The sequence below is a fragment of the Phodopus roborovskii genome, unplaced genomic scaffold (genome assembly GCF_943737965.1).
Source record: "Phodopus roborovskii unplaced genomic scaffold, PHOROB, whole genome shotgun sequence".
Lineage (NCBI taxonomy): Eukaryota > Metazoa > Chordata > Mammalia > Rodentia > Cricetidae > Phodopus > Phodopus roborovskii.
The window spans coordinates 37,499,405-37,643,583 of NW_026126433.1; the positions used below are offsets into that span (position 1 = coordinate 37,499,405).

General features: G+C 39.3%; 2 protein-coding genes and 1 pseudogene across 2 annotated transcripts; all 3 read right to left on the bottom strand.

The window, feature by feature from the left end:
• Nucleotides 1–3,829: 3,829 nt before the first annotated feature.
• Nucleotides 3,830–13,813, bottom strand: LOC127223273 (flavin-containing monooxygenase 5-like; annotated as a pseudogene).
• Nucleotides 13,814–26,342: 12,529 nt separating this feature from the next.
• On the bottom strand, nt 26,343–39,912 carry LOC127223243 (flavin-containing monooxygenase 5). Its single transcript, XM_051185731.1, has 8 exons — nt 39,778–39,912; nt 38,607–38,795; nt 38,023–38,185; nt 35,611–35,753; nt 34,186–34,385; nt 30,902–31,251; nt 28,956–29,028; nt 26,343–26,787 (listed from the first exon to the last, which is right to left on the bottom strand). The coding sequence occupies exons 1-8, from the start codon at nt 39,910–39,912 to the stop codon at nt 26,424–26,426; spliced, it is 1,617 nt and encodes a 538-aa protein (XP_051041688.1). The 3' UTR covers nt 26,343–26,423.
• A 12,640-nt stretch (nt 39,913–52,552) lies between these two features.
• On the bottom strand, nt 52,553–71,510 carry LOC127223244 (flavin-containing monooxygenase 5). Its single transcript, XM_051185732.1, has 8 exons — nt 71,376–71,510; nt 66,689–66,877; nt 65,771–65,933; nt 63,391–63,533; nt 62,468–62,667; nt 56,392–56,744; nt 53,813–53,885; nt 52,553–52,939 (listed from the first exon to the last, which is right to left on the bottom strand). The coding sequence occupies exons 1-8, from the start codon at nt 71,508–71,510 to the stop codon at nt 52,564–52,566; spliced, it is 1,632 nt and encodes a 543-aa protein (XP_051041689.1). The 3' UTR covers nt 52,553–52,563.
• Nucleotides 71,511–144,179: the final 72,669 nt, after the last annotated feature.

The window sequence follows — 144,179 nt, forward strand, 5'->3', positions numbered from 1 at the left end:
CAAGGAGGCTGCTGAAAAAGTCTCTCATACAGTATGCACATTTTCAGGTAATTCTGAAATAGTTTTAATTACTTCATGCTGCTATGTTTGGTAGTGGATTTTACCGTATACTGACAATAAAAGCCTTGTGCAGTTTCAAACCATTGGTCCTTTGGATGTCTTCGTCAAAGCAGTGAGCCATCATGTGGCCTGTCCATGATGTAACACTGGGATCATAACCTAGAAGAATATATACTTCTATCCTCTCCTATACCTTTTATACCTCTCCTATACCCCATACCTTTTATTTTTAAGGCGATATGTTTTAAGCTTTGAGATCCGAGGGGACCTAACTAAACAAATGATCCTGTTAGCGGTTTGATGTTAGGAAAGAAATGGGGAAGTATTTCTGTTCTAAACCACATATAATCTTAAAATTTTTGACGGAAGTTTCTTAACTTTTCACTTTTGTAAATTGCAACTTTCGCAATAAATTACATCATGTTGGGGGTAAGCATCACAGTTTCAACCCTCAATGGGAAGCTTAGAGATGAATGAGGATATGGGAACCATGCCCCCCCTTTTTTTCATATTAAACTCGTTTGGCTTTGTTAAACCCAGTACAGCTTCTGGACTCCAAACATTTGTCTGTGTGAAGCAGACTTAATATGGTTTTACTAAAAACTGTTCTGATCCTCAGAGTCCTTCTTGGGGTCCAGATCTTTGGTAGAAGACGACCTCCCTCATAGAAGCCGCTCGTTTTCATTCACAGTTCCTCAAGATGGCTCTATTATATATTGAGATAGAGAGACCTACAATTAAAACAGCCACCACAGGGTTTTTTTTCATATTTTTAAATTTAATTTATTATTTTACATATCGATCCCAGTTCACTGTCCTTCCCTCCCTCCCTCCTTCCCTCCCTTTGACCCTCTCTGCCTCCTCACATGCACCCTGACCACCCTCCCCTCCCATCCCCCACCCCAATTCCACATGTAGGGCAATGCCATCCAGGTGGGGTCATGTTAGATCTGTCAGGTCATTTGAAGTAGGGACTAGGACTTCTCTCCTGTCTTTAGGTTAAGGCAGTATCCCTCCATGGGGGATCTGTCCGCAAGGTCCTTTTGTGCACCAGGGATACATCCTGGCTCCACTGTCTGAGGTCCCTTAGACTGCTCAGTCCTTCTGGCTGAGACCCATATTCGGGGGGGGGGCTGAGTCAGTCCCATGCTGGATTCCCAGCTATCAGTCTGGGGGCCCATTAACTCCTCCTTGTTCAGGACAGCTGTCTCTATGTGTTTCTGCAACCTGGTCTTGTCCTCTCTGTCTGCATCTGCATTCTAGTTAGACTCAGTGTTTAGGTATGGGTGTTTGCTTCTGTTTCCAACAGGCATTAGTTGAGGGCCCTATGGATAAGTTAGTTGTTGATCTCACTATCAGGGAAGGGCATTTATGGTAGCCTTTCCACAGTTGCTCAAATTGTTAATTGGTAGCAGTCTTATAGGTCTCTAGACCTTTCTTTAGGTTAGTTTTCTCTTCAAACCAATATTGGCTCCCTCTTTTATAGTCTCTCTCTCTCTCTCCCTCTCTCTCTCTCTCTCTCTCTTCTGTTTTCTATTTCTACCCGGACTCAATCTTCCTAGTCACACGTGTTTTCCTCTCCTCCTCTTCTTTCTCCTACTTCTCTCTCCATTCACTGCCCCCCCCCCACTTCCCCTGTGCTCTGGGGGACTTGTCTCTTCCCCCTTCTGTGAGGGACTTTATATGAATCTCTTAGAATACACCTTGTATCCTAGTTCCTCTGGTGGTGTGAATTTTAGGCTGGCGCTCCTTTGCTCTAGGTCTAAAATCCATGTGACTGGATTACCTCATTCAGGATGGTTTCTTCAAGTGCCATCCACTTGCCTGCGAATTTCAAGATACCATTATTTTTTTCTGCAGAGTAGTATTCCATTGTGTACATGTGCCACATCTTCATTAACCATTCTTCAATTGAGGGGCATCTAGGTTGCTTCCAGGTTGTTGCTATTACAAATAATGCTGCTATGAACATAGTTGAATAGATGTCTTTGTTGCATGGATGTGGATGTTTTGGGTATATGCCTAAGAGGGGGATTGCCTGGTCCTGTGGTAAACTGATTCCCATTTTCCTGAGGAACCGCCATACTGATCTCCAAAATGGCTGTACGAGTTTGCACTCCCACCAGCAGTGGAGGAGTGTTCCCCTTTCTCCACATCCTCTCCAGCATGAGTTGTCATTGGTGTTTCTAATTTTAGCCATTCTGGCAGGAGTAAGATGGTATCTCAAAGTTGTTTTGATTTGTATTTCCCTGATAGCTAAGGATGTTGAGCACTTTCTTAAGTGTCTTTCAGCCTTTTTGATTTCCTCTATTGAGAATTCTTTCTTCAGTTCTGTACCCAATTTTTTTAATAGGGTTGTTTGGTTTTTGTTGACTAGTTTCTTGAGTTCTTTGTGTATTTTGGAGATCAGCTCTTTGTCGGATATAGGATTAGTGAAAATCTTTTCCCAGTCTGTGGGCTGTACCACAGGGTTTTAAGTATCTTTATTTCAGAGAATTTCTGAGACTAAGTCCTATGTTCATTAAAATATATGTTGGTTTAAAACATATTTTGAAGAGTTTGCTCATATTATTCCACTGTCCTAAATACACTGATCATAGTTAAGTTCATGGTGAGATGGAAAATCAAGTCACAATGAATGTGTGTTACCATTAGCCTGCACAAGTCTTCAAGACACTTTTGTTAAATGTAATGTCTCATGAACCTTATTACTTATTTGTCTAGGTTTCCTTTTTATGGTTTGGCTAATAAAAACAATTTTTGGTTTATCTGTGGCATACATATAAATCATCATGTGCTTTTATTTTGAAATGTCTTTTATTTTGAAATTCTCAAATTTACGGAAGAAAGAGCTGATGGAATAATACAATTAACATTTTAATAACCTTGAATCACCCTATATTTCACTTTTTACTTCCCTTCCACACCCCTACAAAGACTTTTTCCAAATTCATCAACCATTATGGGCAACTCATTAATCACATGGTATCTTCTTCATAGGAGGATCTTTAGCTATATATAATCTTAGAACTCATTGATATGATTAGTAATCCAGTAAGATTTACCTAGCTGTGCTGGAATAGTCTACTCATATTTAAACCTTGCAGTTGGTCTTTGCCTCCTTTCCACTATTATAGAAAGATTTCCTGATATTTTTATTGGATGACATTGACTTTCCTTTAGACTGTCAGTGAGGTATCTTGAGGTTTTGCTGTCTTCATTTCTTTGATTATTTCTTATGATCACATTCAAGTTAAACACTTTTTGTAAGACCACACAGTATTGGACTTCTTATTGTGAAATAATGATATGAAAAGTGATAGACTGAATTTTCTGCATTGTCTGAGCAGGTACCTGTCATATTTTCTAATGAAAAGACACATATAATACTTCTGAGCAGTATGCCTGGCTTAACCTTTCCTTTACCTTGTTTATTTATTGAACCCCACTTACTGTTCTTCATGCCATTATGTTTTGGGTAAACTTACAAGGTATGTCCTTTCACCTCTGGAATAAAGTAGAAATAAGCTTTGTTACACACACACACACACACACACACACACACACACACACACACACGTATGTATGTATTAAAATAGCTGTTTTCAAACCCCTTACATATAAAGCTCTTGGGAGATTCATAGCAAAGTAACTTTGTTTTCATTTATATCTTCATTTATTCCCCAGCTAGCCAGTCTAATGAAAGCCTTCTCCCATATTCTGACTTGGAGCTGAGGCATGCATGTCAAATAACAATGACTGGTTCCTTCTAGTGCTTGTTTCTCTCCGCCAGTGTGAGCTTAGAATATATCACTTGCATGATAACTAACACGGGGACAAAGAGTAAAATGACAGCACAGATGTGTCTGACCTGAAATGGACTAGAGGGTCATGTTTCAGGGTGTTTGAGCACCCGGGGTTCTTAGAGGTTTGAGGATACAGTCCTTCAGGGTGAGGATGGCTGACCGAACCCCAGCCCATTTCCCTGGCCCCTGGAGGCAGTACTGGTATGAGGTGCATCCTCAGAAAATCTCCTTGGCCAGCTTTGTATCCCAGAGGAAGAACGAGAACAGGTTGGGTTTGACACCCAACTCCAAAGCAATTTCATCCATGTTGTCCATGGACTGTACTCGATATATGTATGCCTCTGGGGCTTTTCACAAACCTGGAATAAGAAGAAAATACTCAAATGCCTGTGTTAGATTTTACCTGTGAATTTCCAGTGAGTTATTTTTCCTGCTAGGTAGTATGTTTATTTTCTTTTATTCACAAAAATCATCTTCATTTTGTACACATACATGCTTTACTACAGGTTTTAAGGATAAATCATACTTTATAGACATCTTTAAGCTCTCCAAAGGGCAGTAGAGTGACATAAGTATAGAAACTGTTGAATGAGTGATTAGATTAATTCTAATTTCCAGACAGAGAATTCAGTTCCATTATATAAAAATGATAAGCAGGAACCATGAGTTGAGTAGAACAGTGTGGCCATGAGTTGAGTAGAACAGTGTGATAAACTACACTATTTCATGCTCCCTAGCTACACAAAATATCTTGTTACATATTAATTTCTGGATACAAATTATGTCCTTGAGTACTCTTTAGGCAATAGCTACTTGTTCCACAAGCTTGGAAATTTAGAAGCCCTTGGCTAAAATTTTTTGAGTAAAAGAGAAACAAAGCCAATATTATAATTTATGCACCATCAAAACTTTTCAAAATGTTAGAAGATGCTAATGAGTATTTTTTAAAATGTCATAAAATATGGACATCTAACTAAAGGAAAAAGTTAGTTGGGAACACAAACCAAGGCACAAAAGAGCAGCAATAACTTAGTAATTAAGGCAAAAATTGAATTCATAGTCAGAAAAAGAATTGATATATAATAAAGGTAGTTTCTTGAAGTTATTAAGTTGTGATATGATGGGAGATGTCATTCTGTATATGTTTCTCATACTAGTTAATAAATAAAGCACTGTTGGCCAATAGGAAAGGAAGATAGGAGGGACTAGGAAACAAGGAGGAAAGAGGAAGTAGTAAGGAGGAGTCAAGATGGAGAGTCTGGAGAGAGCTGGACGCCAGCCGCCTCCCCGGTAAGAGAAGGCCATGTGAAAATACATAGATCAGCAAAAATGGGTTAATAATTAAAGGCAGAACTAGCCGATAAGAAACAAGTAACCGGGCCAACAGCATTGTACCAAATACAGAGTCTCTGTGTATTATTTGGGGCTGGTACAGCGGCAGGACAAGACCAGGCGGCAGCAGGCGGAAAAACCATACTCGTTACAAATGGCGCCCATTTGGCTAGTAAGAACTTCCACTTAAAGGTTAACAAAAGCTTCAAAAAGGGTTTTAGAAACAAAGAACAGAGACAAGGAAGGTTTCATGGTAGCAGCATTTTTCTCAGTTGAACTCTGCTTTGCGAGGATTTCTGCGTCTTCTTAGGATTCCCCCATGACAGCGCCCTTTACCAGCAGAAAGTAGTTTGGAAAGAACGACGCCCAAATTCCCAAATATTGTTTATAAATGTTTGTTTTCATTTAAATGGACTTGGTTATAAATGGTTAATGATCTCAACCAATATTTTTTTTAAAGGTAAAAAGGGAATTATGGTATAGATATGGATACTTTGTATTGGAATGGATTTTCATTTATTGATACAATTTAAGGTCAATTTTGTTATGTGTATATTCTCCTTTTGTTTAGGTATTGTGTTTATATAGTTCATTCAGAAACATATTGTATAATGTAGTACAGATTATAGATAATTACCTATGATAGTCAAAGCTTAGAGTTAAGTTAGTTAAGTTTTCAAGATACAGAGATGTATTTGAGATAGATAGGCATTCTTCAAACCTTTCAAAGACCTACAGAATATGGCATTTAAAATGGTTTAGGGTTTTTGTGACAGTGAGACATAATTGCTCTTGGCAATACCACCTGCACCAGAAAGGAAGATGGACATTGAAGAAACTCGTTATGGAGTTTGCTTCCAGTATGGCAAGACTAGCCATTTGGACAAGATACTGCTCTTGTCTGGACTGTTTGACTTTATGCTGTATAAACTAGACATGCAGGACCCACAGAAGAGCGATTGCTGATTCAAGATGGACATTGCTATAGTTTTCTGCTTTGCTGGAGAGTCTGCCAGACACACTATGGCCTATGGGCTGAAGATGGAAGATTACAGAAGAACTTCAGGTGACTGACAAAGACAAGATGTCTCTGTCATTTGTAGAGTTTATATATTATCCTTCTGTGGTCTTTGAAGGAGTTGAAGACAGATAGTTATGGTATAGACTTTAGACACACAAAGATAGAATAGATGATGGAATATTTTCTTAAATCTTGCTAAATGTTAATGGGCTAAATATTGTTAACTGTGATTCTTATTTGATAACTGTTATGTGATATATTTTGCTATGTTAAGGTTAAAACCCTTTTTTTTTTTTTAGACAGAAAAGAGGAGATGATGGGAGATGTCATTCTGTATATGTTTCTCATACTAGTTAATAAATAAAGCACTGTTGGCCAATAGGAAAGGAAGATAGGAGGGACTAGGAAACAAGGAGGAAAGAGGAAGTAGTAAGGAGGAGTCAAGATGGAGAGTCTGGAGAGAGCTGGACGCCAGCCGCCTCCCCGGTAAGAGAAGGCCATGTGAAAATACATAGATCAGCAAAAATGGGTTAATAATTAAAGGCAGAACTAGCCGATAAGAAACAAGTAACCGGGCCAACAGCATTGTACCAAATACAGAGTCTCTGTGTATTATTTGGGGCTGGTACAGCGGCAGGACAAGACCAGGCGGCAGCAGGCGGAAAAACCATACTCGTTACAGTGATATGAATACTTTATTGCATCTTTTGATTTCCCTAGGGGTGCTCTTGATGGAAGTGTCCACAGAAGCTGATAAACAAATTTGAATAACTGCATCAAGCTACCAACTACTGCATTAAAGTGTTTGCTTTTCTCTAGATTCTGAATTTGGCTACTTATTAAGTATTCTTTCTGACCATAGTTCTTACAAGCAGTAAATGACTGATATATATATACACATATATATATATATACATATATGTATATATATATATATGTATATATATACATATATATATACATATATATACATATATATATATATGTATATATATATGTATATATATATATATATATATATATCGTGTTCTGTTTGGAGCTTGCTGGTTGTGTAGGCTAGGACATTCTAGGATGGTTCAATAAATGTAGGGACTCAGGATCCATTTGCTGGATGTTTTTACATATACCCCCTTTGTGTGATTGAACAAAAGCAATCGTATCAGATCATAGTTAGGCATAAGGCATGTGAAGAGAAAATCAAGCAATTCCCCCTGGACAGGTTTCTTTGACTTTCCCAACCAGGCTCTGTGCCCCTTTTTCATTTTATGTTTCCTTCTTTTGATGCCTCTATCATGTAGCTCTGTGAGGGTAACTTTTTCAGTCTCAAAAAAACTAAACAGGCTTTGAAGGACTATCAAGAGGGCTGGGTAAGAGAAGCAAACAAAAACGATATCTGTGAAATAGAATGGTTATAGCCATCGAATCTCCATGGAACAAACAGTCAAAGCCATATTTAGAAAACTTCCCAGAAGGCCATTCTATCACAATCAGCTTTAGTCTGTCAGTGAGGGGAGTCAATTTTCTTTCAAGGAAAATAGGTTTTTGAGTTTTTGATTTTTTTCCAGTTTAAATCTATGCTTAAAACCCATGACTGTTATACACTCATGTTAATATGGCTTTTTGATCAACACATAATATTTGCATATATTTATGAAATACAATATGATGCCTTGATTCATGTATATATGGGGTAATAATGAGCTTGGAATAATTAACATACCTTAAAACTTTTCATTCCTTTAAAAAGTTTTTAATTAACTTACTAAGTAGCAGGTTTCCTTATGGCAGAACAGCAGACTCATGGTATCATGGTGATGGCAGGGCAGCCATAAACTGATAGCATACAACCAAAACCCCTAAAAGGAGATGGAGAGATGGCTCAGCAGTTAAGAACACTTGCTTCTCTTCCAGAAGATCCAGGTTCAGTACCTGGCATCCACATTGGGCCTCTTGTAGCCATCTATAATTCTAGTGTCAGGGTTTCTGGAAGCACCCCTCTGGGTTCTGTGAGCACCCACATGAACCTGGCACACATATATACACCCAGGCACGCACGCACACACACACACACACACACACACACACACACACACACACACACTAAAAGAAAACATTAAAATAAATAAAATAAGCCACAAAGTTGTTTGCCACTATGATTAAGTTTCCCCTTCATACATTGCTCATAGAATGGACAACTAGGGTGTTTCTTACATTAAAGGAGCACTCCCATGAAAGAAGATTTATAAACCCCAAGTCCCCCTTACCAATATTAATCAGGGCTATTAGCCACTCTAACAATAGAACCCCAATTTGCTGAGGGATTTCATTTCTCAACATTAAGGATCAACCAGAACTAGAATTGTGGGGAACCCAGGCAAGTGCTCTATCACTGAGCTACACCTCTGGCCTTGGAAGAGAAGGGAATAGAGAAAACTAGATGCCCTTATCATCTGAGTGTGTGGCCAGAGCACAGTTGCTCCTGTGAAGACCATCATACCTGTGAACACACATGCAGCCCATTGGCTTTGGAGTGCTGGTGTGGGAACTGTGGCTCCCACTGGCTGGAGCATGCCAATGAAAGCTAGGGTTGGCTTCTCTAACTGAGAAGGGAAGACAAATTTAAACATTGTGTGTTTGCTGCACAGGATTTCAGAGTTGTCATCCAAGAAAGGGAAAGAGGAGGTGTAGCCTGTGACAAAGACAACAGGGCCTGCAGTCTCCTCAATACCATCCCCAAAGATGACCCATGTGGGAACTCCTTCACATTGGTTTTCATCACCGCTTTCCCAGTAATAATGCAATTTGACAGGCCGCCATGAAGCCAGACTGGTGGCTAAGAAATCTGCATATTAAAGAGCATAATAATATGAAATGAGAATGATTATTTTCATAAAGAAGCCGAAATGGCTAGCTATTGGAAAACCACAGCAGTTTTTTAAATAATTTTAATATTATTTGCTAGCCTCCCTTGGGCACTTGATAGTGTTTATTGGTGAAAGACTAGATTTTGGAGTAGAATGGGCATTATACTTATTCTCCTTTTCCTTACTGTGATTTTCTGAGCAGATCATGAAACAGTTTATTCGCGGTTTCTAAATTTGTAAGATGGTAATAATGACACAACAATCAATCACACAACTACCTCACTAATCAAATCATGATAACAGTGTATTTAGATAATGGGATTTTTTTACCAGAAGTAAAGTTCTTCAATGCTGAATGAGGCATTTGTACCTGGGAACAGGTTACCAGTCTCTTTCAAGAGTCTACAAGGTGCAACTAAATCTTCACTGGGAAATATTTGTGCTTAATGGCATAGTAATGTTGGGCAATTATAAGGAATTACAAATTCTGTGCAAAAAGCCCTATGGTCAGTGCGGTAGTTGATACATTTATCTTCTATCTCTTTTTTTTACCAGAATTACACACGCAATAATATAAAACTAGGCAATAATATAAAACTCTGTAGCTCAGGCTGGCCTGAAATGCACTGCGTAGTATAGGCTGCATTTAAACTTAAGACAATCCTTTTGCCTCAGCCTCTGGAGTGCTGAGATCATAGCCATGATCCACTATGCCTGGTTTACTTAGCTTTTTAAAACACAAAAATCAATGTTGTGCGAGAAGAGGACCAAGAAAGAGCATGTAGACAATACCAAGTTTTAAGTGTCTGGTTGGGATAAGGCACTGAGACATGAAGTAGAAGGAGATTCTATATGGAGCTGAAAGAACCAGAGAAGATTATGAGGGTGAGAAAGCTAGATAAGAGGAGAGAACAGGGCTGGGTAGAATAGTGTGAGGAGGAAGAGAGGGAATGGGTCCACAGATGCCAGCTGAAACCAAGATATCTCTGGGAAGGATAGTTTCATGTGGTGGTGTGAGTGGACGGTATGAGTAGATGGTGGGATGATGGAGATTAGAACAGAACAGCTGAATCCAGATGTGCCCGCACTGCATAAGTATGGGGCAGTCAGAAATATGGATGATGAAATTGTCCTAACTGATAGCGGGCTTGAAGGTTACCATGGAACCAAGAATTGAAATCTGGAAGAGGAATAGAAAGAAGTTGGCAGGTGAGAGTGGAAGAGATTAGTGATGGTGTGAAGCCGCACAATGAGACAGTGTGAGTAAGACCAGTGCTGGAGCTTAAGACGGCTTCACCAATGTGTACTCCACATGCATTCTTCTATACCTCAGCAGAATGGCCAGAACCCCTAGTTGACAGGAACTGACTTCAGTATTTCCAATTAAAGTAAATTCTATTAAGGCATAGAATATCACCATTTAGTTATTATTCTACACTACACACCTACTTTAAACAATCACTGATTGGTATAGTTCCCCCCCCCCCCATTTGTTTAAAATTGTGTATGTGTGTGTCTGAAGGTGTGGAGGTTTTGGAGGGATGCATTGTCTTTGGAGGCCACAAGAGGGCATGAGATCCCCAGGTCCTGGAGTTGCAGGCAGTTGTCAGCGTCTAGATGTGGGTGCTTGGAACTGAATTCTGGTCCTCTGCAAGAGCAGTAAGTGCTACTAACTGCTGAGCCATCTCTTCAGTCCTGGTACAGTAGCTTAAAATATTTGCTTATCTTAAATGCTACCTAGCTCTTACCTGTGTTTAACCTGCAGTCCATAATTGGCATGATTGAACATTACATTTAGTTTATTCTCTGACTATCTGTTGATCAAGGACATGGGATGGATCCTTTAAATGATTCTGTTATAATGAGTGAAAAATGTTGTGTCTAAGGGATTCCCATTATCCCAAACTCGGTTCCATATCCACGCCCCTCGTCTTGTGCAGAGGAAAACCATAGATGAGTGGTCACCTAGTAAACATTCTGTTTCTAATCATATTGATTTAAAATTTTGATAGTCTTGCTTTTTAATTGCCAAGGAGGTAGGATTAACTGCTCACATCACCTGACCTGCCTGCCTGTTTCTCTCCTCTTATGCTGTGAACAGGCCCAGTTGTAGGGTAAAAGGACCAGCCAAAGGAACCTACTCTGGGTCTGAACCCCAGAGCCAGTAAAAGAAACATTTTTAACCCTGAACCCAGATCCTAAGAAACACACCATGACTCTAAAACCAGTGTCAAGGAAACACCCTTTAGCCCTGGAACCAGAGCCAGTCAAAGAAATATGCCCTGGTCCCAAGACTAGAGCCAGAAAGCTAAAAAGGGTCAGCGAAACAAACACAGTTTGGCCCTGAAACCAGAGCCTACTCTGCCCTGATCAAGCGAAACATGAAACTAACCAATCTCTGAGCACCCTGATTCTGAACCTAGATCCAGTGAAAGAAACACCCAGGATCTGAAACCTGAATCAGTGAAGCACTTCAATCCTGGACTCAGCACCAAAGAGAAACACCCTGACTCCGAGACCAGTGCCAAAGAAACACACTTTGTCCATCGCTTCAGAGCCAGCAAAAGAACTAGATCCTGGTCCTAAAATTAGAGTCAAAAGGCTAAAAAGAATCCGTGAAAGAAACACAGTTTGACCCTGAAATCAGGGCCATCCCTGACCCTGACCCTGACCCTAAACTAACAATTCCTGAGCAGGAAAACTAACCAATCCATGAGCAGAAAAATTTCTCCCTGGGAAAACTCTGCCCCTAAGATCCCCTATATAAGCCTCTCTGCTTTTTCACTGGCTGGCTATCTTTTCCCATCCTGGTAGAGGCAGCCGTTCTCCTGAATTTCTCCTTGCCTAATACATCTCTTTCTCAAAAGAGTTTTGTGAGATCTTCATTCACAGGTGCGTAATAAAAGAACCTTGCTGAAATGACCCTTAGGGGACTGAGCAGAAAAACCTTGCTGGGATGTTCCTTGGGGAGGGGGATGGATCTGAGCAAGACTGAGCAGAAAAGAACCTTGCATTGACGTTCCTTAGGGGGACCGAGCAAGGCTGAGCAGAAAAAAGTAACAACTTTTTCACCAGAACTGGAGGAGATTGCTACATTTCCACAGGGGCTTCCTCTTTAGCAGACTGTAGCAGAAGTAACATCGTGGGCTGCAGAAGTGGATAGCTCTGCTAAAAACGTTCCTGTAGGGGAACAGAGCAGAGCTTAGCTGTAGAGGCTCTCTCTAGGAGAGGAGCAGAATTGCTATATCCTGCAGGGAGACCATCCCCCACTGAACCCCAGCTTTAGGTAGCCTGGCTTACTGACAAGTCAGGACACCTTTCCCTCCAGGGCTGGGTTGTCCTGTTGTGGCTCCAGCCTCCAGAGCTGTTCTACTGGGGCTCTAGGTAGCCTGGATTCCTGCTAAGTCAGGGTATCTTTGCGGCTCCAGAGCTGTAACACTCACACTCTTTTACATCACTAACTTAGCACCTTTTCAATTCACTTACTGTTTGTCACAATTCCCCTTCCTGTGCCAGATGTCAGAATTGTGTTAGGTCCCAGCATGTGAAGGCTTTATCCTACATAACATTACAGTAGGAGTTATAAGTTCACCCCATGTTCTCTGAAAGCTTTGTCATTCTATCTATAATCCGCAGTGATGGAGAAATAGCTGAATATAAGGTCCGTAGTAACAACGAAAACGAAATGGGAAGATTCACACTGCAAATGTTCTCATATTTACAGATGGACAATTCCATATAAATAGTATAAGGTCACACAACCCAGAACTAGCTCTGCTCCCTACTTTAGTCATTTAACTGAGATATTGAAGAAGGTACAGTTTTTTCCAATGAGGCAAGACCACTGTCTTGCAAGGTCATAATCACAGAGATTTCTGATTCATGTCTTGTATTATATACACAAAGGCTGGTGTGAGTCAGTAGACCACAGAATGGATGATTACATACTGTGTGGGCGGAAAGCATCTGGTGTTTGAAAACTCATGTGTTTTTTTTTTTTTGTGACTATCTTGAATTAATATGAGAGACTAATTTTGAATGACAGAAAGTGACCTTTCATGCTCATTAGAAGTCAGCAGTGTTTTCAGCCAAGGGGGTGGCTTGTTTTTTCTTCCTCTTTATATTCTTAATTAGTGAGATCCCATGAAGCTGCTGCTCTGTGCTTAGCTATTCCTTCATAAGTCAGCAGAGTACCTTTTTTTCATGCACATGCATATTGTTTTCTGTAAAATCACATCCACTAAGAACACTTGGGAATTTCCTGTAGATTTAATTTCAGTTTTTAAATGTTTATCTCCCTAGTGTAGCCACATGTCGATAACTCTGGTAATTGACTATAGTCTGTAATCTTTCACAGCTCATTCATTATGTAGAAGAAGATCACTATTTAGGTATTTTTCTATTATTTCCTTCATATAATCCAGAAAAAAAATACCTTTCTCAGCTTTCATCCAAAATGAGAAAGTCTAGACTCACACTTTCTCTGCAGATATCAAGGTTACATCCAGGAACAGAATCAAAGTATGACACCAAATCTGTTCAGCGACACGACTAATCTCGCTTGCCACATCTGCTCCAGAATTCCCAGTGCCAATCACGACCACTCTCTTCCCCACAAAATTGTCTGGGTGCTTGTGTTCTGCCTCTGGGCTTGGTGATTCCTGTAAAGGAAGAGTCAAATTCACTGAGTCACAAGCAGAAGTGGCAAATACGTGTGGGACACATTGCATTCCTAAACTTTAAATTCATATTTCATAGACCACCTTCTCTGTGCTTGGCCATTTATTTCTAATATCTCAAAATAAGATTATCCAAGGAAGGAAATATTCATTAGCAGCCACTCTGGCTAAGCTCAGAATCAATGACCAATTAGAATGACCAATTTTCAATTTGCCCAATGCAATCCTCACATAGCAAGAGGAGGCCATGACTTTTCATTTCTCTCTGTTTCTGTATGTGCAGTTATTCATCATTCTGTGACTCCGACTATGCATTTCACAAATAAATGAGACCCTTTCCTATACAACAACTGTTGTTCAAAAGAAACTGAAGGCAAGCCACATGTACACTTTGTATCAGTCACATAAAAATAGATAAAAATGATAACTTTCTATTATTATTTTTATGTTTTGGTGTGTGTGCATGCACAAGCATTCACTTGTGCATGTGAATATATGCACATGAGTGTAGCTGCCTGGGGAGTTTAGAAAAGTGTGTTGGATACCCTAAGAACTGGAGTTATAGCCAGTTATCTGACATAGATGTTGGGAACCAAACTTGAGTCCTTCAGAAGTGCAGTAAGTAATCTTAACCTGAGCCATCTCTCCATTCAATGACATTTCTTATTCAAACACAATCTAAAATGTTAATACATAATCAACATACAAAAGCATTGGTGAGATTTTCTATACATTTCACTGTACAGTCCTGAAAGCATGTGTTTATTTTGCATTGAATGTATGTCTCAGTTTGTGCCAGATGCATTTCTCTCATACTTTGCGTGTATATTATTGTTTCTGGTGTAGTGATTTTGTGGGTCCCTGAGTGTGTAATGAGTGAGCCTCGGTCTCTTGCGCCTCCACTTGGGCTCCTTTTGGTGTGTTACTTTTCGTTTTATCTTAAATTTTTATTTTGCTTTTTATTATCCCTTAGTTACTTGTTTGTTTTCTAACAGAAAAGGAGTGGATCTGGATAGGAGGGGCATTGGGGAAGGACAGGGAAGAGTAAAGGGAGGGGAAACCATAATCAGGATATATTATGTGAGAAAACTTCTGTCTTTTAATATAAGGAAATAAATCAGAAAATGTTTTATTTTTATTTTAGGTGTGTGGGTATTTTGCTTCACTTGTATGTGAGTGCATCACACATGTTCACTGCTGTGGAGGTCAGAAAAGAGTGCTAAACCTTGAACTAGATTTACAGGCAGCTGTGAGCAGCTGCCATGTGGGTGGTAAGAACTGAACCCAGGTCCTCTGGTAGAGCAATCAGTGCTCTCACCACTGAGCCATCTCCCCAGACATTTGGGAGTTGTGTTTCTGGTGCTCACTAATAATACATTAAATCATGTAAATTCTGAATATTAGAATCTTTTTTAGTTATTAAATTGGGTTTTACTCTGCTTTGTGTCTGAATAAAGCTATGTAACACCTTTATTTGCCAATCCACCTGTTGACCAGCGGGAGGCGACCTCATGCCTCACAGCAGTGGATGAATATGGACATTTTAGGTGTCTTTGTGCTTTTCTCATTTACCCTCAGTTGTCACACTGAGAAATTCACTCAGGTTATCTCATTTTCTTTCTTTTTTTTTTTTTTCTTTAATATTTTTTTCTGATTTTACATATCGATCCCAGTTCCCTCTCCCTCACATCCTCCCATACCCTCCACAGACCCCCCCACCCATCCCCCATCCACTCCCCAGGGAGGGTAAGGCCTTTCATGAGGGATCATCAAAGTCTGTCAAGTCATTTGGGGTAGGACCTAGGCCCTCCCCCATATCTCTAGGCTAAGGGAATATCCCTTCATGAGGAATAGGCTCCTGAAGTCCATTCCTACAGTGGGGACACATCCTGGTTCCATTGTCAGAGGTACCATAGACTTCCCAGTCCTCCTAAACTGACACCCATGTCCAGGGGGTCTGAGTCAGTCCTGTGCTGGTTTCCCAGCTATCAAACTGGGGTCCATGAGCTCCCTCTTGTTCAAGTCAGCTGTCTCTGTGGGTTTCTGCAGCCTGGTCTTGACCCCTTTGCTCATCACTTCTTCTCTGCAACTGGATTCCAGGAGTTCTGCTCAGTGTTCAGCTGTGGTTGTCTGCTTCTGTTTCCAACAGCTACTGGATGAAGACTCTAGGATACACGTAAGGTTGTCATCAATTTCATTATCAGGGAAGGGCATTTAAGGTAGCCTCTCCACTTAGATTGTTAGTTGGGGTGATCCTTGTAGATCTCTGTACATTTCCCTAGTGCCAGATTTCTCTTTAAACCTAATGACTTCCTTTATTATGGTATCTATTTTCTTGTTCTCCTCTATTCTTCCCCCAACTCAGTCTTCCTGCTCCCTCATGTCCTCCTCTTTCCTCCTCTTCTCTCCTTTTCTTTGTCCTGACTCCCTCTCCCTTTCCCCCATGCTCGCAATTTGCTCAGGATACCTTGTACATTTCCCCTTCTGTAAGGGACAATGTGTGTCTCTCTTAAGGTCCTCCTTGTTTCCTAGCTTTTCTGGTGGTATGGATTGTAGGCTGGTCTTTGCTCTATGTTTAAATTCCATATGAGTGAGTACATACCATGTTTTTCTTTTTCTGACTGGATTACCTCATTCAGGATGGTTTCTTCTAGTTCCATCCGTTTACCTGCGGAATTTCAAGATTCCATTGTTCCCCCCCCCCACCGAGTAGTACTCCATTGTGTAAATGTACCACATTTTCTTTATTTATTCTTCAGTTGAGGGGCATCTAGGATGCTTCCAGGTTCTGGCTATTACACATAATGCTGCTATGAACATAGTTGAACAGATGTCATTGTTGCATGAATGTGCATCTTTTGGGTATATGCCTAAGAGTGGAATTGCTGGATCTTGTGGTAGACTGATTCCCATTTTCTCGAGGAACCACCATACTGATTTCCAAAGTGGCTGTATGAATTTGCACTCCCACCTTCAGTAGAGGAGTGTTCCTCATTTTCCTTTGCACACTGCATTGTTTTGGACACATCACATTTTTCTGCAATTAGATGGTGAAGCATGATGGGGACATCACATTCTCATTGAGTCTGCATTGTAGTGCGAAGGGACAGGATAGGGCTCAATGACAGTAATGTGCTCAGTTCTTTTAGGACTAAGTCCTCCTTATCTTGGTTTGATGGGGGTGGGGTTCCAGATTTCCTCCCACCTGGGATAAATCTGAGGGGCTTTGCTTCTTGTTTTACTGCCATCTACACTATGATCATAATTTATGTGGAAGGGGAAATGGCTCCTCTGGAGGGCACTATGCAGACTCTGGTAACTATGACAGGAGCTACAGCAAACCTGGGATTGTGCCCTCTTTCTGAAGCTCTTTATTCTGTCCTGGAATGCTGTAAAGTGAACTGTGGTCACCTATGCTTCCAATATGATATGGTCTCTGAGAAATCCATGCTCCTAGTCAACTTCCAGTCTAGACTTGATGAAATAGGAATTCTATTCAGATTGACAAGTAAGCTATATTCTCTAACACAGCTTAAATGGGAAGCCTTGCACTTTGGGCTACAAGCTTACAATTTTTTAATGCCTGCTTTCGACTGATGTTCTTTCCTCACTTGTAAGAATAAGTAAGTGATTTTCTAACCCGTCTTCACCAACCCCACATCTGACAAAGGACTGATATCTAAAATATACAAACAACTCAAGAAACTGTACATCAAAATACCAAATAAGCCCATTAAAAATTGGATATAGATTTAAACATGGAGTTTTCAATAGAAGAAACTCAAATGGTAGAAAGACACTTAAGGAACTGTTCAACATCCTTAGCCATCAGGGAAATGCTAATCAAAACAATACTGAGTGTGACAATTGTGTAGCAGTGGGACCAGGACCTGTCCTAATGCATTAGCTGGCACTTTGGAACCTACTCCTCACTATGGTGGGATGCCTTACCAAGCCTTGATGCAGGGGAGCGTGGTCCTGCCTCAGCTTGATGTGCCATGCTTTGTTGATTCCAAGGGAGACCTCACCCCATCTAAGTGGAGACAGAGGCAGAATAGATGGAGGGGAGGGAGAACTGGGGAGGAAGCAGGAGGAGAGGAGGGAGGGGAAACTGTATGTACGTAAAATAAATTAAAAATGATGAAAGAAAAAAAAAGAATCAGTAAGGGAAATATATGTTTACATTTGAAGTACCTCCATGTTCAAAATAATTGCATATAATCCATTCTTTCATTTCTCAAAATACAAATTCTATGTTTATTTCAAAACGGTGTTTATAATTCATTTAATCACATAATAAATAAACTCATACTATTTAAATTCTCATATCCATTTACAATCCAGACTGTTAATAGACAGCTATTGTAGTTATGAGCTATTAACAAACAGAAATTTTGTTTATTCCCTTTTTCTATTTTACAACTTACTCTTGACTGCTAATTTTGCAAAAAATAATGAAATAGATAACTACAAAAAGGAGCAAAATTACAAGTCCTACCAAGAAGTTATCAGAATACTATACATGGATTTAAAGTATTGTTTTATGAATATGCTTATGTATGTATCTATGTATAGATATTCACAAGGCTTTAATATGCTATGTAGCATGTCACCTATTTTCAGTGAAAAATATTGCAAATATATTTCTATTTATATGGAGGCTTTCAGGAAATATTTGGTAAATGAATTGTTGAATTTTAATAGCTGTAAAATTTTCAATCATGTAATATTCTTTTTCTGGTTTAGAATTTTCTTGCTTGCCACTATTGCAAAGAAACAAATGTTATCTTATTTTTCAAAAGTTCTTTTCTGGCTACAAAAGTTCTGCTACTTTACTTTCTTTCTATGAAAATAGAGCTGCTTAATATCCAGGTTATGGGACATAATTGCCTCTGTTGGATAGTGCCTGGAAGGTAGTACTTGTTTGGTACAGGGGAGTCAGCATTTTAATGAGTGCTTGGAAATTTCTACTGTATAAAAACTACAATGAAAATGTAATAGTTGGGGGGAGAGGTCATACCTATTAAACTCTTGTCCAATTATTAGTGCTCCCCTACTTAGTTTTATGCAGTGTTATTTCATTTTCTCTAGTTTCTGGCTTTCCCATATTTTAATGTCACACTCCTGTGGAATTTTGGTTCCAGAGGAGCAGTGTATTATGAGAAATAAGATTTGAATCTTCCCAGGAATTTTGTGTGCACTGAGAGGACAAAACCAGTATAGCAAAGATGTGACTCATGGCACCACATGAGTGTTGTGACTATAATTAGCTTTTTTCTGAATATAGAATTTGCATTTTTTTCTATTTAAGCTTCAAACTATTTAAAACAAAACATCCCAGCACAAGCTCAGTCAAGCCATTTGTTCATAGTTCTGTGGATATTTAAGGCTGGGCTCAGGACTGGAATGCTACCTGCTGTCTTTAGCTCTAGTTTCTTTAGTAGCTCACTGCCAAATGGCCTTGGATAAGTTGATTGATATGCTAATTAGTCCTGTTTAACACTAATAGAAAAAACCCAATTAGAATGTAACTGTACATGCTCCTTTAGTCAGATATAAATATTCTTTTTTTTTTTTTAAACATCTGGCCAAAATGGATCCATGAGATGAAGTCAATGCATTCTGTCCTTATCCTTGATTCCAGTGAAATGTACTCCATATCCATTTGACTGTTTATAGCCATTATTTTCAAATCTGCTTGTAGTAGTAATTTCAAGTCTAAGGAATGATATGACATGTACTCTCTGTGTTATACTAAGAAATGTCTTATCTTAGGCAAGCTATTGTAAGTTGTCCCAATATTCTCTATATTATGCATTTTATATTATTTTTACCTCTTTTATTAAAGCATGGTCTCTTGGAAAATTTGAAAGAAAGAAAGGAAGGAAGGAAGAATGAAAAAGAAAGAAAGAGAAAAAGAAAGAAAGGAAGAAAGGAGAAAGAAAGGAGAAAGAATTGGCACTTTGGGGCTGTATTTTTACTAGAAACCGGTGGTTGAAATCAATGAAACACATTTAGAAAGGGAATCAGAATGAAACAGGAATAATTGCTTTTGCTAATCACAATCTTTTGGTGTCCCTGGAGACATCAGAAGCTAGAGGAAGGGCAGCCCAACTCATGGTCTTTGAAAAGAAGTTTTTTGTCCTATTCCTGGGTTAAATGGTACCAACTGTGTGGTTGGTTTTCTACCTTTGAATCCTCAGAACAAGTTGCTTATCACCAAGAAAGGAGATGCATCCACTGTTTATGTGCCACTTTCGGTGATCTTCCCCTTGATACCTTCTCAACCTCCCGAGGAACTACAGTGTCAATCCTCCCTGGTCCTCTCTTATAAGCATCTGGTCTCCTCTGGCTCAGGCACACATAAGGGTCTTCACACCTACTACTAGAAGGGCTCACCATATTTCTTGAAATGTGTGATCATTGAAGGTAGAAGCAAAGTGTTTCTACATACCTGCTACAAATCACTTCTGAGGATATGTCTTCTATTTCTCGCCTTGGGGTTCTCAAGCACAGAAAATCACCCTTTATAGATAATATTAGGATTTTTTCAGTGACATTCCAGTGCTCACATTTCCAAAGCAATGTGTTCCACGTTTCACGTATTATCTAGAGTTCTTCAGGGAGACATATCAGTGGACCGTCAATATATATAAATATAAATATAGTAGAAGAGATTTATTAGAGAAATCAAATGATATAATCATGGCAATCAAGTCCTCATGGCATTGGTAAACCTGAGACACTGCAGTGCAGCTGATGTCCGATGGTTTCAGAAATAAGAAAGCTGATGGGAAGCCTCTGCATGAGGCCAAGGGTGCAGGAGCTGAGGGGATTGCTGGCTTATGTCTTGAAGTTCAGAGCCCAGGGGGCCTGGAATTGGCATCCTCATGAACAAAGGCAGAAGAGTATGCTAGCTCTATAAGAGAGAGGGAAAGTTGCATTTCCTATGCCTCCATGCTCTGCTCATACATCAGCCCATGGGAAAGTGTCTGGTCACACTAACCATGTTTTCTCCTTGCTTACCTTATTGAATTGCAGCTTGATCTTTGGAAATTTGTCCTTTGAATCAGACAATTATTCTAACTAAACATCAAAGCTCCTGGGTTTTCATCCAGCAGAAGAGGAATGGACTCAGTGCATGCTAGATTTAAGTGTAATGTTTCCTTAGTCCTTCATCCAGTGAAGTTGGCTTTTACAAATAAGCATCATGAGTCTACCCTGCATTAACATGGCACACATGACCATCTTGATCTCCAAATGAAGCAGTAAGATTCACTAACTTGACACATACAGCTCAAAGGCCTATTCCCACTCTCCCCAGAGGAATTAAAATTCCCAGGTGATGCTTCTCATCTTTTGATATGCCAAAACTCAAATGTTATGGTGAAAAGTTAATACTTAAATGCCAATATAAATTAAGTCTTATATGACAAAAGAATAAGTGTGAAACAAATGTGTTATCCACATGCATACATAACAAGAAAGAGTGCAGAGAAAAAATATTCTACCACAGCAACCATAACATCCCCAATGAAATAAGTAGGGATTATTTATGGCAATTAGGATAGTACTTTATGTAACGAGTCACACAGTTAAAACTGATATAGACTGATGGATCTAGACAAGCTGGACTTGACCTCACACCAATCCTTTTGCATTTATCTCTGTAACTTGAATGTTTTCTGGCCTGGCAGGGTCTCTCCATGCTGGAGCCCCAAATAAACATAGACGCTATATTATTTATAAAACTGTTGGCAAGAGACTTGGGCTTCTTATTTGCTAGCTCTGCCTTAATTAGCAATCCATTTCTATTAATCCATGTATTTCTACTCTTTTTCCTGCTACATGATGACTGCTTAGTGTCTCCACAGAGAAGAGAGTAATTTCCTGTTTGTCCCTGCTTATGCCTTGATTCTATCCAGCTATGTCACTTTCTGTCTGGCCAATCATCCAGTGTTCATTTCATGAACCAATAAGAGAAAGATATACAGAAGAACATTCACTATCATGTCTCCTAAGTGCTGGGCTGACAGGCATGTGCCATCATGCTTGGGTAAAGCTGGTTGTTAAAAGCTATCTTTTTTGTTATCAGGGTCTTTTCTTTGCAAGAGAAAACATCCTAAGCATTTTAAAATAAGTTTCACACCAAAGACCTAGCCCTTCAATCCTATGCAAAGCTGGTTTGGATGTGTTCAGACATTTACAGCCCTCTCTATTTCTACAAGCTTCATTCTTACCCCAAAAAGAAAGGGTTGTATCAAAGGGCTAAGTGTGTCCATCATTAAAAAAAAAAACCAAAGACTTAGTTGTTTTATTGAATAAACTGTTCCTAGTTCAGAAGAACCAACTGCAGATGATGTAAATTCAAAGAGAAGTGGCAGACTGACCCTGTGTTTCAGAGTTCAGTTGTTAGATTGTTAGAGATACTGACAGAAGCATAGTATCTGGCATGAGTAAACCCAAACATGTTCCTATAATTTTGGCTAGAGGATGACATTTATAGGGTGTTCAGGACATAAGTGACAAAGCTTGAATGTATCCACTTTATACCATGCTAATGTCAAAGAGTCAGGTACGTTTCCAGCACCAGCACAATCAATTCATAAAACTCCACATACCACAGCTTACAGTCTGTCTGCTGAGTAACCATGCAGGGACAGCCAAGTAGGTTACTCAAGGGTGATGGGGCTATCTATCACAGTGGTTATATTCAAGTGGCTGCTAATCTGAGTCAATGCTTGTAACTAGCTCTTAAAAAATCTTAGTGTCACCCCCTGCCACTCCTTCTAAAATACACCCTGGGCTTGGAAGTTTTACCTTTGTATAGCAGTGTCCTGTGAGACCGTTCGTTCATCTGACTTGTCATCAAAGTCCACATCAACAGTAGAGATTGTGGGGTAGTTTCATAGGTAACCAGAAGCCATCACAGCCCACAGCTTAGGAGCCAGTATATTACAAGGTTGTAGAATACATACCACTGATTAGAGTAGAGAGACACACTACAGTGGATTGTACTGACAAAATGAAATATCCACACACCTCCTTTATAGACTGGCTAGTTCATATTGTCACTCTACAAGTACTGGCCAGTGGTTCCAGTTGTGGTAGGGCATTGTACACCACTAGAAGCTGGTGTTCTAGGGAGGTTGTCTGGCTTCAGTTGCTTATAAAACTTTGACTAAAATTTTAGTAGCTATCTTTTTTGTCCTTTTAGCAGAGAACCCACCTCATGACATCTGTTATGCTGGTGACATCTAATTTCACAACACCCCAGCTACCCCAATCCTTGACTTTTAGATGCTCCTTTGCTAGGATGCAAAATATCTTCTATTATCATGAACACTAGTTCATAGGGGCTAATAAGGCACTAGATAGGCATCAGTTCAACTTCTCCATGTTCTATGAGTTGTGTAGCTATTTTTCTCCAGTAAAGATATTTAACTCATATTTTTTCTCATAGGAGATGTTAATATAATAGTTGCTTCTTTGAAGAACACTTTTCTTGGTGTGTGCTTAAGATTTTTGCTTTGTCCTTATGAATTTTCATAATACCTTAAAAATTACTCTGCTCAAAATTATGCATAGATCTGCAGAATTAAGTTTAAAATTATGTAAAACTTAAAATTCTCAGTCATTTTGTTTGGTTACTGTTGCAGGAACTCCCATCACCTGTGTGGTGATCACTCACCCTCTCAGGGAGCACTCTCGGACCTGGGATTGCACAACTTCCTAAGTTAGCCTATTTGATTATGGAAGCCCCAATCATTGGGATGCTCCTCCAGGCTTGGAGCAGAACTCTACTTTTTTAGAATCTTTTCTTATAAACCCTAGTTTTGTATACTCAGATGACTTAGGATTAGTACATTTCTTTAAGTAACAATTCCCTGATGTTTGAAAAGCCAATGATGAATTTTCTTTTTCTTGGTGGAAATCTTAATAATCATGCCTCATGACAAAGATACTCTGGAATCGTGGATGGTAGTGCTTTTGGTGGTTGGGGAAGAAAGATGCAATGTGTACTCTTCTCATGTAATGACTAAATTTAGGAATATAAAGGTAGGAATCATATTCATATGATTTCATGCTACAAAAGTGGGTAACTTTGCCAGGGAAAATATATTGAAAAGCTAATTGAGGGGGTGTTTAAAGGAAGTGTTGACAAAGTATTTTAATTATGTTTCTTTTGGGGGTAGATATAAATTTCTTGTAATGATATGAAGATCAAAATTTAAAGTAGTTAGGAGGCAGAAGCATCACATTTTAAACCCTCCCAAAGATGTCAATACAGCTTAATGCATATCATTACCATCAGAACAAGATGAGGACTTAGGATGGACTGCACCTGCGGATGACATCTCTTAGTGACTGCTACTGAGCAAAGAAAGCAGGACAGAGAAGAGATAAGAAAGAGTATTGGGCAAGTTCTAATTAGTACAGCTTAAAATGGAAGATTAGCTATGGTTTGATGCTGGATGTAGCTTTAATTATGGTCTACATGTATGCTAGGATTCTGATCTTCAAAGAGGGGACCAATGAAAAAGGCCATTCATGGAGGGGAGGAAGAAAGTTTTGATTTGCATTAAGATTATTGTTCTAAATCTAAGAGTAAGTAATACATGATGTTTCTTTTTACTGAATATCGGGTTTCATGTTGATACAGGTTCTGTGTCAAAGGTCCGTGGCAGAAGCCATTTATTGTGGCTCTAAGGAATGGTGAGTTTGGACAGAGAACTCTCAGTTCATTTTTTCCCCTCAGTACATTGTAGACTGTGGCAGTTTGCCTAGGCTGGGGTAGATTTATAAGTTAGATTACTGTAGCTCAGTAAAATGATTCGTCACAAAAGCTATATGTGACTTAAAGATTATTGCCTTGAAATCCTTAACTGCAGACATTCATAATGCAACACAAGGCAAGAAGAAAGTCTGAGCTGACACTTCTCTGATTCTCAGTGTGAATTCCGTGACGGATTTGTACATAAACAGAACTTGACAATCTGGTATGCAGTTCTTTCTCCCACTGTCATAAGCCTGGAAGTTCTACCAGCCCTCGATTTGACATGTGATTGAGGCGTCACCAAACAAAAATCCATCCTAGTACTGCTGATGACTCACAAAACCTGTATCCCTGGAGCTTTCTTCTCAGCTTGCAAGTAATTTCACTAGAGTCTCTCTTCTTCAGATACTGTTTATGGCCTTTAAAGCTAGCCAGAGGTCTAGTAAGTACTATTCTTTTTCAGGAGCTTCCTTAGCCTTTCAAGTTTCATTATCTTCAGTGTTAGGAGCTTCACACAGTATCCCTCTCCCACCTCGCCTCAGGAAGGGTGGGGGACTATTTCATAGTGAATGGTCTCCTGCAATCTCAATGTTCTAGAGCATCAGGAGCAAGGCTATCATGGAAGATATTTTCATTACAGTATGTGGTCATTGATTAGAAGAGTCTCTTTCATTTTAGTACATAAATCACTGTAGAAAATAAGTTTTTAAAGTTTTTTTTTTATTTTGAAATTCTCAGGGTTACAAAAGGGCTGAAAAGAGTAGTGCCTTGAACAGCTGCACAACTTTTAACCAGTCCTTGTCAGTCTCTCATATGCAGATAAGCTTATACATCTATTGCAAATAAAATATATGTATCATGGCACTTAACTCCTACTTCTGCATATCTCTTAGAAATAAGCATATCCTACTGCATAAACATAGCATTATTATACCACACAGTGTTATCCCTAATTCTATAAGGCTATATATTAGTAGAACTTAAAATTCCCTCATTTGTATTAGAATTATCATTCAGCATTTACATACATTCATTTGATCATTATAGCACTGTAGTTCAGCTTTAATTTAGAACGGAGCCAAGATTATTGGGAATGTTGACCTTTCTTCATTTCCTCAGGTTGTTCTTCAATTTCATTCAAGCTAAGCATTCTGGCAGAAATACTGGACAGTGCTATCAGTCATTCTAGAGCATCAAATCAGGAGCTGCAACATATCATATTGACCTGTAACACTTACAAATATAGCTGTTTGGTTATGTGATAACTATTAAAGAATCTTTCTCAAAAGGGCCCAGTGGCTAGCCCTGGCTTACAATACTAGCATGTGGTAGTGAAAAGCATGGATATGAGGCCATTCCAGACTGCATACACATTGTGACCCTGTCTTAAAACTAACAATCAACCAATTAACCAACCAACAGATGGAAACAGCTTTTGTTTTCTGGGGGGTCAGAATGGGAAAGATGATTTGAGGGCATAGAATGTACTTTTAAGGTTTATTCCTGGTTACATAGTTTTTCTGCTCTTTTCTTAAATAAGGTTTATTCCAGTTTTTTTTTTTTTTTTGTTAAATAGGTTTATTTTTAGTTAAATAGTCTCTCTGGTCTTTTATTAAATCAAATTCATCCCACTTTGAATTATTATTCTTGGTCATGTTATATATAAACTTCTCAAATTAGTTTTGGAATAAAATGGAAATAAATAGTACCCTTTCAAACCTCATAAAGTCATTATTGAAGTAATTTTGTTCCATTTCTGAAAAATCCATTTGTGAACTAGTCTAATAAACATGTTTCCCCATATATTTAATAGATCCTAAGATACACAGTTTAAATAACAATAGTTTACTCTCTAGCTTCATAAATATCTGTGTCAATATGAAGTTAATTACTTGTGATATGCGTGATAACTAACATGGAAACAAGGAAAAAAATAACAACACAGATACTTTTGACCCAGAGAAGAGGAGAGAGGGAGATCTGGGAGTGTTTGAGCACACGGGTTCTCAGGGGTTTGAGAATTCTTTCTCTCTGAGTGAGGATGGCTGCTCGAGCCCCAGCCCATTTCCCTGGCCCCTGGAGACGGTACTGGTATGAGGTGCAGGGTCCCCAGAAAATCTCCTTGGCCAGCTTTGTATCCCAGAGGAAGAGAGAGAGCAGGTTGGGTTTGACACCCAACTCCGAAGCAATTTCATCCATGTAGTCGATGAATTGAACTCGACCCTTATCTCTGATGCTTTCCATTGAGCTGTGTGAGAACAGAAACATAAGAATCAGATTTCAGTCTCTGTTGTTCCCCAAGTTCCCAATAGACCTTGCTATTATTAGCTTGTTGATTCCACTGTTTTACGCTCATTAAATCTTAATTTCACATATTTGCCTCAACTCCCTTATCATACTATATAGTCTCTTAAGGCATGTTGTAATTCTCTGAGGGCTTTAAAGGTCCCCAGCATCCAGCGGAGTGACCCGCATATATAAAAAGGAAACGCTGAATGACTGGATGAAGTCTTTTATCTGGATTCCCCTTCTAGATACAGAATCCAGTTCCATGATGTGAATTAAATTAGCAAGGGATATATGTCACAATGTATGAAACTCTATTGCTCACTTAAAGTTTCCAAGCTACATAAGCTATCTTCTCCAGATACTAATTCTGTGCACAAATTCTTCCTTTGGATAGTCCTAGATAATCATAAGTTACTATTTTTAGAAGATCAAACACTTGAAAATTAAAAGTTTCCCTGCAAGCAGGCACAGTGACATACAATTGTAGTTCCAGGATTAGGGAGGCTGAGGAAGGAGAATCACCATGAGCTCAAGGTCAGCCTGGGCTACATAGTGAGTTCAAGGCTAGCTTAGGCTATAAAATGAGTCTCTGTATCCAAACTAAATAAGAAACCCAACTTTGTTAAATCAATCTTGGATAAAAGAGACACAAAATAGAAAGTGTCACAGTTTAAAAAACTTCAAAACTTTTCAAAATCTTGGGAGGAGATAAATTTGTATCATTTAAGATAATTACAATTAAAAAGTGAATGAAAGTAGCCAAATAAATTAAAAAGAAATGTAAAATAAGGCAAAGGAAAGCAGTGCTAAAGCATTTAGTACCAAATTCATTGCTGCAAGCATAGAACAGTCATCTTTGGTTTTCCCCAACTGTGAATCTTAGTGAATGTCAGTATCTACCTGCCAGGCAAGATGTTCCGCCAGTGCAATGACAGCAAGACTGTTGTGGGGTAACCAATCACCCTCTTATTGGATATGCTGCTCCACATGAAGAAATTCATGCCTCATACTATAAACCCAGTAAAAAGTCCATGACTGAAGAGTTTTGAGGCATTAAGAGAAAATGTACTATTGTGTAGTTAGATTTGTGTGACTCGAAACTACCTTCTAAATATTTGTTTCCACTCATAAACAGATACTGCTACTCTCAGCCTTAATAGGACAGTTTCACTTTGTAATGGATGGTGATAGATTCAGGGACTCATGGTGCTGAGAATGAGTGATGGGCAAGTGCTCAGGCCAAAACAGGGCATTTGTATCATCCCCTCCAAGGTTAGGAGAATATCAAGGAAGAGGGGAAGGAAGGAATGTAAAACCAGAAGATGAAGAGAAGGTCTGCAAAAATGCTGTCTTCTGGATATCATGAACCCTTCTTTGTTTGCTCTGCCATTTCTTTAAAATTATACAGGGTTGCATAAGTGCCTTTCCATGCAAGTATATAATCTACTTTGAGCATATGATCCCCTGACCTCACTACCCTTTACTTTATTTCCTCATATTGCCATTGGTCTCCTTAGCTGCCCAGATTGTTTTGTTGCTATTTTCATGTTACAACACAGATGAGTTTATATATCTGCAATGTCTAGGACTCATGAATGAGAGACAAGTACAATGCAATATCTTTTTCATTTATATCCATATTCTTGCAAGTGATATAACTTATTCTTGTTTGTGGCTAAGATCTTCATTGGGAATATAATGTACTTTTTTTTTTGCTCTCCCCCTGGACACCTGTATTGCTCCCCTAACCTAGTTACTGTGAAGGGGGAATGAAATAAATACTGATGTGATATGTTGGTCTGGAGTCTTTGGGTAAATACTGAGAAGTATATCTGGTAGGTCTATGTTATGGTATTTTTGAACCTCTATTCTTGTTTTTGCAGTGAGAAATTAAGAATTGCATTTTACTCTTCATGTAGACTTAGTGTTTTGTGGCTTTTATTTAATATGTAATGTCAGATTTATGTTTCACCGACAGACCCATGTTTAAACAAAAACCCAACATGATATCACTGAGCTAAAATTATCTTATTAGGGCTCATGTAGCTGCAGCAAACTATAAAAATAAATCAAATATCCCTCTCTGAACAGGTTTTGTTTATTTTAAGAAAAACTTAGGTTTCTTACTCTTTGGTCATTTTTTGTTTCTTTCTGTTGATATCAGCCATCATGTCTTTCTTTGAGGGCAACTTTTTCAGTCCTGAGGAAACAAGATATAAATATTGGAGGGTTGACATGAGGACCAAGGTACACAAGTAAACAAAAAAAGATGGTCTTGAAAGAGAAAAGAATCATCATGTCTCTATATAGTTTCCAACCAAAGCCTTGTGTTTAAAGAATTTCAAAGGAAGAGAATTGCCTATCCATCAAATGCCCAGGATGTCAGTCAGGGAATTCAGCTTTCACTTAAACTTTTCTTAATTTAAATGTACATTTAGCATCCCTAAATACTATGAATGCCCTTAACATGTCTTGTAGTTTTCCAAAGATCCCCAAACCATATTGGGACCCGATTGAAAATTTCTCTTATCAGAACATTGCTTAGCATTGAGCTTACATCTCAACCACATTTTTTGTCCTGTCTTTTGAGTTAAGAACATCTCTTAAGTTTTATTGTGCATCCCAAGAGTTTACACTGATGGAAAATGTCCCCAAACTGCAATATCTACATTTTGAAAGGAGAGAAAATAATTGCGAATGGAGATTGTCTATGTGTGAATGTGTCAGGGACAAGGAATACACAACAAGCAGAATGTTAAATAGCACTTGGGAGGCAGGCACCCTGCTTGTAAACTATCTGCCTTGTTGCTTTACCTGTTGTCACATATCTGTTAGTATCTAAAAAATATTGCCTATATACAAGTACCCTCAAATATTTCAAAATACATTTCAAACATGGGTGTGCAAAGCAGAAAAGGAATAGAATTAGAGAATTGAAAGGTCATGTAGGACTTTCAACTACTACTGTACACATATGCACACCTTGTGAAATATCAATTATCCTTCTGAACATATACCAAATGGAAATGTGCACATCCTCCATGAAATACATGTGCAGGCTTGTCCAGTCACTGCTGTTTATAATTTTTCTAACTGTTCATCAAAACAAAAAATTGTGGATATATGTGTACACACAGCCATATGCACATACTGAATAGAAAAGAATACAGAGTGCTGTATAGTAAGTGAAGAGAATGACTGTAAAATGAGGATCAGTTTATAATATTGTAAGAGAAAAAAATCTAGATACCATAAAGTGCATATTCTCCCAGCATTCCCTCTCCAGTTCTTTCATATCACTATATTCTACTGCCCCTTTACTATATTTTCACTTGTGTTGCAAGATCATAGGTTCCCATTTATCTTATTCATGCACTCTTCATTTTGGCCAATCCTTCTCCCACCCATTGTATTCCTTTCCCACATCACTCCATTATCTGCTTGAACTTTCCTGCCCCCAATATTCACATAATCTATGGTCCCATTTGCACAAAGGAAGAAGATAAAATGACTTCAATACATTTCTGATATGTGTCCTATGTGGTGTGTTTCTCATTTGTTTTCTGACCTTAGTCAATTTATGTTTCCATAAAACCTCACCGTAAGTTAATTTTCTGCTGAAAAGTAGAAAATGAGTAGACAGCTTCATTAAAATATAACCTCATAATTTATTTGGTTTTATGAATTTTATTATTTGGGTGTTTTCATTTTAGTAGAATTCTCTTAAATAAACTCTCACCCTTAAGAAGAATCCAAAGTAGTTTCTTTTATCATCATCATCACCATTATAGTTATCATTGGTTGTTCAAGACAGGGTTTCTATGTATAGTTCTGACTGTCCTGGAACTCACTCTGCAGACTAGGCTGTCTTAAAACTCATAGAGATCCACCTGCCTCTGCCTCCTGAGTGCTGTGATTAAAGGCATGTGCTATCACCTCCTGGCTGTAGCATTTTATTTTTAATGGTGAAATTTCAGATAAGAGAGAGAGCAACAGAATAGAAGACCTCTGAGTGACTCTTAAATCGCAGAGCATTTGAAACATATTGTATTCATGGGAAGATTCATACATACCAGCGAACACACGTACAACCCATCGGCTTTGGAGCTCTGATGTAGGGATGATGGCTCCAAATGGCTGTATGATGCCAATGAAAGCTAAAGTTGGCTTTTCTAACGCAGGAGGGAAGACAAATTTAAACATGGAAAGCTGGCTGTCCAGAATTGTGGAGTCATCATTCAAGAAAGGGAAGGACAGTGTGTAGCCTGTGGCAAAGATGACATCATCTATGCTCTCCTCAGTTCCATCCTCAAAGATGGCTGTTGTTGAGGTGAACTCCTTCACGTTTGGTTTTATCTGAACTTTTCCAATAATGATACGATTTGGCAGGTCATCACTGAAAACTGTTCGGTGGCCAAAAATTCTGTGTATCAAGAGATGAATATACACGTCTTAATAAAAATGGAGTGCAGGCAAAAACCCTGGAAATGGTTGTATAGCTTCAACAAATTTTATTCTGCTTTTCAATGTCCTCTGAAGGCAATGTGTCTCATTAATAAAGGCCTAGTTTTCTGATTCAGGACGGAACCTTGATACTTTCTCAGTCTCCTACCCATTGGGGGACCTTGGAGGGACCATGAAACTCTTTGATTTCACTTTCCTAATAGCAGACCACTAATTAAGAACACAATATCATATCAGATTTGTTAATACACACTAAATATTTTTAGATAACAACATTTTCATAAGGAATAACTGTGTTAATTGCTTATTGAGACAGAGATTCACTATGTAGCCTTCGGTGGCCTGGAACTCACATGAAATACTTGACAGAAAATGGAGACAAAGTGGAAGAATGTGGCAAAGTGACCTTGTACAAATTTCAAAAATAAGACAAAATTTAAAGTCTCTACTTCCCCAACTCTGCACTACTTTTCTTGTACCTTAGTGTGATAATAAAGAACCCTCACTAGGAAGAAAATAATTTGTATATTCCCCTAGCAGAAGCCATGCTGTCACTCTTGGGATTGGCACATAAGTGTGTTGCAAATGCTGCTCCTTAGATGGCAAGGCCCTTTGAGAATCCCATCCATTTGGCAAGGACCTATGGATACAATATTGCACACTCTTGCGCTGATCTTAGGGAGCTCAAAGACCTCAGACTTCTCAAAATTTTGCTATGCTTAATCATATGGTAATTCTTAGTTTTTCCTTGTTAGTTGTGATTATGCCTGAGTTTACTGGGAACAAAAGCCTCTACAGAAAAACCAAATTTCTCTGATCTGTTACAGAAAAGAGTTTCTCCAGTTGTCCCTGGCTGCCTTTGTAGTCATCCTAAATAAGCAGGGGGAACTCACTAAAATTAATGATTATTGCTTATTCATCTGGCTTGAAAATTGAATCCCTACCTGTTAGTCTTTGTAACTATTTCCTTTTACTGGTAGATTATTGCTTATTCAATACCAAAAAAGATAAACATATTCCAAAGATCTTAAGAATCAACAAAACAGTTTCTTAAAAGTTGACATTAATTGTACAGGGTTGTTTTGGCTATCCTGGGTCTTATGTTTTTCCATATAAAGTTGAGTATTATCTTTTCAATGTCAGTGAAGAATTGTGCTGAGATTTTGATGGGGATTGATTGAATCTGTAGACTGCTTTTGGAAAGATTGCCATTTTTACTATGTTTATCCTACCTATCCAAGAGCATGGGAGATCTTTCCATTTTCTGGTATCTTCTGAACATGTGGGACTAGGAAGATTGAGTTGGGGGTTGAATAGACAAGAAAAAAAGAAAGAAAGAAAAAAAAGAGAGATACCATAGCAGAGGGAGCCATTATAGGTTTGAAGAGAAAAGTGATTCTAGAGAAATGTCCAGAGACCTACAAGGATGACCCCAACTAACAATCTGTGCAACAGTGGAGAGGCTACCTTAAATGCCCTTCCCTGATAATGAGATTAATAACTAACTTATATGCCATCATAGAGCCCTCATCTAGTAGCTGATGGAAACAGAAGCAGACACCCACAGCTAAACACTGAGCCAAACTCCTGAACTCCAGTTGCAGAGAGGGAGGAGTGATAAGAAAAGGGGTCAAAACCAGGCTACAGAAACCCACAGAGACAGCTGACCTGAACAAGGGGGAGCTCATGGACCCCAGACTGATAGCTGGGAAACCAGCATTGTACCTACTCAGATCCCCTGAACATGTGTCTCAGTTAGAAGGCCTGGGCAGTGTAAGGGACCTCTGACAGTGGAACCAGGATGTATCCCTGGTGCACGAAAGGACTTTGGGAGCACATTCCCCATGGAGGTATACTCCCTTAGCCTAGAGGCAGGAGGGAGGGCCTAGTCCATACTCCAAATGACTTGACAGATTTTGATGATCCCTTCTGGAAGGCATCACTCTCCCTGTGGAGTGGGGTGTGGTGCGGTGGGGTGGGAGGGAGGTTGGGGAGCATGGGAGGGAGGGAGAGGGAATGGGATCAATATGTAAAATTATATATATGACATTAAAAACCTTATAGGGACACAGAAGGAAAAAGAGAAAAAGAAATAGGTCATGAAAAGTCAGAGATCTCTCTGGCACCAGGACATGAACACTTAGAGATACTTTTCCAATATCAATAAAGTAATCTAAAATCCCCAATTCATTTAAAAGAAACGTACATGTAGAAATTGCCAGGCAGAATAGGTTAGTCTTAATAGTTACAGGGTTAGGAAGTAATCATTATTACTTTTATAACTTATAGAGAATAAGATTATAACTGCAATCCATATAATAACGGTGACACACAGATTACTCAGAAACTGATATACACCTGAAAATGATATCCTAGGCATCACAGCTGAGCTCATATTGTTAAGAATTAATCACAGGGCTTAAATCTCTCATTTTGTGAGCTGCATGTTTGCTGCTGGGAAAGGCACAGTATGAATAAGATGTAAAGATTTAGCTTGCTATATAATGATATGGGCTAAATAAAGGTCAATGAGATCAAGGGAATGGGAAAGAAGAGAAACTAGAATGTTAGTGATTCTTGGAAAATGTTTAAAGAGAAATGATTTGAAACTGTTCATGCTTGAATGCATTATAACTTGTATAAATAAAGACAGCCTGAACTAGTTGGGGCCATCAGTTTGAAAGATGATGGTGGTTAGACTCCTCATTTTTCGCTGACTTCACACATCCTTCCTGTGGCATAAGAACCCTGCCGGAGCTGGCCTCCAGCAATCCCCGTAAAAAGAAATGCCACAACAAATTAAAAGAATTGCTTATTCCATTCATGTACTTATAGATTTAGTTGACTAGTCTAATAGCTTACAGTATTGTCTGTTTAAAATTCCAAACTTTACCTGTGTTGAGGCAGTAGTCCATAATTGGCATGGTCAAACCTCAAGTTTAGCTTGTTCTCTATATGTCTGTTGATCAGGCAATCGGGGTAGAGCTTTTGGACAACTCTATTATAACGAGTGAAGAGTGTGGCATCCATAGGATTCCCATGTTCCCACACCCGATTCCATATCCATGCCCCTTTTCTTGTGCTGAGGAAAACCTTCAAGAGAGAAGTGGTTGCCTAGTCAGTAATTTAGTTGCAAATCACTCTGGCCTTAGATCCTCGGAGTAGTTTTTTTTTTTTAATTGTCAGGGGAATGGAATTAACTTCTTGTACTGCACTGTCCACCTAGGCAACTTCCTTTCCCTGCCCCTACTTTATAAAGAGATACAATTGCTGGAAGCCATTTCAGTTGATTTAATGCTTGTCATGAGCCTACTCTCCTTGTGATGTTTGCTCCAGGTATGTTAGATGTCTGGAGTATCTGAGGTCCCAAAATATGGGAAAAACTCCACAACAACACAGTGGGTTTTCATGTCGAGTGTTAGTTCATATTCAGATTCCATGTAAGCTCTTTCAGATGAAATTTAAAAGTGATGGAGAAGCATGTGACTAAAATGTTTGGATCAAAACAAGTCAGATACAGAAATTCAGACTGGCATTTTCTCACTTTCATAACTGGAAAATTACAAACAAAATGTTTTAGTGCAAAAGAAGGGAGCATATATTTTGACAAATATTTTGTTCTATTTTGTGTCATTTAGCAAGACCTTGAAGAGGAAGTTTTTCTATGGATGTCACATACACTTGAGTGATGCCAATTGCTATAGAGAACTGTGGCTCTTGTATCTCAAAATCATGACTTATTTTACAAAAAGTGTTTGGTATTGGAAATCTTGTGTTTTTCTATAAAGTATGAATCAAAATTTAATTTTGAATTGTGCAAATAATGCTCTATGCTCAGCAGCTTTCACACAGAGGAAGGACTGCTCCTCTTTCTTTCCCTACTTTTTATTTGTTCATAGTCAGTGGAGCCTATGGGATTTTTCCCTTTTTCTCAACACCTTCACACACAGATCAACAATATATTTTAAGTACTCAGATTTGTGTATACTGATTGCTCTTTAAACTTCATTTCCAATGTGAAAACAGTGTTTTCTGTAAAATTCATTTCTTTTTTAAATGTCCCATTTAGCTACCTGTAGCTGTTTCTGAGTTACTGGACTCTAGTTAGAGTGTTACTTCCAAAACTTCAGTGCATCATGGACTTGGATTATTGTCACTTTGGGATTCTTTATTCTCTTATTCATGTTTAGTCAGAAGAAAATATGCCCTTGAAATCCAAATGGGAACAATACTACTAAACCCAGAGAAAGTCTAGACTCATGTTCTCTGCAGATATCTAGATTACACCCAAGAACAGAATCAGGGTATGACACCAAACCTGTTCAGCGACACGACTGATCTCGCTTGCCACATCTGCTCCAGAATTCCCAATGCCAACCACGACCACTCTCTTTCCCTCAAAGCTGCCTGGGTGCTTGTACTCCCAGCTGTGGAGATATCTGCCTTGGAAGTTGGTGATTCCTGTGACGGAAGAGTCAAATCCCCCGAGTCATAAGAAGTGGAAAACACTGGTTGGTAAATTTCGTTCCTAAACTTGAAGTTCACATGACTTAATTCTCTTGTTTGTCCTTGGACTTTATGACACTATCACAGAATGTTCTCACCCAAGGAACAAAACAGTTGATAGCAGTGACTATATAGCTAAAACCAAAATCAGAGCAGATTCTTTCTAAAGGAGCCAATAAAGATATAGCCATTTAAGATTTACTCAATGTGTCAAACACACATTATTGTGTTTTTCTAATTTTCTGTTCCGAGATGAGACAGTTTCTTCACTCTTAAAAACTCTTGTAATATTCACAAATTTTTAAAGATCCTTAGCAATGTACATCAGTGTTGTCCAAAAGCAATTGAATGCCAACCACATGTGCATTTTTAAACTTCCCAGGAGCCCAAAAGTGCTGAATATAATAGTAATTTCAATCCCATATTTTACTTAATCCAGGATATGCTAAGATGCTAATTATACAGTTAATGTAAGGTTATTAATGAGATCCTTTCTATGCCTCTACTGTGTCCTCTAAGTGTGATAAATATTTTACAAAGGAAACATCTTAATTTTATATCCTTCACATATCGAGTGGTCATCAGTGACATCTGGCTAGTGGACACTCTTTTTAACACCATAAGCTTGGCATATTAGAGTTTCAAGTCATTCTGGAAAATTATATTTCAAAAATATAATTGGCATAAATTACAATGTACCATGATGCATAATCTGCCGTTCCTTGAGTGTAACAAAGACTTCTAAAATATCTCCAAATTCTTATTCTCTTCTCTGAATCATACTTCTATTGTTTTAAGTCCTTATCATCATTATCTCTTAAATGATCTGTTTAAAGTTTTTCTTATTGATGCTCCTGACTCAAACATATTCCTCTATCAATTAATATTTCACGCTACTGCAAGACTGACCTTTATAAAGTACAAACTTGATTATATACTTGCTTCTCCTGCATGCATGTATGCACATGCTTTTCCATTGACTCTTATATGCTTCTCCCAAACTAGGCACTGCAATTACTTGCTAATCCTTGAGCTGTCTCCACATTTTCCCCATCTACTGATTTTTATACCTTGCTTCCCCTTCCATGAAAGTCTCTCTCAGATCTTGTTTGTCAAGGAACTCTGGTTACCAATTCAATCTTTACTTCAATTGCTAGATCTTCTCTAACTATTCTATGAACTTACAACACCCTCTGTGGTATCCTCTCTGCATACGCTCCTTTGACTGATCCCTATGATAGAATAGACATTAAAAGTACTGAAAGAGACAGCTGCCAAAGGGAAATACAGCCTGAACTGGATATTTCCTGTCCAACCACATAACTTTGGACCGACAGTTCATCCTGCCTATTGGATGTGCTGGAGTAAGGATGGCACAGATGGTGGGAGTGAGCAACCAAGAACTTGTCCAGAGTGAGACCTATGCCACCAGAGTGAACCCACCACTATCACTGTCTGGAGCACCAGATCCCAGAGGCTGGATGACCTAGAGACTTAGGATGAAACCAGACATGACTGGAAAAAATGTCAATGTGATGATGCCTAACAACATTCTGCTATACACATAGATGGGTGCCTAGCCCAGTTGTCATCAGAAAGGCTAGTAACTGATGGCAACAGATGCAGAGACCCACAGACAGACATTAGGCAGAGCTCAGGTAATCCTGTTCAAGAGGGGGAGGAAGGACTGTAGGAGCCAGTGGGGTCAAGGACACTACCAGAAAACTCACAGAATCAATTAACCTGGGCCATAGGGTCTCACAGAGACTGAACGGACAACCAGGGCGTATGCATGGGACTGACCGAGGCCCTCTGCCTGTGTTACAGTTGTGTAGCTTGATATTCTTGTGAAACTCCTAACAGTGGGAGCAGGGACTGTCTCGGACTCTTGTCTGCTTTTGGAACCCTTTTCCTCATACTGGGTTGCCTTGTCCAGCCTTAATATGAGGGGAGTTGCTTAGTTTTACTGTAACTTGATCTATGTTTTGTTGATATCCATGGGAGGCCTGCCCTTTTCTGAATAGAAATGGAGGATTGGTTGGTGTGTGTGTGTGTGTGTGTGTGTGTGTGTGTGTGTGTGTGTGTGTGCGCGTTTGTGTGTGTGTTAGAGAATAAGTGGCAGAAGAGACTGGGAGAAGAGGAAGAAAAGGGAAACTGGTCAAGTTGTAAATAATTAAAGTAATAGATTCCCGAGAGTCTGCTCTCACACACACCAGAGAAATACCTGCAAAATCCTGTAAAGGAAAATATTTCTCCGTGTAGTGACCACTGCAGACCATTATCCCATCAAAGATGTAAGTTTTCTGCACTTCATCAGCTTCCACCACAACGTCCCACTGGCCAGAGGATGAAAAATCAGGGCGCTTCTTTATACTGAGCACCTTTGTCTAGGAAACAAGGAACAAAACAAGGGACATTTCTATCCATTTTTTCCTTGTACAATTTTATGTTTAAGTAGCTAAAGTAGCTCTATGCACAGCTCCTGGGTGGTTAGGAGTTGTATGCACGCAAAGTTCCTTAAATGACCATTTTCCAAATGTTATGGCTTCTTAGAGCACAAACACATTGGCTTTTATTTCCTATGACATATATTTTTACTTTACAAAATTAGCCAAATGTTGGGATTCAGGTTCCAGCTGGGACGGTGCTCATCTGGTGGAGTACATAAGACAAATGCATCTTCATTAATCATGAAAGTGACATAGACAAGGATGGAAAATGCAGATTGAAACCCCTCCCCAGCTGGCTCTGGCTGTACATATTTCACCTTGACCAGGGAGCAGGAAGTTGTGGGGTTCCGCTTCTTACCTGGAACTTGATGTGTTTCATGAGCCCAAAATGCCTGGCGTACATCCTGAGGTACTCCATCATTTTCAAGTTGTGCATGTAGTTGGGGTAATCATCAGGGATGGGGTAGTCGCTGAAGGCTGTCATCTCCTTGGATGTATTGCAGGTCAAAGATTTGTATATTCCAGCCTTTCCACTTTCTGGTGTCTCCTAAAGGAAACGAACCAACCCTTGGCTTCCAGAATGTGTTAGGGGTGACCAGAACTGTGGTGTTTGGAATACTTTTCTTTGAAAAGTAATGATTTGATTTTCAGGTTTTGTAATAGTAATTCAGCAGGATGAGGGCATTAGGCTCATTTCGTGATGAAGGTTCTTTTCTGTAGCTCTATTTATAATGACTAACTCCATGGTGACAATAATTATTTTACAACAGGAAACAAATAACAGGCTCCAAGAATGCACACAAACAGACAAGATTAAAAAAATAACTCAAAGAAGGTTTGGAAGGGAGACTTCCAAAGTCTGCCTCACAACAGAAGGGGTTTTGTTTAAGAGAATGTAATAGAGATAATACTTACATGATTTGGGACAAAAGAAGTAATACAACTATGAGGTATATTAAAATATAGAGGAATGATAATGGCAACAACAAGATAGATGTGGTGAATTCATAAGAGCAGCTTTTGATGATCATGACCAAAGAGTCACATCAAAGTTGAGATTTCCCTTCCATCCTCTTTTGGAGACACTGAGATAGACTCACCCCTTGAAGTTATTATACAGGACTCTCTTTGTAAGGAAGCACACCTTTCTTGGTAGAGACATGTCTTTCCAATAACCAATTAACAACACAAAACATGGCATAGGGTGATTGCTTGATATGGAAGAAAATGCCACAACTATTAGCAAGTTTGCTAGAGGGAAAATGCTTTTGCATGATCTTTGAGTTTCAACACTCTTACGCAAAATTTGCATATCAATATCCTAAGTGTTGTATGTGTGGTTGCCAGGGACATGAAACTGAATAGGATCGTGCTTATCCCACAAGGAATCTCATGTTTATTTAAATATTTATCATCATTTGGAAAGTATACTTAAATAATTTATGTTATCAGTTTTATTTCCTAGTTGAATAGAAGCAACTCTCATACACATAGATGATGCCATATTCTGAAAATATTTATAAAATTACCTCATATCTCCACAGTCCTCCAATGTCTCTGCTCTTTTCAAAACATGTAGGTTCTAGTCCCTCTTCCAAACAGCACTTAATGGCACCTAGTCCGCTGACTCCAGCGCCAATCACTGCAATTTTTTTTACCGCCATGATCTCTTGAATTAAGAAAAATTATTTCAGTGTACTTTGGAGCAACAAAGCCAAGGATCATTACTATGCTACCCTCTTCATTTTAGCACTGAAGTATTTTTGGATTACAACTTTAACTGCCTCTATTATACCTTACATTATTTTAGTGTATATATTCTATTTTAATAATATATCATATAACTCTTTTTCTCAATGTCAGAACACTATGCACCCACATAATTCAAACAACAGCAGATGGAAAAATCTTCTTAAAATGTACATTTCTACTGAACATACAAAGATTTTTTTCCTTGTCATTACTCCTTGGACACCATAGTCCAAAATCTATTTAGAGAAGTTGGCAGGTATTAGAGTAATGCAGTCAAGACTCAAAGTCTGTGGGAGTTTGTGGATTGACTATAAGCACACATGATGCTATGCACATTGGAAGTGAGCCCCTGAAGATTCTGATGTCTGAAGGGAATCCTAGAACTAATCACCTGTTTGTGCAAGGGATGACTGTGTGGTCATTTTTAATAGAATATTTGGTCAATACAAGACTTGCAATGAATGTCAAGATGATTAACAACCTTTTATTGTAGAAACATTTTACTATACTATTAAAGCTTGATTTTTTAAAAAATAGACACACTATGAAATAAACGCTTACTAATAGCTAACAAAATATACAAGGTTGTAATAAATTTTTATTGGAACGTTGTCCCGAATCTTAGTGTTATATTGTTTTTACTATAATTTAGTTCTGTCCTGTACTTGATTTCTTCTCAGTTAGGTAAGATATACCATATTTTAATACCTGCACAGAAATGAAAAATAATGAAAAGATTTAATAATAATCTGTCCATTGGATTTTAGGTGTCTTGGGTGATGCTTATGGGAAGACTGAGATGGTCCAGGGACCTAAGGTAAAACCAATATACCATGAGTGTAAAATAAAATCCCACAAAATACAAAATAAACAAACAAATAAAAACCCATAGTGATAAAATGACTCCTGATGATCTAATAATAGATCAGCAACTTGCTTGGCCATCATCAGAGAAGTTCCTCCTACAGCAGATGGAACAAATACAGAGACTCACAGCCAGACAATATGCAGAGTGAGATACCTTGGAACACTCAACTCTAAATGGGATGTCAGACCCCTCCCAGAGGGGCTAGGGAACCCCAAGGTAGAACAAGTAGAAGGAGTGTAAGAGCCAGACGTGATGGAGGACACCAAGACGACAATCAACACGAGCCAAGGAGCATGTGCAAGGCCAGTATGAATCTGCACTCTCTCTCTCTCTAAGGGAGGACCTCTTTTATTTATCCTTCTAATAATGAAACCATTATGCACAGCAAGGCAAATAAAACATGGGTTTTACATATCAATTCCCAAGAACTTTCAAGATTCATGGCAATGCTCCCCATGCCTTCTGCCCACTTTCTCCTTCCATCTATTCCACATTCAGAGAACACCACACCTCCCACAGCAAGTCAGACAAGAAGCAGCTAGACACTGAGGATAGCAAGCGACTAAGTTTTATGCTATCTAAAATATTTTGGCTGGCTGCCCTTTATGGTTACATGGTACAAGACATTCAGTCTTAAGAAACAAATCTGAAAGTTATTTTCATTCTTCAAGAGGCCCAATGTAGTGTTTGCATCATATAGAATAATAAGCATTACATTTTCTAGGTTTAATTATAGGCACATCTTCCCCATGTTCTTTTGGTCTTATGCCAGCTGTTTTAGGCACAAATGTAGACCTTAAACCTTGTTCTGGACAACTAAATGGTTTCAAGTTTCCTGTAGCTATCTTTCCAGTAAGTTCCTAATAACATCTGTCTATAAAATATTTTCTGGGACCAGCGCCTCTCAAAATACAATCAACAGGACACATTAAGGATTTTCTAGTGGTTTCAGATAAGGTAGTTTTTTTTGTTTTTGTTTTTGTTTTTTTGTTTTTTGTTTTTTTTTTTTTTTGCAGCAGTTGGAGTAGTCATGGAGTAGTCATAGATTTATGTTGAGTAGGAGTGGAAAGAAACAGAGGGACTTTTATCTATTACTGTAAGATTCCCTGTTAGTTTCATCTTCTCCCACATTCCCTGGGGAAATTGTTTTCCATTTCTCCACTACATTCTCTTGTGCCCAAATTACTGTGAAAAACCCAGCAGCCTAAATCAGAAGATGTTGGGTCCTCTAAAACTGGAGTTACAGATAGTTGTGAGCTACCATGTAGGTGCTAGAAGTTTAATGGGGTCCTTTGCAAAAACAGCCAGTGCTCTTAAGCTCTGAGCATTCTCTTAAGCTCTCATACATTCTGATTCTATTTTGTTTGGGATGAGGAATGGTCCCCAATTTAGGTGTGTAAAAGGTTCTGTTGTCTATTTTAGGAACATAAGCAAGCCCATGATCCTTCTTTTGTCCTTAAAGGGAATGATGCATATAATGTTTATCCATACAAATGATAAGAATTCATTCTCCAAGCTGTACAGCTTTCAAAGTGCTGTAGATGAAGAAACAGTAGTTCTGTTCAAGTTGAAATGTTAGTCATATTCTATAGCTCAGAATGAATACAGAGGCATGTACTTTGGGATATAAAGCCATTGTGGTGTTTCAGTGCTCACCTTCCTATTTCTATTTCTTACTAGTCAGTGATTATATACATATGTGTGTGTATATATAATATATATATATATATATGTGTGTGTGTGTGTGTACATATAACCTGTTTAATTATTTTTGAATTTTGATCTTTGTTGAATTTTCCATATGTAATTTTCATCTGCATATTTAGATTTTCACACTATTATAAGTAAACAAGAACTTTCCTATTTTTGCATCTTTCCTTAATATAAAGTTACCTCTCCTTTATCTCCTTTCTGTCTGCACCTGTTGTATCTATTACTCCAAGGCTACAAGAACATAGGCATCTCTCTTGGAATGGTACCTGGGGCATCATATCTATTTACTGGGAAATGAGTCTGCTAGTTCCCTACCTGCATTTATATATTCTTTTCATTCCATTAATTATAGTTTCTGACTTTTCCTCTTTCCTTAATTTCATGCCCATTTGAAATTTTGATAAATTAGATTGTTATGAAACAAGCAGAAAGTAAACAGGAAATTTGTACATTATGAGGAACATTTGGTTGGAACATCAAGGAAACCCATGTGCATTGATACAGCAGTAGGTTGGCTAAAGCCTAAGTGCCAAGGTGAGAACCGCTGCATTATCAGACTATGTAATTGGCATTTATTTAATTTGTGTTTCAATCTAGAAAAAAACAACAACTATTGTAAATTAAGAAATCCTGGCAATTCTGAGCTATAATCTTGCAGCTGAGGAAGAGTGGTTAAAATCAATGCAATATGAATTTAGGGAAGAGGAGTTAGAAGAAGTAGCTTGCCAAGCACAGTCCTCCAATGTCCCCAATATAGGGTTGCCCAACTTACTGTCTTCAAGGGGTTAGGCCGTCCTTTAATGGATTCAGCAGTGTTGCCTTCTCTGTCCTTAGTCCCTCAGGTTGGGTTGCTTGTGTATCTAGGGACCGTTAACAAAGCCTCAGTCTGCTCTTCTTGGCGAGTCCTTGTGGTTCCCTTCTCAGGTGGCTTCTCACTCTAGGGGAGTCAAGCTGCTGCTAGTTTCTTCCCATCTTCAATCCTCTTTTATGTTTATCTTCTCCTCTCTTTTTTTCATGAGAGGGCAGGATCTTTCTGCAAGTTCCCGGAAGGACCCACCCTTTTTGATTCTTAGGAAAAAAAACTATGATCACTGCAGATAGAGGTAAATTGTTTCCACACAACTGCCAAAAATCACTTCCAAGAAAGATTTATCTCTAACTTCCCCTTTTGGAGTCTCCAAGCCCAGTTTAATTCGCCTTCGCAAATCTCATCAGGATCCTCCAATCATAAGCATTGCCGAGCCATTTCCAACAGGCTATGCTCCTTGCTTTGAGTTCCAGGTGTGGCATGGTGTCACCAAATCCATGCCAAGGGCTCAGTGTTATGGAGCTGTCAGGACCAGGTTGACATAGCATTTGCTTGCCAGGCCATGGATTCTTGTCAAGGCCAGTCAGCAAGTAATCTGTGGGTTCACAGAGGCCTGCTGCCAGGGAAAGACCTTTTCTGGGTAATTTGGGCCAAAAGTACCACGAATGTCTGGAAAAAAGCCTTCCAGGCTTACCGAGCTCTATATAGAGACTCCGGATTCTCCTTAGGATCTAATTTGATGGTATCCCGAAGTCTTGTTCTTCTCAGCCACACAGGCCCAACTTCAGTCTCAAATCCATTTTCTGTATTTTCAGCACTCCTCTAGAATTGGGCCTTTCAGGATTCCAAGGTCTGGTTTTGTCCTCAGTTTTTCTTAAAATCAGGATGCTTGTATTGTACAAGTGGGATACAGGGCTATCATCTATGTATTGTTGTAACCCTGGTGATCTCTGGACCATGATGCACACCTACCTCTTCAGAGCTGAGCCTGGCTGTGGAGTCACTGATCTCAGAACACTGACCTGCTGCTATGTTGAGAGGTGTTTGGGCACAGAGACTTGCTGGCTGAGTAACAATGGCATAGGCTCTGGTCCTGTCCAGGAGTTGGCAATGGAGGTGTCCTGTTTGAAGGGGGGTGAGGATATTTTGTGCTCTAAAAGGCATAGATGGCTACTTTTTGGGGATAGGCACTAGTCAGTGTCAAGAGTGAAGAATGTGTCCATAAGGTAGTCCACTGATGTTCCAAAGGTTTGCAACATAATGTGTAAGTGTTTGCACTTGGCTTGTAACAGGATCTTCATCTAGCCTGGGTAGCCTGGATCTTGATGGTAAAGGCTCAAGAGAAGTGCAGGATGAAGGCTGATTTATTGGAACTCCAAATGCTCCATGTGAAGCCATCCAGAATAATGTTATCTGTAGACATGAGGCTGTTCAAGGACTCCAAATAGAACACTATCTTGCAAAGCACATGGGGCTGGGAGGGTCCAAGGTGTTGGTAAGGTAACACCAATCTTGTACATGTATCCTAACTTGCCCACTGGGACATTGCAGGTGGCACAGGACAGATTGTAGTTTGCTCACCTTCTTGGTGAAGCCAGCACCTGGGATCAGGGGTTTGGAGACCCTAGAACACCTCTGAGCTCAGTTGCTTTTGTCCAACTCCATCCTAGAACCATTATTCTCTGGGTCCAAACACCCAGGTTGTCTGGAACATGAACAGTGCTCTAGACTATGCTGGGTTTATCAGGAAAAAAGGTTATTTTGTTTTAATTCCAGTGTCTGACATGGTAAAGGTGTTCAAATGCTACTGGTATGGAATATCAATAAAAGATCTGATGTGCTTTCCAGGTGAATGGGAAACCTTAAGACCCGATACTAGTCTCCTGACTACTCACAGATCCATTGGTAAAAATCTCACTACTGAGCCATTTTTAACTTCCTATAACAGGCCTGGATCACCAACTAGCTAGAAGCTGAGGTCTCGGAGTCAGATTTATCAGGGATGACCTTAGTAATAATAGCAGCCTTTTATTCTCTGGTTGAATAAACAGGCCCTTTGCTACTCAGTGTGTTTTCCATTTACCTTCCTCTTGAAACTTAGCTGGTCATGTTTTGTACCTGGTAGGGTGATTGCCATATTATTTTCAAGAAATCTGAGTAATTTATAGTCTTATCTAGATCATGTTGTAATTTCCATTGACCTTAATCACAGGGGCATCCAAATACTAAATGCTGCTGCAAGATATTGCCTGTACTCTTTCTTATCTATGTAGCTGAGTAGCATTCTAATATCTCCCTGTAGTCTGGATCCAATATTTCATCTAGCATGACTTTGCTTTCTTAGGCTGCTAAGTTAAAGTCAACAGGAGGAACCCTAATGGGAATACTGAATTGCAAAATGAAAGCATTCTCTTCTAAAGAACAAAGATATCTAGGTCAGCAGAGGCTAAAACCATAGGATCAGGAAATAAATATTTGCTCATGGGTCACTATGAGTAATAGTGACTGGTCTACTTCTCATTTCTAGTTTCTGATTCTTGGACTTGTGAATCCCAGCTATGGCGGAAATGATTTATTGTACGAGGCACTGATTTAAATCAAATGCAGCAAGGATCCAGGGTAAAATGGAAGATCAGGAACCAAGTAACACAGTGGAGAAGTCAAGTCATGAAGAATGGACTATTCTACAAAAAGGCAGAACATCAGACTTCATAAAACAGATCTTATGGCAGCTGAAAAGTGGAGAGAAACAGGCTATACAGTAAAAGGGAAGACACACCCAGTGACTCCCATGGAAGAGGAGGAAAATATCACCTACAGAGTAGGCAAAAGTTTTTAGTGAAAAGAAAGTAGAAGTCTGCCACAGAATAAGCCCATGGTTCTCAAAACCCTTGATTCCAGTAGGGGTGTATGCTGTGACACTGAGTCCTTGTGTGGCAGCTCACTGTTGAAAGGAAATCCATTTTGTCTCTCTTTATATCTCAGAGGGCTATGTCCACAAACAATCTTGAGAGAATGCATATTGTTTGAAAATGAGCTACCAAAATGAACTACCAACAATGAACCAAGGATTAATCAAAAGCCAGAGCCTGGGGACACTCTGCCACTATATCTGTGTAGGAGGTGGCTGTGCCATGCAGTGGTGGTGAGAGAGAAGGCTGAACTGGAACATGGGAAGAAGTCTAGGTGGAGGAGACTGAGGGTGTGAATGAAGGGCATGGTTGTAGCAGACCTCCCATTGTAGTAGGCAGCAAACCCCATCACTTGAGGATAACTCTGGAAAGTGATAGCTACAGGCCTCTGCAAGACGGTTAGCTTCGGTAGCTGCCTTTCTGCTGCATGGTTAGTTGCTGGTGAGAATCCTTGAAACTTAGGTCCACCAGAGCACTCAATTTCCACAGCCTTCACCTTTCCACATGAGGTTTAATTCTAGGTGGGAACTGAATGCAATGAGACGAATCTTGAGGTACAAATCTCACTGTTGTTTGCCCCCTCAGTCTTCACCACACTTGGATAACAGCCCTTGGCTTATATATCAGCTATACTAAAAGGAGTGTGAATTTGAGAGTCTCTGGAATGAGTAGGACAAGCCCATAGGGCACAAAAATAAGTGAAGCCAATACTGGCTTCTGTTACTCAAAGAAGGGGGGATCCTAAAGTGACTACAGATCTACTAGCCAACCAACTCTTGGCAGATCTGGAATCATCATTTGCCCAGACATAGAAAATGCAATGAGTTTCCACTTTGCCTGGTAAATGCCAGTACTAGAGGAGACATAAAGAAACTGAAATAACACTGCATCCTTTCTTCAACTTTTTTTAAATGCAATTCTTTTGTTCTTTTTGTAATATCTCTTAGTTTTATTTTTACTTATTTGAAAAGATTTGTTAAATTGTGCCTGTGTGCATGTGTGCCAGAAGAAAGTATTGGATCTGTTGGGCTGGTGTTGCAGGTGGTTTGTGAGCAGCTACACATGGGTGCTGGGAGTGGAATTCTGGTCCTTTGAAAGAGCAGTAAACTCATCACTGTTGAGCCATCTCCCCAGCTCCCCCTTAAAGCAAACCTTTTCTGTCCTATCCTTCATTTCTTTTCTTATATGTATCAACTGTCATTCATATGCTTTTCCTACTGATCTCTCTCTCTCTCTAACATGTTTCTCTTTCCATGTTCTTTTTCCTCCCCTTTATTGCAATTTTGCATTTCTTCTTTCCTTTTCCCTTGGTGGTTTGAATGAGAAGTGTTCCTCATAGATACATAAATTTGAACACTAAGTCTCACATAGTTAGTGGTATTGTTTAGAAATGCTTAGAACCTTCAGGAGGTAGAGTTTTGATGTAGGAATTGCCTCACTGCTAGGTGGCTACTGTTTTCTATTTCTGCTTCCTGTGAGCAGGTGAAAAGTGATTGTCTTACTCCTGACATCATCCTTTCCCCGTGACAATGGACTGTATCTTCTTTAGAACTATAGTAAAAACAAACCTTTCTTCCTTAGTTTTTTTTTCTGTGTATTTTATCACAGCAACAGAAAAGTAACTAATATGCCTTCTTTTATGTATTCATTTCTTATATTTACTTTTACTATGATTAATTCTTAGCATCATGCTTTATGCTACTTGGCTTTGTCATTTTGTTTTCTATGTTTTTGATAATGGTGTAGTTGGTTTTAATCCTGTTTAATATTTAGTATCTGGTTGGTTTAGTGGACTTGCTTTTGTACAGTTTGTTTCCTTTCTCTGAGTTAGAGTAGGGACTCAGAGCCAATAAGGAATGACTGCTCACTCAGAAAACCCAGTGTTGTACAAACTGGAACAAAAATATAAAGAACACACAAAAAAATAGCAACACAACATACATTCTCCGAAAGACCACAACAGAACTTCAGTATCCAACTCAGAAGATACTGAATGGGGAAGATAAAAATAAGTACTAAATTAAAGAACTTTGGGGCTTGAGTCATTCTTGCCTTTCTAGGGACTTGAGGTACATCATTTTTTTTTAACCTTTCTGGCTTTTAAATGGAAGTACTCATATGTTTACAAATTCCTCTTAAAATAACCTTAACTTCTCAAAGGTTTGTGCTTTCATTATCATTCAACTCTAATAATTTTAAATTTTCTTTTCTGCCCTGCTAGTCATTAAAGAATATGTTGTTCAGTATTCATATAGTTGTATTCTTATTGCTAATGATTTCTGATTTTATTGTATTATGATATAACAGAATAAATTATTTTGATTCCTTTGTCTTTTCAATACAATTATTTTGGGTCTTTAATTCTTTTGTCAGACTTTATTTATGGTTTGTAGTGTAGTCTATTTTAGAAAAAGTTCCATGGGCTGCTGGGAGAATTTGTGTCTGTTGGATGGAATATTCTGTAGACATCTGTTAAATCCATTTGCCTTATGTTATAGCTTAACTGTGAATTTCCTTTGTTGATTTTTAGTTTGAATGGCCTATCTAGAGATAAGAGTGGTTTATTCACATCACTACTATTATTATATAGAGATCTGCTTGAGATATTGTGCTTATTAGACACTATTTTATGAAATAGGAGACCTGGTGTTTTGTGTATATGGCTATGTCTTCTTAGTGGCCTGTGCTCTGATTAATATATAGTGGCCTTCTTTATCTTTTATAAATTTCACTTGAAGTCTACTTTATCAGTTATTAGAATAGCTAGGTCAGCATATTTGAGATTTCTGCTTGTTTGATAATTATTTTCATGCTTTGGCTTTCAGTATGTGGGGTGTCTTATATATGATATGTATTTCTTAGAAACAAAATAGATAGTTGTATCTAGTTGTTTGATCTAATCATACAGTTTCCATTCTTTACTGCTAAGTTGAAGCCATTCATATTTAAGGGTGAGAGATATTTACTGATTTCTGCAATTTTGTTGGTTGTTTTCCCTTGTTGGTTGGATTATTGTTCTATATTTTCTCCTTTAGCAGTGTTTTGTTTGTTCACTTCATTAAACATATTTAATTCCTTCCTAGCTCTTCTTTTATCCATCTATTATTGCCGTGGAACTTATTCTTTCCCATGTTCTTGTGACTGAGACAGTCTGTGGGTGTTTCAGGGTGCATATTATCCCATTAAGTAACTTCAGTGGTGCTGGCTGGACGGTCATGGAATGTTACAGTTTGTGCTGTCTTGAAGTATCCTTATTTCTATGTCTGTTTTAAAGGACAGATTACTAGATCTAGTAACCCTTATTGGAGGTTGCTTATTTTCAGAGCTCGAAACATCATTTCCTACTTTCCTTGATCTTATGGCTGTTGCTAAGAGATCGGATGTTGTTTCAGTCTTTTTGCCTTGGTTGTGTTGCTGATATAACTGTGTTCCTTTATTTTGTATCTTTGACATATTGATGATTGTGTACCACAGGAAGATTCTTTTCTGATCTTGTCTATATAGGCTCTAAATGCTTCCTTTGTTTGCACATCTGCTTCTTTCTCTGGATTTGTGAAATTTTTGTTTGCTGTAATTTCACTGAATCCATTTTTAATGTCTTTAATGTTTAGCTCAGCTCTTTATACCCCATAGATTCTTAGGTTAGTTGTCTAGGTCATGTTTTAGAATTCTTGGACCTTGACTTGCTTATTTTGTTTTCTGAAATTATTTTTATTCTATGTGCCTGGGTGTTTTTCCTGCACATACGCCTGATTTGCATGCTTGTACCAGAAGAGGCCAGAAGAGGACATCAAGTTCCCTGGAATTGGACTCACAGATGGTTGTGATGGAAATTGAACCTAAGTCCTCGAAAGAGCAGCCAGTGCTCTTAAGTATGAAGTCATCTCTCCAGACCCTCATTTTATTTTACGTTTGAATATGTCAGCTTTTTCTTCCATTTCTAATATTCTTTCTTCAGCTTGGCTGAGTTTGTTGAAAATGTTTTACATTGTTTTGTTTTTTGATTCACTACTTTTTTCATTTCCAGCAGTTTATTATTTCCCCTCTACATTTCCTTGTTGAATTTCCTTCCATGTCACTGATATTCTGCTCACATCACTGACTTTGTTATTCACATTGCTTAGTTTTCCCTCTATATCACTAACTTTCCTCTCTAGTCCTGTACTATCTGCTTGTTTGTATTCTATTTAGGTCAATAGTCTTCATTTTTTTTTTAACAGAAAACTTTTAAAATTTCAGCTGGCATTTTGTTTATTTCAGGATGTTTAACTTCTACAGTTAAGGAGTTATAATCTTTCGGAGGAGCCATCTTGCTTTGATTTTTCACGTTTATTGTGTGTCTGTATTGCAGTTTGCACATCTGCTAGTATGTATATCTCTTTTGGGGGCTGAGAGTAAATTCTTGTCAATCATCCTACTCTTGTCTCAATTCCCAGAATCCCCCAGCAAGGATGAGACAAATGGCTTCAGGAACAGTTCTACTTATCCTCCTGTTGCCAGGGCAATGCACACGCTAAGATGTGCTTGACTTCCTTTTTCATACCACCTGTCTTTTTTCCCAGGCATGTTTTATGGATTTCCAGACCCCCTTCTTCTCCTTGTCCTGTCTCTTTCTATGTATCATATAGCAGCTATCTCTAGGCTTCCCTCTTACACAGAAGGCCTAATTTTTGTTGTTGGCAATTTCCTCTCAATTTTACATTTTTCTTAATTTCTTCTAATTGTGTCTATTTAGGGGAACTAAGGGTCAGATAATAGTTCTCAAAGGATGTAGGAGTACAATAGTGTTTTGAGAGATGAAGGGTTTTTTTTTTTCATGTAGAAAAGAGAAAAGGGATTACCCCCCCCCCAAATAGATCAGTCTGTACAATGATGTGGAGCAAAATACACCTGGTAAAGGGTGTATTTTGCAGGTAAAGGGTGGTTCTAGACAGGTGTCCTCTTTCAAAGCTGAAGAGATTTTAAGGCAGAGGGAAGGTGAGATTTTCCCCTTTAGATCTAATCACGAAGGTGGTGTGAAGGAGGGTGGACCACAGAGAAGTTTAACAGATGACAAGGTTATGGAAAGGAAGAATATTTAACCTGCTGACACGTGAAATTGTGGAGAGCTGAACTTGAACACCAGTGGTTCACTTGGGAAGGATAAAATAGCTTTCAGGGATGCCCAGAAGGTAAAATCAGGAGTCATTAGAAGTACAACCTACAGCAGGAGATGGAAGCACATAAATAACTTCTAGATTTTTCACTTGGATATTATGAGAATAAGTAAGAAGCTTGGGAAAAAACATTCTATGTCAGTAAAATACGATAATGTTTCTTTTCGAATGAGAAAACGATGTGTCTTTGGTGTCATTGTGACATAAATGTGAGGTGTGACTCAAGAGAGAAGCCATGCTCAGGTGTTTGTTCCCACCTGGATTTTTAAATTTTATCTTAATTACATCTGCACAGTTCCCTTATATTTTTTTGCTGTTGAGACTTGGTTATTCCAACCAAGTAACTTCTATGGTTAAGGACAACTGCATCAAGTGATTATGTAGTAGTTTTGAGGCAGCAATGGAAGTCTTGAGGCAAAACAGTGTCCTTTCCATTTCAAGCTCCTGGGAGGTATGTGGGCATTTTTCTCTCAGTAGAATAGGTTGAGTTATTCTGACAAGAAAGCAAGATGTTTCTCAGTGAGTAAATTTCATTGTGGTGCTTCTAGAATAGTTTGCTGACGTATCTTCTGGGATGGTAGTTCATATGCTCCTCACTTTCCCCACTTGGTTTCCCCACTCTCCTTCCATGGAGTTTTATAGTCAGGAGAACAAAATGGCGGAGGTGGATTCTTAGGAACTCTTTATAATAGTTGGTGGAGCAAGGAGGCATTTGAGACAGAGGAGCCTTTTGGCACTCCTGAAATTCCAACAGTGGGGAATCCATTTATCCCACATAGGGAGAGAATGACCTAAACCCCAGGTACAGTGACATTGACAGCCAGCATGGACTCATGCTTGCTACTTAAATCTTCAGACAGCCTTAATACAGCATAGTAATTACAAATTTCTGAATAGTGAAAGTTAAAGTAGTTCATCGATAGTTCTGACATATATTCTATTTTATTCTTCAGTTCTTTCTTTAAATATCACAATTTAAATGAAAAGAAATTTTATTGTTTCTAATGAATTGACATATGCTACTGAATAAAAGCTTTGTAATAATCTACAACACTGAGTAGGAGTACATAGGAGTACATATTTCCCCCACTAAACAATTCCCTCATTCATTTGCGTTTACCGTGGTAAATATATCCAAAGTATGCTAAACCTGCAGCCAGAAATGCCAGGCCAACCGGTGCCACCTTTGTCCAAGAGATCCCTGAGGTGGAGTGATTGTTCTCACTAGTAATTCGAGTCTTCAGGGGTTTGATGATCCGCTCTCTCTGAGTCAGGATGGCTCTCCGGGCCCCACCCCATTTCCCAGGGCCCCGCAAACGGTATTGGTATGGGGTGCAAGGTCCAAAGAAAACTTCTATGGCCAGCTTTGGATCTGAGAGAAACAGGAGCAGCAGGTTGGGCTTTACCCCAACCAGAGTGGCAATCTCATCCATGTACTCGATGTGGTCCACTTGGATAGTGTGCCGGGCTGTCTTCACATACCTAAAAGAAAGACAGAATATGGAAGACTCAGCTTCTGGCACTGGGCAGGAGCTTTATTTCTACCTTAGAGGTAAAGAAACTGAGAGCGAGCAAGCTTCCCTAAAAAACCCAGCACCACCAGCTGTTGATTGCAACTGCAGACACGGAATCCTCGCTTTTGTTCTTGATGTACATTCACTATTTTTTTTTTCTGCAGACTGTGCTCACAGTGATCTTTAATATGCCTGCCTTAGAAGTAATATTTTTTTTTCATTTATTCATTTTCTTAGTGTGTGTGTAATGCTGTGGTGTTCATGCGTGGAGGTCAGAGAACATCTTAAAAATCTTGGAGTTCTCTGCCAAGTCTGAGAACTTAAGTTTGATTCTCAAACCCATATAGAAAAGGTGAGATTTTTAAAAACTGTGTCATATGGAGATGGAATGGAGAACTTAACTTCTGGTCCCTCCCTGTATTCACTGTCAACCAGCAGTGAGTAATCAGATAGTCAGAGGCTCTGGCCTCAGGTCTATAAATGTACCTTAGCCTTAGGCCATTGGCTGGTACATAAGAAACATGATTGTGATGAAAGTCAGATTAATGCCACTTTTCAGGGGTTGGTTAAATTTCCATGGTGAGATCCTAGAAGAAAAATCACTGAAGATGGAGATTAAATCTGTAACTGCAGATTTAATAAGGCACTGAAAGGATAAGATACACTCATTCACCACAGAACTGAGTCAGAGGACTAAGGTGTGCACTTGGTTTTGTGCTGTGTGACATCATGGTGTAAGGAATGGAGAAGGGTGACCTAGACATGGAGAACTGAGTTAGATTCACACTAAGACCCTCATCATCCCTTTGTAGTTTCCAAACACTTGTTACTGCATTTTTACCGTTTTTCCATAGCCCTTTTCCTTTGGGCAATGTCTACCTTCATGGTCTTCATGGAGGGCAATTTGCTCAGCCCTGGAAGTGAAAAAAATCCATCAGATTTTGCAAGAATGAAAAGGGAATGCATAACTTAAAGAAATTTTCAACAACCTTAGTCATCAGGGAAATGCAAATCAAAACTACTTTGAGATTCCATATTACACCTGGCAGAGTGGTTAAGATCAATAAAGCAAATGACAGCTTATGCTGGCAGGGATGTGGAATAAGGGGAATACTCACCCATTGCTGATGGGAGAGCAAACTTGTTTGGCCACCATGAAAATAAGCATGGTCATTCTTCAGGAAAATGGGAATCATCTACCTCAAGATCTAGCTATACCACTCTTGGCATATACCCAAAGGATACTTCATCCTATCACAGAGACACTTTCTCAACCATGTTCATTGTTGCCTTACTCACAATGGCCAGAAATTGGAAACAACCTAGATGTCCCTCAAAAGAATAGTGGGTAAAGAAAATGGGGTACATTTACACAATGGAGTATTACTCAGATGTTAAAAATTGAAATCATGGAATTTAATTTTCAGGCAAATGTATGAAAGTAGAAAAAAAATCATCCTGGGTTAGGTAACACAGAAAGACTGATATGATATGTATTCACTTCTATGTGGATATTAGCTGTTAAGTTAATTATAAACAAGTTACAATGTATAGAAATACAGAAATTAGGTATAGTGAAAAGGACAGGAGGACATGAAGATCTCATTGGGTAAAGGAAATAAAATAGATATTTATGGGTGGGGCATGGCTGGAATGGGAGGATCAAGTGGGGAGGCAGAGGGAAAAGAGAGACAAGGGAGGTAATATGGTGAGAAATAACTAAAGTTAAGCACTATTTTATAGATAATGGGAGATAATAGAGAAGAATCTTCCTAAAATATATACACACATGAAGGAAATATAAATGAAATTTCCAAATAATGTGGGAGACAAATTCCCAACTGGTTGCTTATTGTCACCAAAATGAAACTTCTAGTACCAGGATTGGGTTGTATCTAATTGAGTTGTTAGCTAAGGGGTTCCCATGGAAATCCCCAAATAGCCCAAGCTTTATCCAAGACTATTGGTTACTCTCCACACACTGATGGCAAGGCCCCATTGATGGAAACAATACCCACATAACTCATTGAACATAGAGACATTGAACTGATCCCTACTTAGAGCCTTCACCACTATGCACTTGTGTTTGTATGGAAAGGTACTCTACACACTACCAAAGAAGAAACAAACACCAACACAGCTACAAACACTTTGATCTACAATGATATACTACCAGCAAGATATGCTAGTTCAAGGGTGGCACAAGGGTGTGAGAGTAACCAACCAATATCTGATTTGACTTAAAGCCAACCCCATAAAATGGAATCCATACCCAACACTGCTTAGTTGGCCAAGAACCTGAGATCAAATAGACTGGAACCTAAAGTAAAACAAAATACTATTGTTCTAAAAACAAACAAACAAACAAAAAATATGGTCTGTTATAGATATGACAGCATAATCATAAATTATGCTATCTTTGCTCAGCCATCACCAGAGAAGATTCCTCCTGCATCAGAAGAGAAGAAATACAGATACCCACTGCCAGACAATATGCAGAGAGTTGGGAGACCTTGGAATACTCAACCCCAAAAGGGATGTTTACACCAAGTGCCCTCCTCCATTCCCCAAGTATTAGGAAACCCCATGGAGAAGGAGGCAGAAGAGAAGACACCAGAGAAACAAAGCCCTCTGAATCAATGACATTGACACACATATGGACTCACAGAGACTAAGTTGCGGGCACAGTTCTACACAAGATGGGGTTCTAGGGCTGAAAGGATAAGGGGACATATGCCCCATTCCAAACTCAGAATTAATTTCCAGTTGATAATCATTTGCAAGTGAGAATTTAGTTCCTTCCAGGGGAATCTCACTGAGGAAACAAGCTACTCTTAAGGGCAGGCTACATTCTCAATGATAGAAAGCCAACAGAAAACACTCAACAATATCTTTAGAGGTTCCTTGTCTTATAATTTGTGACAGGGCTTTCTTCTTTTTAAAAAATCAACTTTTTATTTTAATTTTGTTCATTTATAACTTTTTTTAATTCTCTCTTTTTGCCATACAGGTCCTTCATGTATATACTAGAATTCCAACTTAGTGTTGTATTCCTTAGGAGTTAACCAACTCTGTTCTTAGTGCCTTCTCTTGGGCTCTTTTCCCTCTGTTTGTCTTGTTCAGTTCTGATGTATTACTTTTCATTATATTATATATCTTTGGAATCCTGTTTCTTTTCTAATAAGAGACAGGAAGGGGCTATATCTAGATGTGAGGAGTGAGTGGGAAGGAATTTAGGGATGGAGGAGGAAATGTAATTAGAATACATTGTGTGAGGGGAAAAAAATCTATTTTCAATACAAGGAAAACAACAACAAAAAGGAAGGGAATATTTAACCAGAAGGAGAGAACTAATTGAAGAGAAAGGAAGGTTTATGTTAGGTGAACTGCCAGACCCCCTCACAGCCTTTGTTCACAGACCTTTGAACACCCGCACAGCCCAGCGAGACTGGAGTTCTGCAATAGGTAGGATGATGCCCAAGGGTTGGATGAGTCCGATGACAGCCAGTGTTGGCTTTTCCAGGTCTGGAGGGAACATCAACTTATACAGGGATACTTCGTTGTCAGTAACTGTAATGAGACTCTCAAGGAATGGAAAAGAAAAGCTGTATCCCGTGGCAAAGATGACAACATCAATATTCTCCTCCACTGTGCCATCATCAAACACAGCATCTGTTTCCGTGAACTCTTTCACATTAGGCTTCACTCGGACTCTTCCGGAAATAATGTGATTTGGAAGGTCGTCACTGACGGTGGGATGCTGACTCAGTGGTCTGTGTATGAAAATGAAAAGCTAAGCAATTCTAAGAAGGAGAAAGCAATGTTTGAGAAAAGGATTTGAAGCTAGCAACTTCTCTTGTCAGTTCTCTTCCAAACATAGGAGTGTGTGTGTGTGGGGGGGGTATAGGTGCATACTCATACACAAGCATGCAGAGGTCAAGGTAGAATATAAAGCATCCCATTTTATCACACTAGGTCTTATTCCCTTGGGATACGGTCTCTCACTGAACTTAAAAGTTTGAGATTTTGGCTAGGCTGCCTCTTCTGGATCTACCTGCCTCTGCCTCCGAAATTTGGGGTTACATGCACATGTGGCCATATCTGACTTGTAAAATTTAGTTTTTTACATGGGTTTTGGGATTCAACTTAGATTCATGTTTTTACATCAAGTGATCTTATCTACTGACCTATCTCAGTAAATAAGATAGTATATTTTGTACTCTGAGTGCTTATCGGCTATCTCAGATCTACTTAGAGTATCTTGTGTCATATTTTATCTTGAAAATCTTCATATGTAATATTATTCATTCATTCATATATTTCTTATTTGTTTTATTATAAAATATTTTCACTTCTTAGATTTTAGGGAAAGTGACATTGGCTTTTGAAAACAAGCTATAGGCTATATTAGTTTTCCTTCTTTCTTTTTATGTACCAAGTTATTATCGTAAGTGAGATTAAAATATATGTGGAAACATGTGTAGAAAACATCTGTAGCAGAGGTAACCATAAAGCTTCCTGACAACACAGCAGCTGCTCAGATATTTGTTAAATAATAAAATGTTGTCTTGAGTAACTGCTCCCCAGGTATTGAACCCATTATCCAGAGAAGAATTGTGAGAGAGGGAGAGGGCAAAGACTACATATACTGGATGTGGCCTTTTTCTGGGCACATACTAGTCTCTTCAGGATTATATTCAATGCAGTCCCATTTAAGGAAGCCAAGTCACCTGACCACCCTGTCCAGCCAATCTTCTGTTCAAGCAAGGAAGAGGTACCTAGTAAAAAATTGAGAGACTCTGTTCTACAGAGGTAAGATTTGGACTGAAAATAACACAGAGAAACAATCTATTATTATAAATGAACTATGTGGTCAGGTCATGAAAAGTAAAAATGTATACAGTCATGAACCACATTCAGGGTTTTGATAAAAAGCAAATCCACCAAATATATTGACAGTGATGCTTTGAAATTGTATTGGAACTGCAAAATTGTCACCTACTACCTCACAGCTATTGTAATGTAGCTCAGAGTGCATGTGTATGGTGATGCATGTGTGTGTGTGTATGTGAGGCTGCTTGGCAGGTGAAAGCCAACATGTACAATTGTGTAGAGTATGCAGTGGCTGGTAATGATGGTAACTATCTCTCATGTATTTCCTTTACTGTATATACACCTATTGTTATTTCTACTTCTAAGTAAAAATGTTTCTGTATTCAGTGGCCACATTACACCAGCAGCCCTTTGCATGGCTCAATTCCCTTGTCTCCTTGACTGCACCAGTGGCCCTTAGGAAATGATTAGCCCCTGCCATGACTTCCCTAAGCACACTGTGATGTGCACAGAAAAACAAAAGCCTCTGAGGATGGACGAGCTTCTCAGAAAGCATTCCTGTCAGGAAGTGACTCGAGAGTGATTAGTATGAGGTTTGGCTTGAGGAAATATATGGAAAGGAATGAAGAATGAATGTATAGAGTTACCTAGTTTTCACTAGGCCTGAGAGGTTACGGCTTCTGCTTAGTGTGTGATATTATATCCTCCCTTTAGTCATTCTGGGCAAACACATTCTTAACCAATTAAATAGTTATGCTAAAAACAAAAACAAAAAAAAACTTCAAAGTTCAAATATAGTGAGTACATTTTGGAAACTAAGTTTACATTCTTGAGATAGGGGAACCCATTTTTATCTAGCCTTTAAGAAAGAAGTACTAGAGGAAAGATAGACATGATACATGTAAATTTTTAAAATTTAAGTCTTTGCATAGTAAAATAATGCCTTAAGCTAAATCAATGGGAAAATACAATCAGAAGAAATGTAATATGTATGGCTTCTGGAATATTTCAAGGGTCCCACAAATGACCTTATGTGTCTTAATTAAGAGGGGCTTCAGTCATTCAGTGCTTTATTCTAGTAGTTTTTTTTTTTTTAATTTTCTGGAGTGAAGCCCTGACACCACTCATATGAATTCCCTCATCATGCCTGAGTTTATGAAGAGGAAGTAGCACATTCAGGGATGTTTCCTGTAGACTGTACCCTTCACTAGCACTAAGACCCCACAGCCCCAGAGGGAATGAGCTGGAGCTTGCTTGTTTTAACCAATCCATCCATCCATCCATCCATCCATCCATCCATCCACCCACCCACCCTTCCTTCCTTTCTTCTTTTCTTTCTTCCTTTCTGATTTTTGTGTTTTTATTATTTTCTGTCTACTTTTATTCAAATTTAACTGTACATAATGTTTATATGTCACTTATCACCTTTCCCCCATTTTCTTCTGAGATATCTGCTCTGATACTTTGCTATTGTGGACCTAAACACACATGTCTTTTCTTTTCTTCTTATGGGATTTAGGGGACTGAGGTTGAGACAATTTCTAGCAGAATCTACATTCTATTGTGCTATAGTCTGCAAGGTTGTACATATACAGATCAATAAAAGGGAGATTGTGTCTTTTTTCTGCTACAGTTTACCTAAGAGTTTTGTCTGACTGAGGCTGGGACTGCAGATACTCCCAGAAATAATAGGGTAGAATTTTAAAGTAAGAAGTACTGAAACAGGCTTATATGTTCAAAACTGTTCTAGAAGAAATCACCAAGAGTGCAGTGTATCCTGATGGAATAAGATAAGGGATGCTTTACCAGTGTGTGTTCCAGTGAGCAGGCCAGGCTATGGAGTTTGTAGCTAGGTTAAAGAATTTGACTTAAACTGGGTGGTGGTAGTGAACTTATTTAATCCCAGCACCTGGAAGGCAGAGGCAGGCGGATCTCTGTGAGTTTGAGACCACCCTGGTCTATAGAGTTCCAGGACAGGCTCCAAAGCTACAGAGAAACCTTGTCTCAAACACCCCCCCAAAAAAATTAAAAATAAAAAAAAAAAGAATTCTGACTTAAGGCTGGGGTTGGTTTCTTTTGGTGATTTGGGGAAAGACACAAAGACCTTTATAAATGCCTGTGGTTTTTCAAGTCACAGTCTCAAGGTAACTTGCAGGAGACAATGTATGTGGCTTCCCAGTACGGTTCACCCAGGTCAGGAAAACAAGTGTCATAATTGAAGGGCTTACTGAGAAGTATCTGTGTGCATGTGCGTTGGCAGTATTGGATCCTGGAGCCCAAGGGCCCCCTTTTCAATCTGAAAAATCTTTTCTTCTCTTCCTTACTTAAGTATTGTGTCTTTCCTATCTCTCATCTTTCTAGTAAGCAGTTTTCCTGTTATCTATCTGTTTTGGCTTTTAATTGGGAAATGACATAAAGAATTCTGTGTATCCTTGGCTTTATTAAAGATTACTTCAAATTCTCATGCAAGTTGAGTTCTCTTATCCACTCAACTTCCCTAGGACCTACACCAAGATTTGGATCCTTCTGCCTGGATTCTGGTTATTGACATATGAGAGAACTTTTTTAGTATTTTTTTGACACTTCTGACAGCTGCCTTTGGCTACTAAAGGCTCCTTTGGGTGGCTGTTCTGCAGGTGGTACTTGTGTATAAGTGGGCCGATTCTATGACAAGAAATCTAGCAGACATCTCTGTTGTTGCTGAGCTATCCAGAGGAAGCCTTTCTGTGTCCTCCTTCTTGGGCATATTGGCCTCGGGAAGGGACTCAGCCTACTCATCTTCTCTACTGCATCAGTGCTAGTGTATCAATTCAAGAAGGATTGATGCTGCCTTTCACCAGAATCACACACCAAGCTCTCCCCAGGGTGTGCCTGTGTTTCACCTTCGGGATCCCTAAAATTAATCTCCAGGTACTTATCTGACCTATGGACAAAAAAAGACTTATGTACTACTCAAAGACTTAATGGATCCTTCTGGCTCCAGATATTTAAAAATATAGTATTATCATATCACCCCTAGATCCTTATTCTTAGTATATACCCAAAAGCGATAAAAATCACTACCCTCGAAACATATCTGCACACCATGTTCATTATAGCCTCATTCACTTCACACTAACCAATAAATAAATAAATAAATAAAATAAGAGTAGAGCCTAAGTGTAGCTACATTAGAGTAATAAACTGTGATACACATTTGTCTGACTGGCTTGTTCTTTCTGTCTAATCCATGACTGTGGTATATATGTGCAATAGAATGTTGTTATTCATCCTTAAAAGTGGTGGTAGAGCACTTGCCTAGTAGGCACAAGAGCCCAAGTTCAAAAGGCCAACATCAAAGAGTAGGGTAGTGCAAATTGAACTTGATGGTTTAAAAATAACACATTAGGTGTATATAGGATCTATAAATCTGCCAGGGATTTGGGAGGGGTGAATATGATCAAAATACATTATAGAAAATTCTCAAAAAATGAATGAAAAAGAAAAAAATTAATAAAAAGAAAGTGTTGCCACAGCATAATGAACCTGAAAAATAATATGCTATGTGAAATAAGCCAGATGCTAAAAAAGAGTATTACATTATGTTACTTACATGTAGAACGTAAAGAAAAAAATCAAATGAGAATACAATGGCTGTAGGCAGGTTTTAGGATGGAGGAGGACTTGGAGAGATGAAGGTCAGATGATAGAAAGTTTCAGTGTGCAGAATAAACAAGTTAAGGTTCAAATTCATAGCATATGGGCTATAGCCAGCAGGTGCTTATGCCAAAATAGGTGTACGTGAGCTCGTGAATGTTTTGATTTCCCTCACTATAGTAACAGTTTCATTGTATATGTAGTAGAGCAAGTGAGATATCTTAAAATTATGCAATCATCTTTAAAAAAAAAAAAAACATGGACAGAATCTGAATTTCCCAAGCACTATGACAAAGTCAGTGACAGAACCACCAAGAGGCAGAAGTCAGGGCACGTATGGCTAGAGCATGGGGCGGGGGGGGGGGGGGGATGGGGATTTTGACATATCACTAATATATGAATTTGAGGATAAGTATCCCATGAATGAATTTTGGAGCACCTAACTTGTTTGAATAATATTTCATTATATTTATTTCTTCTCTTAACTCCAGTTAGTCCTAATCCCACTGTACCTTTTGCTTATTAACTGGAATCTATTGGTGATTTATGACTCAAGAAACTTCCATGGCATAGGACCTGAAATTACAGGGGTGATCTTGCAGAAGATCTTCTTGCAGAAGAAGGATCCCTTAGATACATCTCCTTCCATGCAGCTTCCCTGACACTTCTACCCCAGCCTCAAAATAATTAACTATGTCTTATTTGGAGCTAGATATACCCCTCTCTGACATTCATCATGGCATCTCACATTGCTTTGCTCAAACCCATGTTTGTGGCTTCTCTGATCTCCATACAGTTGACATCTGTTGAAGGGACAGGCATTGTATTGCCTTCTGCCTGAATTTTTGGTATCTAGCAATCAAGTGTTAATTGATTGATGAATGGATGAGAATGCAGTAATGTAATTATACAATCTGAGTGTTTTACATTCCTAAGGGTGTAGGATCAATCAGGAGCCAAAAATTCAGTTGTCTTCAAAGCAAAAGAGCTCATTGTGTCTACCCATGTCAAGCCCCGAGTTTGTCACCTGTGCTGTGGCTGCAGACCATAGTGTGCATGGTTGAATCTTGAGTTCAGTGTCTTCTCTAGGTACTTATTTACTGCTGCTGTAGTTAATGTTTTCTGGAGAAAGCTATGGAACCGAGTGAAGAATGAACTATCCATGGGGTATCCATTACTCCAGACACGGTGTAAAATCCACGATCCTCGTCGAGTGCTGAGGAATACCTGTGGAAGGCAGAATTAAGCAAGGGAGAACAGGAATGTTTACTTGCTGTTCTATTCAAATGTTAGCCATCACCCCCTTTTGAGACTGTTGACCACTGAAGACAGGAAGCCAAGCATCACCTTGCAGTGGCCACTATGCTGTACTTTGTCAGAACTTTTATTGAGCCCCAGAGGAAGGCTGTTTATGTAACATCAATTTTATTCATGAAAACTAAAATGCAATTCACTTACCTACCTGTCTCTGAAATACCATGTTAGAAAAACACCCTGGATATTGATAAAGCTTTATCTCATATGTAAATAAGAGTTTGAATTCGTAAGTTAATTGCCATATAAATTGCTATAACAGTCTGTATTGTTTGATATAAAATAAATCTGTGGAAAATATTTGGTGAGAGTAACCCAGACTCGGGAGACAATTAGTGTATATTGTCCCTCATAAGAAGATCTTGCCAAGAAAAATCCAATTAGTTATCTGATGCCAAGCTAGTTCTCTCTTCACTTAGGGCACCTGGTCAATTGTTTATGTGCCTGTTCCCATTGTTAGTATAAGGGATTTACTTTGCCTTTATTTTCAATTCAGCAAGAGTTTGAACATCTTAAGGGTAGGTCCATAGATTTCTCTACATTTTTTTCTGGCCCTTCTTAAGCCAAACTTATATTCAGGATGTTACCTATAAATGCACAGGATTCTACTGGTGAAGTCAATGATTGCCAACAAACCTGTTTTGCTACTCGACCAAGTTCCACTGCAATATCTACACCAGAATTTCCAATGCCGACCACTATGATTCTCTTTCCTGTGTAGTCCTCAGGACTTTTGTATTCCCGACTATGGAAATAAGAGCCTCCAAACTTCTCAATGCCTATAGTGGAAGAAGTTAATTTGTTACTATGAGGAGAACTTGCCCATACTAACACAAAGTTACATTCTGAAGGAAGAAATGAAGTCAGGGTCAGCCAGCTGAAGATCACACATAGCCCTCAACTGCCACTTATATTTAATGGAGCTCAGGGGATAGAGGACTACACTCAGAAGAATATTTCATGGGTTCCACATACAGACTGGTGATCTTATAAAGTGTTTACAAAATAATAGATCTATCTGTCTTCACTCTGTACAAGTGTTACAACTGCACCAGGATCTAATTCTATTCGTTATATTATTCTCACAGTTCTAAGCAAACTGACAAAGCAAGGCACTGGGTGTTGTACTGTTTTACAATTCTCTGGGATCTGGGGACCTTTTCTTCATTAGTATCTCCTCTGCCTTATGTGCCTGATGCTGGTACCTGATGCTGTACTTGGCTTGGCTGCACACTTCATAAAACCTGCATTGGTAGACCTGTGCTCTGTGAACATGTTTGCGTCTCTTTCTAGGGTCTGTCTTTCAGCCAGGAAGCATTGAGAAGAAGCTGGTACAAGTAGCTCATTGTGTTATCTGAGGATTACTTCATACCTAAAAATGCTTTCCTTGATATAGGCATTATAATGTTAAAAAATCCAGGGACTTCCATTTTACAAATATTTGTGTTAGTTTGCAAAAAGTTTATATTCCTGTTATGCCTAATTCGATCAGAATTTTGAACAACCTTTTAAAAGCAGTCTTACTGTATCTCCTTTTTTCACAATGATTTCTTGGGCATCATGGAAAGGAATTGAAATACAAAATATTTTCTATTGATTCCTGGGGGGTAATTTGATAGAAATAGAGGGCAAGTGGGTTAAGATTAAGGGGAGAGAGTTTAGTTAGGAGAGATAGGGAAGCTAACCGCCCCCCTTGAGTTGGATACCATTTGGTTTTATTAGCCAATGAGAAGGTAGGATATGGAAGAGGGGAATATCATGGCCTTCACACTACATTTGAGTAAGAAATGCTGAGAGCCCTTCCTCTATAATGAGATTGATGACTACCTTAAATGCCATCATAGAGCCTCCATCCAGTAGCTAATGGAAGAAGAAGCAAAGATGCACAGCTAAACATTGAGCCAAACTCCTGGAATCCAGTTGTAGAGAGGGAGGAGTGATGAACAAAGGGGTCAAGACTATGCTGGGGAAACCCACAGAAACAGCTGACCTGAACAAGGGGCAGCTCATGGACCCCAGTCTGACATCTGGGAAACCAACATAGGACTGAACCAGGCTCCCTGTATGTGGGTGACAGTTAGGAGGTCTGGGTACTCTATAGGGCCTCTGGGGATGTAATCAATATTTATCCCTAGTGCACAAATGGGCTTTGGGAGCCCATTCCCTATGGAGGGATACTCTCAACCTAGATGCATGGGGGGGGTCTTGTTCCTGCTCCAAATGATGTGACAGACTTTGATGATCCCCCAATGAGAGGCCTCACCCTCCCTGGGAAGTGGATGGGGGGTGAGGTGGGGGATTGGTGGGGATCATGGGAGGGAGAGGGCACTGGGGTTTGTATGTAAAATAAGATTGTTTTTAATTTAAATAAATATTTATTTTAAAAAGAAAAGAAAAGAAATGCTAAGAGCCAGAGGAAAGTCTTTACCAGGGAAAAGACCCTTCAATTGGTTATCCAATACCAAGTGACCAGAACTTATATCACATATATTGTGGTTTGAGAGAGGAAAGAAAAGGAGGGAATGGATAGTTATATTTTACTTATAAAGTAAAAATTAAAAATAAACTCATGATAAATAAATGTACTGAAGTTCCTTCCCCATATGTTAAGATTTCTAAATTTATGGATTTGCCAGCTGTTTACTTGTCATTTGTCTTTGTGCTTTATTTTTATTAATTTCACTTTCTCTGGAGTAGACTGAAATTAAGTTGACTAAATGAAAACCATTTGAATTTTAGCTGACTTTTGTTATTCATTAGAATCTAGATGCAATGATAAGCTTGCATCTTAAGGGGGAGAGTTGGGTCATTGTATTTGCCTGCTTTTGTGTTTCAATGAGTTATATTGTCCAGATAATAGAGAATGAACACTTTGCTGTGAGGGTTACCAGGGAAAATTTAATGAAATTTAATAACATTTATGGCCACCCTTGAAACCTTAGTAACATGTATACCCACTCATTTCTGCCTGTGAATTATTTGGAAAATGCTCTCTACCAGATTCTTCATGACATACCTGGGAAGGAATTAAGTGGCAGGTGGGGGTCTGTGTGATGGCCACTGCAGACCAGAATCGCATCGAAGACCAAGCTCTCCTGTTTCCCATCTGTCTCCACAACCACATCCCATTGTCCACTGACTCCGAAGTCTGGACGCTTCTGCACACTTGTCACTGTGGTCTTAGAATAAGGAAACACAGGTGACTCAGTTTACAGTTCCTCCTCCTCAAGTCCTACAAACCCTGATGGGACACTTTCTAAGGCACTCACACCAATGTAGTTCCACAGTAGGTTCAGTGTTGGGTGCATTTTCAAAATATTCAGGAAATTCTGTTACAGACTTAATCTTCTATAGAAATAGACACTTGAGGCTTTATGAAATATTGGAGTGGCTGGATCAAGAGCACTAATATCCCCCTAGGAAGACTTCCATATGTATGCAGAAAATATTTCCTCATATTTTGCAATCTATAGGACAGGCCAAACCATTTACCTCTGATCTGCATTTTTGAAGTTCAAAGAATTAAAATTTTATCATGAAATGAAAAATGGGTTTGTGTGTTTAAGTTGTAGTGCTGGCCATAGGCATGAGGTAGGAAATAAATAAATATTCTTTGTATGAGCCTGCTTCTTGTTCTATAAGTAACACGGTTTGGCTCAAGCTCTATCACTATAATTATAAGTCCTCAAACATTTTGAATTGATAAGGAGGGCCATGCCACTGCAATATATGTTCATAATATGTTCTGATGAGTAAAGTCTTCCAGGGAATTTATCAAAGTATTTCAACCTGTGATGATTTCCTGATGCAGAAGCTCACTGATGACCTCTTCTTCATGTGTGACAATCGGAAGGTCTGGGTATGACTTTGTGTGTGCTCAGGTGAGCGTATTTGCCCACATGCATGCATATGTACATTCAGTGCAATATTTCACCTTAAATCGAATGTAAGGCAGAAGGCTGAAGTGCTTGGCGTACTTCCTGAGGTAGTCCATGAGTTTGCAATTATGCATGTAGTTGGGAAAGTCGTCAGGGATGGGGAAGTCACTGAAGCACATCATTTCTTTGGAAGTGTTGATGGTCACAGATTTGTAGATGCTAGGCATTTTCTCCAAAGGAGTTTTCTACAAGAAAAATCCCTCGATACAGCACACTTCATAATTATAAGGTAATAAAATATTTTAAGTGGCCTTGGGTATTTAAAAAGTAGAACATTGCTTTTTCTATATTGTCAAACATCCGCTGATATTTTCTCCCTAACTCCTGTATTTTCGAGAGAGAGAGAAAAAAATAATGATAAATGAACAACAAAACCTGCTTATGACTTCTCAATCAGAATGACAGATGTTAGAAAAAGAGAATAATGTCTTTAAAATGGCAAGTCAAAGTGACTGTCTAGATTTCTAATCCCAGTAAAAATTTCCTTAAGTATGAAAGTGAAATACAATTTGAGGTAAACAGAAGATACTACACAAAATTGGAAGGTCCAATGCAACCCAGACACTACCCATTCTACACTCTTTACACTCCAGGTCTAGCTGGGGCTCATACAGCTTTATGCACACTCTCTAACAAAAAGAGAGATAATTTAATAATAGTAATACCAAATGTCATGAAATGTATGTAAAAATTCTTCTTTAGAAACAAGATTTTTTATATTAAAGAAAGGAACTATTAATTAAAAATAATGTGATAGCCATGAACTTATAAGCATATACAGTGAACATTTGTACAGATGATAAAACTTCCAAGAGAAATGTTATAGATACTAACATGCATGATACACTATATAGTATTTTGAATAGTACAGTTTGCTATATTCTCATGGATCTTGATAAAGTTTAATGTAACATCATGTCTATCTTATTATTGAGAATCTTTGAAATTAGACATACTTGTTTATTCCTTTTTTTCTTATTTTACATATCGATCCCAATTCCTTGTCCTTCCCTCCATCCCTCCCTCCCTCCATCCTTTCTTCTCTCCCTCCCTCTCTCCCATGCCCCCTCTTTAATTTAAATTTGAAACAAGCTTGTTTTCCATGTCAGTCCCAGTTCCCTCTCCCTCCCTTCCTCCCCTGCCCCCCCAACCTCCTATCTCATCCCCTTCCTGCCCCTCAGGGAGGGTGAGGCCTTCCATGGGGGATTTTCAAAGTCTGTCATATCATTTGGAGCAGGGCCTAGTCCCTGCCCTGTGTGTCTAGGCTGAGAAAATGTTCCTTTATGTGGAATGGGCTCCCAAAATCCATTCATATTCTAGGGATAAATACCAGAGGCCCCATAGACTGCCCAGTCCTCCTAACTAACACCCACGTTAAGGGAGTCTGGGTTGGTCCTATGCTAGTTTCCCAGCCATCAGGCTGGGGTCCAGAGCCTTCCCTTTGGCTATGGACCCTAACAGGATCCTAACAGGATGGTCCTTCTACAATGAAAGAATGTTGCTCTTCTTTTTAATCTCAGTTCCTGTCAAACCCAATTTCACGTGTCCTAGCTTTCTTCCCCTTGGGCACTACAAGCCAACTACTCTAGACTGCTGGTTCTCCCTGCTGTGCTCTCTCCTCACAGTTTTGGGCCAAAGCTCCCTCTAAACTCTTTTCTCAGATGATCTCTGGCCTTGCCTTCTTATTTTTTAATTTATTGTTCCAAAATCACTCATATTTGTTAGTATATTCCTTCATTTGTTAAGTTTCCTTGTTCATAGTAAGTATTCAATAATATTCATTGACTGGGAGAACTCTTAAAGAAGAAGTAGCATGGATGTTGGTATGTAAAAACAGAGTGCTGATCCTTGGAGAAATCCCATTGGTTGCCAAGAGGTATTTGAATCACATAAATACTGTGTTGGAAGTTGTTTGGGGAGAGTGAGGCTGTTCCTTGGACACCTCTCTGTTTCAAGGGTACCAAAGGGAGAGCCCAGTGAGGCAGCCATGCTAATCACTTTGCTGGAGCAACTACTGTCCTGAGGAATGAAGAGGTCTCATAGTTAGGCTGTTGATATGTGTATGAGTGGAGATAAAAACCAAGAGCAATAAAGGAAACTTAATGCATCAATGAAGACCACTAAGATGTCACATGGACCATGCATGACTGCTGAGCAAAATGATTCTATAGGATCACCAGAACTTAGAAACTTGGGTCTAAAATGGATAGAACTAGGAAAAACAAAAACACATCCCGAGTGAGGTAACCCAGATCCAGAAAGACAAAACAGGGTGTGTACTCACTAAGTGGATATTAAACATAAGGCAAAGGATAACCAATCTATAGTCCCAGAGAAGCTAGGTAGCGAAGAGGACCCTAAGAGGGAGGCATGGATCGTCCTGTATGGGAAATAGATGAGATCTCCTTGGGGTGGGGGGACAGTAGAGGGGAGGCCATGAGGGATGAGGACAGGATGGGCAAGTTGGGGGAGGGACTGAGAGGGAGAGTAATGAAAGAGGTATTTTGATGGGGGTACATTATGGGGTTAGGGAGAGAGAAACCAGGGAAACTCCCAGGAATCCATAAGGATGACCACAGCTAAGACTCCTAGCAATAGTGGAGAGGGTGCTTGAACTGGCCTGTAATCAGATTGGTGGCTACCCTAATTGGCATCGACCTTCATCCAGTAACTGGTGGAAGCAGATGCAGAGATACACAGCCAAGCACTGGGCTGAACTCTGGGAGTCTAGTTGAAGGGAGGGAGAAGAGACTATATGAGCAAGGGAGTGGGGTGCAAGATATGACAGTGAAACCCACAGAGACTGCTGACCTGAGCTCATGGGAGCTCACAGACTCCAGTCCAACAGCCAGGGGGCCTTCATGGGACTGACCTAGACCTTCTCCACATGTGAGTGACAATTGTATAGCTTGGTCTGTTTGTGGGGTGCCTAGCAGTGGGACCACAGCCTGTCCCTGGTGCATGAGCTGGCTTTCTGGAACCAATTCCTTATGTTGGGATGCCTTGTTGAGCCTTGATGCAGAGAAGACGAGCTTGGTCTTGTGTAGTGAGATATTCACCAATAGACCATGCCTATTGGGGGTGGAGGCAGGGCCAGATGTTACCTGGGGGAACTAAGTCTGAGGAGGGGGCACAGAGAGCCCTCTTGTTTGCAACACGGGAACAGAACATCCAGAGGCATGCTTGGGATCAGGAACCTGCTGGTGTTCATCTGTCTATGTTGTAAGTTATTTCTCCCTGAATAAACATCTAGTTTGGTCTATTTGTTTCTCCTGATCCTTATTAAACATCAATAGTCTTGCTTCCTGCCTCAACTTCATAAGTCATGCTTTGTTGACTCCCATAGGAAGCTTTACCCTTTCTGAATGGAAATGGAGGAGGATTGGATAAGATGGGAGGAGACTAGGAGTAAGGGGTGAGTAGAAGGGATATAGGGGGAGGGAATGGAAGGGGAGGACAGAGAGGAAACTGGTTGGTATATAAAATAAATTTTGGAGCCCTCATCTAGTACCTGTTGGAAACAGAAGCAAACACCCATAACTAAACACTGAGTAGAACTAGAATCCAGATGCAGAGAGGGAGGACAAGACCAGGTTGCAGAACACACATAGAGAGGGCTGACCTGAACAAGGAGGAGCTAACGGGCCCCCAGACTGATAGCTGGGAATTCAGCATGGGACTGACTCAGACCCCCTGAACATGGTTCTCAGTTAGAAGGTCTGAGCAGTCTAAGGGACCTCAGACAGTGGAACCAGGATGTATTCCTGGTGCACAAAAGGACCTTGTAGACATATCCCCCATGGAGGGACACTCCCTCAACCTAGAGACAGGAGAGAAGTCCTAGTCCCTACTTCAAATGACTTGACAGATTTACATGACCCCCACCTGGATGGCATAGCCCTACATGTGGAATGGGGGTGGGGGATGGGAGGGGAGGGTGGTCAGGGTGCATGTGAGAGGGAGAGAGGGTAAGAGGAAGGGAAGGAGGGAGGGAGGGAGAGGGAACTAGATCGGCATGTAAAATGAAAGAAAAATTAATAAAGTAAAATAAAAAAAATCTAATTAAAAAATTAGAGAAATGGGCCCATTCACCATTTACCACCCTTGAAAGTAGTGCATCTCTTGCTACTTAGAACTCAGAGAACAAAAAAATAGTTATTGCCCTGTAAATGTCCTGTAAAACTTATACCTACCCACTCACACCCATCCACACACCCACAGAGTAGAGAGAGAGAGAGAGAGATACATACACTGATCTATATCCCTATACTGTGCCCTAGGACATTTAAGAAATAGTAGCCTGCATCGGTTACAAGATAGGGTATCAAATTACATAGTAGAAGGTGGGCAATGGACCATCATTCTATTTTCCCACCCAAATCTATGACTTCCCTAACTTCCTAAAGAATTAAAATATATATATATTGCCATCACCCTTTTACTAATATTTGCGAGGGTCACACCGGATTTCAGCTGCCTTGAATACAGTCTTCCAAATTTTATTCCTTATCTAAAGTTAACAAATTTACTCAATAAGTGATATAAGCACAGAGATTAAAGTCACTACTTGACTAATTATGGGACTATGTGACATCCTGTATGTTCCACTTAATGAAACTATCCAAATTGTTGTAGCTATTTCAGTGAAAGTATTATTTAAAGTCAAATAAAATGCGAATGTACTTGGAATTTCCACAGGCCTCCGATGTCATCACTCCTTTCAAAGCAGGTCGGCTCTAGATCTTCATCCAAACAGCACTTGATGGCTCCCAGGCCACTGATCCCAGCTCCAATCACAGCTATCCGCTTCTTGGCCATGGCACCACCGCTGACTAGTAAGCATAGAGAATTCTCACACCATCCAATCCATTGACACAAAACCTGATTTATCACAAAGATATAGCTTGTTGTCCTAAATTGTTCTTTTGTTGTTCTTATGAACATGGAGAATACTAATATATCGAATACCTTCTACAGAAAAATGGGCACAAACCTGCTTGTTCTGCCTGCAAAACTTCACGTAGAGTCAGCCACAGAAACACAGATGTGTAACTTTAGGCTATTTAGTAAGTGCAGTGATAGCATTACACCATGTGGGCTATGGGCAGGCAGCACAAAAGGGGCCTGTGGAGGAAATAAGAGATGCAAATATCCAGGAGTTGGCTAGGTGTGATGCCAGGAGGGTGTGTGCTGGAAGAGAGGGTGTGCTGGCATGTTTGATGTTGTGTGATGTGTGTGTTAACATTGCAGAATTAAGACAACCTAAATGAAGGCAGAAGCAGAAGGGTGTGCAGAGCCAGAAGTTGCCTGATTGTAGTTCAATAAGACAGGGAATGAAGTAGATATCCTGTGTGCCACAGCTGTGGCATCATGGGATCTTTAACAGAAATTTTAGTGGCATGCTGGGGAATAAGGCATCTGAGGAGAAAACAATACTGCTGAAAGTAGAGATTGACCAGTAATTACACTCCATACGTGCTCACAGATGCAAAGTTAATTTCATGTGCTATTTTCTTCTCTTTTTAGTGGCATTACTAAAGCTCAGAAATATAGATGGGGCAATTATAAGAATGATGGTATATCAACACTTAGTACTTCTGAGCCTTAGACTATAATCATCCACTTACAGGTTTTTTTTATTATTATTCAATAAACACTGACCCAAACTATGAATTAGGTACTGTGATGGCTGCAGAGGTCACAAAAGAAGTCTTTGACCTCAGTGGTTTGAGCCTAAAGGAACAGAGAAGCACAGATAAAGGGGACATACCACACAGGGGCAAATGTTGAGATACAAGCATATTGCCTCACTGAACCTCATCCAAGACTGTTGCATCCATGGCCATTGCTGATGAAGATGCCCTGTGTTGCAGATACTGACTCCACTATCCTCTTTGTTTCTCCAGTGTAACGTCTTTTATGAGAAGCTTGGGCACAGTTAATTAAGCCCTTCCTTCTCGGTAACCATAGTGACTCGTGTAGATCTCTTATTACAGTTACAACACACCTTTATTGCAGTTCTGTCTCATTGTGGATGAGCAATAAACTCTTTGCAACATTATTAGGTGCTATGGATAAAATTTAATAAATATCTATGGGCTGAAAAGAGTGAATTAAAATTAATTTCTTAACTCCCCCTTTTAAACTTGTTACCATGCTTAGAAAGTATTATGCCACCTATTATAATCAGATAAAATATATTAATGACTATCTCAAACTTCACCTACACAAAACTGTACATTATAAGGAAAAACTAAGGTACCAACCCTTGTGAAGAAGGAAACTGAAGTTTAGTGTGGACTTCTTAATGAAGATAGAGATGATCTTTCCCTCTGCTCTTGAAAAATGAAGCCAAAAATCCACAGCAACTTGAAGTCTTTTATATCTGATGGAACTGACTAACGTGTAATCCTTTCCCATGACTCCTCTAATTTGGATTTAAAATGTCATGAGCATATTATGGAAGGGACTATATCTAATGGTAGTATGTATAATTATCCACTGACATCCGTCCGTAATACATTTTAATACTAATTGATACACTGTAAAGATTATCTAAGTGAAATCATTGTTATTGGCATAATATGAGGTGGGGAATAGGAACAATGTTGCTATTTAACAGGCCATGTTACAAACAGTATTTTTTTTTTTTGTCAACTTCTATGAAAACTAAACAGAGTGTAAATTACAAAAAAGAGATACTCTAGTAATAAATTAAAAACTCAATGTTCTCATTTTATTAAATGTCAAACCACCTATGTTTGACAAAAATTAAACATGTGTTGAGTTAGCCTTAGAAGAGACTTGTGGTGATCTCTCTGAATCCTCCACAAAGTGGGGGATTCTATAGGATGTGAATCCCTGGGGTCATCTTCTAGAATCCTGCAATCATAGTTGCCTTTTCTCCCTTCCCTCTGACCTGTATGGGATCAGTACACAGACATCGGTCAGCTTTGCAGATAATAGGGTGTCCTTCTGCCACCACATTTGTAGTATCTGATAGGATGAAACTACTGTAATGGAAAAGTAGTCTTCATTTTTCAACTGCTGACAATGTCCTAAGTTCTCTGTCTAGGAAATACTTTTGCCCCATGTACATGAGGATAAGAAGGGATACTCTACTCTTCATACTGATGGGGAAATATTCTCACATGATATAGCAATACATGTGTGAGAGTACACTAAGATCTGAGTGGGCAGACATTCTTTGAACAGCCTTTAGTTTTACCAAGCAGTGGTTGGTATTCTGTTATGTAAACCATCTAACCCAGTGACTGCCCTCTATATTCTCTGTGTCAGTGTTTCAGAGGTTATAGAATGCGTGAATTTATTCAGTTCAATAAAACTCTTAATGAGTTTCTTGTTCCTCTAAAATACCCTGCCTTCTTCTTCTCCCAAGCCCTATTCATTTAACTTTCTCTACATTTTTGATGAGCCATATCCAGCATCAATTTATGTCACAAAAAGGCACAGCATCTCCAGCTCCATGGGCTTCTCCCTCAGCAGAAAGCAAACATCATCCCCACAGCTACTGTTTCACATTCACAGTTGATGCTACTCTTTTTCAGGTGTAGATATGAAGGAGCATTGAGAAGTAAACATGCAGTTACAACAAATAGATTTTCCTAAAGTGTTCACAAACCCCTTATTTCTGACTTATAAAATAAGATAATTAATCTCAACTAAAACCTGTCAAATTATGTCATAAATTCTTTGGGATGACAGATGAATTTCTCTATGCCTACAATAGGATGAATAAATGCATTGTCTCCTGGATTAGGTTTATCTTTTTTTTTTTTTTTTTTTTTTTTTTTTTTTTGGTGATGGTTCATGCACGAAGTTACAAAGCTAACTCGTGTTCACCTTTCGCCTCAGCTTGGTGTATGACTTGTCAGGGCAGAAGTGAGCTAAAGGTTGATACTAAAGAAAATAATCTGTCAATCAAGAGTTTAATTTTGCTGGAGTTCCTGGAAGAAATAATAGCTTGGTTGTGCAGATTTCAAGGCCTGTCAACACATTCCTTCCCTTCCTTATTGCAGCTTCTTTTCTCTGCTCCCAGTTCACACCACCACCACTTGGTTCCTCCCACCCGTGGGAAAGTCCCCTCTGAGACTGCATTCTGTTCACCTGTGGTATTTCTTGGTCTGGGCTATATTTTACTTTTCTTTCTTTTGTAAAACTTCTGTCTTTCTATCTGAACCTCTATAGATATAGTATATCCGTCTCCTCCCCTGGGAGATGAGATAGACCTCAAGGGGTAAACTCAATGATATTCAGCTATGTAGTAAGAATACAAGGCGAAGGTTTGGGACAATTATTGCAAACAATGATCTGGAATGACTGCTCCTTCCTCAGAAAAGTGGTCCACCATTTAGTGCCTCAAAAAATTGAGTTCAGTGGGTTTTCAACATGGATTTTCCCCACACCATGAGCTTTTCTCACAGCCTCAAGACTCCTCTCAGGAAGCAACCTCCACTAAAGGAACTAGTTAAAGATGCATTACAGCAGAGCAGGACCCAAGGCTTAGCATGCTAAGCTAGATGCTACTAAGTTAAATACCACTTGTAGGGCTTGGGTATTTTTGGGTAGTCCACGTACTGGAATAGGTCCTCTGGTCTCACTTTGGATTCTTATCTGTGGCCTTCCTTCCCTTCTGTCCCATGTTAACCAAGTAGAGATGTGTCAGGACATTTTCTTGCAGACTTGGTTCAGTGGTGACTGTAGTGCTCCTACACTGCAGGATTAAAGACTCACCGTGTTCACTCTTTCCTTTGTTGTGCTTAGAACAAAGCTCCCTGTTGCCCCACTTCTGTCTAGCCCGTATTTGCTGAGCGCCCTTTTTATTGAGGGTGCTAAGAGGATGTTTTCCTTCATACCAGCTTTTCAATGTCTCAAATGTACAGAAAAATTCAGAAACTGATAAAAGGCAAGTGTGTATATAGGAAAATTAGTTAAAGGGTTCTGGGTTTATGGGCCCCTTTATTCCATTGTGATGATAGAGAGGGTCCTGTGGCTGCTGGCTCACCTAGACCAGTTGTACTAATCTTCAAGGATCCTAATATATTCACTCGCCTGCAGTAAGCATTTAATTATATGAAACGATGTGTTTTGATGAGAAGTTGTTTGGGAAGTGCAATATGTGATGTGAATATACACGCCAGCAGGATTTACCCCAAATTGTCATCTGCTTGTATGTTTAAGTGCACTTTTGAAACCAAGGGGTAAACCTCCATTTTGCCCTCTCCCCAAAGGAAGCACACTGATATGTGGCCACTCAGCAGTCTGCAGAACCAAGAGCTTGTGTGAGTTAAATACACACGGCCATTGCAAACATTGTTTGCATGTTGGTTTCCAACAAATATCATGTTTTTGTAACTAATATTTGATTTAATTGTATTTTTTAAATCTTACCCCCTCTCATGCTTTATGACTTTTTATTAAGCACCCTCCCCTTTGGAAAACAGCACTTCCACTAAAAGGCAGGAAATGATTTGTTTAAATAATTCTCAATTTAAAGTCTTTGCAACTCAGCTTAGGTGGCTCAAAGGATCTTGGAACATTCAAATCTCCCCTTTGTCCTGCTTCCAAGTTAAATTCTACTGGAGTTAACGTGCCACTTCTCCTTGGACCGGCCAGACAGGTTTTCAAATGTAAACCAAACAAGAAAGTAGATCCTGCCACTACATTGTCATTCACAACTAAAAATATTAACTTTGCTAGAGGATTGAGAAGAGGCCTTGAGGGTGACTCAGTCTCCTTTTTTAGCAGAAATTTTACATGTGTTAGTTCAGCGCATTGTACTTGTGATGTCAACACATGACTGAGTTGACCAACAGAGGCATCTGGCTTTGGGTGGACCAGTGGAGTTAGTACTTGGGTGTTTGCTTCAGTTGGCCAGTGTGGTTCTATCTATGTCTTCTTCCATTCCTGGCCATAGGAGATGAACCTGCTTCAGAATGAAATCAAGAACTACTTCAGGCCCTTTGTTTTTGGCTAACAAGACAGCTTATTATATTAGGATGTTAGATAATAAATACTTTTCAGTTTTTATCAGTATCACTTACCTTGATTGATACTTTAAGGGCTTCATTTTCTATTCTCTTATTCAATTTAAATTCTCGATCCTTATTTATGGTTATTTTACTTTTTAGTAAGATGCTATATTTCTGTTGTAATGATTTCAGTTTTAATTAGCATACACTAAATGTATAGAATGTACTTCAATCCTATGCAGCCTAATTACCCTTTCTTATCTACTACATTTACACTTTCTTATCTACTATACTTACCCTTTTTGTTTGTTTGTTTTGTTTTGTTTTTTGTTTGTCGAGACAGGTTTTCTCTGTATTGTTTTGGAGACTGTCCTGGAACTAGCTCTGTAGACCATGCTGGCCTTGAACTCACAGAGATTCACCTGCCTCTGCCTCCCCAGTGCTGGGATTAAAGGTGTGCACCACCAATGCCCTGCTAATACTTACCCTTTCTTATCTACTATACTTACCCTTTATTATTTACCCTTTCCTCTTCCACTTCCATAATATTTATGTCTCCCAGATTTCACATGTGTGAGAAAGCATGCAACACTTGTCTTTGAGAAGCCAGAGTCTGTTTTTTGTTTTTTTTTTTCCTGCCAATAAAATAATTTCACTCATTTGCATGACTGGTTAAAACTTCAGTGCAAATAAACCCCGTGCCTTCTTTGTAAGTTTGCTCCCTGGTGTGGAGAACCACAAGCACCAGGCTTTGAGTGGACCAACAGAGTTAGGGTATGAGTTTAAGTTTCAGTTTGTCAGAGTGTTCCATAGCCCTCTCACTCCTGGCATAGGAAGCTAGGAAATGCATCCCCCCAACCACACACACACACACACACACACACACACACACACACACACACCAGTATTTGTTTTCTTTTTGATGACAGTCTTTCTAAATAGGATGAAGTAGAATCCCAATATTGTTTTTGTTTGTGTTAGTTTTGTTTTTATATTAGACAGAGTGAAACTTGCTACATAGACTAGGCTGGCTTTGAACTTGCAGCAATCTTCTTGTCTCTGTTTCACAAAAGCCCTGATTATAGAGGTACGTGCCACCACACTCCGCTTTCCACTGTAGCTTGGATTTGCATATTCTGGATGGCTAAAAAGTTGTAATTTTATAGCAATCGTTTTATTGCTATGTTATTTTTAGCAAAGGTTTTTACTCCATTTTGTCATGTTTCTTCTGCGCTAAACTTACTTTTGAATACTGTGCTTTAGAGCTCTGTCGTTGAATATCTGTGAATGATAAAGGCTTAATCTTTTCTTTTAAAAGTAACAAACGACAACAAAATGAAACATTGCTTTGCTCTGTTGTCTATCAAGGTCGAGGACTTCCTACTTTAGGCGTGTCCTTCTGTCAACATGCATGTTTTATGCCTCTGTCTTTTGTTTTGTACCAACAAGAAATGCACCAACGAAATTATTCTTTCTTGCTGATACTGGGTGTTTTTCTTCTTCAGTGTATTTAAGATTTTTCTTTGTTGCAAACATTGTGCATTTTCCTGATTTTTTTTTTTTTTTAAACTGGCATCACTCCAGACCTCACCCAGGGACGGCAGTGGGACTCAGTGCATGTTATTCCCATCAGAACAGACCAAAGACCTTTTGTTGCCAGTGGTCAGGGAAAGGAGGAGGTCCTTCAGGAAAATTCTAATTATTTACTGAAATAAAAAAATTTCTCTGGTTTTACATAGGAAGTGGTTTTGTGCATGGTCTTTTAACTACTCACATACCAGAATCATGGTTCACAAAAGCGGTAGGTGGGGAAATTATCCACTGAGCAAACAACAATAAATCTGGTGTAGCTACCATTTATTTGTCACAAATGCATTCAGCCACATTGAATCTATGGGTCAATATTAACACAAATCCTGTGTCAGAGGTTTGAGGCACAGACCATTTGTGGTGATCCTTGGGGACGTGTGGTGCTGGATCATGTCCTGGATCATGGCTCTCATTGGGTCTATTACGCTTAGCATGTTGTGATAAGTAGCAGTTTATCTGGGATCTACTGCATAGATTAAGAGAGCTTACCATTTCAGCTCAATGAAATGTACTGTCAGAGATCCTTGCTTCAAAATAATATTAATAATACAGACACAGAACTCTGCCTTACCCAGTGGATGTCATCTGCCCCTTTAAGAGATAAAGAGGCAATGATGAACATGTTGAAATTTCCCACTATTCCTGTTTGGTCATTGTAGAGAGGTGCAGAGGTGCCATATACCAGTATACTCAACCCTTGATGGAATCTTTCTAGAGCTACTTGGATATAAGTTCCTTGCCGTACTTAGATTTTTGATTTTTTTTTTTTTTTTTGTAAGATAAAGTATGGTTTCTAACAGAAATTGTCAAACTGTGATCCATAGGCAAAATCTAGTTTGCAAGCAAAGACTACATTTTGCTTTCTAAATAGTTTGTGTGAAAAAAATTTCATGACACTTATAATTATGTTCAACAGTTATTGATAGTACTTATTGGAACTTTTCAGTGCTTATATTTAACCTATATTGTATAGCTGTTTGTGAACTACATCTATTTGTATAGTGACCTCATGTCTTGATAGTCTGAAATATTTAATGTCTGGTCCTTTGGAGAAAAAAAAAAAATCTTGGCACTTTGTGGCTAATGAACATATATTGTAGAACTTATGTTATTGTGTTAAATAAATTTGAATATTAAAGTCTTTCTCTTTGCAGAATTATTATGTTCTATGATATCAATTATACGAATGAACAGGGAGCACTAATATAGTCATTTAAAATATATCAGTTGGAAACACAAATGTGTCTCTTTTCAGAGAACTTGTACTTTAATAAGAGCACCTGTCAGTAATCAACCAACACAATGTGTATATGCATAGCATGGTGCTGGATGAAAATAGACATGAAAGAAGGAAAAATGCGGGGCTGAAAGTACAATGATGGTGTGGAGTGTGTGAACCTTACTTTTTATTTATTTCCTTTAAAATATATACACAGGTAAGCTGCATTTGCTAGTTTCGTTCCTTCAAGGTACTAAGCCACTCTTTGTGTGAAAAGTATGCATATACATCATTACATACACATGCATTTACATATACATTTAAGGCATACATATGACATGTTTATATTTCTATACCTAGTAACATGATAACATAGTAACCTGCTTTCTTAACCGTAGGAACTTATTACCATTTTTCTCTAAAGCTGTGTCACAAATAGAGGGATGATAATCTTTTAATGTGTTTCTGGATTAAGAGACATCATTCAAAAACGAAATAAGTTAATGATCTACAAGGCTTACGTGTTCTTCTGAGTTTTCAGGAGACACTGAAAATCAACAATGCAGATAAAACATTTTGACTTGGCACACCTTCTTACAGAGGCTGAACTAGGAGGTGTGAGGACACTCCTTGACAAGCGATGCAGATAATCCTCTAAAATGGACCATTAACACAGGTCAGCAGTTTTCCAGGGAGGTAAACTAGAAATGAGCAATGTTTTCACAGACCAGCAGCAGTGGATGGGGATGGCTTCCTTTCGCCAGCATGGCAGAGAGAGAAGGTATAATCCCAATGTCTGAAGAATTTTCCTTATGAAAAAGGAGATACTAAAAAATTCTGTGTTCTCAGAACACAATTCCAGCTTCCTCTCATCAGCAACTATTGGTTCTGCTTCAGTTATGTGGGAAATACATCTGAGAGTGTCTTTAAGACATCATTCCAGGTTTTTGGTTCACATGAAAATGTTGATGACAGTGTTACCATGGACATCTGTGCCCATGTGAGTGGCTGACCTGGAGAAGTTGTGCTGCAAGGTCACATCTATTAGCAGCTGCTTTCTTTTCTCTAGCACACTCAAAGTTGAATGACTGCTTTTATTTTTTTTTAATTTGTTTTATATAACAAAATACATCTAAATGAAAACAAACATTTATAGGCAATATTTGGGAATTTGGGCGTTGTTCTTTCCAAACTACTTCCTGCTAGTAAGGGGCGCTGTCATGGGGGATTCGAAGAAGATTCAGAAATCCTGGCTGTAGTCTGTAAGGCTGCTTTGTCCAGCTGTTTTGAATGTAGGATCACCTCGTACTCCGTTTCAGGCGGTCTGGCTTGATCAAACCACATTAGAATGATTGCTTTTATATGAGTGGCTAGCTACTAAGAATTAAGGACACATGTGAACAAAATAAAATGAAAGAAAGGGAAAAGAGATAGAGGTATAACCCCGATGTTGGAAGAAATTTCCTTAAGAAAGAAATACTAAAAAGTCTGTGTTCCCAGCATTTCTAGTTTAGCAATATTGATTTTGACCCCCTCAATTGATATCTGCTATTTGTTTTGCCAATAAAAATGGACCAGAACTAGCTGTGAAAAAACAAAAAAACAAAACAAACAAACAAAACAGACAAACAAAAAACAAATAAAACAAAACAAAACAAACAAACAAATAACAAAAGAAAAAAACTCTGTATACAGATCTATAGTAAATGCAGTCCTTGGGCAGAACTAGCATCTTAACACTCCATTCTTAGAAGAACTAATTTTCACATCCCTTTAAGTTAAAGCATGTGTACTGGCTGGTTTTTGTGTGTCAACTTGATACAAGCTAGAGTCATTAAAGAGGAAGGAGCCTCAGTTGAGGAAATGCCTCCATGAGATGCAGCTGTAAGGCATTTTCTTATCTATCAATCAATAGGGGAGGGCTCAGCCCATGGTACATGGGGCCATCCCTGGCTGGTGGTCCTGGTTTCTATAAGAAAGCAGGCTGAGTAAGCCAGGGAAGCAAGCCAGTAAGCAGCACCCTCCATGACCCCTGAATCAGCTCCTGTCTGGGCTCCTGACCTGCTTGAGCTCCTGTCCTAGCTTCCTTTAGTGATAAACAGCAATGCTGAAGTATAAACCAAATGAACCCTTTCCTCCTCAACTTGCCTTTTGTTCAAGGCATTTCATTGCAGCAATAGAAACCCTAACTGAGACAGTAACTAACTTCATACATATGTTTATGAAGTTAGTTGCCAGACATCACTATACAAACCATTTCCTTGACTCCTTTACTATTTAAATAATGAAAAATAATCCACAAGTCTGCAAAGTTGCCAAGTACCTTACAAATTATTAACATAACTGACAATATGATGGAGAAATGATTTCAAAATTAGGCATGAAGACAACTCCACGATTTAGAGTTCAACTAATGTGATAAGTATACTGCATCAGACAGAATCATAAAAAGATTTGATACAAAACTCTCATCTATTCCTTCCCTTTTATGAACAAGTATTGACAAGAGCTGGCATGTGATTCTCTTGTGTTGACTTACTGTTTTTGAGATACAGTGCCTGGTGAACACAAACAATATTGAAATAAGGAACATGACTAGGACTTTGAGGAAAGTCACTGGGCTAGGGATAGAGGCTAGGACCTGGAGCAGGAGCATAGTGATTGAGGACAAGGTGACAGATGGCTGAAGACAAAGACATTTAACATTAGAAAGGGATGGGAAAATATGTTGCCCACAGGAGAAACAAGTGAATAAATTCTCAATTAGAATGTTCAGTATTTTAAACAGACCATTCTGCCTGGTAGAGCTCTCACAGTGCTAGAAGTCATCAACTTCTAGAAGGACTAGATTATCCCAAAAGAAACCTCTCCTCTCTGAACTCTCAGGAGCAAGTTAATTTTGATTCTGGAATAATTCCTGAATTGTTGTCAACTCCTGGCCAATATACTGTTTCTATTTCCTTGTGGATCCTAAAGGTATTATAATAAATCTGGGAAATGCTTCTGGGTCCTGTGCTGATAGATCACTTCCAGGTCAAAGCAGGCCAACTTGAGCAGACCAGTAGTGATAGAAGTCTTACATTCTGAAATGAAGTAGATAATCTACACCATGGAACAAAGATTTGAATGTGCTATCCTGTCACAAGGGCAACGTTGGCCAAGTCATGGCAACAAAATTGAATGCTACATTCTCAAGAACATATGCCTTGGTCTATTTCTGTTTTCAGAAAGTCTCAAATAAATGGTGCCAGTAAGGGGGGGAAAAAGTGAAGATGCAGCCAGAAGTAGCAGGAAGAGAGAAACAGCTGCTACACTGAGCAGTTAGCTGATATGTGTTTCTAAGTCTGTATATGTGCTAGCAATTGGGTGGCAACCCACAATGATCCGAGTGAGCAGTCTACGAACAAAGATGGTTTGGGGAGTGTTGTTTACAGCATAGTATTATTGCTGTGAGGCTAGTGTCTCAGTTCACTCACCAAGTCCTCATGTTCTCTGCACTTAATGTCTACACATATGCTTTTCTATACTCAGGTTGTGTTCTTTCAGTTTTGCTCTCTTAACTTGTATTGTCACTTATGGTCACATTTAAATCATGCAGCCTTGATGACCACTGTGGCCTCAATGCCTGACCTGCAGTTGTTATAAGGGGTCATTTTAGGTACTAGTGTGGGTAGGCTACAGTTTTCATAGTTTGAGACTGGGTGTTTCTTATTGTGGAGGTGTTTTCAAAATAGCATTTAAGTAGGCCTTGCATATAGCAGAGAACACATTTTTTTTATGTGAGGGTTTTTCATGCAATCAACTGAAATCTCTATGGGGGAAAAAATCAAGGAATCTGGGAAGAAAAGAAATCTTCATGTAGCAGGATCCTCCTGGACCTGAGGCTGCTGGCTCACTGCACAGATTTCAGAGCTGCTAGTCCTGACAATATCACATATATCATACCTGTGAACTACTTGTTTTGACATTCAGAGATGGAAGGAACAGGTTTCTTCTAGGGCAAAAGAAGTTAGCTTCTGAAAGGCAATCTCTCTTCAGTTCAAGTGAACACATATTTTCCAGCTGTGGGAGAACCTTCCAGGTCATTGAAAAAGAGCACATGGATTTCCCTAACATGGAAAGCATCACTGTGAACCCATCGTCATTTAATGGAGCTGTTAGCATCTTTGTGAATGTTGTAAACCCATGCTGCACACACAGCCTGAAGTTCTTCGTGTGTTTGGAGGTTGTCTCCATTATGTCAAACATTGTGTCCTCGGTGGTGGTGTAGGGTTCACACAAACACTGTCCCCTGAAAATGAGGATAGTAGAGATTGAAGAATTGGTAAGGATAGAAAGAAAAACTAGTAATATTTTTATCTTTCATGATTGTAAAGAAATAACTGTGACTTGAGATGTCAAAGAAGCCTCTACCTTAAAGATTCAAATAGTAGAGTTTAAAATGAAATTAAAAGGAGTAACTTGATCGACACTCAGGAGTTTTCTAGACCATTAATACAGGCTAACATTTCGTGCCAATATATTAGTGATGTTATAACCATTGCTTTAGTCTCACTTTTATTATATATCTTATTCTCTCTTTTGCAGTCTGATCTAGGGGTCAGTAATCTCTTTTTGTAAAAGCAAATCCAAACCAAAAAAACAAAACAACTTATGGTGGTTTTAAATGACAATACCCCCCCCCCATAGACTCAAATTTATGAATACTTGGTTCCTAGCTGGTGGCCCTGTTTGGGGAGCATTGCAGAATGCTGGAGGGGTAGAGCAAGGGATAGGTTATGTGCATCCGCAGCCTCACTCTAACTCTAGTTTGCTGTTTTCTATGTGTTTGTGTTGTCTCAGCTCCCTACCCTCGCTCCTGTGCCTGCTGCATTCTGCCATAAAAGTTGGAGTCAGATATTTGGGGACTATTTGTGACTGCAGGAAAATCTAGTCCCGAATGAGAGAGGAATGGACACTTGAAGCAGAATGCTACCATGGCAAAAGTCTAGCAAAATGTCTGTCTCGTTACTTCAGAGCTTGAGGCTTTTGGTAAAACAATCCCAGTGGTGGCTTAGAAGGGAAGGATGCAGCATGTAACAGCAGAGCAAGAAATGACCAACTGTCATCATGGCCCTGGTCAGGTCTACACTTGCTTTCATAAGCTACTTAAGCTAAGAATAGTTTTTATATTGTTAGATGGCTGATGAAAAAACATTATACCATACAAAGAAACTATAAAAATTCAAATCCAAATGCCTATACATGAAGTTTCATGTAAACTAAGCACCACTCCTCCTGTGGGTACTTTTACATGGCCTGAGGAAGACCTGAGTCCCGTGGTAGAAGTAAGTGGGCTATTGATCTGGAATGGCCTCTGTTTTGGTCTTAACTCTTATAACATCTGCTGACCCCTGCTCTAGGCACTAGACAAAAATATTGATCGAAGTACGAGGGGTTCACGTTGCTGCTGATTCGTTTAGTGCTACAAGGAAGAAAGAAGTGTGGGTTAGAGTTGGCCAATTAGTTGATGGAGACGAGAAAGAACAAAGAGAATCCAAACATGTTCCTTCTTGCATTATTGGAAGGTACAGCTGCTTGTGAACCCAGAAAGTGAATTATAAAACTTGGAAGAACTTTGCATGATAAAGGTTGATTGATCTTCAATCTTGGGACCAGGGTCAAAAGCAAAGTGAACCCTTTGAGTTGAAGAAGTTTTCAAGGTACAGCCAGGGCTCTAGCACCAAAGAGGTCTTTTTAGTGGACTCAACCCACTCCAGCTATTGCTATCTCATCGATATCCAAAAGCTCCAAATCTGTAATGACTTCATAGAAGGGCTATGAGGAGAGAAATGCAAGGAAGAGGGTTGAGGTGTTGGGTTGGAGAGGACAGATGAGGAGACAAAGAAACACAACCAAGTTAGGATGTACATAGGAAGACATCTGTGTTAATGGCTATTGGTACCTGGAGCAGACTGGAGATAAGCAGTTAAAAATATAACCTTTTGAGAGTTATACTTACCAAGTAATCATGTGCCTAAACTGAAATAGACCACAATTTTTTGAAACTAAAAATGACTACTGGATTGGCAAGTATCTATAGATACTGACCATAAGTGGAAATAACTGCTTCCCTATTCAGTATTGGATTCAAAAATGAAATAATTATTGGGCATTTATCTTTATCTAGTTTCTGAAAACAATCTTGACTTCAAAATTCATTGTTTTTGAGCTCTTAAGTTTCTTTTTTAAATTTCTTTTAGTAATTTTCCCAGCTGTGTGAAGGCCGTGTGAACAGGTAACTGTGTTGTTTCAAGCATAAGATATAGAGCTTAGGTTTTTCTGGCTTTCATCTCCACACCCAGTGACGCAGTATGGAGCTTTAGTTGACATAGCTTAACAGATTTGTTTTGTTTTCCAAGATGAAAGACTACTAAGACTGACCTCTGAAAGATCTTTCCACAGGTTTTATCCAATATGAAAAAATTATAACACGAATACAATTATTGTTTCTGTGTAAAAGACGCCACCAAAGATTCGGGATAAGCTGATGACACGCAAAGTATTTGGAAAGGGTTTTCTGTTTGGGCTGAGCCCCTCTGACAAATTTGGGTTTAGTGAAACTCAGTCACTCAAGTGTGAGCATTTGCTGTTAGCTTCTGCTATGAGAGCTTAGCCACAAGCATGGGATGGATAAAAGCTGATATAGTAGAAGGACTTAATGCCACTCACTGGCCCATTGGCCCATGGAGCCTCTGATTCAACCTAGCACTAACTGATGTCATTTCTCTGTAGTCTCTGCCTCTCCAGGATGGCAGAACATCTGGTACCCACTACCTATCTGTCCCTCTAATCACTCTTGAGTGGGAGGTTGGCAACTATGACTCTGCCCTTGGATCATTTAGACTGAATATATTTCCCAAGGACATACTAAATGACTTAGAAAGTTGTCTTGTCCACATGACCACTGCTGTTAAAGGACAGTGATTGTCAGACTGTGGTCTGTCTGTAGGGAACAGCCATGTCTCTCACCTTGGAACCTGCTAGAAATGCAACTTCTTGAATCATACCTAGAGCTACCTAGTCAGTTTCTAGGGAAAAGCACCGTAGCCTGGGCTTGGACAAACTCTCTGGAGGATTCTGAGGCCTGTTAACATTTAGGGACCATTGCTCTTAGAAGACCATTTGTCAGAGAGAGTTCAGAACACAACTACCAGAGGTAAAATAAACATTAGCAAACATGAGACAAAAGCAAAATGTTCCAATGGTTTGGAATTGCCCTGGTGTTATTACATCCTAAAGGAACTTGTAGGGAGAGAAGGCAGGCAGAAAAAAAATCTTCCACACCAACACGAAGCTTGCTGACAGAGGGCTAATGTGAGGCAATTGAAATGTGTATCTGCTTGCAGTTTTAATCCCATCATTGCCTTTCCAGATTAATACAGTCAACCTCAAATGAGAGTGGAAATTTTCACTTCATTTTCACCATATATAAATAAACCCTGTGTGCATGTTGAAGGAGTTCATTTGATCATGACTACACAGACAGGGAGAGTAAATAAGGTATGAAGCAGGGAACAATATTACAAAAAACAAAACAAAACAAACAAACAAAAAAACCCTGGAATTTTTGAAAGCCAATTCTGGTAACCAAGTGTGGTGGTGCATGCCTGTAAACCCAGCACTCAGGAAGCTGAGGTAAGTGGATTGCTGTAAGTATGAAGCCAGTCTGGGATACATAGTGAGTTTCAGGCTTGCCAATCATAACAGGACTTGAAGGCCATGGTCAGGATGTGATCTTGTGTCCAGGGAATGCTGAGAGCCCCAGAAGTTCTGGGAATAGTGTGTTGTCCTGATTGTTTGCGTTCCGAAAGTATCAGTAGGTGAGTTGCACTGAGATCTCAGGGAGCCCATGGAGCAGAGTCTACAGACTACAGACAAAGATAGGGCAAGCACGCAGGTGGCAGCTGTGGAAACAGAGAGAAGGAGAGCGTCTTGGGTTTATTTTGAAGCCGATCATTGGACAAGGGACTGGGTGCAAGCTATGAAAGGGAGATATTAAGAGATTCAAAAAACTGGTAAGGGGGTTGGAGTTGATTAAAAAAAAAAAAAAAAAAAAGACATAGTTTCATTCCTGGAAACAGAGAAAGCTCTCTGAAGCGATCTGCTGGGTTTTGATTGAGTTGTTTGAAAATGCTGGCTGGACAAGTAATGACGGTGCGCTTCCGCTTTAGTTGCCTCTGAGAACTGCTTCCCCTCAAGCTTCACAATGCTCACTCCCTCTTCTGAGGCTGTGGATTTGTGACTGAGTCTTGCAAGTGCATAAAGGACTGTAAGTCCACAAAATGAAATGCTGCTTAACGTACCCATTCATTCTCAGTGCTCAGCACAATGTCTTACACAGCAGGTGCTCAACAAATATTTTCGAGGAATTGAAAAGGCTGGAATGGTTCAGATTCTCAAAACCACAAAGAGAGCTATCCAGAGTAGATTTAGTTGTAACCTGGTGAGTGGGGGGCTTATTACATAGCTGCCTCTGTGCCATTAGTCAGTGAAATCTTGAAGTAATTGACAGTGCATCTGGCAAATGCCTCCATGTCCCCCCCCCCCCATATCTACTTCTTAGTCTTTTGAGTGTTTTTGTATAATTTTGTATGTTTACTGTAGGATTTAATAAGTGTATTTTGGTGATTTTCATAACATGGAATTATGTCTGATTCTTGACTTACATTATTTCCTTTTCAACTATCTATCATCCTTTATAACTTTAAACAGGAAAGATTACCATTAACAGTTTATTACCTCAAATATTTGTAATTCTATAAAATGTGACTCTCATGGAAACCAGATCTGATGAGGTTATCTTTCATTGTTAACTTCTAGATCAGTTGAAGACTTGATTCTCCCCCCCCCCCAATCTATGCTTTAGTTAAACAACAACAACAAGAACCCAAAGCAAAACAACAACAAAACCCATAAAAATTTATCAGTTTGCAATGAGTTAACAAACTGTGTTTTCCATAAACTGAGGCTGAGGAGAAATTGGCATGCCTGAGATTTGTCATGATACAAAATTCCTGTGTGTGTTGCAGAGTAAAACAGTAAATTTTAAAAAGAACCATTGGTTTTTGTTTTGTTGCTTTTTAATTCTTTGCTTGTTTTATTGATTTTTTGAGACAACATCTCACTTTGTAGGCCTGCCCCACCTAGAACTCACTATGCAGACCAGACTGGCCTTAAAATCAGAGATCAGCCCCCAAGTGCTGAGGTAAAAGATGCGTACCATCACACCCAGCCCCCAAATTTATTGTTTTACCCTTTCATAAATTTGTGTAATGAATTTTGGTCATGTCACCCCCACTGAAACCCTTCCTTCAAGGGGGGGGGGAGTTCCTCCTGATTCTTCAGTATCTTCTTGTGTGATCTGCTGAGTTTAATTAGAGTTCCTTGCTCAGACATGAGTAGGAGGTCGTTGACTGAAGCAAGGGCAACCTGCCAGTGGCTACACCACTGAAGAAAATGACACCTCATTCCTGTAGCAACATTTAACTGACATTAGGCCCTGAAGGAGGGGTGGAGTTTCACATGACCCCATTCCTCAGCGCAGTGATGAAATGTCATCAGGCCCAATCTTGTGCAGCTAGCCACAGCCAAAGTGAATTCAGGAGTGCACTGGTCTTGTCATACTCAGAAGATGTGCTGTCATCATGTAAATGCCCTACTTATGAGATATTGTGATGTTTAAACATGTGAAGACTTTTCATAATGGCTAAATTTAAATAGCATATCCATCATTTCAAATAGTTCAAATTTTTGTGATGAGAAAATGTTCCTTTTTCTAGTCCTTTGGAAAATACTCCTCAGCGTGTTACTGGTAATGGCACTCACCCAGCTGTACAGTGAAAGTCTGGAACATAGTCTTTTTAAATTATTTCATTTATTTTTGTGATTATAAGAAAATTACTTTATTTTCTATTTCCCTTTAAGCCATCCAAAAACTCCTGTATATCCTTCCTCAATCAATTTCAAATTCGTGGCCTCTTTTTTCATTAATTGTTGTTACATGCATGTAGAACATATTCTTGTCATGGATGACTGTAGTTACTGTTTTAATTTCCTCACACACACACACATTACTCAGCCTCTGATAAATGCCACTGTATGAACATGTGTACAAGAAGGCAAAATGCACATAGCTGTAAAATAAAATTTAAAAAATCATAGGAATAAGCCTTAACCAAGGAAATAAAAGTCACCTATAATGAATATTTCAAAAAGAAACAAACAAAAAACCTAAACAAACAAATAAATAAATAAGGAAGACACTAGAAGATCAGAAGGCCTCTCATACTCATAGGTCAAAAGAATCCACATTCCAAAAATGGCCACCCTACCAAAGGCAATACACAGAGTTGCTGCAGTACCTACCAAGATCCCAGGGGCAGTCTTCACAGATATAGAAAAACAATCTTAAAAATTATATGGAAGCACAAAAGACCACAAGCAGCCAATGCAATTTCCATCACAGAGAAGAACTATTCCTGATGTTAGGTTATACTACAGAGCCATAGTCATAGAAACAGCATGGTACTACACCAAAAATATACACATAGACCAATAGAATAGAAAATAGGACAAGGTTTACTCCATGCAAATAAAACTACCTGACTCTTGTAAAGAAGCAAAAAGTACCCATTGGAGGAAAACAAACAAACAAATCTTGAACAGACAGGGCTGGGAAATCTGCACACCAAAATGTAATGAAATTGGATCTCTAAACCTCAAGCTTCACAAAACTACAAATGGGTCAGCAACCCAACACTCTGAAAGTACTTGAGGAGACAGTAGGGAGTACATGTTTTAGTGTTCCCATATAGACAAGGATTTTCTGACCAGGTCTTTTGTAATGCAGTAAATAATACCAGCACTGACAAATGGATCTCATGAAACTGAAAAGCTCCTGTATAGCAAACAGACAAATGAAAAACAAGCGATCAAGAGGCAGCCCCACAGAATGGGAATGATAGAGGATTAGCAGCTAGACTGTGAAAGGAACTTAAAACACCAAACTTCAAGAAAACAAACAGCCTAATTAAAAAGTAAGCTAAGGAACCACCTTTCTTAGGGTTTTACTGTTGTGATAGAACACCATGATCAAATGCAACTTAGCCAGGAAAGACTAATTTCAGCTTACAGTTCCACATCACAGTCCATCACTGAAGGAAGTCAAGGCAGGAACCTGGAGGCAGGAACTGGAGCACAGGCCATGGAGGAGTGAAGCTCACCAGCTTGTTCCTCATGACTTACTCAGCGTCTCTTATATATAGCATCCAGGACTTGTCACCAGCCCAGAGGTGGCACTGCCCATAAATTGCCAGTCAAGAACATACCCTATAAGCTTGCCCAGAAGCCAGTTCACTGGGGACATTTTCTCAATTGAGGTTCCTTCTTCCAAAATGATTCAAGCTCATTTCAAATTGATAAAAAAAAAAAAAAAAAAAAAAAAAAAAGCTAGCCAGCACAGCAATTAAATGCATAGATCTCAAAGGAAGAATTATAATGGCTAAGAAACATTTAAAAAATTGCTCAACATCCTTAGCCTTCATGGAAATGCAGGTTAAAATTTTTTAATATTCTGGTTCTCCGCCCCATTCAGAATGGCCATCATCATCTGTACAAATGACAGCAAATGTTGGAATGGATGAGGAGGAGAAAAAAAAGAACATTTGTGTATTGTTATGAATTATAAACCACATAGTCTGTTTGGAATATTGTCCAGACGCTCCTCAAAACAAAAACAAAACAAACAATAAAAAAAAGATAGATATAGAATATGACCCAGCATATCAGTGGATGCCAACAAAACAGTCATGCATGTGCATTTCTCCCCACAAGGCTTGTAACATTAACAGCTGGACTTCAGAAGACATCTATGTTGTCAGTGATATGTTCTTAAATTCTGTATCTTACTATGCATTTGCCTCTCATTCTAAACACAAACTTATCTTGATCTGATGGCAAAGACCAAGGTACATGAATTGTGCAGGCTGGCTATTAAGTTATCTATAACATTAGTATTATTTTAATTATTATTAAAAGGCAATTCCTGGCCAAACTTCTTAAATCATAGTAATGCTACACCTGACTATTAGGTCAGAAGCCCTTTGCTTTTTATTCAGAAAGCATGCTGTAATACATTGTAGATTCCCAACAGGTATTTATTGAAGAGAAAGAAATTACATTCCCAACCCCAACAACTGAGAATAATTTTCCATTGTAAAGCTCTGACACACTTTCAAAACCTCTGCTTCCTACTAGACTTTTCATCAGATTCTGTAGTGGCTTGCCAGCTCATTTTGTACATTGATTTCTCTCTCAAACTCCATAAAAGAATGAAACAATTTATACCACTTTGCACTTTCATATATACTTTGAATTCCCAAGGTTATAATAAATTTGTATCTGTTAAAAAAAATTGTGTTTTAAACAAAAATTTAAAAGTCCCACAAAGGATTGCTTTCAACCCATTCTGCCTTAAGTACATTCCACATATAAAATGTACACTAAAGATGATGTGAGTAAATGGGTTGAGATATCGTCCAGGCAGATAAACTAAGATCCTGTGATGAAATATAATAAAGAATACTTGATAGACGAACAATTGCAAATTAAAAACTTTTAACTAACTTTCACCAAGAAACAGATGCCTCACTACATGATTTTTAAAAATCAACTTTATGCCAGCAGTCATACTACTCACTAAGTTGTTAGACAGAATGAAAAGAATTACACATTTAAACACAACTGTCTTGAGATGCTGTGGTGTCAGGAGGGAGTAGGCACTGTGATAATTTACTTCATAAAGAACATCACAAGCAAGTGCCATGGGGTTGGGGCAGATGGACCCAGCGGCTGCTTTGGTCTGCCCTCAGCATCATGCTAGGTACTCAAGTGTCCCACACGCCAACCTGAGTCCTTGCCATGTGCCTGTGGAGTTCAAATCTTGAACACAAGAAGGAATGATGAAGGGGTCTCGCTTTGTTGACAGGACACAGATCTTTTTAGTGTCTTAAGACTGATAAGCAAAGCACTACCCTATAGCTGTAAGAAGTGGATTGGTCAATTTATAACTTAGTTTACAAATCTAGATCATAAAAACTAATGGCGACTCATTGTTTTTTGATCATTTCTTGCTGGATATAAATTGGAAAGTGACATCCTATAACTTCCTGAATTTTGAGAGACTGAACATTCTGGGGGGATGAGAAACTATTTAGAGAAACAAGAAACAAATGGCCAACTTCAATTTGAATGAACTCACTTCATAGACTCAGACAAAATCTCACAACACACATTCAGTTCCACTGGCTCTTGCAATCTTCCTGTCTCATCTTTCCCCTTCCACTAGAACCCCTGAGCCTTAGGTGCAAGAACTGTGTTGTATATGGGGCCAGGCTAACTGCATGGTCACTTGTTCTCTGCATTTTTATCTGTTGTGGTTTTAGGTAATGGTCTCTGTCTGGTGCAAGGAGATATTTCTTTGATGAGGAATGAGACCTATATTTAGGGTACTAGGGTAAACACTTAGAATGTAGTTAGAAATATCAGAAAAGCTACATCCACAGATTCTCAGCATTGTTGCTAAACAAGACCAGAACAAGAACAACACCAGTAGATATGCTAATGTGGAAGGAAGGAAACTAATGGGTCCTCAACCCTACACAAATTACTACACAGAACTAAAGAATGCCCAGAGTAGGAGAAATTGCTGTTCCCAGATAAAAGCCTCCAAATGTTAAGCAATACCAAGTGGCATTTCAGGAAAAATGTACATGCAAGTAACATTATATGGACTGAATAAGGTGTATTTATATGTCTAAGTGTGCTTGTGTTTGTGTGTGTGTGTGTGTTTTATGACAATTAAAGAAATAGAGGCCAGGAGTTTAATAGAAAATAAAGGGGTATATGGGAAGTGCTGGGACAGGAGAGATGAAAGGGAAAGGAGGAAATGATGTAATGTTTTAATTTCAAAAATTACAAAATTTGAAAAAAAAGACTGAACTTATCATTATTTCATGATTAAATCATTTAATTTGTTCTTTGAATATCTTTTAATTAAGAGTGTAAAATTTGTTCAAGATAATTAAGATGCTGAAAAAGGTGTGTGGATTTCAGATCCATACACCTAATCATGATGAAAAAGACTGAGGAGGAAATGTGAATAATTTAAAAATTGCTGCTTTGCTTAGCACTTTGAATAACTCTCATTTGGCTCATGAGGTGTTTTTAGCCTAAAATGCTCCCTCCCTCTCTCTCTCTCTCTCTCTCTCCCTCTCTCTCTCTCTCTCTCTCTCCCTCCCTTTTTTTCTTTCTCCCTCCCTCTCTCTCCTGCACTCTCTCTCAGCATCCGTCTTGTTCAGCGTTCTCTATATTAGAAAAGCCCCATCACTCAGGCAATGGTGTTAGCTATTATTGCCCCCAGGACAAAGTCATTTCAACTTTGAAATTGTGTCTGAGATCCAAGCACTCCTCCATCTCCAGTGCTATCAGCCTGACCCATGATGCTGCTGTCTCTTTTCCCTTGGTTGGGTGCAAGATGCTCTTGAGTGGTTTCCATTTCCCCAGCTGTCCTTTGCTTTCCTTTGTGCAGAGCCTCTTGACAACTTTCATCTCTCTCAGAATCAATAGTGGAAATTTCTTCTTGTTCTGATCTCCCGATGACACTGTGACATCATTCCATCTTTTTTTATCTAGTGGGATAGTAGGGTTTTTCTTCATCTGATTTCCTGTTCACTTTGTGACATCACTCCACCTCCCTACTCTTTTCTCTGCTCCAGTGGGGGAAGAGGGTTTTTCTCCATCTGATCTCCCATTCACTGTGTGACATCATCTCTTCCTACTCTTTCTCTACTCCAGCTTACTAGATCAGTCGAACACCATCCTAGTCAAAGTATTTGCACTCACTCTTTCAGAAAAGTATACTTCCCCACATGATGACATCACTTCCTTGGCCCCTTTAAATATTTACTCAAGTGTCCCTTTCTCAATAAAGCTGTGCCTGGCAGCCTTATCCAACCTTACAACAAAGCCTTCTGTTGCTAAAGTCCCTTTTTTCTCCCCCACTAATTTCTTCTTTTTAAAAGTTGTTGCCGTTGATATATTTATCCATCATTTATCTTTGTCCCCTAACTGCCACCATTCACACTCCTAGAAAATAGAAGAATTGCCATGTGTATTCTATGGTAAGCCTCTGACACATGGTTGAACTCAATAAGCATTTTCAGAAATATTGTTGATTGAATGAATAAATACAAGAGTACTTAAGTCTCTAATTAACAGTAAATTAAAACTAGTTCTCCCCTAGCCATTTATCATCCTGTCTTCTACCATACTAGTAAATAGGCATTCTCAGCAAGTGCTGTGGGGCATTCCAGCATCCCCTGAGATCCCCTGAGGAGTCTAACGCTTGGCATTCTTTAGAAGACTAATTAGACCCCCCACTCCCAGAGACAAGCAGGGGTGATAGTGGAGGGAAATTATTTCTTCCCCATTTTTCAAAGGTAGGTTGTTTTAACTTCCAGATAGCAAGCAACGGCACTACACTACAAGACATACTGATATTAGCACATTGCTATTTATATTTGTCATGATATCTATATCTACCTCTGTGTGTGACACATTATATGTGGGTAAACACATTTAGAAATACAGCCAAATCTTAAAATATCTTTATATTTGTTCTTACTGTATACTCTATGAACAAAAAACAGTCTTCTAATTGTGGTAAAAATTACCCAAAGTGATGGGGCATTAGTGATATATTTTTCGCCTTAAAAATGTATTATACATTTATTTACTCCTGTGTGGGTGGGTGGGTGTGTGTGCATACATGTGGCGATCAGAGGTCAACTTGCAGGAATCAATTCTTTCCTTCTACTGTGTGGGTTCCAAGGATTGAAATCAACTTGTTAGGTTTAGAAGTGAGTATGTTTACCTGCTGAGCCATCTTGCTGGCTTGATTTTCAATTTTATAGTGTTATGTATGGTTTGAATAAACTTTCAAAGCACGTTCATTATTTTGTAATCAGAAAAGGCAGTATCTGCTATGAAAATAAGGTGACTATTACTTTCAGAGTTGTAATCTTCTCTACGAAACATAATGATGACAATGCCAACCTCCTATAAAACCAGTGCCATAGCACTTAGCGTGTCATAACTGGAAAGTTCTGGAACAGGGAAACATGGGTGAGTGAAAGCAGTATGTAGCATAGTTGCATCATGAAATAAGTTTCTGTTTCCTGTCAGTCTTGCGCTCACTGCATCACTCTCATGTAGCTCAGGGTGGCCTTGAACTCAGAGATTCATTTGCCTCTGTTTCCTGAGTGCTGAGCTGCCTGACCTGTATGGCTAACTAGAGTGGCTGCTGGGGTTAAATGTGTGTGCCACCACTGCCTGGCCTGTATGGCTGTGGCTAGATTTGCAGTCTGATCTTCAGGCAAGCTTTATTAGATGATAAACAAAATATCACCACACCGCCTCTTGTCTGGACTGCACCAAAGAACTCTGCTGTGGGATTTTTCAGGGGAAGCACAGTCTCACTTATTTCCAACCAATGTGTGTTTATTTTGTCAGGTTGGAGGCCATGGCCTCATTCATGCCACCCCCAGGGTTCCCAGCCCTTCTGGCTGTGGTTCTGAATTCTGTGTTAAGTCAGCCTTGGGTGTCTATAGAACACTTCCATTCTCTCTCTTATTCTTTCAGGATAAAGAGATGGATTATCCTGGGAGTTTTTCATATCTGCTGAATTAGTCCTGTAAACCACACTTTTCGCCTCCATTTTCAAATCATAATTGCATCTTTATGTAATATCTATCACGGGAATTAGAAACCACTCTTGATTTTTGAATGAAAGCTAGAAAGCTAAAGAACATGTACAACTATGGAATGCATGATCTTTCCATTGAAATAATTTGTATTATAACCATGAAGACATCAATATGCTTTATACACACATAAAACACATTTTTTGTTAATTCATGTGGAACATTGGTAAAGTATTAGTAATGTATATATTGTGACTAGCCTAACATTTAGATATGAAATATGAAGCACAGTTATTGACCAAGTAAATAAGACTTACTAACAGATTACTAAGTTTTCTTCTTTAAAGTAAAGAACCTTTGTCATTAATAAAGTTCTTTATTTTGATACATCTGTATCAGTATGCTTCCCAGTGATGACAATGTGATCAATACTTCTTTATAAGTGGGAGTTTAACATCTGAGCATCCTTAGTGAATCAGACAGGATGGTGTGGTATGGGATTGTGTCACTTTCTGGTGTGTCCCTGAGTTCTAGCAATGCATAACTTATAAAAAGAAATGAGTTTTTTGTTTGTTTGTTTGTTTTAGGAGATGTCGAGTGGAGGTAGAGTTTGGTTGAACAGGGCAGGACAGGTAGGCATCGCTTGGAGCAGGCCAGTTAGGTCCCTGCCATATTCAGAACTAGAAGACTCAGAAAGATCGAAAGCAGGAAGGCCGATGAGGCAGACAGTGCTAGAAGGGTGCTCACTAGTCTTGTGGGGGGAAAGTGATAATGGTTAAGGTTGTATTGGAAGCCTGGGTCCAGAGAAGCAGAGACTACCAGCAACTGAGGGTACTGTGTATAGGTCTCTGGAGAAGACATTGGAGGATAAGGTTTTACAAGCTTTGCTGAAAGCCAAGAGGCACAGTGCAGGGACCCTAGCTGCCTTGAGAGGCATATGTTTTACAACTTAGAATCCATGGCTCCTGGGGCCCAACATGCCTTCCAGTTCCTGAGAGACCTATGTACTCCCTCAGGCAGTGAAGCATTTCAGGCCGCTTTGTGTTTTTCTGTGTTCCTTTAGGAGCTCAGGAAGCATTAAAGCTTAACAGGACAACTGATCTTAGACATCAATCTTGTGTCCCTTGGGTAGCTTGCAAACTTCACTATCCTGGCAACTACAACTGTACTCATCTTAACAATTGCCATTATATTCTGTTTCTGATAAAGGTATAAAAAGTCTGATTGATCCCAATAAAATTGTCACAGTCTCAGTCTCGCTGTGGCCCCTCCAAGCAACCTGATTTAATTTCTCAAGGCCAGGTAAGTGACCTTGGCCAGGTAAGTAAGTACAGGCTCATACATTACTGTCGCTTTGGGAGATCCCTACCCACCAATTCAAAGGTCTTCTGGAATAGTTACAGGTGAAGTAGAAGTCTGAGAGTGAGGTAAGCAATTTGAGATAAGTGAAGACACATGCAGTCAGGAGAGAGCGTGTGTGTTTGGGAGCTGGAAAAATCCAAGGCTGGGAATTTTTAAGTCTTTGAAGCTTCCTTTTCTCCCAATTTCCTCTAATTCCTCCGTTACCTCTAATTTAGGGTTGGTCAGTTTGAACAAGGACAGGAAGACTGGTTGGTCCACAATTGTGGTGTCCTGTTCTGATTGGTTGAACCCATTCCTTCATGTCTCTTGAAGGGTAACAATTGTTACCATTTCAGTGATTGTGTTAGGCCAGGTTGGGGGAAACCCCAAACAGACCACCACAAGGAGCCAACACTCAGATACAAAAGCAAAGGTTTCCTTATTGTTCAAGCCAGCAAGGATCACTACCTGGGAGAGTCAGAGGTGCCTCCCAACAACTGAGTAAGGTTTTTAATAGACAAAGACTATAAGGCTGACACCCCCAAGATTACAAAGTTTCCATGGTTACTCAAGGTCATTCCATAAAGTACAAAGTAAAGCAATAACCATATATTTAAGCAAGATATATTTAAGCAAGATAGGGCAGGGGTATGGGGGTCTTAAGTTTGTTAATTATCCCCTAGGGGGATTTTTACAACCAGCAATTAGTGGTTATCTGGTTTTCTTTATAGGACAAAGGGATGTTGACACAGATGTTGGTGAGCTAACTCCCTTTCTCCAAGAGCTGGGCACAGGCTCCTAGTCACATACTCCCAGTTAGGGAGCCAAATTATCTTTATCAGTAGAAGTTTCCTTTTTCTCTGCATAGGTTCAGCATCCCAAGTCCTTAAACTTTTATTAAATTTAATTTTTGGTCTCTCAATTAAATGGTAACATGTTATTTACTCCCCATGGTTTAGAACTATCTGATCATTTTTACTGAGCACAATTTCTCCCATGCATTTGGAGTTAACTGATTACACTCCCTATATGTCTGAGATCTCTCTCTTACTATCAGGTCCTTGTTCCCCTCTTCTATGTAACCAAAGAGATCTGCCTTCCTGCAATTATCCTTATTGACAGGCATTTGGTCAGTGTTTAGGGCCTAGGCAAAAGAATTCCATCTAAAAAATTCCCAGATGTCCAAGGACATAGAATTACTACATGCCCAAAGTTGTTGATTCATAGCTGCCTAGATGAATAGAAAAAATAAGCATGGTTTTATCTCACTGGCAGAGAAGCAATAACCTAAACCAACCCTCCACTAAAAGACTCTCAAACTTCTTGTTTTATTAATTCAAGATTTTTGCTCAGAAATGTACTGCTCCCTCCTGTTTCACCCAAGAAGATAAAGACAAAAGTAATCAGTCCTTTTGCTTATCCTTAGGGAAAAGTAAACGTTTTTGAAGGCCTGCGGTGCCACTGGGGCCAGGGCACTGGTGCCAGATTTTGTTTCTTGTGCAAATTAAATTTAGACTCTCCTTGACCTACAGCAGCAATTGTGGCTAAAAGTTTCTGCTAGCGTTATTAGTTTATTTCTCTATGTGTAAATCTTATCTTCCTTGCTGACCCTGAGAAACTAAAGTCTCACACTGTTGCAAATGTATATATACCTGTACTTCCAAGAACTGAGGAGAACAGAGAAACATAGTAAGACAGAGAAACAGAAAGGGACAGACAGGAGAACAAGAAGAAGAAAGGCAGCAGTGATGGGAGATGCCATTGTGTATATATGTTTCTCATACTGGTTAATAATAAAGCACTGTTGGCCAATAGGAAAGGAAGATAGGAGGGACTAGGAGACAAGGATGAAGAGGAAGTAGTAAGGAGGAGTCAGGATGGAGAGCCTGGAGAGAACAGAACCGCCATTCCTCCACTCTCGGTAAGACCACGTGGAAATACATAGAAATGGGTTAATAATTAAGACAGAGCTACCTGGCCAATAGCATCATATCAAATACAGAGTCTCTGTGTGTTAATTGGGGCAGGCGCGGCGACGGGACAAGAGTGGCGGCAGGAGGAAAAAACCGTACTCCTTACAGATGGCGCCCACGTGGCTAATAAGAACTTCCACTTAAAATTTAACAAAAGCTTAAAAAAGGGTTTTAAAAACAAAAGAACAGAGACAAATAAGGTTTCTTGGTAACAGCATTTTTCTCGGATAAACTCTGCTTTGCGAGAGACAAGCAGATATTTGTGCGGCTCCTTTAAGGGAAGATTCCTGACTCAGCATAAGTGGCAAATAAACCGCATGGCTTTTAAAAAACTCTGGTAACAATTTATTGATGTGTATGAGAGATGGCAATGGCAGTGACCACATCCCCAAACCAGTAGCATCATTGCTGGATGGCAGCAAAAGCAGACCAAGGTGGTGACCACAGCTCTCAGTGCTGGCGGTAATATAGCTGCCGCCATGTTTGATAAACCGCCACAGAAACAACTATGAATTTCATTTTAGCAATGTTGTTGTTTACCAGATAAAAGACTCATGGCCAGAAAAAGATAAAGATTTACAGTAAAGACAGATTCATATTAAGTAAAAGCTAAAGGTTTACAGTGTGTTTTAAAAATCACGTAGGCTTGGGAGAGGAAAAAAAAATGGTTTTAAAAAGACAGAGAGGAGCTGGGTGTGGTGGCACACGCCTTTAATCCTAGCACTCAAGAGACAGAGGCAAACAGATCTCTGTGATTTACAAAGTAAACCTGGTATGCAGAGTAAATTCCAGGACAAATAAGAGTTACAAGGAGAAACCCTGTCTCAAAAAATAAAAAAGAAACAAAATAATAAAAAAGCCACAGATGGAGAGAATCTGGATACTGTATGGTATTATATTGTCTCTACATTGTTTGACTGCTGAAAAAATAACAACTGATAAAGGAAATGCTGCTACATTAATTCAATTTATATATTGTAAAAATGCTTTGACTTCAAAATTTAAGTTCAAGGACAAGTTACTGGGGAAAAGAATTTCTATTTTTGTTTCCACAGAAAATGAAAAGCTGTGGATTCCTTCCAGACTAATGTGGTTTGATCAAGCCAGACACCCTGAAACAGAGTCGCTGGTGATCCAACATTCAAAACAGCTTGAACAAGGCAGCCTTGCAGACTACAGCCAGGATATCTGCCTCTTCTTAGGATTCCCCCATGACAGCACCCCCTATCAACAGGAAGTAGTTTGGAAAGAACGACGCCCAAATTCTCAAATAGTATTTATAAATGTTTGTTTTCATTTAAAAGGGGTTAGTTATAAAAGGTTACTGACTACAACCAATCTCTTTTTAAAGGTAAAAAGGGAATTATGGTATAGCTATGAATACTTTATTTTGGAATGAATTTTCATTTATTGATATAAATTTAAGGTCAATTTTGTAATTAAGTATATGTCTCCTTTTGTTTAGGTATTGTGTTTATATAACTCATTTAGAAATGTAATGTATAATGTAGTAAAGATTTTAGATAGTTACCTATAATAGTAAAAACTTATAGCTAGGTGGGTTAGGTTTTCTAGATATGCAGAGATGTATTTGAGATATATAGGCATTCTTCAAACCTTTCAAAGACCTAAAGAATATGGCATTTAAAATGGTTTAGGGTTTTTTCTCGACAATGAGACGTAAATGCTCCTGGCAACACCACCTGAGTCAGAAAGGAAGATGAAGATGGACATTGAAGAAACTCGTTATGGAGTTTACTTCCAATATGGCAAGACTAGCCATTTGGACAAAGGTACTGTTCTTGTCTGGAATGTTTGACTTTGTGCTATAAAACTGGACATGCAGGACCCACAGAAAAGTGACTGGTGATTCAAGATGGACATTGCTACAGAGTTCCTGCTTCATGGAAGAGTCTGCGAGACAGTATGCAGGACACAGAGAAAAGTGACTGACAAACTGCCAATACAAGAAGACAGTTTAAAGTTTTCTACTTTGCTGAAGAGTCTGCCAGACACACTATGGCCTATGAGCTGAAGATGGAAGATTACAGAAGAACTTCAGGTGACTGACAAGGCAAGATGTCTCTGTCATTTCTAGAGTTTATATACTATCCTTCTGTGGTCTTTGAAGGAGTTGAAGACAGACAGTTATAGTGAGTTTTCCTTAGTTAGGATTAAAGATAAGTTACACATAGACTTTAGACTCATAAAGATAAGATAGATAATAGAATGGTTTCTTTTAATCTTGCTAAATGTTAATGGATGAACTAAATATTGTTAACTGTGATTCTTATTTGATAACTGTTATGTGATATATTTTGCTATGTTAAGGTTAAAACCCGTCTTTTTATTTAAACAGAAAAGAGGAGATGATGGGAGATGCCATTATGTATATATGTTTCTCATACTGGTTAATAATAAAGCACTGTTGGCCAATAGGAAAGGAAGATAGGAGGGACTAGGAGACAAGGAGGAAGAGAAAGTAGTAAGGAGGAGTCAGGATGGAGAGCCTGGAGAGAACAGAACCGCCATTCCTCCGCTTTCGGTAAGACCACGTGGAAATACATAGAAATGGGTTAATAATTAAGACAGAGCTACCTGGCCAATAGCATCATATCAAATACAGAGTCTCTGTGTGTTAATTGGGGCAGGCGCGGTGACAGGACAAGAGTGGAGGCAGGAGGAAAAAACCGTACTCCTTACACAGCAGAATAAAGGAAAATGCAGAGGAGCAATTGCTTGCGAGTGAATTCCCTTTTCCCTCAGAGTTTAGTCCCTTTGCTTATTTGTAGTTCCTTTTTTTGAACCCTGGGCGAAATTTTTTTAAGTTCTTGATATAGATTCAGGCAGCCAGGATTTCCATCTCCCAGGGAGTATCTGGCTTTACCACATTTCTTCACAGCCCCTGGTTTTTTTTTTTTTTTTTTTTTTTTTTTTTTTCTTTTTTTTTTTTTTATTTAGTTAGTTTATATAACCAAGTCCATTTAAATGAAAACAAACATTTATAGACAATATTTGGGAATTTGGGCGTCATTCTTTCCAAACTACTTCCTGCTGGTAAGGGGCACTGACAAGGGGATTCGAAGAAGATGCAGAAATCCTGGCTGTAGTCTGTAAGGCTGCTTTGTCCAGCTGTTTTGAATGTAGGATCACCTCGTACTGTTTCAGGCGGTCTGGCTTGATCAAACCACATTAGTCTGGAAGGAATCCACATCTTTTCATTTTCTGTGAAAACAAGAATAGAAATCCTTTTCCCCAGTACCTTGTCCTTCAACTTAAATTTTGGAGTCAAAGCATTTTTTTTTATTTAATTTATTATTTTACATGTTGATCCCAGTCTCCTCTCCCTCCCTTCTTCCCTCCCTTCTTCCTTCCCTCCCTTTTACCCTCTCTGCCCTCTCACATGCACTCTAACCACTCTCCCCTCCCATCCCCCACCCAAATTCCAAATGTAGGGGAATGCCATCCAGTTGGGGTCATGTAGATCTGACAGGTCATGTGAAGTAGGGACGAAAATGTGGCACATCTACACAATGGAATACTACTCTGCAGAAAAAAATAATGGAATCTTGAAATTTGCAGGCAAGTGGATGGCATTTGAAGAAACCATCCTGAATGAGGTAACCCAGTCACAAAAAGAGGAACATAGTATGTACTCACTCATATATGGATTTTAGACCTAGATCAAAGGATCGCCAGCCTATAATTCACATCACCAGAGGAACTAGGATACAAGGTGTATTCTAAGAGATTCATATAAAGTCCCTCACAGAACCGGGAAGGGACAAGTCCCCCAGAGCACAGGGGAAGTGGGGGTGGGGCAGCGAATGGAGAGAGAAGTAGGAGAAAGAGAGGGGGAGGAAAGGAAAACATGTGTGACCAGGAAGATTGAGCCCAGTTAGGAACAGAAGACAGGAGAGAGAGAGAGAGAGAGAGAGAGAGAGAGAGAGAGAGAGAGAGAGAACAAAAGAAGGAGCCAATAATGGTTTGAAGATAAAATTGAACACAAAGAAAGGTCTAGAGAACTTCAAGACTGCTGCCAACTAACAATCTGAGCTTCCGTGGAAAGGCTACCATAAATGCCCTTCCCGGAGAGTGAGATCAACAACTAACTTATCCATGGAGCCCTCAACTAATGCCTGATGGGAACAGGAGCAAACACCCATACATAAACACTGAGTCGAAGTAGAACCCAGATGCAGATGGAGAGGACAAGACCATGCGGCAGAAACACATACAGACAGCTGACCTGAAAGGAGGAGCTAATGGGCCACCAGACTGATAACTGGGAATCCAGCAGGGGACTGACTCAGGTCCCCCTGAATATGGGTCTCAGCCAGAAGGACTGAGCAGTCTAAGGGACCTCAGACAGTGGAGCCAGGATGTATCCCAGGTGCACAAAAGGACCTTGCTAACACATCCCCCATGGAGGAATAACTGCCTTAATCTAGAGACAGGAGAACAGCCCCTGGTTTTGTTTAGCCCTTGGCTGCTGTGATCATTATCATTCACAGGCTTAGGGCATCCTGGTGGCTGAGTCTTCCACTGACCGGGGTCCACTGTTAGCTTCTCTGGCTCCCTATAGCCTTGAGCCCCCATTCTCTCATGTCTCATTGTTTTTTGTCCTGGCTGCTTTCTGAACTCCACAGTTGTCTCTGGTTGTGATTGCTGTCACTTCTGCTACTGTTGTAGTAGCTTTTGCTTCCATTTCTTACCACTGCTGCCGCTGCTGCTGTTGCCATTGCTGCTGTCACTACCGCTGCTCTGTTTCTGCAGCTTTGCTGTCTCAGCTCACTATCATTGATGCCATTGTGCCTTTTGTTGCCATAAAGGCTCCTTTAGCTCCTGTCTCCATCCTCCCCACCCCCCTCCACTGCCACCTCTGCCTCTCCATGTTACCAGGTAGGCACAAAAGAGCAATCAGGAGGGTTGTTGGGCTTATAGCTTTGATGCAGGGAGGGCAATGCAGGGAAGTTTCATGGCCAGTCCACAAAGTGGCCTGTGCAGCCTTCTTAAAGGGATGCTCATACAAACCACAGCAGAACCTTATGCAAATGCAGAATTGTTTCACAACTATTGTGGCGTTGCCCCCTTTAATCCAGTCACCAGGGAACTGAAGAGGAATAATTTTACCTACAGCAAAATTGACACAGATCTTGCCCTTTTAGGCTAGTCTCCCCACCCTGTGATGACCTCACAGAAGAAAGTCCAGACAGGAAGAAATGCTGACATCCAGATCTCTTTCCTAGCCATTGTGATTTTACTTTGTACAGAATCAGAGAATATTCCACGAAATTGCCTCTGCCTCATAAGTAAAACAACTACACATGTACCTGCTTCTGCTCATGGGACCCAAGTACTGTGGAATAATCTTTTTTACACTGTGAAGAATTGTGACTGAGATGGGTTTAATAAAATGTTGGTTGGCCCATAGCCAGGCAGGAAGTATAGTCAGGACGACCAAGCTAAGAACAATGAGAAGAAGGAGGGCAGAGTCAGAGGAGTGGTGACCAGATGCAGAGGAAGCAGGGCATGTATAAAATGAAGTACCAAGCCATGAGTCACCTAGGTTAATTTAAGTTGCCAGAGCTAGCTAGTAATAAGCCTGAGCTATGGACTGAACATTTATAATTAATATGAGTCTTCGTGTCAGTTATTTGGGAACTGGTAAATGGGGAAGAAAAGTCTCCTTACACTCAAGCTCTTCTAAAAGGCACCTTTTTCTGTGTCTTCTGGACAGTGATTGCTTTTCTGATATAATCACCCCCCCACACACACACACACACCTGTGTGGTAATATGAAGCCCTGAGAAAAGCACACAGTTGAACCTCTTTACCACTTTTAAAGTACTTTCTGGGGTTTTGGCAGCTGCCTTAGTCCTAATGGAGTTTGAGAATTCAACAGGGTAATGTGAAGGCAGCGGGCTACTTCAGACTCCCCTGTGCTCTATCCCGTGGAGCCTCTTCCACATCCTGTGCAGGCATCTATCTCTTTATCATATGTGGTGAAGACAAAAACTGCTAGAGATGTTAGAATCCCAGCCCTTGCATTGTAGGGAAACTTGCTGTTTCTTTAGCCCAGTTTTCTGCCTTTTAACCAAAGTGGTTGTACAGATAAACAGACAAGGCATTTAATTAAACTTAACACTGGGCAAACAATGAATATTTGCACACAAGTATGTATATCATGTTTTGTATTTTTATATGTTAAAACTTACTGTTTACCAAATTGAAATTTACTTGAATGTCCTATATTTTATATGGTGATTGAAAGTTCTCATTTTTTTAAACTAACATCCACACAGTGAGTGGTCTTTTACCTATAGTGTGGCTTTCTTTATTCTTAATTAACAAACCATGTAGGCTGAAGGAAATATGCAGTTGGTTTTTGTGATCATGAACTTATAATAACACAAATCTCCACAGTAGCTTGTATGACTTTGGCAAAAGAAAAAGTGTGTCAGCTACAGGTAGGAAGACAGAAAAGCAAAGATTTTTAAACACATTCTTAAGATATTATAAAATATGCACTGCAGACATCACAGAGGATGAAAAGAGTGAGGATGGGAGTAATAAAAGAGAAGATGGAGACTTTATGGACCAAAAGTCCCCAAATGACTCCGGAAAGTTGCAGAGGGAGTTTCAAAGCTAGCAGACGAGAAATGCCTGAGTTAATAATTTTAGTTTAGAAAGTAGGAGTGTACTTCAGAGCTTATCCAGCAGAGATGAGGAGTAAAAATGAAAAACAATGGGTGTTTCGCTGTGCATGGGATGCTGAAGCACACAGGAGCCCAAGAGCTTATACCTGGGTTTTGAACTTGCTGCAAATTACAACACACACAAAACTGTACATACCGATGTCAAGCTTCAGTGTGTTCAGACTCCAGCAGGTAAAGATAGCATAGAATAGCAAGGGTACATGATTGGAGATGCCAGTCTGTAAATGTTTCTCGTATTGTTAATGAATAAAGCACTGTTGGCCAATAGGAAAGCAAGATAGGTGGGACTATTTGACTTTATGCTGTATAAACTGGACATGCAGGACCCACAGGAAAGTGACTTCTGATACAAGATGGACATTGCTACAGGAGGATTGGGGAAGAGGAAGGAGGAGATTCAAAATGTAGGACCAAGAGAACAGAGGTCCCGATCCTCCCTCCAGTAAGATAAGACCATGTGGAAATACTTAGATTGATAGAAATGGGTTAATATTTAAGACAGAGCTAGCCAATAAGAAATGCTAGTAACAGGCCAACAGCTTTGTATCTAATATAGCGTCTCTGTGTGTAATTTGGGGCTGGCACACGGCTGAGGGACCAGGCCAGTGGGAAGACCTGCTTGTAACAAAATGGCACCGCAATGTGGCTACTAAGAACTTTCACTTAAAACTTAACAAAAGCTTAAGAAAGGGTTTTAGGAATAAAAGAACAGAGACAAGCAAGGCCTCTTGGTAACAGCATTTTTTCTCAGTTGGGCCCAGTTTTGCTAGAGGCAAGTAGAGATTTGTGTGGCTCCTTTAAGGGAGATTTCCTGACTCATCATAAGTGAAGGGGGGGCGCGGAATGCAGGGCTTTTAAAAAAAAAATGCTGCTAACAATTCAATGGTGTGTATGAGCAGCTGGAGAGAGTAGCTGGGTGTAATGGCACACGCCTTTAATTCCAGCACTCAGGAGACAGAGGCAAGCAGATCTCTATGATTTCAAAGTAAACCTGGTATATGGAGTGAATTCCAGGGCAGCCAAAGTTACATAGAGAAACCCTGTCTTAGTAAATAAAAAATAAAAATAAAATTAAAAAATAGAGTAATAAAAAAGCCATGTAAAGATGGAAAGCACAAAAAGAGTCTGGATACTGTATGGTATTATATTGTCTTTAAATTGTTTGACTGCTGAGGAAGTAGCAACAACTGTTAAAACAAATGCTGCTGGATTAATCCTATTTATATATTTTAAAAATGCTTTGACTCCAAAATTTAAGTCTAAGGACAGGTTACTGGGGAAAGGGATTTCTATTTTTGCTTCCACAGAAAATAAAAAGCTGTGGATTCCTTCTAGACTAACATCGTTTGATCAAGCAAGAACCCATGAAGCATTGTCTCTGGGACAAGGCAACTTTACAGAACACAAAAGCCAGGATTTCTATGTCTTCTTAGGATCCCCATTACAGCACCCCCCTACCAGCAGGAAGCAGTTTGGAAAGAACGACACCCAAATTCCCAAATAGTGTTTATAAGTGTTTTCATTTACATGGAATTGGTTATAAATATTTAATGATCACAACCAATCTCTTTAAAGGTAAAAAGGGGATTATGGTATAGAAGTGAGTACTTTGTTTTGAAATGGATTTTCATTTATTGATACAATTTAAGGTCAATGTTGTGATATATATATATATATATATATATATATATATATATATATATATATTTCTCCTCTTGTTTAGGTATTGTATTTATATAGCTCAGTTATAAATGTAATGTATAATTTAGTACAGACTTTAAATAGTTACCTATAATAGTTAAAACTTTAGTTAGGTTCTAACTATAATAGTCAAAACTTACAGTTAAATTAGGATTTCTAGATATACAGAGATATATTTGAGATGAATAGGCATTCTTCAAACCTTTCAAAGACCCATAGAATATGGCATTTAAAATGGCTTAGGGTTTTTCTTGACAGTGAGGTACAACTGCTCCTGGCAAAACCACCTGCGTCAGAAAGGAAGATGGACATCAAAGAAAACTCGTTATGAAGTTTACTCCCAATATGGCAAGACTAGCCATTTGGGCAATGTACTGCTCTTGTCTGGACTATTTGACTTTATGCTGTATAAACTGGACATGCAGGACCCACAGGAAAGTGACTTCTGATACAAGATGGATATTGCTACAGGGTTTCTGCTTCAAGGAAGCATGGAAGCCAGACAGTCTGCAGGACACGGAGAAAAGTGACTGACAAACTGCCAATACAGGTGGACAGTTTAAAGTTTCCTGCTTTCCTGCTTTGCTGAGGAGTCTGCCAGACACACTGTGGCCTATGAGCTAAAGATGGAACATTAAAGAAGAACTTTGGGTGACTAACTAGGTAGCAAGATCTCTCTGTCATTTCTGTTGTCTTTGATGGAGTAGAAGACAGGTAGTTTTGGTTACAGTTTTCCTTAGTTAGGATTAAAGGTAAGTTACATATAGGACTTTAGGGTAACAAAGATAGGATAGATGATGAAATATTTTCCTTAAATCTTGCTAAATGTTAATGGACTGAATATTGTTAACTGTGGTTCTTATTTGATAAGTGTTTTGATATATATTTTGCTATATTAAGGTTTAAACCCTTCTTTTTATTTTAGACAGAAAAGAGGAGATGATGGGAGATGTCGTTCTGTAAATATGTTTCTCGTATTGGTTAATGAATAAATCACTGTTGGCCAATAGGAAAGCAAGATAGGTGGGACTAGGAGACAAGGAGGATTTAGGAAGACATAGGAGGAGGTTGAAAATGTAGGATCAATAGAACAGAGGTTCCGATCCTCTCTCCAGTAAGATAAGACTACCTGGAAATACTTAGATTGATAGAAATGGGTTAATAATTAAGACAGAGCTAGCCAATAAGTAATGCTAGTAACAGGCCAACAGCTTTATATCTAATACAGTGTCTCCATGTGTTATTTGGAGCTGGTATAGCTGTGGGACCAGGCCAATGAGAAAACATGTTTGTAACAGGTGTACAATAGAGCAAAACTACAGAGTGGGTAGAGGTAGAGACACCTCAAAGAGATTTCAATCATTTTGTATTTGCCTAAAATCATTAACCATGTACTTCCAAGTCCCATTCAGAATTGCTACCAACCCTTTCTCTCAATTGGTTTTTTAACACTTCCTGAAACCTGGGTTCTATACTGTGGCCTCCACCACACACATGCATGAAACCTCCCGATTTCCATCTCTGGGGATTGCAACTAGAAAGTAATTATGTATGATGCACATCCCTCAAGGTCCACATCCATCCTGGTACATCCTAGTAGAGCATTGCTTAGTGGAGTTTCCATGATGTCAGAAATGCTTTCTCTCTGCAATTCTGATGTGATACCAAGTAACTCAGAGATCAATTTTCAAAACTAGAAACTGAAATGTAAGACAGTCCCTCATCTTATTTTTACCCATTTTTCCTTGTTCTTTGTCCTGATTCCTTTTATCTCAAACTCCTCTTTGGATTTTAGAATGCAATACAGTATCCATCAGTGGTTCTAAGCCACATAGATCCTTATACTGTGGACAGGTTTTAGGGTTCATGAACCCCCTGGCATGCACAAAGGATATATACATATAGTAGGAGTTCAGAGGGCAATATACAAAAAGTTCATCTTTGCTGAAGGAATATGTGGCTATGATTAAAAAATTTTAAAAGGACCTTGTCAACAATTCAAATAAAAACATCTTAGCAAGCCCCAAATATACTAAATTAAATCATCAGAAAAGGAACATGAAATATGACCAAGGAATTGAGGATGGTTTTCTTTCATTGTAGTGCCTGAGGAAATGATAACCAATAGCACATTATAGTAGTTATTGATACTGGGCCAATATTTGTACCTGAAGAATATGTAAAATTGATGGGGAGGAACTACACTCAGATAAAGGCTTGTGTCTTTCTGAGATGGACCACTACTCTATTGGGAATCCACAGTAATGTCTAAAGTTGAACATAGGAGCAGTAGACTGAAGACTTGACCATGGGACCAGAACAAATGTACTTTACAGCTTAAAAACGATGTCATTGTCATTATCCTTTGACTGTTTTCCAAAGTGAAAGGTCCCAACACAAACAAAAAATTCATAATGTACTCATTTGGGTGATTATACAGCCCAGCCTACAGGTGAGAAGACCTCAGAAATAAAACGTTATAAATAAGCTTAAAGCAGACACCAAAGGAAATAAGTCCTTGGATGCAGAATATATAAGGCAGTTGTGTTTCCCTCGGTCTTAATGGTAAAACGCTCTTGGTACTAACATACAGAAGAGTAGTAGAATTCAGAACCCCAAAGTGTAAGGACCAAAGCTGCAAGACGTTGCCTTGATCTCAGCATCTCTTCTTGGCTCGTCCCCTGTCAGAAGCACAGACTATGAAAATGTTCTAAGAATTCAGTTCGTTTTCTCCGAGGTGCTGAGTCAAGTTTTGCTTTATAAATGATGGAAAATAAATTGAAAGCTTAGACAATTGTTTCTTGATATACTTAATTTCATGATAATGAACTATGACATTATAATCACTTCTTATTAATGTTGCCTTAAATCTGATTACCATTTAATTAAGTCTCTTGCCAATATTTCTCCAGTTAATTAAAGTTGGGGTGCCTCCTTGATGGTTAAAGTGATTAATATAATTAATTAAAATAAGACAAGGTGAAAAGTCTCTGAACTAGAGATATGAAGGATGTTTTTTTTTTCTTTTTTTTAATATTGGGAGTCTCTGAAACCAGCAGCCTCAGTTCTTCATCAGAAATTCTGAAAAAAAAATGACAAAAGGTACAAACTGAAAGCTAACATCACAATTCTCTCTCTCTCTCTCTCTCTCTCTCTCTCTCTCTCTCTCTCTCTCTCACTCACACACACACACACACAAACCACACTCACACAGAGGATGCACACAATTATAGATATGCATATATACATTTCAACTATTAAATATCTTATGAATTATGGATGTTCACACTATTTGTGTTACATTAATGACATAAAACTCATCTACTGATGTTTCAAATGAAGGTAAATATACAAATTAATGCAGTCAGAAACACTGGAATGTATGAATCAGAAGAATTCTTGAGCTCTGTTGTTATTGTCTGTGAGAACATTGACTATGACTCCACTTTCTAATTACGAAGTGATATAATTAACACCAACCTCATAAAATTCTAATATGGCTTTAAAAAAGCAAAACAAACAAGCAAAACTTGGAGAGACAACTGGAATTGGACAGTATTCTGAGGGGTGAGGTAGAAACCTATGCAATGAAAACTCCCAAGAAATCATGAGGGTGAACCTATGAAGACTCCTAGCAATGGGGGGATAGAACCTGAACCAGCCATCTTCTATAGCAAGACCAGAGTCTAGCATAATCATCTTCAGAGAGGTATCATATGGTCACTAATGGGAGCAGATACAGAGATCCACAGGTAAACATTTTCAGCAGAACTTGGAGAATCCTGCAGAAGAGGGAAAGGAAGGATTGTAGGAGTCAGAGGGTCCAAGATACCACAAGAAAACCCACAGAATCAACTAACTGGGGCACATAGGAACTCACAGAGACTGAACCAACAATCAAGGATCCTGTAGGGGTTTGACCTACATCCTCTTCATATATGTTACGGTTGTGTAGCTTGGTGCTCCTGTGTGACTACTAACAGTGGGAGTGGGGGCTGTCTCTGACTCGTATGCTTGTTTGGGAACCTGTTCCTTCTACTGGGATGTCTCATACAACCTTAATAGGAAGGTGTGTGCCCAGTTTTACTATAACTTGATATGCTATGTTTGGTTGATATCTCTGGGAGGCTTAACCTTCTCTGAAGGTAAAGGAAGGGGAGTGGATCTGGGAGAGAGGGAAGGTGGAGGGTAGGATCTGGGAGAAAAGGGGGGAGGGGAAAATGGTCAGGATGTAATATATGAGAGAATAAATAAGTACATACATGCAAAAATAAGATATTTTTGAAAATAAAGTACAACTTAAAATTTTGCTTTTTAACCCAGAAAGTTAGCTAACTTGATTTCTAAATCTGGTTGAGACTTAGAGTCTTTTTGTTAAATCTAAATCCTTAAGGGGAGAGCTAAGCATCAAGGCGTTTACTAAGCCACTGAGTTGCTAAAGACCTGGGCAACACTATCACTTATAACAGTGCAACACTATCACTTATCAGATGCTGTGCTCATATGGACTGACAAGTGCATGGTTGGCATCTCAGTGAGACTTCACAAGAACCCTAGATACCAGTCCTATCTCCATTTTACCAATACATGAAGATTAAACTAAGTGGTAGGGCTCCCAATGTTACCTAGCAAGTGATGGTTAAATCTCATTAAAACTTCAGAACCTTTCTTACTTTTGGATTTTCAACTTTCAGATTTTTGTGATAGATTTTAAGACTAGAACTTGTATACTTGAAAGGAAGAAACACTATAAACTTGATGTTAGTCGTTACTAGAGTCTTACAGTTTCCTAAGTAGGTCATTGTCATTTGCTGCTTGTTGTTGGGCACTGTCCTCCTTGTCAAATTGTGGTTTGCATTTCTTGGGTATGTTACAATCTTTAGCATCTATCTGCTGTGTGTGTGTCCATGGGTTATAGGCACTTAGAAAAACAAAAATAATTTTTGCATGGTGACCAAATATTGGCAGCTCAATAAAGGACTTGCCACATTCCCACTGGTTAAGACAGGTGGCTTTCTTTGGGAGGAGTGAATATGGTTGTGGAAGGGGAGTATTGACTTCCAATATTGAACTGTTTTTGTTTTTGTTGTTGGAGGAGAGGACTGAATGGTACAGCATATGTAAATAATAAAAGTGTGAATGAAGGAAGAGAGAAATCCTGGTTTAGTTGAGCTGACTTCTCTCCCCCTCCTCCCACCTCTCCCTTCTCCTCCTCTTCCCAGTAGTCCACTTTGTTTCCTAAACAGTTTCACTTCTACATTTATATATGTATTTTGAGAAAGCACGCTAGTATGTATCTTTCTGAGCCTGGCCTAATTTGCTTCATTTAATTTCCAGTTGCATCCACTTTCCTGCAAACAACATAACTTTGTTCTTCTTTGTGATTGAAAGAAATCCCCTTCATCCATTCCTCTGGTGATGAACATATAGGCTGAGTCCTTTTCCTGGTTATTGTGGGTAGTTCTGCATAAATGTTGATGCCCCTTAAACTTGGATTCTTGGTGTCAAACATAACTTAGTTTATCTTCTTCTCATATGTGACCTTTGGATTTCTTTACCCTATAATTTTAAGTTTTCTATGAAGAATACACTTCAGCCCCTTTTAGTATTTTTGCTATTACTTGGAGCATCCAGCCCATGTGGGTTGATACCTTCACCTTGCTCTGCCTTTCAAGACAGGGCAACTTATCACAGTGCGGTGTCTCTTAAGTTTGACACTTGAGGCACTGGAGGCTCCCTTCACCAAGAGAGTCACAGTCCCTAAAGTGTGAGACAAGTGGCCCCTGAGTCCTTTCCTTGTTGCCCTTCTTCACAGGAGGCTGACGACAAGTGTTACTTAGTGACACTGACTTCAGTTTTAATTTTTTTCTCATATCTTTTATGTGCACTGCAATTTCTTTGCCTCCTAGTAACTGTGGCATTTATTATTTCAATTTTTCTTCCCTTAAAAAATCCAACTTCAAAGAAAGCAGCTCTTAAAAATAGAAATTAATACAAAACAGAAAATGTGTATTATCTATGTATTGCAAGAAGTTTCTGTGCTATATGATATCAAGATTATTAAACACTTGGGTTTAATTTGGATAGGGAGAGGGAGCTATTATTTATTAAGCACTGACTATGTGTCAAGCATTGTAATAAGCTCATCTAACCCTCGTGATAATCCAATTATAAAAAAGCTGTCTTCTCATTTCATAACTTGAAAAATAGGATCAAGCAAGATTAGTAGTCCAAGAAAGACAGAACTTAAATGTAAACCCTTGTCTTTCTAACTCCTAAATCCTTCCTCATTGTGCTGTGTTTGGCCACCTCCTTCTTAAGTGATGTGGCAGCTTTACATAAACAGCTGCAAGTTCTTTGATACTCCTTCTGTTTCATGATGGAAACATGTCTTCTTCTCTTGATCAAAATGGGCTGTGACCCCCTTATAATCAATAGAATGCAATGAAAGTGAATGCGTGGATTCTGAAGCTTGGATAGAAAGTGGTGCTGCTTCTGTTCATTTTGAAGGCCTAGCCTCCACATAATATGCATTTGCATGTATATGCACATATATATACAGACATGCACACATGTGCATATGCATACATTTTATATGCTGATACATAAGTTATATACACACAGATATGACATATGTGATTATTATAGTCAAATAAATTAGCAATATCCACCACCTATAGTTATTATTCATGTATTTTTCCTTCCTGGGATACTACCTCCTTCTTATTTCTCAGTGGTGATAACTGAACCAGGGTCTCATACATACTAGATAAGTGCCACATCTCTACTGAACTCTATCTCTATTTATATATGTTATCATTTCTCTCTGTATGTTTTTATGTATGTGTATGAGTGTGGGTGCTTGTGTGTACATATATCTCCTCAATGCTTATCACCTCCTTTAAAAAAAGATTTTAAATATATTTAAATTATATGTGTGTGTACATATATGTGTATGCATGTATATAGGGGTATGTATATGTGAGTGTGGGGCTCTTGGAGGTCAGAAGTGTTGGAGCTGGAGTTACTGAGGTTGTCAACTATTTGACATGGATGCTGGGAACCAAATTTGGGTCCTCTTCAAGAGGAATGGGTTCTCTTAACTACTGATCTATCTCTCTAGTCCACATTACCTCATTTTAAACCTATTTACTTGTTTTAATTTCATAGTTGGTCTAGAATTGGTATATAACTTTCATACAATATTTCTTCTGACCCATAATCTAATCACATGATATAGCTGATCCTTTGTGTAATGGGAAGCAAACGATGAAAGAAAACCTGGAATGTGGGGCTTCCATTTTCAATATTAAAAGAAGTGGCCACAGTGTAAGTCTGGGGGAAGAGTTACAGCATGACATTCACCACATTTATTATATTTATCTGAGGCAAGTCCTTGGGGTCATTTTCCTGATTGTAAGCTTTGGGTTATCCTTCCCTCTAAGAAATGTAGAATGGAGAAATGAAGGTTTTATAAGCACTTTTGTATGTACTAATTGTTTTGTAATAAGCTGGCATAGTACAAAACTTTTGCCACCATTATTCCTTCAATGTTAATTTTAGGCTCAATATGTAGCAATAATTTGTGGATATGTTTCCTCTTCCTCAGTGCTGGTATTCCTTCATGAAAAGGTTTACAAGTTTTATTTCTTGAACTTGGTACAACACTTTAAAAAATAATAAATAGAATATCGGGCCCCCTTGTGCTGAGGAATTAGAATAAAAGTAATTTGGCCACTGGCACAGTTTAAAAACCAAATGAAGCCATGAGTTAATTAGCTATACTACACCAAGTGGTCAGCACTGGAGCATGTACATACACACAACTCTAAAGGGGTTGGCAGGCTGTAACTATATACTTATACATACATACACATACACACACACACACACACACACACACACACACACGTAGCAATAAAACTAAAAGAAAAGGAAGCCATGGGTTTGAGATGGTTTAAACTAAGGAGAGACTAAAGGGATTAAAAGGATCTAATTATATTTTTACTAAAACAAAAAGTAAAGGTCATGTATTTTTATACACGCATATATATACACATACATACATACATACATACATACTAAAGCATCGTGATCTACTCCTCATATGACTTTAAAATGGGGTAAAAATAAAGCCATAGTCACCATCAAAGAAACACCCTTTTGGTTCACTTAAGGCTGAATTTTGGAAGCACATGCTAAGTCATAAATGGTTTTTAGGATTTGCATACAAGAACAGTACAATGTGAGATCATTCACTCAGAGGGCATAATCACCAATAAACTCATCTGGCTAATTAAATATACTGTTTCTCAACTTCTGTACTGCTAGCATTTTGGGACAGGTGTTTTTTGTTGGTAAGGAAGGGTGCGGCCCCATCCATCACAGGATGCCTGGCAACATGTTCATTTCTAGGTCTTGCTTCCATGCCACTGTGTTATGAGCTGCGAGAACCAGAAGTGTTTCCAGATAATGCCTAAACATTCTCTGGGGAAGTTGAGTTGGAACTCTCAGCATTCCTATCAGTACAGCTGTTCTTCAGCTAAAAGTTTTGAAATATCCTTATAAGTTACAAGTAGTTGGGATACGGACTTCTGTTCTTTGGCAGGTGCTTTGAGGCCACTGAGACAGACAGGAACACCAAGTGGATACAACAGTGAAAAAATCATGATGGTGAAGTTAAACCTTCAACAGTAAGCCAGGGAACTGTCACTGGACATATGCATCACTTAACACAGTAAAGACAGCATCAGCTGTGTTAATGCGTTAAATGCGTTATTAAGATAAACACCACATCACATTAGGGAATGAAAGCAAAGTAACTTTCTCTTGGATTAGTTTAGTTAAGAGGAAGCTCACATTTGAATTAACAAAGCAGCAAAAAAGACATGTACTCCCTTTATTGAGCTTCTTATCCTTTCGGGACAGACCTGTAAATCATCAATTACCACACTGAAAAGAATTGGGTGTGACCAATCATTCCAAGGTGCACTGAGTCTACTTATGTTTCACTCAAGGTTTTATGAAGAAGACAGAGACTTAATGAGGGATCAGGAAGTTTCTTTGTGTAGTAAAGGGGTGGGTGGGGCTATGAGGCTGTCAATGGAGACAGGAAAGCCTGTAGATGAGCAAGACCCAATCTGTGGAAGTCCACCCATGTAACATGTCTCTTTGTCCCACCAACCAGCTCCCAAATAATGACATGGAGACTTCTTACTAAATATGAACACTTGGTCTATAGTTTAGGCTTGCTCCTAAGTAGCAATTATAATTTAAATTAATATACTTCTATCAATCTACATTTTACCACATGGCTTCTTTACCTCTTTTCCATTTCTGTATAACTGATTATCTCCTCTTTCTCTCTGCCCTGAAGTCCTGCCTATCTCTCTTGCCTAGCTATTGGTCATTCAGCTTTTTTATTACATCCGTCACGGCAACATATCTTCACATTGTGTACAAATATCCTACAATGCATCATGTGCTTTAAGCTTTGGTTTTGTTTGGTTTTGATTTTGGACAGGGTCTCATGCCAAACAGTCGCATGGCTTTTGCACTGGTCTTAAAGTTAATATTCAATTTTTGAAATGTGCATTTTTAAAAACTTAGTGCTATGTTAGAGCAATCTTAGGTTCATAAAAAATTGACTGAAACATGCAGAGGATTTTCTTTACACCTTACACACCCAGACTTCATATCTCACCATTGCCATTACCACCAACTTACTTGTGAACTCAGCTTGAGACTCTCACCAGCATGTGTGGTTTACATCAGCATTCACTCTTCTGTTGTATATCTTAACACATTTATAATGGCTGCACATTCCACCAATATGGTATTACACGAAGTGTTTGTATTGCCCTGAGATTCCTTTCTTCGGCTCTTCTCTTTGCCCCTCCCAACCTGCCAGCAACTACTGATCTTTTAAACCTTCTCCATAGCTTTGTGGTTCTGAAAGAGAAGTTGAAGTTATAGGGTGTGTAGCCTTTCACAATGGCTGTGTTCACTTAGCAATATGAATTTTAGTTTCCTCTATGTCTTTTCAGCCTTGGGTAATAATTCATCATCTGCTTGGACCATGCTTTCATTATTCATTACTCACTAAAAGACATCACTCTTGCTTTTGGGTTTTGTCAGCCATGAATAAATATGCTAAATATATTCACATGTAAGCTTTTATGTGTACATAAATTTCTACATCCTTGGATGCCTGTGGGTACCTGTGGATGGTGGATTTTGATAAGGTGTTTTTGTTTAAACGCATACCCTGGGCTGGTGGCTCAATGAGAAAAGCACGTGCTGCTAAGCCTTAGGGCTTCAAGTTCAATCCCCAGAACCCACATAGTACAAGGAAAGCACCACCTCCCACAGGTGCCAATAACACCCTCCCAAAATAACAAATAAATTTAAAATGTTAAATAAAGACTTCATCTGTATTGCTCATTTAAAGAAATCTACAATAAGGGGCTAGAGAGATGGCTCAGTGGTTAAAGCACTGGTTGCTCTTCCAGAGGGCCTGAGTTCAATTTTCAGTACCCAAAAGGCAGCTCACAACTGTCTATAACTTCAGTTGTGGAAGATCTGACACCTTTACAGAGACATACATGCAGGTAAAACACCAAAGTGTGCGTGCGCACACACACACACACACACACACACACACACACACACACACACACCCCACAATTCTTTTAGTACAGTGTAGTTAAGTAGAAGTAGATCCATGACATCATAAAAAGTTAAATGCCACGAGGTTGGTGGTAAACTCAATCTGTGTGACTGCTGCAGTTTCCAAATGTGTTCATTTGTATATAGTGAATAAATATGTGGCATCCTTATTACAAATATTTTTGTAATGTCACATCATATGACAAGCATTACTTTGTCTCAAGATTTTAAGTCAACAATCCTTGGAAGAATTAAAACAAATCTTCAGTATTATAAGCTAGTCCTTTGCTTTTAGCAATCTGGCTTATAAATCTAGTTTCATAATAATAAGATATAGACTGAATAAATACATTAATTAAATTTGTGATCTCTTATAATTAAATAATTGCTAGGTTTCCCATTAACTGACAAAGCATATTTGCTAAGACTTTTTTTTTAAGTATCTGCATCGTTCCTGTTGGGAGTTTCCTCCTCTGATTCCAGTTAAACTCCATAGCTCTGGCTTCCCTCATGATTCCCAGGTAAGACTGAGCGAACAGGATGATGATGCTAATAATGACATCAGTCGCATCTGTTACGACTGCTATCATTTATTAGATCTTTACTTTGACCCAGAAGCTGTTTCTGGCTCTCTGGCTAATCTACAAAGTCAGTGTTATTAGCCCACAGTTTTCAGAATAAAAAACCGTGAAAAATCAAGTCCAGCAGCTTGACCAAGGTCACATACAAAGTAGCAAGTGGCTGGCCAATATGGTCTCAAGAATTTCAGGTCCCTAGTCAGCTCTTATTTCTTCTTTGGCTCTAAAATTGGCAAATATTCACCTTTGTTTTTATACATTTTAATTGTACAATATTTAGGTATGGATCTCCAAAGAATAAGCCATTGTTTTGTGCTTTGTAGTCCTATATACATGCTATCATAGCCAACATATTGTTCTAATACTTGTTTTGTTTTCTATTCAAAATGTCCTCTTATTATCAATGGAATGCTTTCAAATATCATCTGAGAATCTATGGCTGGAATGTATTTTTGTCTTTATTTACTTGGCTGACAAAATAAGCTGTATCGATAATTTCCCTAATGTCCTAGAATTCTCAATTCTTGGGACTTTTTCTTCGTGGTAGTGAATGATTTAAGTTTCACTTGATAATATTTTTTTCAGAACTTCTTAATTTATTTTATTGTTATATTTAAATTGGGTTATGCAGTGTTAAGTATATACAACCATCTTTAAAATTGTCAAATCTTTTTATATAGTTTCAAATGTTTTAAATACTACTAGATATAACCATGTTTGATATTTCCAAAAAGCCATATAAAAAAATCTCGATCAGTGTTTACAGTACCAGGCCTGATTTCCCTCCCATGAAACTGGCTTCAACCCAATTAGAAAGCAGTTTGCTAACCTGTAACACTCATACCACCATTGTTCCAAGAGGCTTATTTTCCATGAAAGTCAGTACTGCAGTATGCAGGGACCAGCACTGGATAAGACCACTGATGTCTCCCCCTCAGTAGCCTGCATTGCACTTTCTGGCACTCTGGAGCCAGCTAAGGGGGAGTAAGTCTCCAAGATAGATTTTTCTATATCATGCAATCCGTGTGTGGTGTCTTCATCAACAGAGTCTTATGTAGCTATGGTGGGTAACCAAGGGTAGTAGCAATAGACTATGTCATTTTTGAGATTTACAAGGCCTCCTTGATCCATATGGAAGTGTTCCATGTCTTACCCTGCAATTTTAATGTAACTATTTGTGTCTTCTGGAAGCAGCATTGTCCATCCATGCAGGGTACCACTGTTTAAATAATTTCTTCTTAAAAGATTCATTTTTATTTATTTGTATATGTCTATATGATTATGTGCTTTGTGGTGTGTGTGTGTGTGTGTGTGTGTGTGTGTGTGTGTGTGAGTGTGTGTGTGTGTTCCCTCAAAGACTAGAAGTCTAGGAGGCATTAAGTCTCCTGGAGATGGGCTTAGAGGAAGTTCAGCAACCTATGTGGGTGCTGGGAACCAAACTTTGGTTCACTCGAGTAGTAGTAAGTGCTCTTTCTTAACCATGGAGCAATTTCTCTAGCACCCAAACTCCTTTATAAAAATTATACTTGAAAATTAACTTACTAACTAGTAAATTTCCATAAGGTTTTTTTTCATATACCTTCAATTCTTTCAGTCTTCACAATATCTCTTACAATATATTTTTTAAAATGTTTTTCATACTGCTCTTCTTTCAGTTGTTTTTAGAGGAAAACATTTTGAAATTTCCAAAGCCTGTCAGTAACTTTAAACTTGTTCTCTGTTAACTTCTACTTTGTCTTTATCGTTTCCTTTCTTTTTGGTTCCTTCATGGTTTATTTTCTTGCTCCTGTTCCAGTTTTAAAAGCTGAGCACCCACAACTAAACACTGAGCCCAACTGGAATCCAGATAAGGAGAGGGAGGACAAGACCAAACTGCAGAAACACATACAGACAGCTGACCTGAAAGGAGGAGCTAATGGGCCCCCAGACTGATAGCTGGGAATCCAGCATGGGACTGACTCAGGCCCCCCTGAACATGGGTCTCAGCTAGAAGGACTGAGCAGTCTAAGGGACCTCAGACAGTGGAACCAGGATGTATTCCTGGTGCACAAAACGACCTTGTGGGCACATCCCCCATGGAGGGATAACTGCCTTAACCTACAGACTGGAGAGAAGTCCTAGTCCCTACTTCAAATGACTTGACAGATTTAGATGACCCCTCCTGGATGGCATCACCCTACATGTGGAGTAGGGGGGGAATGGGAGGAGAGGGTAGTCGGGGTGCATGTGAGGGGGGAGAGAGGGAAAGAGGGAGAGAGGGAGGGAAGAAAGGAGGAAGGGAAGGACAGGGAATGGGGATCAATATGTAAAATAAAAATAAAAAATAAATTAATAAAAAAATTAACAAAAAAAAGCTGGAGCTGGAGAGTTGGTTGGTGGTTAAAGCACAGGCTACTCTTATAAATGACTTGAGTTTGGTTCCCAGCACCCATGTTTGGCACTTTACAGCTCCATAGGATTTTGTGCCCTCTTTGAACTCCATAGGCACCTACACTTACACACACACATTCCCACACAGACAAACAAATATACATCATTAAAAAAAAGAGAGTACCTTTTTCTGTACTTTTAAAGATATAGTCAATACATTTTTCCCACAGAGATACTTGTTAACTCCTAAACAAATAAATAACATAAACCTAATTCTCTATGGAAAGGGAGAATCTAGCATGGTAGTATGTACTTGTGGACTGAGCTATCAAGACAGTGAGGCAGGAGGGTCACTGGAGAATAGCAATTTGCATCTTACCTGTGCAATATTGTTTCCATCCACTGAGAGAGTCGGAGACAGAGACAAAGACAGAGAGGATCAGACCATGTGTTTCAGATTTTAAAATCTAATCACAAATTCTGTCCTTTAAAAAAAAAAAAACTGTACTCAGAGAACAAAACTTGAAGAGGACAGAAACAGATGTGTGAATGGGGATTTCCCAGGTAAGCACAAGGGGATGTTTCCTGAGTTGAATGTCTCTGACTGTGTTCATATGCAGATATGTTAAATATGCATGTTCTGTGCAAACATGCTAAAGAAGAGGGTCCGCTGGCAAACTGTAGACTCCAGGCCCAGACAGAATTGCATGGAACATGCATTTTAGCCTGGTTTCTCATATGGGAGCCTTGGGAGCTTTATTGGAACTGCCTTTATTGGAACTTGGGGTGAAGGAGAAAGCGTGAGAAAGCTGTCCTGACTAATCTAGTGGCTTCTGGTTGATTCTGTTCCCTTTGCGGAACTTAGTTTCCCAGTGGCCTTGGGGCAAGATCTTCCAGGTCCTGCTGATGTGCTTCAGGGATGCCAGCCAAGCAGAGAACTGGTCCTTGGTGCCAGGAAGAGGAAGCGGTGGAACCATGCGTGGGAGAGGGAAGATGCAGGTGCCCAGCTCAAGAGCTCCAACCAGAAAATGAGGGCAGTGTGGACTCAAGAGCTGCTGTGGCCTGAGAGTTGGAGCCTCTCCCTTTGGAATTACAGTGTCCTTTCATCCTCTTCCTCGTCTCTAGCACCCAGAACAACCTTCTCCCGCCTGTCTTACATCATGGTCTGCCTTGTGCCTCCTTACTTTCTTTTCATCCTGAATTCTGCCAGCCCAGCTGGGCCCTGCGGGCCCCACTTTTATCTTCCTAGACAACCGGAGGCAAATGACAGTTGTTTGCATACTATATTTTCTTTCCGTGTACTCCTGACACTGCCCCTGCTTTAGAGTCTGTCACACTTCCTGAAAGGTCGGCTCCTCGCTTTCCCAGTACATCCTGCTCTAATTGACCACCCTATTTACAACCAAAGCCCGTTTGTCCGTTATTTCTATAGCCCCCTAGTTAGTCCTGTTTTCCTGTTTCTCTTCTTACACGCTGTATAGTTTACTAACTTGTCATGTCTAGACAAAGACAATGACCTTTCCACTGTTGTTCCAAAATGTGTCCTGTGTAAAATACTGCTTTGTTCTACACAGAGCCTCCATAAATATTTGTTGAACTGAATTGAATTTTATTGAATGAAAGAACCATCACTCACCACTTAATTAAAACCATGCTCAAATATCTGCTCTCTTTGGGATGATCCCCATCAGCAGATTAAAACAAATCACAGGGGTGGTGAGGTGGCTCAGAGGATAAAGTGATTGCTGAACAAGCTTGGTGACCTGAGCTCAATGGCAGGAAAGAACCAACTCCACAAAGTCATCCTCTGATGTGCATAGGTGTGGCATGGCATGTACCTACCCATGCATCATTTTACACACACAGAGAGAGGGGGGAGGAGAGACAGAGACAGAGAGAGACAGACAGACAGAGTCCCTGTTGATATCTGTTCATCTCTCATCATCTCACTACCCTAATCTCTTTGATCCTTCTTGGGACAAATTTATTGAAAATGTCAATATCTCTAATTGTTTGCTTTCCATCTTTCCTGCTCACACATGCCACTATGCTAAAGGCACTGTTTTCTATGTGGGGTTTATGTAGTGTTCTCGAAACTAGGTTTCCTGCTTACACTTGTTCCCCTGTGATCTAGTCACAACACAGCAACTGACTCATTGGCTCAAAAACGAATGGCTTCTCATCTCATCCAGGTCCCTACAATGCCCAGGTTGGCAGGGTTATACAGCAAGTTCTTTTACCCACTGAACTGTCTTGCTGGCCCCTTAAAGGATATTTTCAGTGTACCATTTCATGTTGAACCTCAGAAGGGTATTGATACATTCATTTTATCTGTGAAAAAGACATGGAAGAATGGTATAATTTATCTTCAAGTTACAATGAAGTAATCCTACATTTGAACTCTTGCCTTGAGAGCAGGTAAATCCCGTGCCTTGTAGTGGATGGCAATAATTGATCTGCTATAAAACTACATTGTAAGGGAGCCCTTAAATGACATAGACTTTATCTATAAAAATTGCTTTTCAGCACAAAGCATCTTCTATTTATCAAAATAATAGTTTTTTCAACATCATCTCGTAGTCAGGCATACAAGTTTCACTTAGAAAAATGACCTTTTCAAAGTTTCTTTTTACTTTCTCTGCAGTACAGTATTTAATGATGTTGTCGATTATATTTTATTAGATTGATGCTATTGTGGTTTGGTTTCTGTTGCTGTGATATAACACTAACCAAAATGGGACTTGGAGGAGGAAAGGGTTTGCTTGCCTTACTGGTTACAGTTCATCATCAAGACAAGCCAAGGCAGGAAGCCAGAGGCCAGACCGGAAGCAGAGATCTTGGAGAAGTGCAGCCTACCAGCTCCTCCTCCTTGTTCAGCTACCTTCCTAATATAGGCCAAGCCCACCTGCCTAAGGAGGGCAGTGAGCCCCCTCCCCAACCAGTTAGCAACCAAGAAAATGTCCCGGAGTCAGGTCCACATGTCAATTTGATGTAGGCGATCCCTTATTTGAGGGTCCCTCCTCCCAGGTGTGTTCATCATCTGTGGTTCTGTATGTAGCCTACACAATGTTGAAATACTATCACAAGCATTATTGATGTGTTCCAACCACGCTTTGAGAATGGAAAACTAGAAGGTGACTAATTGAATTTTATAGGTAAAATGCTGTGTTGGAAAGATCAAGTGACCAACACAAGATGTCCTACAAGTGTCACTAAGGGTCTTACCAGCAACTGGCATTCATAAGTCAATGCCCACTCTGTGTGCAGATCTCACCCTTACCATCAAGCTGTTGCTTTTTTCTCAGTCACTGAAATGTAAGGGGAAATCCAAACAGGGCATGAGATAAGACAGAAAGAGAGAAAAGTACAGAAGAAACCCTAGCAGTAAAGAAGCCGAAGCTGGTGTCTCTGAATGTTTGAGATGGTTGTGTGAGGTGTTGGCTTCATCATTCTATGAAGTATTTATGGGGTAACAGCTATGAATCACTAAGTGCCCCAGAAGCAGCCCTAGACAAATATGAAATATTAGGTGTACAAAAAGAGACAATCATCTCTGACATACAACCTATGCATTAGAGGAAATAAAATTGCTTAATTCATCAAAATGATCAATGTAAAGTGATAAAGGCACAGTTACTGTGTTTTCTAGCATGGTGACCAGTCTGGCTTTCCTAAGGATTGATGTTGTGTAAACATGTTTACTATTAACCAAGGAAATATTCTCTGGTTCAGGAAGAAAATGAAACCCTGCTAGTTTAGTCTCAGCTAAAGTGATCCATCTTTACATGGGACACTAATCTGTACAACTTTAAGCTGTAGTGGGTATCCACCCTGTGCATGACCTTGGGCTATCTGGCCTGATTGAGGCAGAGCTTCTTGTCTAAGGGTCTGACTGCTTTAAAAGGAAAGAAGTGGGCAGTCGTTCAGTCTTATGTAGTGCTCAGAGATCAGCCTGCTGGTTCCATTCACCCCTGTGCAAAACAGAAGACCACGGTGGCTATCTACCTTTTTGTGATGAGTGTTTTCTAATAAGTCCTTGATACCCATTTGGAGGTCTCTCATGGATTCTCCTACATTTAAGCCATTTATGGTAGGTGTAAAATTCTATAATCAAATATCGTTTTTAGCAGTATGAAGCCTAGGCTAGCCTGGATGCAGCTATATATTCCAGGCTACCCTTCACCTTGTGTTCCTTCTGCCTTTGCCTTGGAGTACAGAAGTTCCAGGTGTATACAACACCCTTGGCTCATGTAGTCTATTATTTTCTGTAATTGGTGTCTGGATCTTTCTGAAAGAATATTCTGACTTTAAATTTCAGGACAGTCAGCATTATGATATGAAAGGATGACAAAATACAAGGTAACAAAAATATTTCATTTTTGTTATCACTAAAATTCTTGTACAAATATACAGAAAAAGGTCAGTGAGTTTGGCTGTAAAATACCTGACTACAAACTGAAGTTGTTTCATTCTATTCTGAAATGTATGTTTAGAGAATTCAGCTATATGTCCAAAGATACTTAGAGCTCCATAATTTGTAACAAAAAATAAAAAGCAACTCAAGTAATTAAATCATTAATTCTAAGTTGGTCTAACAAGCATTATACAACCAGTAAAATGATAAATACATTGTCTATGAAAAACTATGGAAATGTTTGTAGCATAATATTTTGAAAAGTTTAGTACAAAAGTTATACCTACATATTATAATTACATCCAAGTGAAAAATGTATTTATACAGGTGAAGTGTGAAAGAAATACACTGAATGGAAGTAACTATCATTTTAGCTTATCAGTCAGTATGTTCTTGTTTATGTTCCTGTAACAAAAGTTACATTTGTGTCTCACAGCATAGCTCATACTACATGCCAAGGCTTTGCTCATTATAATCACTCAGGAACTTAGGCTAAAGGTTTCCCCCCTCAGTTGTCTTAGCCTTGTCAGAGGAAAAGTATGGTTGCTACTATGTCTTGTGGATGTTACATGACACCCAAATAGGCCACTCCTGCTTGCATTTATGTAGCCAGTGGTAATCAACATGCCTGGTGTCAGAGGCGATGGGGAATATAAACCTCACTGTGTGATCAGAAAGAGAACAGAGAAATACTGATGGGCAACTAATAATGTCAATGAGATTGGTGGAGTTAGATTTTTCTCAAATATTTTACAATGTTAAAGTATGTTTTCTGTTTTCTGTAATCATTACTTCTGATTCCATCTGTGAGAGTTGAGGATGTAGAACCTGCTGATGATATTCCAAAGAAAGACTTCAAACGGGAAGTTCTTATTTTCAAACATTTAAAGCACATCAAGTGATAAACATTTTCAGGTTGGGAAACAGAGTTCAATCGAAAAATAGTCCTGACTTCACATCCTTCTAATATGCAATTTATCAATTACACGGGAGAAAAGCACCACAAGGAGGCATTCTGTTATAAACATTTATAAATGTAGTTAGAAAAATACATATTTTTGCCTTTGTCTATTATAAGTTTGTTTGCTTCAGCAAGCAATCAACAGTAAAGAAAATATGTTTTGCAGTAGTAAAGTTGTAAATATCCCAGTTACGCAAACACTTGAAAAATATCAACTGACAATGAGCAGGAGATAATAGTATGATGTTCAGCAGCAAAAGACAGTAGCTTTGACATCAAGAGTTCAGACGTAGAACCACCACTTACTAATTACATAACCGAGAGCAATTTGGGCTAACTTCTTCCCTAAGTGGAACGAAAGGTTTCTCCCTTTCAGACATTAAAACTTAAAACATAACATTATGTAAACCACTTAGGAGAATGCCTGGCATCTAGTAGATAAGTAGTCCTTTATTTGTGTATTGGCTGGATATTGCACAAGCATTTGTCAGCTGCAGCTGTGCAATGACCCAGCCTTCCAGAAAGGGTTGTCTGTTAAATTCCACTCTGTGGGGAATAAATGTACAGATGTTTAGGTAAAGCCACCACCATCCAGCTGGTCTTCCTATATGAAGAGACTGTTCCAATGGAATTGTATAGGTACCCATCTTTCAAGACATAGGCAGCATGGGATGGTAGCTGTTGTTGTGCATCAAGATGTGCTCAAATCAAGCAGTTTGACAGCCAGTCAAACATTCTCTCTTGATAATATGCAACGAGCAAACTCTAAGAGCAGGCCAGGTGAGAGAAATGAAGCCATGCCCAGGCAGGAAGTGGAAGCCTGCTTGGAATCAAGCTGCCTTGGCTCTGCTTTGCCATCTACAATGCTAGAAGGGGTTATTGACAGGACACCTCTAACACTTAGATGGTCAGGGAAATCAGGTGGTTTGTGAGATTGAGGGCCACCTCCATGGCCACCCCCATGGCCACCTAAATCTTCACATGACTGAGTCCATTCTTTGTGTGGTGTGTGGTGTGTGTGTGTGTGTGTGTGTGTGTGTGTGTGTGTGTGTGTGTACGTGAGAAGATAGAGACATGGATATGTGTGCATGTTTCTGTATGAGTATGCTCATATGCTCACCTGTATATGGATACACACAGGCCAGGGGCTGATTTCAGGCATCTCCCTATTCCTTTTCACTTTTGAGACAGTGTCTCTCACAGAACCTTGAGCTTGCTGTTATGGCTAGCTTGGTTGGCCCAGGACCTGTGTTTCTCTGCCTATCTAAGGTTACAGATGTACACCACTACCTCCCACTTTCACATGGGTGCTGGGGATCTGAATTTAGCCAGGTCTTCATTTTGGGGCAGGAGCACATTTTCCACTGAACCATCTACGCAACAACTAACTCCATTCTTTCTTGATCGTTGTCCTTTCTCTGGTACCTGCAAACAGTATTGGTATGGGCACACAAGCCAAAGAAAAGCTCCAAAGCTAGGTCTGTGTGGGTAAATAAGAGACATAGCGAACTGGAGTCATTTCTGGCAATTATGTGAGGTTATCTGTGAAGTTACATGGCCCTTCTAATGTTGAGCTGAGAGCCCCAGGAATACCCAAATGCACCTAAATGCAGGGTTGGGTCTCTCCTACCATGTTGTGACAAGCAGCCCCTGGGTTTTAGAATACTGAAATAGGGATCTCCAAGTCAGTGAGAGATCCTGTCTCAAAAAAAAAAATAAGATAAAAAATGATAGATGAAGATACTCACTACTGACCTTTTTCCTCCCTAAGGACAAACACAATTGAACAAAGCTGTATACACATGAACACACATACACACAGTAGACACCACACACACACACGCACACACATCTTTCTTTTGCTTTCCTTATATTTTCACTTTATGCTAATGAAAATATTTCTAAAACTTACTGCACTACTGTCTTATTTCTTAACCAGTGTTCAGGGAACGTAATATGACCATTTCTATTTCTCATTCCTGTGTAAGCACTGTAATTACTGCCTGGATAGTATAATTCAATTTTACTGACCATTCCTTGTACTGTTAATTATCAGAGCTTTTGTCAAAGAGTCTGTAGCTGGTGTTGCTTTCCTTCTCGCTTGTTACTTGAACCTAAAACAGATAAGCTGTAGTTAGCATTACCAGTAAAATAGTGGCAGTAAATTCTGAACTCTAATGTTGCCTCATTAGTGAAGCACTCAGTCAAGGCAACCAGATGACCACTGTGGAGTATTTATAGACAGCAGACAAGACAAAATCAATGATCAATGCCCCCCCCCCTAAATGAGCAGGAATGCTTTAGGTCATAGATCTCATGATTGAATATTGAAATTTAATAATTCTCTAAGTATTTGACATAGATCTACAGCATCAAAGTCTTCTTGGTTTGTATTAAAATAAGTGAAAATGGCATGATCCAAGGGAAAAGCCTCCCCCTAGACACAGTTCAGTGCCCAGGAGTGTCATGCAATGTGAGAAGGTACTTGAAATAGAAAGGTATTCGAAGCGGGGCTGAGGCTACCTGTGCAACATAAGAAAAAGCAGAGAAGCTATCCGACAGCTTCGGCTAAAACCACCGTATAATCTAACAGAGCCTGGATGTGAGCCAAATTCCTGTCTTTTTCCCCATCTGCAGCATTTCCTGCTGAGGTGGCTCTTTCGGGCCAGCTCTGAGCCTCACCACTGTGGGGGAAACCCTGCTGATGGTGCTGGCTGGAAAGCTGCACTCCCTTCCCCATGCTTGATTTATGAAAACAGCACACGCACCTCACATGACAGGGTGCTATATTTTTCCCGCTAACCATAGGTCTTTTGAGATCATGCACTTTGTCTACTATCCTTTAGCTATGCCTGGCATGCCACAGCCTTCTCATGTCTTTGATCTCCCAAACCATACCAGGCTCTGACTGGGGCTCCTTACTCTTAACCCTTAGGTCTTAGATCAGCTTTCCTCATGTTTACTTCTCAGTTCACTGTCTGGTATTCAGTCTATCATGGCTTCAGCATTAACAAGAATTAATCCTAATGACTCCTTCCATAAATCCTTCGAATCAGTGACCACTGCTCACTATGAAACACACACACGCACACGCACACACACACACACACACACACACACACACACACACACCAAATTCACTAGAAGTGAAATCTCAATTGTTTACTGTCCTTTTCTCCAATTTCCTTTTTCATTAAATGGTAATGTCTTGAAACTTCAGTTTTCTTGACTCTAAAGTAAATAATGTATTCACCAGTCCCAAGTTCGAAAGTACTATGACATTTTATCAATGAGTACATTCATCTCATTTAATAGGTCCAAATAACTATCAGAGTTTCTTTTAAAAATATAAAATTTTGTCTGGTGTAATTTTTTTCTGATATTTTTGCTCTTTATATGCTATGTTTGGGTGAATCATCTTAAACAAACAAAAATGCAGAGACAGATGCATCAGATAGTAGTGTCAAACTTGAGTGGATTTGGCACATAGACAATGAATGACAAAATCTCTTAAAGAACCAAGGCAGGTTTTCAATCACACCACCAGAGAAACTAGGATACAAGGAGGATTCTGAGAGATTCATATATGGTCCCTCACAGAAGGGGAAAGGGACAAGATCTCCTGAGCATATTGGGAGTCAGGGGGTGGAGAAAGAGAAGGAGAGGAGAGGAAAGCACATGGGACTAGGAAGATTGAGTCAGGGGAGGAATAGATGAGAGGAGAGAGAGAGAGAGAGAGAGAGACCATAAAACAGGGAGCCATTATAGGTTTGAAGAGAAAACTGAATCTAGAGAAATGTCCAGAGACGTACAAGACTGACCCCTACTAACAATGTGAGCAACAGTGGAAAGGCTACCATAAATGCCCTTCCCTGATAATGAGATCAACTGCTAACTTATCCACCATCATGGAGCCCTCATCTAGTACCTGTTGGAAACAGAAGCAAACACCCACAGCTAAACACTGAGTCAAACTAGAGTCCAGATGCAGAGGGAGAGGACAAGACCAGGCTGCAGAAACACATAGAGACAGCTTACCTGAACAAGGAGGAGCTAATGGGCCCCCAGACTGATAGCTGGGAAGCCAGCATGGGACTGACTCAAGCACCCCTGAATATGGGTCTTAGCTAGAAGTCCTGAGCAGTCTAAGGGACCTCAGACAGTGGAACCAGGATGTATCCCTGGTGCACAAAAGGACCTTGTGGGCACATCACCCATGGAGGGATACTCCCTTAACCTAGAGACAGAAATCCTAGTCCCTACTGCAAATGACTTGACAGATTTAGATAATCCCTCCTGGATGGTATCACCTTACATGTGGAGTGGGGGTGGGGTGGGAGGAGAGGGTGGGAGGGGTGCATGTGAGGGGGGAGAGAGGGAAAGTGGGAGGGAGAGGGAACTGGGATCGATATGTAAAATAAAAATTAAAAAAAGAACTAGAAAAAAAGAAAAAAGAAAGAAAGAAAGAAAGAAAAGAAAAGAAAAGAAAAGAAAAGAAAAGGAAAGGAAAGGAAAGGAAAGGAAAGAAAAGAAAAGGAAAGGAAAGAAAAGAAAAAAGAACCAGGACAGATGCTGTAAAAAAAAATCTCTGTGCTTTTCCCCAAAGTGGCCAGCAGAGGGCAAACTTGCACACCCACAAAATTGACCCTGGGTTTAATATGTTGCTCTCCTCATTGTACATTCAGATTATTATACAAGCGTTTAGCACATTTCCAACAAGTGATCTGTTTGTATCTTGTTACTTATACCTAATGAGCATTACACATGTTAACTAATTGTTCCTAGACCTCCGGGTGAGTAAATCATTTAAAAAATATAATTTGAAAACTGTGCATTATTGAAGCCACCCATCTTTATTATTCTAAAAGAAATTAGGCTCTGAGACCTTGGCCCTATGGCTCTCGGCTGATTCACCATAGAAGAGCATAGATGTAGCTGAGCACAGTCCCTGAGCTTCCCAACTCTAGCACCTGCCTGATGTGACCTGGTAGGGTAACCCAGACTGGGCTGAATGTGGTTGAGTCAACCATGAAGAGAAGTTTGGGTTTCTCTAACCCTCAGCACTGTACCTTGAACTCTTACACCTCAAGCCTTCACTTTCCCACTCACCAAGAAGATTTGATGCAACAGTCTCCAAACACAAAGCCCTTTGCTGTCAAGTAGGCAGAAAAAAAATAACATTTAGAAGGAAGTAAAGTCACTATCAGCCAATACTTCCCTTCATCTGACTTACGGAGACCCAAGTTCTTCAGGAGCATACAGATTTGTAAGGGGTAGGCATGTGGTCTTTTATATTGATTTATTCTCAAGTCTTGTCTGCCTATATTGGTGTCTCACATGGTGCCCTCTTACAAATCTATGACCCTGTCCTCCTCCTTCCCCATGTAGAGAAGAACTTCATGAGACCTGGAGTTGCCATGTAGAACACATTTTGCTGTTTCTGTAGGATCGATGACATCACGGTTCTTTACCAGATGTGATGATTAACAGTCCACCTTCTCCAGCTGGGTCTCTGCAGACAATGGCTAGGCTAAGGTGTTCTCACATAGTTCACCTGTGAAGAGCTGGTGATTATCCCTTCCTAAGCTGGGAAACAAACACAGAAATGTAGAGAAGGGCTCCTGCTCAAAATACCACATGGAGGTTATCTTGTTCTGAGGCCTTTTCCTGCCTCAAAATACTCTTCCACCATAATTACCCTGACATCTGCCACACCTCCAAGAAACCTGGGCAGTTCTGGGCACTCTCTGCCTTGTGCTTTAACAGTCCATGTCATCTTCTTACCACAGCTCAAGCAGAGAGGCGGAGGGAGTAGGTGCTGTCTGCCCACAGGAAGCACAAACCACAGAAAGTTCTCATTTTATACTTGCAGTGTTGCAGGCTGGAAGTGAACTGCATTCCATTATAGAAACATTCTGAATTAGTAGAAACCTTTGAAATCCCTGCTATCTCTTTTTTCAAAGAAGGCAGGTTCCAACCCTCTTAGGAACAGCATGTGACGGCTCTGGGGTAACTGTAGCTCTGGCCACTGTTGCTCCTCCGTTATTCATCCTCCTGAGTACCCTGTGGTGCTTAGAAGAGTAGATGCCTCTATCAGCATTGCCAATGCAGGCAAAAGAGGATGGACAATCGCTTAACTCAGTAACTCTCTAACAGCATCTTTAGAAATCAGGCAATGTCCCAGGATATTGGTCAGTTTCCTCCAACCTTTTCCCAATGAAATCGGTGGCAATATAACCAGGTGCATTTCCTAAGTCCTTAATGACACAAGGAGGGAAAATATGTGCTTGAATAATATTTTAGGGTATTTACTTAAAAATTCTCTCCTATATCTTCATTCAAAGGAGTCACAATTTCACTAAAAATGACCAAAGAGGAGACTATGACAGAATAGAGAAGTAGAGTAAGAACACGCATCTTTTGTGGGGTGGGAGATGAGGCAGATTTTGTTTTCGAAGGTCAGTCAAGTCAGAAAAAGAATAAAGGAAGAAGTAGGGCAGCTGGGTAACCATCAGATAGAGAGGTATTTCCTCAGAGTACACACACTCCGCCGACTACCAAAGCCTACCCGGCATCTTCAGGCCCTGTCCAGTAGCCTTGACAGCCTCTTATTCAACTCATCATTTTGAAAGAAAGTTATGTCTATGTTGTCACTAGTGTTGGTGTGTGTGTGTATGTGTGTTATCAAAGTATTCTGTATTTGCTCAATGATTAGATCTCTTCCTAGTACCTCAATAAATATTCACCCAGTGCAATCCTTACAAAAGGTATGTATGATAGTACTAGTTCTATTCTTGTCACCAAGACAAAATACCTTACAAAGAAACTTCAGGAAGGAAGATTTTATTCCAGCTTACACTTCCAGGACATACAGTCCGCTCTCACCAGTATAGCTCATTAATAGCTGTTTACAGTGTTCCTGGGCTTTTCTTGACCCATGCTTCCTCTTGCAAACCACATCCCAAGATCTACAGACTATATGATCTGGTTCATCCCATAGAGGCCCCACTTCTCACTACCGAGTTTCTATATTAGCTGTTTTGTGGTTTTGGTGGCAAATGCTTGGCAAAAGTCACTTAAGCAAAGAGTTTATTTGGCTCAGCATTTGAGAGCACAGTCATCCTGGCTGAGATGGCAGCAGGAGGTGGGGTACCACTCGCTGTCAGGAAGCAGAGGGAAGTGATGTAGCTGCTCAGCTTGCCTTCTCCAGATCTGTGTTCTGCCCAGGACACCAGTCTCCCTCACTTGGTGTGGGAACCCTCACTTCATTTAATCCATCCTACAAACTCCCTCACAGTCATGCTCAGAGGCTTGTTTCCATGGTGATGCTGAATTCCATCAAGTTGACAAGATCAACCACCACGTGCAGGTACAGACACAATGCCATGTTCCTGATGAGGTGAATCTTAGTACACAGGAGAAGAATCATTTGTTCTAGGCCCACAAGCAGAAAACAATGCAAATAGACCAAATATGGAGAATGGTTGCTTTCTGGTTAGGTACATGGCCTAGAACACCCCAGGAACTGCCCACCATATTTCAAAATGACCACCTAAGCACAATTTTCTCTGAGAATTCTTGTTTGGGTCTTCTAAGATGCTAATCACCCCTGAATAATATGTCTTTCCCCATCTTTTCTAATTTTTTCCATCTCAGGTGAACTGGAGATGTGGTCTCAAACCCTTCAGGGTTAGTAATGAGGGGGATGTGTGATTTCAGAAGAACTTCACAGGCAGCAAGGGCAGCCTTTCTGGATCACATGTCATAGAATTGTCAAATATGAGAATTTATACATTTGTTTCTTTGCTAGACTTTGACTTTCAGGACAGAAGGGACAAGTTTGCTTTGAATCAGCTATAACTAACACCACTCTGGAATATAAAAGGACCCAGTAAAATTACAAAGAATGAACAAAAGAATAAATTACCAATGGCAGCACTGGAAGTGTACTCTTAAGGCAAGAATGATGTGAAAAATCTTTTACTGTTTACCTAATGCCAAATTGCCTCATCCCACCACTGCGACCAGAATAGCATAAATGAGTGATGTTTAGCACAGTGAATACCCGGACCATCTTTAAGTTGGATTCTGAATTACTGAATTCAGAATTACAGAATTACTGACACTCCATTGTGTATTGTACTTGTTCTCTGTTGATGCACTGCTTTTGGGCTGGGTCCTAGCTGTGGGATCCAGTACAGGTGCTGAAGCTTCTCAACACTGATTCAGACGATCTACTCTGGGAGTCAGGATTGACAGGACTGTCTCTGGTTTATTGAGTTCTCCTGTAATAATAACCAGGTTTATTTCTTTATTTTTAAGGAAAAAGAAAGGATGCTATGGGGCTGTGGGAATTTCTTCCCTGAGCATCACAGGTTGTGGAACTGACCATCTGTGCGTGAAAAGGCCAGTGGAAAGCAAGTCGGATCAGCTGGACAATGCTGTCAAGTTCTCAGGCATTTCACAGGCTGGTTTTAAATTTTCCAAGGTCACAAACTTACAACCAAATACATTTTACTAGAAGCAAAGCTAATGCAAGACGAAACTGAAGCTTTCTTTATTCTTCTACCACCCATGATTTGCAAAGTCGTTTCTGGGTACTGCATTTTGTACAGTGGAACTAATAAATAACAAGATGACTGTCCATCCAGTGGTGTCACCTGATAGCTTGACATGACACTGAGGAATATTAACACCTAGTAGTAACTCAATGAGCATAACAGCCCAGGGCAGGCTCATTCTCTCAGATGCTGAGGCTAAGCCTTCAGTAGCACAACACAGTTGGGCACTGGAATAATTTCATCAATTTGAGCCATGCCTCACAGTGAGAACAAAACTTTTAAATGAGGATGGTGCTTCTGAATGTACACCTGCTCAGCATTCTTAATCCTGAGGAAGACAGCCTCAGAAAGCAGCTAGAGAAGAAGTTCACTGGCTTTGTTAGTGAAAATCATCACATGTAAAGCAACCGCGGGAGGTCTTCGTCATGACTTAAGGACGTTTTATCTCCATTGCATTTTCATATACTGGCTGTAGGACATTACAGAATGGGACAGAAAAATATATCAAAAGCCCAGTGATCATCTGTCAGCCTTTTGTGATCAGATATACAGAAATTAGTTGATGACGTATTGGCTATTAACTTACTGTGATAACAGCAGAACAAATACACTAGTTTTGAGTTGTAATGAAATGCCTGTGACTGCTAACAGACAAAGGAGGATGGTTTGTTTAGCTCCTTGTTACGGGTTAAGAGAGTAATTCTGATATTGGGCAAGTTCCTCACTTCACCATCATGGCCACTAACAACAGCAGGAATAAACAAGTAAGTGATTACATACTGGAGCAAGAGCATCAGTAGATAGAAAGTGGGTGGGGTGGAATTGTTAGAACTCAAGGAGTAACAGGAGGACTACAGAGGGGTCCACATGAGTAGCCACAGGCTCCATGGAGTTTATTCATGCAATGACCTTTGTATTAGTCCTTCTATCTGTATGAGAGGATCAACTCATAAAGAAAAAGCCATCATTTTGGTTCACAGATTTGGAGCTTCTACTCTATGACCAGACAGACAGTTTTTAGGCTTCTGGTAGGGTACCAGATGACAATGAAGTCAGGTATGGGGTACCAGATGACAATGAAGTCAGGTATGTGGCAGAGTAGAACAACTCACCTCATGATCAAGGAACAGGAGAGAGGGTAAAATTCATCTAAAGTACAATAGCTCCTTCAAGAGCCTGTCCCTCCTATGAGGTTCTGCCTGGCAAAGGCGCCCCTACCTCCCAACAGTACAGACGCACACACCAGCTTTTCAGTAGCAATGGACCTTTGGCAGGGACACAATTAAACACCTCCAAATCACAGTGACAAGAGAAAAGTGTTAAAAGGGAAAAAATAGTTTTAGACAGGAACTCAAGAAAACAAATTGCCAAGAAGTCACCGTTCAAGGGACTCCATCATTCATAGAAGCCATAAGAGAGTCACAATGTTTTTAGTCAGTGACTTATAAGTTTGCCTTACAATCCAGATCCCCAACATCTCAATACAATTGTGGAAATGCAGTTCCATTCTGATAATCTGTATGTTCCAAATACAAATTAAGCTAAGAAGCCATTGCCAGAAGTCTTAAAAGACACCATTCACTATAAAAAGTTACCACTCAGGAATTTGTCTTCTTTGGTGAGTGTCATGTGAGTTGAGTGTTTTATTTCTCCATTACATCAATTCCATGTAGCAGTGTTCAAGAAAACTGAAAACATTCCCTTCAGTGGATGTACTTGCTCATTGCCTCTTTACACCATGGTAAACCACTCTGTAACTCATCCAATTTATGTAAAATGAATCAATGGAAATATAAAGCAAACACACGGTGAAGTCTTAGAGAAGTTTTCTGTGTGAGGAAATCTGACAGCTTTTATATTGGTCACCTGCTTTCATATTTTTTCTGCATAAAACAGCTAGGATCGTTTGAAATGTCCGTGCCTTCTACTTTGTTGTTCAACAGCCCTTTGGCAGATCTCTGTGGCCCACAAAGTTGAAAATCTTTAGCATGACACTCAAAGCCTTGATTCCAAGTTCTCAGCTTCCTTTCCCCTATGACCATGCACAGATGACCCATGGCACTTTCTCGAGCTAGAAACTATGTTCAGAACTTCAAATTCATTGTCTTTTACATCCCAGGAGGAACCTGTTAGAAAGATGCTTTGACCACCATATCGTGGAAAAGAAAACAGATTTTTAAAAGACCAAGTAAGCTGCCCAAGCAGCACACACAGACCAGGCTGTGTCCGAGGCTCTCCTGCTACTGTGTACTTGCAGAAATATTCACTCGCCTCTTTGCCCTTCTTCAGGCTGAGCCTTTAGTTTAGAGTACTGTTTCTCTCACAACCTCCATCCATCCTTCAGGAGCCAGTTCAAACCCTTTGTCTGGCAGATGGCCCATGCCAGGGTTTCCTTTTCTCATCTGCCCCTCAAAGTATTCCATTCCTCTTGTTATGGCAGAGCCTATTTCTTCTTTGTACCTATGCCCCACAAAGACCTTATACAAATCAATTATTAGTTTGTGTGGAGCTGGTTTTGTTGAGTTTAATTAAAATGGCTGATTAATAACTCACTTCATCCTAATTACAGACAGTTACATTGATAGAATAGCTGTGGGCAGCAGATCCAGGGTGAAAGCCTACAGAATAAACACAGATCATATAAAGGGAAAAAATTCAACAGTGGACCCTTCTCTTGAATCCTCCTCTTTAAAACATCCTTGGCTACATTCTTTAGTCCTCTTTAGCCTCTTCACGACCCTTAATAAAATGAGCATATTAGCACTCATAATTACATTTAACTATCACTGTGTACTCAGTAGGTGTCTGGTGTCATATCTTTACTGTATGTATTTCACTGTGATGATCTCAGTATAAAATGTCTCTCACTGGTTCTTGTTTTGGATGTTTGAGGGGTGGGGGCTAGCTGGAGCATGTAGGCTTCTAGGAGTTGACTTTGAAGGCTGCATTGGGTCTAAGATGGCCTTCTCCATCTTGACTTCTTGGATTAGCACTTCTGTATCACACATTCCTTCCTCCACAGTGCCAAGCAACCACGGACTGAACTTCATGGAACTCTGAGCCTAAGTGAATCTTTCCTTCCTTGTGTCTGTCTAGCATTTTGTCATAGTGACAGGAAAGGATATACTTATTAGATCCTCTAACTTGTACTCAACCATTTCCATCATCTGCCTTTCATCAAATTGCACTGCCAACACTTAAGTGCTTCATTCATAATTGAGACATTCAGTCATCAGTCCCCCATGACCACGGTTCCACTCACCTCTTACTCCCCCATACTAACAAAGCAGGAAACTCTGCTACCTAAAAAGACCTAATATCTGTCTATCTCCCCATCTGACAGCTACTGTCACCATATGAAGAATCACTACTAATTATTCCTTGGTTTTTCAGTGGATTCTAATCAAGTTTATGTGGGTGCTGGGGATCTGAACTAAGGTTCTAATGCCCTCATGACAGTCACTTACCTGATTGAGCCATTTCCTGAGCCTATGTTTATATGTATTTATATTTAAGTAGATTCGGCATATGACAGAAAATACGATACTTTTATGTCCTTGAGCTTTATTGGAGGAAGGTAGAGGGTTTTGGAAAGTTAGAAAAGCCACTGAGTGTTCAGAGCCTATCATACTGTTGCCGGAACTTGGAAGATAGTGCTAAGAGCAATGAAGATAATGTAGGCTTGGTTTGTAGGGGGTAGGAGCAAACATTCTACCAGGTCTCTTTGTGTGATAATATATTTGAATTAGGAATCTGAAAAAGTAAAACCTTTACTTTACTGGGACAAAACGTTCTTTTTGGCTCAAGCTGAAAAATTGGCTGTGATTAATAAGAGACCAGCATTAGGAGAATAAAGTACAAATTTAAAATTTCAACAAAGAGACAGAAGAATGCAGTAACTGAATTTAAAAATAATAGAACTGTTCAAAAGTAGACTATAGTTGGCAGAAGAAATAACTATTAAAGTTGAAGACAGAACATTTAAAATTATCCAAATAGAACAGAAAAAGGAAAAAAAAATAATGAAGATGGCTTCAGGTGTTTATGGGGTGCCATCAAATATAAATCATTAGAGTCTTAGAAAGAGAAGAGAAAAATGACCAAAATCTTTATGCAGAGAACCAATGGCTGGAAAATCCCCATATTTAGGAAATGAAATGAACAACCAGGCCCAGTAAACCCAAATGGTCTTAAATAAGATGACCCCCCCCTTCAAAAAAAAGTACACACTGATAACTGAAAGTGAGCAGAAGGTACATTTGGTGACATAAGGCAAAATAGCCTTTATGTAAGGAACACCTAAGACAAACTAAGAGGACATCACATAGAAATAAAAGGATCAATCCCACCATTTTACAGACACACACAATGAGGGTCAGAGGACCTAAACAAGCAAAATAAACACTGATGTCAGAGACAGAATAAATAGATGGTCATATAACATCAGCAGGAGCGGTCAGTTCCCTCTTGACAGAAAATGTGTGAAGAAACATCAGGCTTGAACAGCACTCAATACTAAATGAACATAAACAGTCAAGCCAACAACAAAATATTCATGTTTCTAAAGTATGTCAAGAAGATTCTCCAGCATAGACCACATGTAAAGTCAAATACAGATCTGAACAAATTAAAAAAGATTGACATTCTCTGAAGCATCTTTACCACAAGAAATCAAACTATTACTCAGTATCGGAAAGAAAATTAGAAATCTCAAACAAGAAGAGATTAAAGAACACAATCCCATCCCACACACATTTGAATAACCAGTGGGTCAAGGCAGAAATCAAAGGGGGAAATCAGAGTTTTCTTGAGACACAGGAAAATGACAATAAAATATGCAAGTCATTATTATGGGATGCAGAAAAACCAGTATAGTTTGATCATCTTTAATATGAAAATCCAAAGCTAAAATGCACAAAAATCTGAAAATTTGGGGTGCCAGAATGATACCACAAGTGAAAAACTCTACACCTGCCTTTATGTGACATGTCACAGTAAAACACAGTTACACTAAAAATACTGTATGAAGTTATCCACAGCTTTTGTGTACATAAAACATAAATGCATTCTGTGTTTAGACTTGGGTTGCATTCCCAAGATATCTCATTATATATTCCAAACTCTGAAATATTTGAAAATCTCAAACACTTCTGGTTCCAAGCATAAGGGATACTCAATCTGCAATACATAATTTTATAGTGATAAAAAACCCTACATTCAAAAAGAAGTGTGTCAAATAAAAAACAAAACAAAACAAAACTAATTCTATACCTAAAAGGATTAGAAAAATAGGAAAAACCTGAACTGAGGATTATTATAATGAATGAATCACTAGCGATTCAGAGTAGAAAGAAACAAAATACAGAATTGAAATATAGAAAAAAATCATTAAAAATTTTTGGGTAAACAATAAAGAGAACTGTGGAACTCTTAGCTAGACTACCTAAAATAAAGAGGGAGAGGCAACTAATAACAGACATGGAAAGGCAAGAGCTGAGATGAACAAACTGGTTAATCTAGAAGGACTCAGTAAACTAGAAATATGCAACCTACCAAGAATTAATCATGAAGAAATGGAAAGTCAGAACAAACTGATAATTAGTATGGAGATTAAATCAGTACTCAAAAATTTTCCAAAGAAAAGCCTGGGACCAGATGGTTTCACTGGCAAATTCTGCCAGACACTTAGAGAAGAATCACTGCCAATCTTTCTTCAACTGGTCCAAAAACACAGGGAGGAGAGAGAGAGAGAGAGAGAGAGAGAGAGAGAGAGAGAGAGAGAGAGAGAGAGAGAGAGAGAGGAGGGAGGGAGGGAGGGAGGGAGGGAGGGAGAGAGAGAGAGAGAGGGAGGGAGGGAGAGGGAGAGAGGGTACTCTCAAGTTCACTTTTATTAAGCCAGTGATGCAAAAACCAGACAATGACACTTCAAGAAAAGTATGGGATATTTCTCTGATTAATGTGAATGCAAAAAACCCTCAAAAATAACAAACTAAATCTCACAACACATTAAAAAAGATCATACATCATGAACAAATGTATTTATTTCTGATATTTAAGAATGGTTAAAGATATTTGAGTTAATAAATATTTCACAGCACATTAACAAAATAATGGACTCTTAAAATGACATGATCATTTCAGTGAGTGCAGGAAAAGCTTTTGATAAAACTCAGCCTCCTTTCACAATAACAAAAGGTAGCAATAAATTATGTCTGTGAGGAATAATAATGCACAACTAAGGCTAGATACCATATGCTCAAACAATGATGAAAACCCGAGGGCCTTTCATCTACAGCTAAAGATCAGACAAGAAAATCAGTTCTCCCCAATTTCACTCAACAAAAATACTAGAACTCTTGGGTAGAGAAAAATAAATATGAGGTATGCAAAGAAGATGAGAGGAAGTAGGTTTTTCTCTATTTACTGGCACAAGATATTGTGTACAAATGATCAAAATTTTCAGAAAAACTACTTGAATTGATAAACTCTGTAAAGCTGAAGGATAGATAAAATATAGATCATTCAAAAATTTCTTTTTTATATATTATTTTTAGAATTTGAAACAAGCTTATTTTACATATCAATCCCAGTTTCTGCACCCTCCTTTCCTCCTCTGTTCCCCCCACCAACCCCCATTCCATTCCCTTTCTACTCCCCAGGGAGGTTGAGGACTTCCACGGAGGATCTTCAAAGTCTGTCATATCATTTGGAGCAGGGCTCAGGCCCTCTGCCATGTGTTTAGGCTGAGAGAGTAATCCTTCTCCGTGGAATGGGCTCCCAAAGTCCATTCAAATACTAGGGATAAATACTAATCCACTACAAAGGCCCCATAGACTGTCTAGTCCTCCCAACTAACCCCACATTCAGGGCATGTGGGTCGGTTCTATGCTGATTTCCCAGCTATCAGACTAGAGTCCATGAACTCCCCCTTGTTCAGGTCGGCAGTTTCTATGGGTTTCTTCAGCCTGGTCTTGACCCCATTTCTCATCACTCCTGCCTGTCTACATCTGGATTGATTCTAAGAAGTTCAGTTCAGTGTTTAACTGTGGGTGTCTATTTCTGCTTCCATCAGCTACTAGATGAAGGGTCTAGAATGGCACATACATTAGTTATCAGTCTCATTATCAGGCAAGAACATTTAAGGTAGCCTCTCCAGTATTGCTTAGATTGTTAGTTGGGGTCATCCTTGTAGATCTCTGTACATTTCCCTAGTACCAGATTTCTCTTAAAACATGTAATGGCTCCATCAATTATGGCATTTCTTTTCTTTTCCCCTCTATTCTTTCCCTGACTCAGTCTTCCTATCCCTCATGCCCACCTCTCCCCTCCTCTTCCCCCTAAATTCCTCTCCCCCTCCCCCAAGCTCCCAATTTACTTGGGAAATATTGTCCCTTTCCCATTCTCCAGGGGACCATTTATGTCTCACTTAGATTCCTTGTTTCCTAGCTTTTCTAGCAGTGTGGATTTTAGACTGGTAATTCTTTGCTCTATGTCTAAAAACCATATATGAGTGAGTACATACTGTATTTGTCTTTTACTGACTGGGAATAATAGGTATAGAAGGAGGTGAAGAAACCCAACTCAAAGGTGCAGAATATATATATATATATATATATATATATATATATATATATATCCAACAAAATCATAGAAGAAAATTTTCCCAACCCAAAGAAAGACATGCCAATGAAAATACAAGTATCTTACAGAACACTAAATAGAGTGGACTACAAAGAAAGTCCCCTCACCACATAATAATAAAACACCAAACATACGGAATAAAGAAAGAATATTAAGAGCAGCAAAGGAAAAATGCCAAGTAACATATAAAGGCAAACCTATCAGAATTACACCTGACTTCCCCAATGAATCTCTGAAGGCCAGAAGGTCTTGGACAGATATTCTACTGACACTAAGAGACCACGAATGCCAGCCCAGACTACTATACCCATCAGAGCTTTCAATCACTCTATGGAGAAACCAAGTTATTCCATGACAAAATCAGATTTAAACAATACTTATCAACTAATCCATTCCTACCGAAAGTTCTGGAAGAAAAACTCCAACCCAAGGAAGTCAACTACACCCACAAAAACATAGGCAATAGATAATCCCACTTTACCAAAATAAAAATAGGGGGAAATCCACACATAATACCACCACCAAGAACAAATCCAAAACAAACAAGAATTAACAATCAATGGTCATTAATATCACTCAATATTAATGGTCTTGACTTGCCTATGAAAAGGCTAACAGAATGGATACAAAGACAGAATCCATCCTTCTGCTGCATACAAGAAACACACCTCAACTTCAAAGATAGATGTTACCTCAGAGTAAAGGGTTGGGAAAAGATTTTCCATTCAAATAGACCCAAGAAACAATCTGGTGTAGCAATCCTAATATTTAACAAATTAGTCTTTAAACTAAAATCAATCAAAAGAGATGAAGAAGATAATTTCTTATTCATCATAGGAGAAATCCATCAAGATGAAGTTTCTATTATGAACATCTATGCCCCAAATACAAAGACACCCACATTTGTAAAAGAAACATTACTAAAACTCAAATCTCATATAAAACCTCATACACTTA

Bases quoted from the DNA above. Each gene is read 5' to 3' on its own strand.
- LOC127223243 (XM_051185731.1), bottom strand. From the start codon at position 39,912: ATGGCGGTAAAAAAAATTGCAGTGATTGGCGCTGGAGTCAGCGGACTA. The intron at 34,386-35,610 runs GTTTGGTGTCAT...TCTCTCTTGAAG, and splicing joins TCAGTCGTGTCGCTGAACAG to GTTTTCCTCAGCACAAGAAA. The intron at 31,252-34,185 runs GTAAAGTTTGGA...CTTGATACACAG, and splicing joins GGACTACTGCCTCAACACAG to AATTTTTGGCCACCGAACAG.
- LOC127223244 (XM_051185732.1), bottom strand. From the start codon at position 71,510: ATGGCCAAGAAGCGGATAGCTGTGATTGGAGCTGGGATCAGTGGCCTG. The intron at 56,745-62,467 runs GTGACAAACTCG...TTTCATACACAG, and splicing joins GGTCTGCAGCCACAGCACAG to ACCACTGAGTCAGCATCCCA. The intron at 52,940-53,812 runs GTAAAAATGCAG...TCTTTCTTTTAG, and splicing joins AAAAGGGCTATGGAAAAACG to GTATGTGAAGACAGCCCGGC.